Below are 112,360 nucleotides of genomic sequence, written 5' to 3' on the forward strand. Positions count from 1 at the left end.
GTTTGTTCTGCTAGTTTAGGTAGGAAGCGAGATATGGCCGTGAGGCGGCCAATTAGTCGCTGTACTTCCTTGATGGTGGTGGGGCTACGCATCTCGATAATGGCCTTGCATTTTTCGGGGTTAACCTCTATGCCGCGCTGGGTCAACATGAAACCGAGGAATTTACCCCGGTCCACGCCGAATACGCACTTTTCAGGGTTCAAGCGGAGGTTGTACTGGCGCAATGCGGAGAAAACCGCCTCTAAATCTATAGCGTGTTGATGATGGCTTGGGGATTTGACGACCATGTCATCAACGTAGACTTCGACACAGTGTCCTGTGAGGTGGCTGAAGACTTTGTCCATTAGCCGCTGGTAGGTTGCCCCAGCGTTCTTGAGGCCGAAGGGCATGACTCTATAGAAGTAGTTGGCATCATCTGTGATGAAGGCGGTCTTGTGCATGTCTGCTGTGGCCATGGGTATTTGGTTATAGCCTGAGTATGCGTCCAAAAAGCTGAGTACTTTATTTCCTGCCGCGCCGTCTACAAGGCGGTCGATGTTGGGTAGGGGGTAGGCGTCGCGAGGGCATGCCTTGTTTAGATCTGTGTAATCTACGCACATCCGCCATTTACCATTGGCTTTCTTCACCAAGACAACGTTAGAAAGCCAGGTGGTGTAATGCGCCTCATCTATGAATCCTGCGCTCAGCAACTTCTCGGCCTCTATTTTGGCTGCCTGTCTACGTTCTTCACCAAGTTTGCATTTTTTCTGAGATACGTAGCGGGCTTCTTTGTATACCGAGAGCTTGTGGGATGCGATGTTAGGGTCTACCCCTGGGAGGTCGGCGGCTGACCAAGCGAAGAGATCCGTGTTGTTTGTGATGATGGGTGTAATTGTGGCACGCTCGTCAAGACTTAAACCAGTGCCCAAGTTGATGGAATGGTCGTTGGGGAGTTCCAGGGGGGTTGTGTCCTCGACTGGTTCGAGGCGAGCATCTCGGCCTATTCTGGGGTCAAGGTCTTCGCCGGATAAGGCTATGCGGGAATTAGGTGGTCGCGCGATGTGGTTTGTCTGTTGGATTGGGAGTTGGGGCCTTAAGCTTGCCATGTAGCATTCGCGTGCCAAACGTTGGTCACAGTGGATGGTTAAGATGTCACCGGATGGTGCTGGGAACTTCATGGCCAAATGCGGGGTGGAGACGACTGCTCCGAGGGTGTTGAGGGAAGGACGGCCCAAGAGTATGTTGTAGGATGTGGGTGCGTCGACTATTAGGAAGCGGATTGGGATTGTTTTTGTTTGGGTTCCCTCCCGAAAGACGGTATGGAGGTCTATGTAGCCGCGGGTAGATACTTGTTCGCCGGAAAAGCCGTATATGGGCTCGTCATATGGGATCATAGCGGTGTCAGGGAGTTGTAATTTTTGGTAGGTGGCCCAGTAGAGGATGTCAACTGAGCTGCCTTGATCCACCAGTACTTTTTTAAGGGCATAGTTTTCGATTTCAACTGTGATGACCATGGGGTCGTCTTGTTGGTGGTCGAGGCCGTGAAAGTCATCATCTGTGAATACGATAGGGGGCATACATCGTCTGTGATGGGATTGGGTGATGTGGTTGATAGATTGTATGTGGCGGAGGTGTTTCTTTCTGGCAGATGAGGTGGAGCCGCCGCTTGCGAAGCCACCGGAGATGGTGTTAATAGTACCTCGCAAGGGGGGGTCGACAGGGGTGATGTTGGTGTGGGCGGGCTATGATTGTTGGTCGTTGGGTTGGGTGGGTTGGTTATTGTGGGTGACGCCGCTTAGTTGTCGTCTGTGGTCGTGTCGTGGAGGGTGGTGGGTTCGGGAGGAGGTGTGGTCATCTCTACGGATGAAGCGGCGAAAGTGGCCGGCGCGTACCAGTTCTTCGATCTTATCCTGTAGCGCTTTGCACTCTTCTGTAGTATGACCGTGATTGCGGTGGTATCGACAATACTTGGTCATGTCAGCGTTAGGAGGGGTGGTTGTTTTGCGTGGTGGGGGGAGGAGGTCAGCCTGGAGGGCTTCGTCAAGGATGCGGGAGCGGGCTACTGTGAGTGGGGCGTACCTGGTAAAACATGGTTGGCGGGGTTCACGTGGACGGGTATCGGGGCGCGGGTGAGGCTGTGGGGTGGGATTGGGTACGGGGTTGGAATTGGGGGTGGAGGTGTTGGCGGCATAGTCATTGCAGAATTTGGTGTGAAGGGTTTGCATTTCTTCCATGCGCACGTAGTCAGCGGCACGCAGCTTGAGTTCGTGCATGGAGGTGGGTGGGTGAAGGTAGACGTTGTTAGCGAAGGGTCCGGGTTGCAGGGTGAGGGTCATGCATTGGAGTATCATTTCCTGGTTAAGGTGTGGTGTGCGAAGGGCTGCTTTACTGAAGCGGTCGATGAATGTTCTGAGTGGTTCATTGGGTTCCTGTCTGATGCCCAGTAGGGACATGGTGGTGGTTTGGTGAGGGCGGCTGCCGGCGAAATGTGTGGAGAACATGTGGGAAAGGGTGTCGAAGTTATCAATGGAGTAGGGTGGGAGGGTGGTGAACCATTCTAGGGCGGGGCCTTTAAGTGTTGTGGGGAAAGCTTTGCAGAAGACTGCGTCCTGGGATGTGTACAGGGCGACGTGTGTGATGTAAACTTTCAGGTGTTCATCGGGGTCGGTTTCGCTAGTGTAGCGATCGAGGTTGAATGGTTCCCACTGGGTTGGGAGAGGGGTGTTAGCGATAAAGTCTGTGAACGGGTGGCGGCGTCTGGGCTGGTGGGGGGGAGAATGTGGGGTGGGGGTGGGTGGTTGATCATGGTAGGGAAGGTGGAGGTGATGTTATGAGGAGGGATGTGGGTTGTGGGGAGATATGGGGGGTTGTAGGGTGGGACGTATGCGGTGTGGAGAGTAGTGGGTATGTTGTGGGGAATGTGGGTTGTTGAGGGTGCTGTAAGCCCTGGGTGACCGGGTGGGAAGTGTTGGGGGTGTGTGGCAGTGAGAGGGGTTTGTTGGGTGGAGGTGAAGGTGTGGGGGGTGGGGTTGTATTCACTTTCTTCCTCTGTAGGTTGGAAAGCCGGAGACTTCACGGCTTCAGAGGTCTCTTTGGCTTTTCCCTTCAGGTCGGCATCTGCCTCGATTCTCCTCCTGAGGCGGGAGTTCTCTTGTTTGAGCGCTTCCATCTCTTCAGCGTTGCGCTTCTTCAGGTCTGCGAGTTCCTGTTGCATCTTCATCTGGCCGTCTAGGATGGCGGCCAAGTCAGGGGTGACGCCAGAAGGCCCAGAGGGACCAGCGTCAACTTGCTTGCTAGCTCCAGCTTTGCTGCGGGTAGAAACCATCTTCAGAGAAAAGCGGGTACTAAGGGTGTTCGTCTCGTGCCCCACGGTGGGCACCAATTGTTCCTGCAGAGAACAAATAAGAAGTCAGACACAAGAGTCACCTTACCATGTAGTCCGCTATCTCCTCAGTTGGCCTCTTCCCATTCGATAGATGTCGGCTTGAACCCAGGAGGGGTTACCTGCAGAAGAATCTCCGAAGCTCAAGTAAGTCAAAGCTCTCAGAGAGTCAAATCAGCAATTAATGAAAGCGTACCTTTAAATGATGGGGTCCACGTGTATTTATAGAGCATTAATGACGTTTGACCATTTCATGGGCTGGGCCTTGACTTGGGCTCTAGCTTGGGCCCCAGCTTGGGCCATGAGTGGGCCTGGTCCTGAAACAGGTCTTAGGGGTCTATCGAAGATAGGGTATTGATGTTGGCTAACTTTCTAGACAAGTAGTCGGTTTCGGCCGGCTACCTGCCTAGATGGTTTGTACTGGTGGTGTCCGGGTATTAGATGGTATGTGGTTTTGACGTGTGTACTATTTACTTGATTGAGTTTTGGCTAGGTACGGTACAATAATTATTTATTTTTATGATGTGACATGGGTGTTTTACTTTTTTAATAATATTTGCTTTATTAGGAGTTAGTCACTTTTGTGGTTTATGTTTTATGTTTAAGTTTGTGTATGCCTACATTGTATTTATGCTTTCATAAACTAGCATGTTTGTCTCCTAAATTATTAAGCTTTCCAAGTTTATGCAAGGATCAAATGTGTTGGATTGATAGAAGACCAAGGAACAAACAACAAAACCCTAAGTTCAGCTCTGCACCTAGAGCTAAGCAACATTCGGGTTTGGCTGGATTCAGCCCAACCGGATTAATCGAGGATATGGGTAATTTCGGACATCACACAAACGTAAGCCAACCCACACTTCACCGCAAGAAGACAACACCTTTGTGTGATAGGAAAGCGCAACACCTTCCAATGAGCATGAGGAATGAGCAAATTCTGAAGAAAAGAGGGAAGTTGTAGATAAAAGGTGAAGAGGTCGGGGGAAGAGAATATTATTTTTTTTATTCTTAAAGACATCATTTGTCCCAAGTTTCGTTTCTCTTTCTTCGATTTGGTCATATTTTTATGAAGGACAATGATATTTTGACAATTTTCTCTTATAATCTGATGTGACTTTTTTTATGTGTTAAAATATCATTTTATTTTTTTAAGTTAAAAAAATATTAATTTGTATAAATTATGATCAATTTGATTATTTTTTGTGACGACATTTAAATTGTTAACCAAAAGTGAACAACGACAATCATGTGTCATTTCGTTATTTTTTTTATTTTTAAAATTTTTTAAAAAATTTTAAAAAATTGTTCACATCCAAGTCAACATTATGACACATGGCAGTGTCATATGTCAAGCAAGTGTCATTACCACATACAAAGTCAGTATTATTGTCACATATTTTATATTTAATTCATACAAGTTTTCGTTAATTTTATTCAAACAAATTGAATTGAATTGTCTTTTATTCTAACAAACTAAACTGAATTTAGTGAACCGAACAACGATATGAACCAACTGTTATGAACCAAACATTTTTTCTAATTACACTTTTGAATCAAACTATATTAATTTTAATTTGGACTATACTATTTTAACCGAATTGTACTATATCAATATTGTTCATAAAGTGTTTTTAAAAATGATAATATTAATTTCAATTCACTGTCGTGCTAAATTTAAATGTATAATCAAAGTGATTAACAATACGAAGCAAAACTATTACATTTTATAAATTGTTTTCTACTTTTAATTTGTTTCATGTTTTCAAAGATTCGTATGTAAGTCAATTTCTCGAAGGAATTGGCTCAAAATAACAAATCCAACCAGCAAAGTATATGTTCAAATGAATCGAGAACAAAAAGCTATACACAAAAAACAAAAACAAGAATAGTTATTTTCACCATCATATAAAATAAAAATCATATTAAAACGAGATAATAATTTTGTAAATTAAAAGGAAAAAAGAAAATATAATAGAAAAATACAGGTAAATATAGATTTAAGTTATATAAAATAAATATTAAATATGTTTGTACACCTAACACAATTTTTTGCATGATGAAGGTTCTAGTTAGAAGCTTTAACCTTTATTTATTTATTTATTAATATATATATATATATATATATATATATATATATCCGAATTCAATTTTAACCATTTTTTCTAATATATAATATTATAAATAATCCATAGTTCAATATAAGTTGATACATTATATCAAGTTTTAATTTGTAATTTAATAACTTATAATATTTTTGTTGATATTGATATTTATTACATATTTTTTGTATCATACATATTAATATGTATGATAAGAAAATATACAATAAAAATTAACATCAACAAAAATATTATAAATTATTAAATCTTGAAGTCTACCAAAATAATAGTGCAAAAATATGAGCACTTAAGTTTTGTAGGAACATGTCTAAAACTAAATCTTAGAAGTACAAGATAGAGATTGTCCATCATCAAGCAACTTCCCATCATTAAATTTTTCTTTTTTCTTTCACCATGATATTTCCATCAACCAATGGAGAGTTTAAAATAGAAATTGAATCATCCAATCAACCATTAGGCTCCCTTCAATTGAAGTCAAAGTATACTAATAAAGATTGATAAGGAGTAAAAGATGCAAAGAGAACATTGTCCTTTAAAAGTTTCTTAAAAAACAAATTTAATTGAAAAGTATCACAACATTAAAATCGAAAATATTTTATTGCTTACAAAAGAGCAACAATACGTAACTATTTTATATGATTTCATCGACAAAAGCAAATGATTTTAAGCAAAGAAACAATTATATACATTCGTTTAAAAATTCAAAAGAGGAAATACCGACTAAAAGTATAAAACTCCTATCTATACATTCGTTTAAAAAATAAGAAAAGAAAATTAGAGTTGACTCAAAATGAAAAAAGTTGAATATAAAGCATCTATACTAAACAAACAAGTAAAACCTATATTACATAAATTATCTTTTAATTTATTTATTCATTTTATTTATACTTATCACAAGTTAATGCATTTTCATAAAAAAAATAAAATAAAGAGAAAAATGGTCAGTTTTTGAACCAGAATAACCCTGTCCTAATATATAATTTTTTCTACCTCGAACAGAATTATTTCTCATAAAATATACCTAAAATTTACCAAAAGATACCATTTAACTAAATAAGTTAAACCAGACACGAATTAATTCATTTATCTAAAACTTTAAATTAAGTCAATAAGATAAAAATCACTTCAAATATTTTCTGTCGGAGCAAGAAGAAAAAAACATTTGTAACAGAAAAAAAGAAGTATGTATGTGCTCCGAAACATTATGAGAGTGCTTGAATTGGGCCGCACGAATATGACGGGTCGGTGTCGGGCGCCCATTCTAAAACCCTCGCTCTTCGCACTCACTGCTCTTCGCTTTTGTCTTCCTTCTCCTAAAACCCTCACCTCTGCACTCCATAGTTAGGGCTTTTCATTCTCCTCATCACTTCTTCAATGGCCACTCTTCTTCTCAGACACTCCTCTTCCACTTCTCGCCGCCTCTTCCCCTTAGCCTCTTAAATCCACTCTTCCGTATCTCGTTCTCCTCTCTCTACTCCCAGTGACTCCACCTCCACCTCCTTCTATTCTTTCAATTCCAATCCATGGTGGAGATCCATGGCAACTTTCACCAGAACGTAACACTCTCGCTTTCTCTTTTTCGTCGCAAAATTTAAAATATACAAGTAATAGTAATCGTTATTAGTATGTCTTTTACTTGTTTTGTTCATCTTATTGTTTGACTTTGCAGGAAGCCTCACGTTAATGTCGAAACTATTGGACACGTGGATCATGCGAAGACCACGCTAACTGCGGCAATCACCAAGGTCTTGATTCACTCTTTGTTTAAATGTGTGTTGAGGTGGATGTTTTGGTGTTTATTACTCAATTAGGTTTGATCAGGTGCTTGCGGATGAAGGGAAGGCTAAGGCTGTGGCCTTTGATGAAATTGACAAGGCTCCTGAAAAGAAGAAGAGAGGAATCACCATTGCAACGGTATGGAATCGCACTCTTTTGGTCTTGCAATCGATTGTGTTGTTTTCTGTTGATATGTATGCTTGCTCTATATTTCGGTTTTCAGGCTCATGTGGAGTATGAGACTGCAAAACGACATTATGCGCATGTGGACTGCCCTGGACACGCGAATTATGTTAAAGTAAGCTTTCGAATTTGGTTTAGTTTCTCTAAGAATGTTTTTTTTTATTGGAGTTATCAATTGCCTAACGGAAGCTGGGTGGCTAAGTTGTGGCGAACAAATTTAAGCAATTTTACCTTGTATAATAGTTAATTGTGGAATTTAGCATATTTTGGTGCTTGTGTAGCCTGACCTTCTTTTTAAAATGAGATGGAAAATTTATGCTAGGAATTTGGAAGTAGATTAATTTGTAACAAAATATATTTTATAGGTATTGATTACACTGTATATTGGCAACAACTGCATTTGTCAGATTCCTATTTTCCATGAATGCTGGTGGGTTTAGCATTCCAGCTTGCCTTGATGTACTAACTAGATGGTTTATCTAATGGTTTTATTTAGTTTAAATAACAAATTAATTCTTGTTCACTGTATGCTTTATAATTGTCTGTTTTTTTTTTCAGAATATGATTACGGGAGCTGCCCAGATGGGTGGTGGTATACTTGTTGTATCTGCACCTGATGGACCAATGCCTCAAACCAAGGAGCACATTCTTCTTGCTCGCCAAGTAAGTATTCTACTGATGTGGTTTGTATATATATACCTAGAACGTCTACACCTTTCTCCTTACTTCTAGATTGACATATTTTATCTTTAAATGTATTATGCAGGTTGGTGTGCCATCTCTTGTTTGCTTTCTAAATAAAGTTGATGCTGTTGACGATCCAGAGTTGTTAGAGCTTGTAGAAATGGAGTTACGTGGTAGGGTGTTTCTCTAAGGCTTCTCTTCTCTTGTCCATGCTCAGAAAATGAATAAACCTGCTTAAGATTCTGTAATCTTTGTGTTTGCTAAAATGTGTTTTTATGATAATGTTTTTTGCAGAGCTACTGAGCTTCTACAAGTTCCCTAGGGATGAAATCCCGATCATTAGAGGTTCAGCGTTGTCTGCTTTACAGGGTACAAATGACGAGATTGGAAGACAGGCCATTCTAAAATTAATGGATGTTGTAGATGCATACATTCCTGACCCTGTTCGCCAACTTGACAAGCCCTTCCTAATGCCAATTGAAGATGTGTTCTCAATTCAGGTAAAAGGACCTGAACTTTATTTTTTGGGTTAATTTTTGAAGAAAGCAGATTCATTGAAGTAAAGATGGCCTCAGTTATAAAATTGTTACAATTTGTAATGTAAGTCTTGTGTTTTTATCATGTTCTATCACTTTCCATCTGCTCCAGTATAAACACCGTTTAGGTAACGACACTGTTTAAGAAGTACTATTTATTACTATTCTGTTTACGTTAAAATTGCTTTAAATTCCTTATATGCTCTTTCAGTTCACTCAAACTACAGCAATTATTGATGTGCTTAACATCATAAGCAGATGGGATTATGAACACTGGAGCATATGTGGAATAGATGTTTATAATACTGGCCATCTTTGTAACTGTGGTCACTTTAACAAATTCTTTCTTGTTCTTCTAAATCTCTAGTTAGGTGAAGGATAAAATTTCAAAATCTTAAATTTCAAATTCTTAATTCGGTCTAGGGTTTTTGAAGAATAAAAAAGGAAAGGAGGTAGCATTTGTTACGGCCTTGCTCTTTGTAATGATATGACGCAGTGGTAATTTAAATCTTAACATAGTGCTTTAAAAACTGTTGTCTCATATAATTGTTTTTTTTTTCCTTAAAGAGAATATCAAAATTTCTATTTTCAACACTTAGTTCTCTCAAAATCTGCATTTGTTTCATTACATATATTGGATTGTATGGACATAAATAAATATGGGGGCAATGGTTTCCATCATTTCAGCTGCTTTATATTTTTCATTTGTGATGAAGGGACGTGGAACAGTTGCCACTGGCCGTGTTGAACAAGGCGTCCTTAAAGTCGGTGAAGAAGTAGAGCTGTTGGGTCTAATGCAGGTATGTATGTTCATTGAGTCATTTCCTATATATAGCTGCCCTCTGATCCTTCCTGTTAATAAACTGATATTAATTATTCTTTCAATAAAAACACTACAGATTAATCAGAAACCTTTCATTAAAGACAAAACATCAATGTATATTAATTTCTTACAAACAAACAATAAACCAGTGGAAATTATTCCCCCCAAATAAACATTTCACATTTACTGTGCTTGAAATAGAAAAAAATGTAAAGTATAATAATGCTTGCATGGCTTAGGATCTTATTTTCATGCAGTATATATAACAGAATATTGGATGGACCCACATGTCAAATCACTCTCTTTGAGGTTCCCTGGTTTATCAATGGTCACCGTCTGTTGAAGGAACCATGCTTCCTCATGCTTGATGTACTTCTCAACTTCTTCTTCAAACTCTTGATAAAATTCGAAAACTGGTCGTTTAGGTTATCCCTAGCATTAGCCTCGTCATCATCTCGTAGTGGTACAGGTGTAACGTTGCTCTGCTCCCGACCGATGTGGGACACGATTCTAAGTTTACCCTTGGCACGTCGAATGAAACTGTTGAAAGTTTCATCGTTATCAAGTGAGGTGTTATCTGAGTTCGCCGCACGACCATGTTGTCCCTTCCAAGCGCGTGTGGTCTCTACTGCTGGATTAGCAGCACGCCACCTCATCCTTGGATCATATCCAGCTTCACTTGAAGCAACTCTTGTTGCCTTTCCATGAACCTTTGAACATGATGAGTTCCTGTTCCATGATGCAGGTTGGTTTGAAAAGTGTTCGATGCAAGGTATATGGTTTCTCGACAAACTTGGTTAAGCTCAAATGATTATAAGTTGAGTTGGTGTAACTTGTTTTATAGTGTGTTATGAGGGTGTAAATGGAAGATTATGAACTAAAATAAGAAAGAAATAGTGACATGTTTTGAATAGGTATGTGTATGAGGACTAATTGTTTTTCGTAGGAGCTATCCAGTTAAGATTCTGAACAGCGATTAAGAAGAGCTTTTTCTAATTTTCCACGGAATATAATGGTGTCAAACTCCAAAACAACCAAGTACTGATGTATAGACAGTAACATTGAACCATGGCCAAAGTTGACGGCTTAGTCCTAATCTTCTCAAGGAAATAAAATAAAAGGAAGAGATTTTCTTTAAGTACTTGATAATTCTATGGTTAGTATTGTATACTGCTGTTTTAATTATCTGTTATTATCATAATAAAAAGCAAAAAAAAATAAACATAAACATTTATCTCTTTCATCAAAAATCAGTATCTTCCTCTCCCACCCTCACAAACATGAGAGTTTTCCATGGAGCAGCTAGATGGTATCAGATTCCAAGAGGACCCTTCTTCAGAATTGGCGACATAAACAAAAGATTCAGTTGCAGCTTGCAAGAATCACGTCATTCCCATATATATAAGATGCTTATGTGGTTATGGGTAATTATTATTCGTGTGTCTTTATGTGGAAATTAAACAACTCATCGCACTTGTTGAATTTTAAATTACGATCAGAGAGCCAGAATGTAAGTGGCTCCTACCATACCAAACATTAAAACGAATATGTTTCTGGAATTTTATTTTTGCATGTTCATGGTGTAGTGTATCAACCGTAGTTAAATTTATCTCAATCTAACGTTGCTGGTTGAGTATTGCTTCCACATTTATCTCAGTTAATAGATAGTTTAACGTTGTCATGTTCTTTCACAAAAGACAGAAAGAGAGGGGGGGAAAGCGAGTCCAAGTCATGCAGCTCGAAAGAAACAAAGTTCTAATTTTCAACTCACGCCAAAGATTTCTTCTTTCTTATACCATTTACTCTTCCCGGTTCCACCGCTGATTTATGTCACTACCACCATCTTTTAGAAAACAAACCATTATGTACCAAACTGGACACTTCTAGAACCAGTTATTTTGACTCAAATTCAAAATACTAGACCAGCTTTTATGATTCCCGTAAGTGTTTTTTTAAGGTGGGACGGTTGTTATTAGAGAGAACTTTGACTACACTAAGGTTCGAAACTACTTTATTACACCTAACAATCACATGCAAGAACTTATCTGCTTTTTCATAATGGTAATGGGGTTTTGAATTTACCACCATTAATAAAAGACTTGAAAATTAGTTCACTATGTAACCAAGTAGAGTTAACAATAAACTATACTTTGAAATGGCGTATTTTAGAGACTAGAAGAAAAAAAATTTCTTGCGAATGTTACTGTATTATAGTTAATGGGCTCCCTATATTTAGAGAAGTAATATTTTTTTTTGTTTTATTATTATATTAAATTTATAATTTTAGAATTTATAATTAGTTGGTCATTTAATAAATTATTAAAGAATATATTATGTTTAAAGTATTAAACTGATTTACCGTAAAAATAAAAATATATTTCAACTCTAACCTTTAATATCTAATGAATTATTATTTTAGTTCTTAAATAGTATTATTAGTTTTTTAAATTTAAAATCTTCATACAAATCTCTAAAATGCTCGAATTCTATATTTAATCGATTTAACCCACGGTATGTATTTCTAAAGATTATTTTTAAAATTATTTGATTTTTAAAATAAATAGATAATTATTTCTTTTAATGTGTGTCGTTATACACATATGTTGTCTCTTGTAATATTTATCTATTATAATATAACAACCCTGCAGAAGAGTGATAAAAAATATCATGAGACGGACCTTCAAAGATAATGCATCAGAATTAATATACAAAATATGAACTCTTCTTTGATTGTTTTCAGGTTTAGCTGTTGAGTCAGGAAATCATAAGACGGGGCTGGAGGGCCACTGCAAGGTGACAAGATGAAACTGTCACAGCAAAGAATGGTCCATCTTGTAAGGGAAAGAGATTGTAAGAAGATTTGTTGCAGCTGCAGTTGAAGGGATTATATTTTGGCATTTTTTAGCTTAGTTCAAATACTACCAAATATATTCCAGTGATAAACAAGTGAAAGCAGTGATGCATACCTTTAGTCCCTCATTGAAAAGCCATTAAAAAAAAGCAGTCTTAAACGTTGACAATAAAGCAGCATAATAATGTCTCAATGGTTTCAACTTTCAAGTACCACCTAAGATTTACTAATGCAACCCACGTTCTTCTTAATTTTTTCTCTCTTAATAGTAGAAGGTGGAAGGGAGTAAAAGGAAACTCGATATCAATCCTACTTACGCACATACAAATTTGACTAATCAAATTAACTTACATAATTCACAACATAGAAACAGTCTAATTAATGCTCAGCGATTTAAAAGCTAAACAAGGGTGCTGGAAGATGAATACAGGCTAATTTTACAATTCAACATTGGAGCATATCCCAGCTGGGGAACAAGTCAACAAGATCAAGAAAAGTATACTCTGCATACCTCTTTAAAGGAGCAGTCAAAGTGGATTGCTTATTTTCGTGTGGATCTTCCAAGGTTCTTATGACCACCAAATTACCATGGGAAAGAAAGATGCATAATCAATAAACAGATACAATAAACGAGCCATCTTCACTACTACAATGTGACATTCCATGGTTATGCACAACACTATCTAAATAATTTCAGTATTAGAACCCTGTGGAAGAGTGAAAAAACAGAATTGAAGGTATGGTTATGCCTCCAGATAATGACCCTTGTATGCTACTAATAACTCCTCTGCATTTTCTCTGAACTGTGATATATACTTGTCCAAGAACATCTCCTCAGACAAGCACAACACATGAATATAACTGGGGACTTTCTTGCAGAGATTTTTGATTTCAACAGTTGGAAGACTTTATATCGAGGAAGCACGCGATCCTCCATGCTGTACATTAAAATCTTAGGCTGGTGAATAAGGACTGACTTGGGCAGCATAACTGTATGCAAGAAGAATTTCATTCCAACTTTCAACTTCTTCTCTGATGTTCTAAACAAAGTCGGGGTTCTCTTGAACATTTGCAGGCCCTCATCCTTCGAAAAACCAAAACAATTAATTAGTTTCAACTTTCTCTCAAATGTTTTATCGCTCAAACAACTTAATGTATGAATTGCATGGACAAGCATTCTTGAATTTTCACGAAAACCCAAGTCTACAGCTCGAGAAACATTGTTTTCAATAGTAGACCGCTGTGCAACGAAAAGCCTTGGATGAAGTTTGAGTAGCAATGAAAGATGAGTCCCAAGAATGCCACAACTTTCCAGGAAGACGACATTCTCCATAATTCTTTTGTACTTTGGGAGTATCCAGCCACATCTGTGCAAAACAAGAATAAAATCTTTCTGGTCGTAGACAATTTTCCTAATAGCTTCAACTGAGGGGACCAATGTTTTCTTCAAGCTATGAGTCAAAATGGAGGGATTCTTTGAAATGAAGCTGCATAACTCGTAACCCTGGAATCCAGACATCTGAAAGAGCTGAATTTTGGGTCTCAAGATTTTCTCAACGTTTGTAAACAGTATCTGGGGTCTTTGACGAATCAGGGAGAGAATCTGGCTTTGGGAAAAGCCTATTTGTTTAAAGAAAGTGAGCACTGATAAGGGGTTTTGAGGGAATCTGCACCCTGAAACACGTTTGGAGACATAAAGGGATTGGGTTCTGGAGAACTGCAAGTCGGAATTCAGGTAATCAATTATTGAAGTGGTTTCGTTGAAGTGTAGGCAACGGCTTTTGGTTGAGAAAGAGAGGAAGAATGTCATAAACTGATAAGAGAATTGATTGAAAAGAGAAGATGAAACAGCATGGTGTGACTTGAGAGACTGCATTAGTTCTGTGATCGTAGATGAATGAATGCTTTGTTTAGAATCAACCAAAAAACAACGTATTTTTTAGGTTGTCTATTTCGAATTTGAAGTCACCAAATGTTGGCAGCCCTAATCAAGATAATCCCCAAATCTGATTCTCAAGGGTTTCGAAGAACCCTAAATCCCCAATTTCTTTAACCTTTCGTCTCTCGCTTGGATTTCAAACCCTTCTTCTTCATTGAGCACGGCCAAATCACGATGAAGAAGACTGAACCCTTTCTTGAAGTTGCGTTCTCGTCGACGGTGGGTTGCTTCGCGGGGGTCTGTCTGGTCTGGTTTTTTGCAGGTACCGTGGTGGCTGTCGCATTGGCGCAATCGACATCGATTTCTGTCACGGTGGCCTGCGGTTCTGTTTGGAACGGAGGTGGAGGATTCTAGCAATGTAGGTGTGTTCGCGTCTGGTTTCGCGTCTTCTCCGGGCAGCTTTTTTCGTCACAGGTGGCTGCGTGGTGGCCGACGCCGCAGTGATGGGGATTTCGCGTCAGAAAGTGCCCTCGTCGTCGATCTGATTTGCAGTGGTTCTGCAACGCGTGGCTTCGTCAACGTGTGGTGGTTCGTCGTGGCAGCCTGGTTTCGCGAGACATCTGCTAGCTCTGGTTTCGTCGCAGCGGAGGTGGCTCGCAACACCAATCTGGTTGTGTTCGCGTAGGTGGCTCGCGACGGCATCCTTGGATCATATCCAGCTTCACTTGAAGCAACTCTTGTTGCCTTTCCATGAACCTTTGAACATGATGAGTTCCTGTTCCATGATGCAGGTTGGTTTGAAAAGTGTTCGATGCAAGGTATATGGTTTCTCGACAAACTTGGTTAAGCTCAAATGACTATAAGTTGAGTTGGTGTAACTTGTTTTATAGTGTGTTATGAGGGTGTAAATGGAAGATTATGAACTAAAATAAGAAAGAAATAGTGACATGTTTTGAATAGGTATGTGTATGAGGACTAATTGTTTTTCGTAGGTGTCAACACCCAATTTCGTCCGGGTAAGAAATAAAAATTTTAATTTAAAAAATAATTAAAAATACAAAAAAGGTGAACCTTGATTTGAGTATGAATAAATATTTTTATCTTACTTTAATTTTTATATATATATATTTTTTATTTTTATTTATTTATTTATTATTATTATTATTATTATCATTATTATGTTGTTTTACTTTACATTTATTTTATTTTATTTTGAATTTTTATCTTATCCTATTTTATTTCTTTTTTATTATTATTTTTGTTTTTTTAAAAAAAGAAAAAAAAGAAAAAATAATAATAATATAAAAAAAATGAAATGATGAACGTTGAAGTCAACCGGGCTGAGACTGCCGCACCTGCTGCACTCCCGCTACACTCCCGCTGACCCTTCCACTCTCGTTCGTCAGCTTGCATACTTTTCCCTGATTTTGGGTCTTGACATGAAAAAGGAAGTGTGGAGATGACAACTGATCACTGCGACATCAGCCATTGGCATGCAGATTACAACCGTAGGGTGGTTGGGAGGCAACGGCTGGCTATTTCAAAAATACAGAGGATGAAAGAAAGGGGAGAGCCGTTTGAAAAAGAAAAACAACTTCCTAGCACGGGCAACTTACTGGCCCAGTTGATAACATGCCATAAGCGGGAACAAAAGGGGGGATATTGCAAAACATACTGGAGGAAGAGATTTGGCAAACGGAGGAGAAAAAGGATGCGTGCCAAGGCAGGAAAAGGAGGAAGGTGATTGGTGCGTTGGGTTTCATCATCAAGGTAAGTATCCTAACTTCTTAACGTTTGGTAGTTTTGCCCACGGCCTGATACTGGTGTTTAGGAATTGAGCGTTGTTCAGCCACTGTTATTCTTGTTTATACTCCCTCACGCTCATCATGCTCATCATCATATATGCCCATAAGCACATGTCCAAACTAATCATATATGCCCATAAGCACATGTCCAAACCAGTTTCATCCACCACCCCATTATCCTCTGTTTCTCCGCTCGTTCTCTCCACCAAACCCAATCACACATCATTCCACCACCTCACTGCAACCTGCATACACACCCATTATCATTATCCCCCTGCTTCACCATCGTTCACAATCCACCAATACTTTCACCGTGAATCGGTAGCAATTTCACCATCGTACGCAGAACCAATTTCATATTCATCATCACCTTCCCCCTGCAAGAAGCTGCCAAACCAAACCAGAACCCAAACACACAGAACAACATAAACAGTTATGCTCTATAGAATCACATCTTCACTGGTACCTTCATCTTCATCTTCTTCCTACACCATCATTCATCACCTTGGAATTCATCACCCTTGAGCCACTGATGTAGCGAGACCACTAAATCTATCATTGCAACCTAGCATAAATCGGAAACGAAAAACAGTGGGAAGGGGATAAAACCATCGCCGCCGGTGAGTCGAAGCTTCAGCGGCAATGGCGCTATGAGCGGTGATCTAAGCATTATCGGCGGTGGCTTTGGATGCCGGAGCAGAGACCGTTCGGGTCGTGCCTGAGAAGAGGAAGAGTGAAGGCGGCATATCCCTCGCCGTCGAGGTTCGAGGTGGCGCCGCTGTTGCCGGTAGCGTTGCAGCGGGGAGACAACCTCTTGGCGTTCAGTGCGTGCGTGAGAACAAAGTGGCTGAGCCCCCGAGAAGGGTGGCGACGTCTCCGGCGTCGACTGGTGTCGCCGGCAAGCTGGCTGCGGTATGGCGCGGTGGTGTGGTGGAGCGGAGATGGGGGCGTGCGGTGGCAGACTGGAGTAATGATGATGGCCGTGAGAAGAGAGGCTGCCATGGCCAAGGGAGTAAACTTTAGTCAATTAGGATTTTCAACAATAAAGAAACGAGCTTCAGGTCTTCAACCTTCCATTACCACATGCACCCCTATTTTATCTCATACACCCTCATGTGTTGTTTCCTCCTTTCTTTTCTTCTCGCACCTCCAACTTTTGCTAGCATCACACCCCTTTTTTTTGACTGGTTTGCTACCTGCTGCACCCCCATGTCCACTAACTCTACCACCCATTTGTGTTTTATTTTTTTTTGCTTTACTTCTTGCACCCCACCCTTTAATAAAAACACCTCATTTACTTTATGTACCTCTCATTAATTATTCATGTACCTCCATGTTTTGTTTTTCACTTTCTTCCTTCTTAATTAATTTGTTTCTTGTATTTAATTACTCTTTTTTCATTTATTTTCGTTTTCCATTTTTTTTTTATTATTATTTCAAAAAAAACCAAATATTTGAAAATTATTAAAAATTACAAAAAAAATGGAAAAATCTAAAAAAACCAAAAATAGTTTTCTTTCTCTTTATTGTGTCTGTCCGGTCTCTTGCACCGCGTGACACTCATTTTCAAAAATACCAAAAATAGTTTTCTTTCCCTTTTAGTGTCTGTCCGACCGCCCGCGTCGTGGGACACGTATTTTCTAGTAATTCAAAAAATACAAAAAAATATAAAATTTTCAAAATATAAAAACATCAACATTTTCAAACAAAAGTCTTTTTAAGAACTACGTGATCCTTGATTCTCTGTTGTGAGATACGTAGGAGCAAGGCCAGTCCTTGTCAGGTTCACCTCTAAAAAATCAAATCTTTTTCTCAATTGTTTTTTTTTAATATCTTTAAAGAACTACGTAACCCTGATTTCTCATTTTTAATGAGAATACGTAGGACCAAGGTCAATCCTTGTCGGGCCCAAAAATTAAAAAATATTTCTGTTTCTTTTTAGCATTATTGTCTTATTAACTTTGGGGAAAATTAACATTTTGAAAATCACATCGACTTTGCATTTTTAATTAAAGGTACCGCCCTCGGGCGGGCGTGGTAGGGTGCTAACACCTTCCCTACGCGTAACCGACTCCCGAATCCAAAATCTGGTTTTTTCGCAGACTTGTTTTATTTTTATGGTTTTCCATAGTTTTCCAAAATAACTATGGTGGCGACTTCCAAATCTTTTTTAAATCAGTTTTCTTTTTTCTGTTCGTCGTCCCGTCGCGATCCCGATTGCGACAGATGGCGACTTCACTGGGGAAGCTAAAGAGTCAAGCCATTTAATTAGAAATGCAAACTTGATGTGTTTTTCCTAATGTTTTCTTTCCCCTTTCTTTTATTTGTGTATTCTTGTCTATATTTGCTTCTTGGATTAATTGTGTGTTACTTTGCTTATTTTGGTATATATTCTGGAATTGCGATATTTGCCTGGGAAGTTTTCTGGCTGTTTTGCAGGTGGGGATTTGGGTATGCATTATTCTCCCTTCACACACACACACTATGCATATCATGAGTGGGGCCCTGTACCCGGGTCTGTGTAACTTAGAATTAGAGGGGATTGTGTAGCAGTGTCACAGTGGATGAACTTCCCAAGTGGTCATTGTGAGAACCCCAACTAGAGTTTGCTTGTTTCCTTGGTACTCTCACTCCTTGTTGTATACCAACTATTGTGGGAAATATCATGAAGTGAGCCATAACTCTAGTGACCTTGATCCTTGAGTTTAGGGAACCATCCCGGTGAGCGCATGTACTTCACCCTAGACCTTAAGCGCCAAACCTCTATTAAGCACAAAGGGAGATTGCTTGCTTTAATCATCATCTGTTTGTGTGCTTAATGTACATGTGAATAAGTGTCTATTTAGGCGCAATCACGCATAGCATTTTTATATCATACATCACATCTCATGAAAATAAGCGCCTCTTGAGGCATATAACATGCATTTCATTATGTCACTCTACATATCATGCATGGTATTTCCAAATGAGTGTATCACATTCCATCATCATATCATGGGAATAAATGCCTCTTAAGGCGCATTACATCTCATGTAGGTTTTTGTTTTTAATTAGTTGCATATCACGCATGGTGCTCTTTAATCGCATCGACATACAAGTGAGTAAGTGCCTCTTGGGCACAAACTTGCGTTGCAATTGTTGTTTTTAGTCATAGTGGCATGTACATAGTTTTTTTAATCCATATCATGCATCTCACCTCATATGAATAAACAGGCTCTGCAAAAGAGAGGAAGGAAATAAAAAAGGTTGTTACATTTTGAGTCACTTGTTTTTCTCGCAAATCATCAAATTCACTTCTTGAAAAAAATAATGGGGTGTCACGCTTTTCTGGAGTCAAATGTTTAATCAAGAATAACGACTTGACTTTTTCTTTTGAGACGTTCGTGTGCACATGGTTTGAAACAGTCCATCCTTCGGCTTCCCTACAATGAAGGATTTGCCCTATCAACATTGACATTACCCAAGTTGATAAACATAAACCCTTAGAGTTGGTAGATTTTTTAAGTTTATCCTTGTCTACACTTGTTGGGTGGTCCTTGAATCCATTGAGACGAAAAAATTCATTAAAAAAAAAGGAAAATGAGAAAAGAAGAAAATAAAGTTTGCTAGACTGAAAACCAAAAAAGGCAGTTTTGGCAAAAAAAAAAAAACATGCTTTGGTCAAATCAGTAGGTTGAATGAATAGATAATATTTGATATCATATCTTTTGAAGCACTTGTCTAATCTGCATAACATGAGATTTTCAAACTCATCCTTTTTTTCATTACATTTTCACCATAAACCCTACATTTTGAATTTCATGGAGGATCAACATAAAAGGGGCACACTGGCCGGGATATACTGCGAGCAAATCTCTTAGCATGAAAAAAAAATAAAAAAAATGTCTGCTAGACTGAAAACCTGAAAGGGTGGTTTAGGCAAAAAAAAAGAATAAAAAAAAGAATAAAAACAAGGGATAAACTTTAACATGAACCAATTTTTTTTTCTTGAGTTAAAATTTCTTGAAAGAGAAAATAATCATGTTTTGGAAATGATGTGTGGCCATGCTTCTTTATCATAATACACAAAATGTGAACCTTTGTTACCCCTTTGAGACTTAAAAGAGCAAATATTTTTCTTTCAAATTACCTTGAACAAGAGTCACCTCACATTGATGGTTTGCACTTTTGTTTGACAAACGGTTCACCAATTAAAAAAATCCACGAGAATCAAAAAGTTTGAAAAAGACAAAAAAAATGATGATGGTGATTTGGTTACATCAAGAAGAAAAGAAGGAGAATCGATGTTTAGAAAAAAGGAGAAATTGTGAACACATAAGAGGCAAATGAATTTATGATGCAGCACTATTCAAAGATCATTGTTCCAAAATACCATCACATCTTCTTGAGTTTTTACTATCCACATTTGCTTTCATACCCTTAGCCTTGACCACGATACAAGCATAATAAAGCCCACACAGATCCAAGATTGATTGTCGGTACCTTTCAAAAAGTTTAATTCATGGAAATCATTTTGACGTTATGAAAGGTTTGTCCAAAATAATAAAAAAAAGAGGAAAAATAAAACTTAAAAAATATGTTTTGAGATTTGCTTTCAGTGATTCAGACAATTTTTGATTCACATGTGCCCAAAAGCTCCTTAAAATAAGCCTGGTTAATCAATTAGATAAGGGGCATTCTCCTTTGTTGTTTCATTCTCACCCTCCTCATGGATTTCATATTCATTTCCTACCATATCCTCTACAGTCAGCCCAAACCTTGTCCGACCTTTTCATACAATTGCCCAACCTTTTTCTCTAAAATCCAAATTGGGGCAGTTGCATCATTTTACCATTTGTATGACCATTCATTAATCCAAAGAAAGTGCAACTTCACCTTAATTATCATGGGCAACGTTTAGAGTCCCCACCACATTTCAACCTCTTCATGCCTTACCATAATTGGGGCAGACCAAACACAATTTGTGCATCAATCCATGTCTTCAAATAAGGAAAGCTTTTGAAGTCCCCATCATTTTTTTCAATCTCTTCATAAATGGGGCGGTGTGTCAATCCAAATCCTCAAATAAGGGAAACCTTTTAAGTCCCCATCTTTTTTCAACCTCTTCATTCCTTCTTGACTGGGGCAGTATGTCAATCCAGATCTTCAAATCAGAGAAACCTTTGAGATCCCCTCCTTTTTTCTAATCCTTTCATCAATAATTGGGGCAAGTCAAACACATTTTGTACTCTGAGGCCAATCCATTCTCTCACACTGGGCCAACTTTTGAAGTCTCTATCATTTCTTCATGTCATCAATAACTAGGACAAGCCCAAACATACTTGGTGCCTTGATACCAAATCAAACTAGGCCAACCCCCTAGTCAGTCCTCGTCTCTTCGTCATCTCATCCAACCCCTCCTAAACCCTTGGAAATTTTATGCATGTTGTTTAGATGATGCTTCAAAGAAAATGATAAAAAATAGAGATTTTCAATAAACTGATCAGACCAAAGAGTTGATTTCAAAAGTGAAGAAAAAAATGTCTCGTAAAGAGGGGAACACCCTATTATCTGACCGAAGGCAAGTAAAAGAAAAATAAACCAACTAGGACAATCGTTTTCACCCAATCCTTTCCATTTCCACTACCTCTTTTGAAACAACATCCCTTATTCATTCAAATTCTTCTCCAAACACTAAAAATGGGGCAGTTATGTAGGTGCTACATGAATTTCTCACCCCAATGCTCATAAATCCCCGTCTTCTGAAATAAAACCCATTGTTCGATCAAAATCTTTTGTCTACACCAAAACTGGGGCAGCTTTGCGGGTTTAGCATAAGCATCTCGCCATAACTTTCATTGATCCATATCCTCATACCCCTTTTTCCTATACACCACAATTGGGGCAATTTTTGGGTCTCTTGTGTTTTTCATCCTGAATTCACATATTACATCCCCTTTAAAGGAGCGTGTGATGAAAGACGTGTCGACATTGTTGTCCCAATTTCCTCAAAACCCTTCCAAATGTCCCCCGTTTTTCACCTGTCTGTGAATTCAAGCAAGCATGCAGGATGTCGCAAGAGAGAAAGTCATGTGTATTATCATCTTGAACATTAAACTTTGAAGTTTGTGACATTCCTCAATTTCAAAAGCATAAAAAAAACAATGAGTTTGATTATTGCAAAGAGAACAATTGACTCTAAAAAAAAAACTTCAAAAAAAAAGCAGAGCATAACAAGTTTTTCATCATACATTCATGCATTTCAGGATCTTGATCTCTATAACAATGTTTTGACCCTTGTACTTTAAATGAGAAAACATGTTTCCATCATGCAAAATCATTCGCATGTCATATGATCATGCCATGTTTGACACCAGATTCAAAAAGCAAAAATCTTGACATCATAACAGAAGTGAGCATTGCCATGCATCATACATCTTCAACCATTGTCTCTTTTGAAGGAACCAATTTACAAAAACCATCCTCTTGACAATTCTTGGATTAGCGGTCCTCTTCATTCATATGAATGACCTATATATATTCCATACTAGCCCACCAAGCCCAGTTTCGCACTGGCCCCCCAAGCCTAGCTTTGCCTAGCACACCAAGCCCAGTTTCGTACTGGCCCACCAAGCCCAATTCCGTATTGGCCCCCCAATCCCAGCTTTGCCTGGCAACCAAGCCCAATTATGTATTAGACCCCAAGCCCAGTTTCGTACTGGCCCACCAAGCCCAATTTCGCAGTGGCCCCCAAAGCCCAGCTTTGCCTGGCCACCAAGCCCAATTATGTATTAGCCCAACAAGCCCAGTTTCGCACTGGCACACCAAGCCCAGTTTCGTACTGGCCCACCAAGCCCAATTCCGTATTGGCCCACCAAGCCCAGTTCCGTACTGGCCCACCAAGCCCAGTTTTGCCTGGCCCACCAAACCCAATTCTATATCGATCCAACAAGCCCAGTTCCGCACTAGCCCACAAAACCCATCTCATTTGGCCCGCTAAGCCTATCTCGCATGACCCTCAAAGCCCAAGATATCTGGCCCACAAAGCTTAGCTCGCCTAGTCTCCTAAGTCTCGTTTTTTAGCAAAACAAATAATGAATAATAAATAAAAATAAATAATGAAAGAAATAAAAAATGCAAAAAATTCTTTCCATCATGTTTCATCACTATCATACAGTCTCATCATATCACATCATCCATCATACATCATAAAAATCGATGAAAGTCGATTAAAAAAGAAAATCGCTCAATAGAGAACATTTGAAAAAAAATCAATCAATCAATACAATTATTTTGCACAAGCTTCACCAATGTTAAACATTCATGTGATGTTTTGCCGATACATCAAAATCAAAACCTCAGTTTTCTCCTTTCGGACAACGACCCTCTCCTTAGGAATGGTCAGGTCCTTGTGTTCTCCTTTCGGACAACGACCCTCTCCTTGGGAATGGTCAAGTCCAGGTTATGACCCTCTCCTTGGGAATGGTCAAATCCAATTTGTCGTATCGAGACCCTCTCCATGAGAATGGTCATCGATTCCTGTGCCTTCTCTTTAGGATTGGCTAAATCGTTTGACAGATCAAGACCTTCTACTTTGTAATGGTCACCAAATCCTTCCAAATATAGACCATCTCCTTTGGAATGGTCAAATCAACATTGCATCGAGACCCTCTCCATGGGACTGGTCATCGATTCCTTTACATCAAGGCCGTCTGCAAAGCAATGGTCATTGATTTCTTGGTTGCATCGAGGCCCTCTGCGAGGCAATGGTCATCGATTTCTTTACATCAAGACCCTCTCCTTTGGAATGGTCATTGATTCTCTTTGTTGTATCGAGACCCTCTCCGTGAGAATGGTCGTCGATTCCTAGGCCCCCTCCTTAGGATCGGCCAAATCGTTTGTTGGATCAAGACCTTCTACTTTGTAATGGTCACTGAATCCTTTCAGATATAGACCATCTCCAATGAAATGGTCATTAATCTTCGTATGGTCACATCATGACCCTCTGCAAGGTAATGGTCATTGATTTCTTGATTACATCGAGACCCTCTGCAAGACAATGGTTATCGATTTCTTTACATAAAGATCATCTCCTTAGGAATGGTCGAATCCACACATAAAAATTTCAAACAAAAAATCCAAAACATGAAAGCACATATAAAAAATAAAAGAAATGAGGCAAAATTAGAAAAGAAAAGAAAAATTCATACTTTCAAAGAAAAAAATTAAGGAAAAAAACATAATTTCAAAAAAATTTGAAAACAAAAAGATAAAATTTAAAAGTTTGTTTGACATCATGACCCTATCTGATAGAATGGTAAGTGATTTCTTTCCTTCTGGATAAGACTTGGTTGAATCCACTTCTCTTTCTAGATGTTGGCCCTCTTCATGAAATTGCACATCATATCCCTTTAAATTAGTTTTTATTCATCCTCTTCCTTTCCAAAACCCGAACGAAATTAGTGTTTCTATCTTTACTTATCTTTTACTATCGTATTATGAAAAGTCAATTTTCATATTATTGGTAAAATATAAGAAAAGAGGGGCAGCTGTCAACACCCAATTTCGTCCGGGTAAGAAATAAAAATTTTAATTTAAAAAATAATTAAAAATACAAAAAAGGTGAACCTTGATTTGAGTATGAATAAATATTTTTATCTTACTTTAATTTTTATATATATATTTTTTTTATTTTTTTTTATTTATTTTTTATTATTATTATTATTATCATTATTATCTTGTTTTACTTTACATTTATTTTATTTTATTTTGAATTTTTATCGTATCCTATTTTATTTCTTTTTTATTATTATTTTTGTTTTTTTTTTTAAAAAAGAAAAAATAATAATAATATAAAAAAAAATGAAATGATGAACGTTGAAGTCAACCGGGCTGAGACTGCCGCACCTGCTGCACTCCCGCTACACTCCCGCTGACCCTTCCACTCTCGTTCGTCAGCTTGCATACTTTTCCCTGATTTTGGGTCTTGACATGAAAAAGGAAGTGTGGAGATGACAACTGATCACTGCGACATCAGCCATTGGCATGCAGATTACAACCGTAGGGTGGTTGGGAGGCAACGGCTGGCTATTTCAAAAATACAGAGGATGAAAGAAAGGGGAGAGCCGTTTGAAAAAGAAAAACAACTTCCTAGCACGGGCAACTTATTGGCCCAGTTGATAACATGCCATAAGCGGGAACAGAAAGGGGGATATTGCAAAACATACTGGAGGAAGAGATTTGGCAAACGGAGGAGAAAAAGGATGCGTGCCAAGGCAGGAAAAGGAGGAAGGTGATTGGTGCGTTGGGTTTCATCATCAAGGTAAGTATCCTAACTTCTTAACGTTTGGTAGTTTTGCCCACGGCCTGATACTGGTGTTTAGGAATTGAGCGTTGTTCAGCCACTGTTATTCTTGTTTATACTCCCTCACGCTCATCATGCTCATCATCATATATGCCCATAAGCACATGTCCAAACCAATCATATATGCCCATAAGCACATGTCCAAACCAGTTTCATCCACCACCCCATTATCCTCTGTTTCTCCGCTCGTTCTCTCCACCAAACCCAATCACACATCATTCCACCACCTCACTGCAACCTGCATACACACCCATTATCATTATCCCCCTGCTTCACCATCGTTCACAATCCACCAATACTTTCACCGTGAATCGGTAGCAATTTCACCATCGTACGCAGAACCAATTTCATATTCATCATCACCTTCCCCCTGCAAGAAGCTGCCAAACCAAACCAGAACCCAAACACACAAAACAACATAAACAGTTATGCTCTATAGAATCACATCTTCACTGGTACCTTCATCTTCATCTTCTTCCTACACCATCATTCATCACCTTGGAATTCATCACCCTTGAGCCACTAATGTAGCGAGACCACTAAATCTATCATTGCAACCTAGCATAAATCGGAAACGAAAAACAGTGGGAAGGGGATAAAACCATCGCCGCCGGTGAGTCGAAGCTTCAGCGGCAATGGCGCTATGAGCGGTGATCTAAGCATTGTCGGCGGTGGCTTTGGATGCCGGAGCAGAGACCGTTCGGGTCGTGCCTGAGAAGAGGAAGAGTGAAGGCGGCATATCCCTCGCCGTCGAGGTTCGAGGTGGCGCCGCTATTGCCGGTAGCGTTGCAGCGGGGAGACAACCTCTCGGCGTTCGGTGCGTGCGTGAGAACAAAGTGGCTGAGCCGCCGAGAAGGGTGGCGACGTCTCCGGCGTCGACTGGTGTCGCCGGCAAGCTGGCTGCGGTATGGCGCGGTGGTGTGGTGGAGCGGAGATGGGGGCGTGCGGTGGCAGACTGGAGTAATGATGATGGCCGTGAGAAGAGAGGCTGCCATGGCCAAGGGAGTAAACTTTAGTTAAGTAGGATTTTCAACAATAAAGAAACGAGCTTCAGGTCTTCAACCTTCCATTACCACATGCACCCCTATTTTATCTCATACACCCTCATGTGTTGTTTCCTCCTTTCTTTTCTTCTCGCACCTCCAACTTTTGCTAGCATCACACCCCTTTTTTTTGACTGGTTTGCTACCTGCTGCACCCCCATGTCCACTAACTCTACCACCCATTTGTGTTTTATTTTTTTTTTTGCTTTACTTCTTGCACCCCACCTTTTAATAAAAACACCTCATTTACTTTATGTACCTCTCATTAATTATTCATGTACCTCCATGTTTTGTTTTTCACTTCAGTCCTTCTTAATTAATTTGTTTCTTGTATTTAATTACTCTTTTTTCATTTATTTTCGTTTTCCATTTTTTTTTTATTATTATTTCAAAAAAAACCAAATATTTGAAAATTATTAAAAATTACAAAAAAATGGAAAAATCTAAAAAAACCAAAAATAGTTTTCTTTCTCTTTATTGTGTCTGTCCGGTCGCTTGCACCGCGTGATACTCATTTTCAAAAATACCAAAAATAGTTTTCTTTCCCTTTTAGTGTCTGTCCGACCGCCCGCGTCGTGGGACACGTATTTTCTAGTAATTCAAAAAATACAAAAAAATATAAAATTTTCAAAATATAAAAACATCAACATTTTCAAACAAAAGTCTTTTTAAGAACTACGTGATCCTTGATTCTCTGTTGTAAGATACGTAGGAGCAAGGCCAGTCCTTGTCAGGTTCACCTCTAAAAAATCAAATCTTTTTCTCAATTGTTTTTTTTAATATCTTTAAAGAACTACGTAACCCTGATTTCTCATTTTTAATGAGAATACGTAGGACCAAGGTCAATCCTTGTCGGGCCCAAAAATTAAAAAATATTTCTGTTTCTTTTTAGCATTATTGTCTTATTAACTTTGGGGAAAATTAACATTTTGAAAATCACATCGACTTTGCATTTTTAATTAAAGGTACCGCCCTCGGGCGGGCGTGGTAGGGTGCTAACACCTTCCCTACGCGTAACCGACTCCCGAATCCAAAATCTGGTTTTTTCGCAGACTTGTTTTATTTTTATGGTTTTCCATAGTTTTCCAAAATAACTATGGTGGCGACTTCCAAATCTTTTTTAAATCAGTTTTCTTTTTTCTGTTCGTCGTCCCGTCGCGATCCCGATTGCGACAGATGGCGACTTCACTGGGGAAGCTAAAGAGTCAAGCCATTTAATTAGAAATGCAAACTTGATGTGTTTTTCCTAATGTTTTCTTTCCCCTTTCTTTTATTTGTGTATTCTTGTCTATATTTGCTTCTTGGATTAATTGTGTGTTACTTTGCTTATTTTGGTATATATTCTGGAATTGCGATATTTGCCTGGGAAGTTTTCTGGCTGTTTTGCAGGTGGGGATTTGGGTATGCATTATTCTCCCTTCACACACACACACTATGCATATCATGAGTGGGGCCCTGTACCCGGGTCTGTGTAACTTAGAATTAGAGGGGATTGTGTAGCAGTGTCACAGTGGATGAACTTCCCAAGTGGTCATTGTGAGAACCCCAACTAGAGTTTGCTTGTTTCCTTGGTACTCTCACTCCTTGTTGTATACCAACTATTGTGGGAAATATCATGAAGTGAGCCATAACTCTAGTGACCTTGATCCTTGAGTTTAGGGAACCATCCCGGTGAGCGCATGTACTTCACCCTAGACCTTAAGCGCCAAACCTCTATTAAGCACAAAGGGAGATTGCTTGCTTTAATCATCATCTGTTTGTGTGCTTAATGTACATGTGAATAAGTGTCTATTTAGGCGCAATCACGCATAGCATTTTTATATCATACATCACATCTCATGAAAATAAGCGCCTCTTGAGGCATATAACATGCATTTCATTATGTCACTCTACATATCATGCATGGTATTTCCAAATGAGTGTATCACATTCCATCATCATATCATGGGAATAAATGCCTCTTAAGGCGCATTACATCTCATGTAGGTTTTTGTTTTTAATTAGTTGCATATCACGCATGGTGCTCTTTAATCGCATCGACATACAAGTGAGTAAGTGCCTCTTGGGCACAAACTTGCGTTGCAATTGTTGTTTTTAGTCATAGTGGCATGTACATAGTTTTTTTAATCCATATCATGCATCTCACCTCATATGAATAAACAGGCTCTGCAAAAGAGAGGAAGGAAATAAAAAAGGTTGTTACATTTTGAGTCACTTGTTTTTCTCGCAAATCATCAAATTCACTTCTTGAAAAAAATAATGGGGTGTCACGCTTTTCTGGAGTCAAATGTTTAATCAAGAATAACGACTTGACTTTTTCTTTTGAGACGTTCGTGTGCACATGGTTTGAAACAGTCCATCCTTCGGCTTCCCTACAATGAAGGATTTGCCCTATCAACATTGACATTACCCAAGTTGATAAACATAAACCCTTAGAGTTGGTAGATTTTTTAAGTTTATCCTTGTCTACACTTGTTGGGTGGTCCTTGAATCCATTGAGACGAAAAAATTCATTAAAAAAAAAGGAAAATGAGAAAAGAAGAAAATAAAGTTTGCTAGACTGAAAACCAAAAAAGGCAGTTTTGGCAAAAAAAAAAAAACATGCTTTGGTCAAATCAGTAGGTTGAATGAATAGATAATATTTGATATCATATCTTTTGAAGCACTTGTCTAATCTGCATAACATGAGATTTTCAAACTCATCCTTTTTTTCATTACATTTTCACCATAAACCCTACATTTTGAATTTCATGGAGGATCAACATAAAAGGGGCACACTGGCCGGGATATACTGCGAGCAAATCTCTTAGCATGAAAAAAAAATAAAAAAAATGTCTGCTAGACTGAAAACCTGAAAGGGTGGTTTAGGCAAAAAAAAAGAATAAAAAAAAGAATAAAAACAAGGGATAAACTTTAACATGAACCAATTTTTTTTTCTTGAGTTAAAATTTCTTGAAAGAGAAAATAATCATGTTTTGGAAATGATGTGTGGCCATGCTTCTTTATCATAATACACAAAATGTGAACCTTTGTTACCCCTTTGAGACTTAAAAGAGCAAATATTTTTCTTTCAAATTACCTTGAACAAGAGTCACCTCACATTGATGGTTTGCACTTTTGTTTGACAAACGGTTCACCAATTAAAAAAATCCACGAGAATCAAAAAGTTTGAAAAAGACAAAAAAAATGATGATGGTGATTTGGTTACATCAAGAAGAAAAGAAGGAGAATCGATGTTTAGAAAAAAGGAGAAATTGTGAACACATAAGAGGCAAATGAATTTATGATGCAGCACTATTCAAAGATCATTGTTCCAAAATACCATCACATCTTCTTGAGTTTTTACTATCCACATTTGCTTTCATACCCTTAGCCTTGACCACGATACAAGCATAATAAAGCCCACACAGATCCAAGATTGATTGTCGGTACCTTTCAAAAAGTTTAATTCATGGAAATCATTTTGACGTTATGAAAGGTTTGTCCAAAATAATAAAAAAAAGAGGAAAAATAAAACTTAAAAAATATGTTTTGAGATTTGCTTTCAGTGATTCAGACAATTTTTGATTCACATGTGCCCAAAAGCTCCTTAAAATAAGCCTGGTTAATCAATTAGATAAGGGGCATTCTCCTTTGTTGTTTCATTCTCACCCTCCTCATGGATTTCATATTCATTTCCTACCATATCCTCTACAGTCAGCCCAAACCTTGTCCGACCTTTTCATACAATTGCCCAACCTTTTTCTCTAAAATCCAAATTGGGGCAGTTGCATCATTTTACCATTTGTATGACCATTCATTAATCCAAAGAAAGTGCAACTTCACCTTAATTATCATGGGCAACGTTTAGAGTCCCCACCACATTTCAACCTCTTCATGCCTTACCATAATTGGGGCAGACCAAACACAATTTGTGCATCAATCCATGTCTTCAAATAAGGAAAGCTTTTGAAGTCCCCATCATTTTTTTCAATCTCTTCATAAATGGGGCGGTGTGTCAATCCAAATCCTCAAATAAGGGAAACCTTTTAAGTCCCCATCTTTTTTCAACCTCTTCATTCCTTCTTGACTGGGGCAGTATGTCAATCCAGATCTTCAAATCAGAGAAACCTTTGAGATCCCCTCCTTTTTTCTAATCCTTTCATCAATAATTGGGGCAAGTCAAACACATTTTGTACTCTGAGGCCAATCCATTCTCTCACACTGGGCCAACTTTTGAAGTCTCTATCATTTCTTCATGTCATCAATAACTAGGACAAGCCCAAACATACTTGGTGCCTTGATACCAAATCAAACTAGGCCAACCCCCTAGTCAGTCCTCGTCTCTTCGTCATCTCATCCAACCCCTCCTAAACCCTTGGAAATTTTATGCATGTTGTTTAGATGATGCTTCAAAGAAAATGATAAAAAATAGAGATTTTCAATAAACTGATCAGACCAAAGAGTTGATTTCAAAAGTGAAGAAAAAAATGTCTCGTAAAGAGGGGAACACCCTATTATCTGACCGAAGGCAAGTAAAAGAAAAATAAACCAACTAGGACAATCGTTTTCACCCAATCCTTTCCATTTCCACTACCTCTTTTGAAACAACATCCCTTATTCATTCAAATTCTTCTCCAAACACTAAAAATGGGGCAGTTATGTAGGTGCTACATGAATTTCTCACCCCAATGCTCATAAATCCCCGTCTTCTGAAATAAAACCCATTGTTCGATCAAAATCTTTTGTCTACACCAAAACTGGGGCAGCTTTGCGGGTTTAGCATAAGCATCTCGCCATAACTTTCATTGATCCATATCCTCATACCCCTTTTTCCTATACACCACAATTGGGGCAATTTTTGGGTCTCTTGTGTTTTTCATCCTGAATTCACATATTACATCCCCTTTAAAGGAGCGTGTGATGAAAGACGTGTCGACATTGTTGTCCCAATTTCCTCAAAACCCTTCCAAATGTCCCCCGTTTTTCACCTGTCTGTGAATTCAAGCAAGCATGCAGGATGTCGCAAGAGAGAAAGTCATGTGTATTATCATCTTGAACATTAAACTTTGAAGTTTGTGACATTCCTCAATTTCAAAAGCATAAAAAAAACAATGAGTTTGATTATTGCAAAGAGAACAATTGACTCTAAAAAAAAAACTTCAAAAAAAAAAGCAGAGCATAACAAGTTTTTCATCATACATTCATGCATTTCAGGATCTTGATCTCTATAACAATGTTTTGACCCTTGTACTTTAAATGAGAAAACATGTTTCCATCATGCAAAATCATTCGCATGTCATATGATCATGCCATGTTTGACACCAGATTCAAAAAGCAAAAATCTTGACATCATAACAGAAGTGAGCATTGCCATGCATCATACATCTTCAACCATTGTCTCTTCTGAAGGAACCAATTTACAAAAACCATCCTCTTGACAATTCTTGGATTAGCGGTCCTCTTCATTCATATGAATGACCTATATATATTCCATACTAGCCCACCAAGCCCAGTTTCGCACTGGCCCCCCAAGCCTAGCTTTGCCTAGCACACCAAGCCCAGTTTCGTACTGGCCCACCAAGCCCAATTCCGTATTGGCCCCCCAATCCCAGCTTTGCCTGGCAACCAAGCCCAATTATGTATTAGACCCCAAGCCCAGTTTCGTACTGGCCCACCAAGCCCAATTTCGCAGTGGCCCCCCAAGCCCAGCTTTGCCTGGCCACCAAGCCCAATTATGTATTAGCCCAACAAGCCCAGTTTCGCACTGGCACACCAAGCCCAGTTTCGTACTGGCCCACCAAGCCCAATTCCGTATTGGCCCACCAAGCCCAGTTCCGTACTGGCCCACCAAGCCCAGTTTTGCCTGGCCCACCAAACCCAATTCTATATCGATCCAACAAGCCCAGTTCCGCACTAGCCCACAAAACCCATCTCATTTGGCCCGCTAAGCCTATCTCGCATGACCCTCAAAGCCCAAGATATCTGGCCCACAAAGCTTAGCTCGCCTAGTCTCCTAAGTCTCGTTTTTTAGCAAAACAAATAATGAATAATAAATAAAAATAAATAATGAAAGAAATAAAAAATGCAAAAAATTCTTTCCATCATGTTTCATCACTATCATACAGTCTCATCATATCACATCATCCATCATACATCATAAAAATCGATGAAAGTCGATTAAAAAAGAAAATCGCTCAATAGAGAACATTTGAAAAAAAATCAATCAATCAATACAATTATTTTGCACAAGCTTCACCAATGTTAAACATTCATGTGATGTTTTGCCGATACATCAAAATCAAAACCTCAGTTTTCTCCTTTCGGACAACGACCCTCTCCTTAGGAATGGTCAGGTCCTTGTGTTCTCCTTTCGGACAACGACCCTCTCCTTGGGAATGGTCAAGTCCAGGTTATGACCCTCTCCTTGGGAATGGTCAAATCCAATTTGTCGTATCGAGACCCTCTCCATGAGAATGGTCATCGATTCCTGTGCCTTCTCTTTAGGATTGGCTAAATCGTTTGACAGATCAAGACCTTCTACTTTGTAATGGTCACCAAATCCTTCCAAATATAGACCATCTCCTTTGGAATGGTCAAATCAACATTGCATCGAGACCCTCTCCATGGGACTGGTCATCGATTCCTTTACATCAAGGCCGTCTGCAAAGCAATGGTCATTGATTTCTTGGTTGCATCGAGGCCCTCTGCGAGGCAATGGTCATCGATTTCTTTACATCAAGACCCTCTCCTTTGGAATGGTCATTGATTCTCTTTGTTGTATCGAGACCCTCTCCGTGAGAATGGTCGTCGATTCCTAGGCCCCCTCCTTAGGATCGGCCAAATCGTTTGTTGGATCAAGACCTTCTACTTTGTAATGGTCACTGAATCCTTTCAGATATAGACCATCTCCAATGAAATGGTCATTAATCTTCGTATGGTCACATCATGACCCTCTGCAAGGTAATGGTCATTGATTTCTTGATTACATCGAGACCCTCTGCAAGACAATGGTTATCGATTTCTTTACATAAAGATCATCTCCTTAGGAATGGTCGAATCCACACATAAAAATTTCAAACAAAAAATCCAAAACATGAAAGCACATATAAAAAATAAAAGAAATGAGGCAAAATTAGAAAAGAAAAGAAAAATTCATACTTTCAAAGAAAAAAATTAAGGAAAAAAACATAATTTCAAAAAAATTTGAAAACAAAAAGATAAAATTTAAAAGTTTGTTTGACATCATGACCCTATCTGATAGAATGGTAAGTGATTTCTTTCCTTCTGGATAAGACTTGGTTGAATCCACTTCTCTTTCTAGATGTTGGCCCTCTTCATGAAATTGCACATCATATCCCTTTAAATTAGTTTTTATTCATCCTCTTCCTTTCCAAAACCCGAACGAAATTAGTGTTTCTATCTTTACTTATCTTTTACTATCGTATTATGAAAAGTCAATTTTCATATTATTGGTAAAATATAAGAAAAGAGGGGCAGCTGTCAACACCCAATTTCGTCCGGGTAAGAAATAAAAATTTTAATTTAAAAAATAATTAAAAATACAAAAAAGGTGAACCTTGATTTGAGTATGAATAAATATTTTTATCTTACTTTAATTTTTATATATATATTTTTTTTATTTTTTTTTATTTATTTTTTATTATTATTATTATTATCATTATTATCTTGTTTTACTTTACATTTATTTTATTTTATTTTGAATTTTTATCGTATCCTATTTTATTTCTTTTTTATTATTATTTTTGTTTTTTTTTTAAAAAAGAAAAAATAATAATAATATAAAAAAAAATGAAATGATGAACGTTGAAGTCAACCGGGCTGAGACTGCCGCACCTGCTGCACTCCCGCTACACTCCCGCTGACCCTTCCACTCTCGTTCGTCAGCTTGCATACTTTTCCCTGATTTTGGGTCTTGACATGAAAAAGGAAGTGTGGAGATGACAACTGATCACTGCGACATCAGCCATTGGCATGCAGATTACAACCGTAGGGTGGTTGGGAGGCAACGGCTGGCTATTTCAAAAATACAGAGGATGAAAGAAAGGGGAGAGCCGTTTGAAAAAGAAAAACAACTTCCTAGCACGGGCAACTTATTGGCCCAGTTGATAACATGCCATAAGCGGGAACAGAAAGGGGGATATTGCAAAACATACTGGAGGAAGAGATTTGGCAAACGGAGGAGAAAAAGGATGCGTGCCAAGGCAGGAAAAGGAGGAAGGTGATTGGTGCGTTGGGTTTCATCATCAAGGTAAGTATCCTAACTTCTTAACGTTTGGTAGTTTTGCCCACGGCCTGATACTGGTGTTTAGGAATTGAGCGTTGTTCAGCCACTGTTATTCTTGTTTATACTCCCTCACGCTCATCATGCTCATCATCATATATGCCCATAAGCACATGTCCAAACCAATCATATATGCCCATAAGCACATGTCCAAACCAGTTTCATCCACCACCCCATTATCCTCTGTTTCTCCGCTCGTTCTCTCCACCAAACCCAATCACACATCATTCCACCACCTCACTGCAACCTGCATACACACCCATTATCATTATCCCCCTGCTTCACCATCGTTCACAATCCACCAATACTTTCACCGTGAATCGGTAGCAATTTCACCATCGTACGCAGAACCAATTTCATATTCATCATCACCTTCCCCCTGCAAGAAGCTGCCAAACCAAACCAGAACCCAAACACACAAAACAACATAAACAGTTATGCTCTATAGAATCACATCTTCACTGGTACCTTCATCTTCATCTTCTTCCTACACCATCATTCATCACCTTGGAATTCATCACCCTTGAGCCACTAATGTAGCGAGACCACTAAATCTATCATTGCAACCTAGCATAAATCGGAAACGAAAAACAGTGGGAAGGGGATAAAACCATCGCCGCCGGTGAGTCGAAGCTTCAGCGGCAATGGCGCTATGAGCGGTGATCTAAGCATTGTCGGCGGTGGCTTTGGATGCCGGAGCAGAGACCGTTCGGGTCGTGCCTGAGAAGAGGAAGAGTGAAGGCGGCATATCCCTCGCCGTCGAGGTTCGAGGTGGCGCCGCTATTGCCGGTAGCGTTGCAGCGGGGAGACAACCTCTCGGCGTTCGGTGCGTGCGCGAGAACAAAGTGGCTGAGCCGCCGAGAAGGGTGGCGACGTCTCCGGCGTCGACTGGTGTCGCCGGCAAGCTGGCTGCGGTATGGCGCGGTGGCGTGGTGGAGCGGAGATGGGGGCGTGCGGTGGCAGACTGGAGTAATGATGATGGCCGTGAGAAGAGAGGCTGCCATGGCCAAGGGAGTAAACTTTAGTTAATTAGGGTTTTCAACAATAAAGAAACGAGCTTCAGGTCTTCAACCTTCCATTACCACATGCACCCCTATTTTATCTCATACACCATTATGTGTTGTTTCCTCCTTTCTTTTCTTCTCGCACCTCCAACTTTTGCTAGCATCACACCCCTTTTTTTTGACTGGTTTGCTACCTGCTGCACCCCCATGTCCACTAACTCTACCACCCATTTGTGTTTTATTTTTTTTTGCTTTACTTCTTGCACCCCACCCTTTAATAAAAACACCTCATTTACTTTATGTACCTCTCACTAATTATTCATGTACCTCCATGTTTTGTTTTTCACTTTCGTCCTTCTTAATTAATTTGTTTCTTGTATTTAATTACTCTTTTTTCATTTATTTTCGTTTTCCATTTTTTTTTATTATTATTTCAAAAAAAACCAAATATTTGAAAATTATTAAAAATTACAAAAAAATGGAAAAATCTAAAAAAACCAAAAATAGTTTTCTTTCTCTTTATTGTGTCTGTCCGGTCGCTTGCACCGCGTGACACTCATTTTCAAAAATACCAAAAATAGTTTTCTTTCCCTTTTAGTGTCTGTCCGACCGCCCGCGTCGTGGGACACGTATTTTCTAGTAATTCAAAAAATACAAAAAAATATAAAATTTTCAAAATATAAAAACATCAACATTTTCAAACAAAAGTCTTTTTAAGAACTACGTGATCCTTGATTCTCCGTTGTGAGATACCTAGGAGCAAGGCCAGTCCTTGTCAAGTTCACCTCTAAAAAATCAAATCTTTTTCTCAATTGTTTTTTTTTAATATCTTTAAAGAACTACGTAACCCTGATTTCTCATTTTTAATGAGAATACGTAGGACCAAGGTCAATCCTTGTCGGGCCCAAAAATTAAAAAATATTTCTGTTTCTTTTTAGCATTATTGTCTTATTAACTTTGGGGAAAATTAACATTTTGAAAATCACATCGACTTTGCATTTTTAATTAAAGGTACCGCCCTCGGGCGGGCGCGGTAAGGTGCTAACACCTTCCCTACGCGTAACCGACTCCCGAATCCAAAATCTGGTTTTTTAGCAGACTTGTTTTATTTTTATGGTTTTCCATAGTTTTCCAGAATAACTATGGTGGCACTTCCAAATCTTTTTTAAATCAGTTTTCTTTTTTCTGTTCGTCGTCCCGTCACGATCCCGGTTGCGACAAATGGAAGATTATGAACTAAAATAAGAAAGAAATAGTGACATGTTTTGAATAGGTATGTGTATGAGGACTAATTGTTTTTAGTAGGAGCTATCCAGTTAAGATTCTGAACAGCGATTAAGAAGAGCTTTTTCTAATTTTCCACGGAATATAATGGTGTCAAACTCCAAAACAACCAAGTACTGATGTATATACAGTAACATTGAACCATGGCCAAAGTTGACGGCTTAGTCCTAATCTTCTCAAGGAAATAAAATAAAAGGAAGAGATTTTCTTTAAGTACTTGATAATTTTATGGTTAGTATTGTATACTGCTGTTTTAATTATCTGTTATTATCATAATAAAAAGCAAAAAAAATAAACATAAACATTTATCTCTTTCATCAAAAATCAGTATCTTCCTCTCCCACCCTCACAAACATGAGAGTTTTCCATGGAGCAGCTAGATGGTATCAGATTCCAAGAGGACCCTTCTTCAGAATTGGCGAAATAAACAAAAGTTTCAGTTGCAGCTTGCAAGAATCACGTCATTCCCATATATATAAGATGCTTATGTGGTTATGGGTAATTATTATTCGTGTGTCTTTATGTGGAAATTAAACAACTCATCGCACTTGTTGAATTTTAAATTACGATCAGAGAGCCAGAATGTAAGTGGCTCCTACCATACCAAACATTAAAACGAATATGTTTCTGGAATTTTATTTTTGCATGTTCATGGTGTAGTGTATCAACCGTAGTTAAATTTATCTCAATCTAACGTTGTTGGTTGAGTATTGCTTCCACATTTATCTCAGTTAATAGATAGTTTAACGTTGTCATGTTCTTTCACAAAAGACAGAAAGAGAGGGGGGGAAAGCGAGTCCAAGTCATGCAGCTCGAAAGAAACAAAGTTCTAATTTTCAACTCACGCCAAAGATTTCTTCTTTCTTATACCATTTACTCTTCCCGGTTCCACCGCTGATTTATGTCACTACCACCATCTTTTAGAAAACAAACCATTATGTACCAAACTTGAAACTTCTAGAACCAGTTATTTTGACTCAAATTCAAAATACTGGACCAGCTTTTATGACTCCTGTAAGTGTTTTTTTAAGGTGGGACGGTTGTTATTAGAGAGAACTTTGACTACACTAAGGTTTGAAACTACTTTATTACACCTAACAATCACATGCAAGAACTTATCTGCTTTTTCATAATGGTAATGGGGTTTTGAATTTACCACCATTAATAAAAGACTTGAAAATTAGTTCACTATGTAACCAAGTAGAGTTAACAATAAACTATACTTTGAAATGGCGTATTTTAGAGACTAGAAGAAAAAAATTTTCTTGCGAATGTTACTGTATTATAGTTAATGGGCTCCCTATATTTAGAGAAGTAATATTTTTTTTTTGTTTTATTATTATATTAAATTTATAATTTTAGAATTTATAATTAGTTGGTCATTTAATAAATTATTAAAGAATATATTATGTTTAAAGTATTACTTCTCTGAATAATTATTTTATTCATTTGATTTATTATTAAACTGATTTACCGTAAAAATAAAAATATATTTCAACTCTAACCTTTAATATCTAATAAATTATTATTTTAGTTCTTAAATAGTATTATTAGTTTTTTAAATTTAAAATCTTCATACAAATCTCTAAAATGCTCGAATTCTATATTGAATCGATTTAACCCACGGTATGTATTTCTAAAGATTATTGTTAAAATTATTTGATTTTTAAAATAAATAGATAATTATTTCTTTTAATGTGTGTCCTTATACACATATGTTGTCTATTGTAATATTTATCTATTATAATATAACAACCCTGCAGAAGAGTGATACAAAATATCATGAGACGGACCTTCAAAGATAATGCATCAGAATTAATATGCAAAATATGAACTCTTCTTTTATTGTTTTCAGGTTTAACTGTTGAGTCAGGACATCATAAGACGGGGCTGGAGGGCCACTGCAAGGTGACAAGATGAAACTGTCACAGCAAAGAATGGTCCATCTTGTAAGGGAAAGAGATTGTAAGAAGATTTGTTGCAGCTGCAGTTGAAGGGATTATATTTTGGCATTTTTTAGCTTAGTTCAAATACTACCAAATATATTCCAGTGATAAACAAGTGAAAGCAGTGATGCATACCTTTAGTCCCTCATTGAAAAGCCATTAAAAAAAAGCAGTCTTAAACGTTGACAATAAAGCAGCATAATAATGTCTCAATGGTTTCAACTTTCAAGTACCACCTAAGATTTACTAATGCAACCCACGTTCTTCTTGTTTTTTTCTCTCTTAATAGTAGAAGGTGGAAGGGAGTAAAAGGAAACTCGATATCAATCCTACTTAGGCACATACAAATTTGACTAATCAAATTAACTTACATAATTCACAACATAGAAACAGTCTAATTAATGCTCAGCGATTTAAAAGCTAAACAAGGGTGTTGGAAGATGAATACAGGCTAATTTTACAATTCAACGTTGGAGCATATCCCAGTTGGGGAACAAGTCAACAAGATCAAGAAAAGTATACTCTGCATACCTCTTTAAAGGAGCAGTCAAAGTGGATTGCTTATTTTCGTGTGGATCTTCCAAGGTTCTTATGACCACCAAATTACCATGGGAAAGAAAGATGCATAATCAATAAACAGATACAATAAACGAGCCATCTTCATTACTACAATGAGACATTCCATGGTTATGCACAACACTATCTAAATAATTTCAGTATTAGAACCCTGTGGAAGAGTGAAAAAACAGAATTGAAGGTATGGTTATGCCTCCAGATAATGACCCTTGTATGCTACTAATAACTCCTCTGCATTTTCTCTGAACTGTGATATATACTTGTCCAAGAACATCTCCTCAGACAAGCACAACACATGAATATAACTGGGGACTTTCTTGCAGAGATTTTTTGATTTCAACAGTTGGAAGACTTTATATCGAGGAAGCACGCGATCCTCCATGTTGTACATTAAAATCTTAGGCTGGTGAATAAGGACTGACTTGGGCAGCATAACTGTATGCAAGAAGAATTTCATTCCAACTTTCAACTTCTTCTCTGATGTTCTAAACAAAGTCGGGGTTCTCTTGAACATTTGCAGGCCCTCATCCTTCGAAAAACCAAAACAATTAAGTAGTTTCAACTTTCTCTCAAATGTTTTATCGCTCAAACAACTTAATGTATGAATTGCATGGACAAGCATTCTTGAATTTTCACGAAAACCCAAGTCTACAGCTCGAGAAACATTGTTTTCAATAGTAGACCGCTGTGCAACGAAAAGCCTTGGATGAAGTTTGAGTAGCAATGAAAGATGAGTCCCAAGAATGCCACAACTCTCCAAGAAGACGACATTCTCCATAATTCTTTTGTACTTTGGGAGTATCCAGCCACATCTGTGCAAAACAAGAATAAAATCTTTCTGGTCGTAGACAATTTTCCTAATAGCTTCAACTGAGGGGACCAATGTTTTCTTCAAGCTATGAGTCAAAATGGAGGGATTCTTTGAAATGAAGCTGCATAACTCGTAACCCTGGAATCCAGACATCTGAAAGAGCTGAATTTTGGGTCTCAAGATTTTCTCAACGTTTGTAAACAGTATCTGGGGTCTTTAACGAATCAGGGAGAGAATCTGGCTTTGGGAAAAGCCTATTTGTTTGAAGAAAGTGAGCACTGATAAGGGGTTTTGAGGGAATCTGCACCCTGAAACACGTTTGGAGACATAAAGGGATTGGGTTCTGGAGAACTGCAAGTCGGAATTCAGGTAATCAATTATTGAAGTGGTTTCGTTGAAGTGTAGGCAACGGCTTTTGGTTGAGAAAGAGAGGAAGAATGTCATAGACTGATAGGAGAATTGATTGAAAAGAGAAGATGAAACAGCATGGTGTGACTTGAGAGACTGCATTAGTTCTGTGATCGTAGATCGTAGATGAATGAATGCTTTGTTTAGAATCAACCAAAAAACAACGTATTTTTTAGGTTGTCTATTTCGAATTTGAAGTCACCAAACGTTGGCAGCCCTAATCAAGATAATCCCCAAATCTGATTCTCATGGGTTTCGAAAAACTCTAAATCCCCAATTTCTTTAACCTTTCGTCTCTCTCTTGGATTTCAAACCCTTCTTCTTCATTGAGCACGACCAAATCACGATGAAGAAGACTGAACCCTTTCTTGAAGTTGCATTCTCGTCGACGGTGGGTTGCTTCGCGGGGGTCTGTCTGGTCTGGTTTTTTGCAGGTACCGTGGTGGCTGTCGCATTGGCGCAATCGACATCGATTTCTGTCACGGTGGCCTGCGGTTCTGTTTGGAACGGAGGTGGAGGATTCTCCCAATGTAGGTGTGTTCGCGTTTGGTTTCGCGTCTTCTCCGGGCAGCTTTCTTCGTCGCAGGTGGCTGCGTGGTGGCCGGCGCCGCAGTGATGGGGATTTCGCGTCAGAAAGTGCCCTCGTCGTCGATCTGATTCGCAGTGGTTCTGCAACGCGTGGCTTCGTCAACGTGTGGTGGTTCGTCGTGGCAGCCTGGTTTCGCGAGACATCTGCTGGCTCTGGTTTCGTCGCAACGGAGGTGGCTCGCAACACCGATCTGGTTGTGTTCGCGTAGGTGGCTCGCGACGGCGGCGATCTGGTTCGGGACAGCGGCTTCGCAAGCGGCAATTTGATTTTCCAGGCCCTTTTTTTGGCCGTCAATGGCTGTGGTTTGCTCTAAAGTGTGCCGGTAGAGATTCCGTTTAGGGGTTAGTTCATGCGCGTGGGAGAAGATAAAAACCTGATAAAATTTTTGTATTAAAATAAATACCTATAAATATTTAGTTTCAGTATAAATAAAATATTCAATGTTTTGGTAGTTTAATATTTTTTGTGAGTAAATTAAATCAAGAAGTTAACAAAATATTCAAGTTTAATACTTTTTGCAGTTAATGATCATAGTTAGTGAAAAATGTTAAACATCAGTGTTTATGTATATCATGCGAATATTGGTTGTTCCAAAAGAAAATTAATATTTGGCCAGATTACATACATGTGATGGTAAAATGTGATAATTAGAAGGTTTTGTTTTGGTTGATGATAAATCAATTCAAAGATGAATAAGATGGGTTTGTTGTTTGACATACTTCATTATCAATGTTTAGTCGTTACAACAAAATATTCTTAGTAGTTAATATGATTTATATTGTTGTCCAAAGAATATTGATGATGCATTAGATGTCTTGAGATGTGTTAAACCATTATTTAAATATATTTATAATTATTTATTTTTGTGATGTGACATGGGTGTTTTACTTTTTTAATAATATTTGCTTTATTAGGAGTTAGTCACTTTTGTGGTTTATGTTTTATGTTTAAGTTTGTGTATGCCTACATTGTATTTATGCTTTCATAAACTAGCATGTTTGTCTCCTAAATTATTAAGCTTTCCAAGTTTATGCAAGGATCAAATGTGTTGGATTGATAGAAGACCAAGGAACAAACAACAAAACCCTAAGTTCAGCTCTGCACCTAGAGCTAAGCAACATTCGGGTTTGGCTGGATTCAGCCCAACCGGATTAATCGAGGATATGGGTAATTTCGGACATCACACAAACGTAAGCCAGCCCACACTTCACCGGAAGAAGACAACACCTTTGTGTGATAGGAAAGCGCAACACCTTCCAATGAGCACGAGGAATGAGCAAATTCTGAAGAAAAGAGGGAAGTTGTAGATAAAAGGTGAAGAGGTCGGGGGAAGAGAATATTATTTTTTTTATTCTTAAAGACATCATTTGTCCCAAGTTTCGTTTCTCTTTCTTCGATTTGGTCATATTTTTATGAAGGACAATGATATTTTGACAATTTTCTCTTATAATCTGATGTGACTTTTTTTATGTGTTAAAATATCATTTTATTTTTTTAAGTTAAAAAAATATTAATTTGTATAAATTATGATCAATTTGATTATTTTTTGTGACGACATTTAAATTGTTAACCAAAAGTGAACAACGACAATCATGTGTCATTTCGTTATTTTTTTTATTTTTTAAATTTTTTAAAAAATTTTAAAAAATTGTTCACATCCAAGTCAACATTATGACACATGGCAGTGTCATATGTCAAGCAAGTGTCATTACCACATACAAAGTCAGTATTATTGTCACATATTTTATATTTAATTCATACAAATTTTCGTTAATTTTATTCAAACAAATTGAATTGAATTGTCTTTTATTCTAACAAACTAAACTGAATTTAGTGAACTGAACAACGATATGAACCAACTGTTATGAACCAAACATTTTTTCTAATTACACTTTTGAATCAAACTATATTAATTTTAATTTGGACTATACTATTTTAACCGAATTGTACTATATCAATATTGTTCATAAAGTGTTTTTAAAAATGATAATATTAATTTCAATTCACTGTCGTGCTAAATTTAAATGTATAGTCAAAGTGATTAACAATACGAAGCAAAACTATTACATTTTATAAATTGTTTTCTACTTTTAATTTGTTTCATGTTTTCAAAGATTCGTATGAAAGTCAATTTCTCGAAGGAATTGGCTCAAAATAACAAATCCAACCAGCAAAGTATATGTTCAAATGAATCGAGAACAAAAAGCTATACACAAAAAACAAAAATAAGAATAGTTATTTTCACCATCATATAAAATAAAAATCATATTAAAACGAGATAATAATTTTGTAAATTAAAAGGGAAAAAAGAAAATATAATAGAAAAATACAGGTAAATATAGATTTAAGTTATATAAAATAAATATTAAATATGTTTGTACACCTAACACAATTTTTTGCATGATCAAGGTTCTAGTTAGAAGCTTTAACCTTTATTTATTTATTAATATATATATATATATATATATATATATATATATATATATCCGAATTCAATTTTAACCATTTTTTCTAATATATAATATTATAAATAATCCATAGTTCAATATAAGTTGATACATTATATCAAGTTTTAATTTGTAATTTAATAACTTATAATATTTTTGTTGATATTGATATTTATTACATATTTTTTGTATCATACATATTAATATGTATGATAAGAAAATATACAATAAAAATTAACATCAACAAAAATATTATAAATTATTAAATCTTGAAGTCTACCAAAATAATAGTGCAAAAATATGAGCACTTAAGTTTTGTAGGAACATGTCTAAAACTAAATCTTAGAAGTACAAGATAGAGATTGTCCATCATCAAGCAACTTCCCATCATTAAATTTTTCTTTTTTCTTTCACCATGATATTTCCATCAACCAATGGAGAGTTTAAAATAGAAATTGAATCATCCAATCAACCATTAGGCTCCCTTCAATTGAAGTCAAAGTATACTAATAAAGATTGATAAGGAGTAAAAGATGCAAAGAGAACATTGTCCTTTAAAAGTTTCTTAAAAAACAAATTTAATTGAAAAGTATCACAACATTAAAATCGAAAATATTTTATTGCTTACAAAAGAGCAACAATACGTAACTATTTTATATGATTTCATCGACAAAAGCAAATGATTTTAAGCAAAGAAACAATTATATACATTCGTTTAAAAATTCAAAAGAGGAAATACCGACTAAAAGTATAAAACTCCTATCTATACATTCGTTTAAAAAATAAGAAAAGAAAATTAGAGTTGACTCAAAATGAAAAAAGTTGAATATAAAGCATCTATACTAAACAAACAAGTAAAACCTATATTACATAAATTATCTTTTAATTTATTTATTCATTTTATTTATACTTATCACAAGTTAATGCATTTTCATAAAAAAAATAAAATAAAGAGAAAAATGGTCAGTTTTTGAACCAGAATAACCCTATCCTAATATATAATTTTTTCTACCTCGAACATAATTATTTCTCATAAAATATACCTAAAATTTACCAAAAGATACCATTTAACTAAATAAGTTAAACCAGACACGAATTAATTCATTTATCTAAAACTTTAAATTAAGTCAATAAGATAAAAATCACTTCAAATATTTTCTGTCGGAGCAAGAAGAAAAAAACATTTGTAACAGAAAAAAAGAAGTATGTATGTGCTCCGAAACATTATGAGAGTGCTCGAATTGGGCCGCACGAATATGACGGGTCGGTGTCGGGCGCCCATTCTAAAACCCTCGCTCTTCGCACTCACTGCTCTTCGCTTTTGTCTTCCTTCTCCTAAAACCCTCGCCTCTGTACTCCATAGTTAGGGATTTTCATTCTCCTCATCACTTCTTCAATGGCCACTCTTCTTCTCAGACACTCCTCTTCCATTTCTCGCCGCCTCTTCCCCTTAGCCTCTCAAATCCACTCTTTCGTATCTCGTTCTCCTCTCTCTACTCCCAATGACTCCACTTCCACCTCCTTCTATTCTTTCAATTCCAATCCATGGTGGAGATCCATGGCAACTTTCACCAGAACGTAACACTTTTGCTTTCTCTTTTTCGTCGCAAAATTTAAAATATACAAGTAACAGTAATCGTTATTAGTATGTCTTTTACTTGTTTTGTTCATCTTATTGTTTGACTTTGCAGGAAGCCTCACGTTAATGTCGGAACTATTGGACACGTGGATCATGGGAAGACCACGCTAACTGTGGCAATCACCAAGGTCTTGATTCACTCTTTGTTTAAATGTGTGTTGAGGTGGATGTTTTGGTGTTTATTACTCAATTAGGTTTGATCAGGTGCTTGCGGATGAAGGGAAGGCTAAGGCTGTGGCCTTTGATGAAATTGACAAGGCTCCTGAAGAGAAGAAGAGAGGAATCACCATTGCAACGGTATGGAATCACACTCTTTTGGTCTTGCAATTGATTGTGTTGTTTTCTGTTGATATGTATGCTTGCTCTATATTTCGGTTTTCAGGCTCATGTGGAGTATGAGACTGCAAAATGACATTATGCGCATGTGGACTGCCCTGGACACGCGGATTATGTTAAAGTAAGCTTTCGAATTTGGTTTAGTTTCTCTAAGAATGTTTTTTTTATTGGAGTTATGAATTGCCTAATGGAAGCTGGGTGGCTAAGTTGTGGCGAACAAATTTAAGCAATTTTACCTTGTATAATAGTTAATTGTGGAATTTAGCATATTTTGGTGCTTGTGTAGCCTGACCTTCTTTTCAAAATGAGATGGAAAATTTATGCTAGGAATTTGGAAGTAGATTAGTTTGTAACAAAATATATTTTATAGGTATTGATTACACTGTATATTGGCAACAGCTGCATTTGTCAGATTCCTATTTTGTTCACTGTATGCTTTATAATTGTCTATTTTTTTTTTTCAGAATATGATTACGGGAGCTGCCCAGATGGATGGTGGTATACTTGTTGTATCTGCACCTGATGGACCAATGCCTCAAACCAAGGAGCACATTCTTCTTGCTCGCCATGTAGGTATTCTACTGATGTGGTTTGTATATATATACCTAGAACGTCTACACCTTTCTCCTTACTTCTAGATTGACATATTTTATCTTTAAATGTATTATGCAGGTTGGTGTGCCATCTCTTGTTTGCTTTCTAAATAAAGTTGATGCTGTTGATGATCCAGAGTTGTTAGAGCTTGTAGAAATGGAGTTACGTGGTAGGGTGTTTCTCTAAGGCTTCTCTTCTCTTGTCCATGCTCAGAAAATGAATAAACCTGCTTAAGTTTCTGTAATCTTTGTGTTTGCTAAAATGTGTTTTTATGATAATGTTTTTTGCAGAGCTAGTGAGCTTCTACAAGTTCCCTGGGGATGAAATCCCGATCATTAGAGGTTCAGCGTTGTCTGCTTTACAGGGTACAAATGACGAGATTGGAAGACAGGCCATTCTAAAATTAATGGATGTTGTAGATGCATACATTCCTGACCCTGTTCGCCAACTTGACAAGCCCTTCCTAATGCCAATTGAAGATGTGTTCTCAATTCAGGTAAAAGGACCTGAACTTTATTTTTTGGGTTAATTTTTGAAGAAAGCAGATTCATTGAAGTAAAGATGGCCTCAGTTATAAAATTATTACAATTTGTAATGTAAGTCTTGTGTTTTTATCATGTTCTATCACTTTCCATATGCTCCAGTATAAACACCGTTTAGGTAACGACACTGTTTAAGAAGTACTATTTATTACTATTCTGTTTACGTTAAAATTGCTTTAAATTCCTTATATGCTCCTTCAGTTCACTCAAACTACAGCAATTATTGATGTGCTTAACATCATAAGCAGATGGGATTATGAACACTGGAGCATATGTGGAATAGATGTTTATAATACCGGTCATCTTTGTAACTGTGGTCACTTTAACAAATTCTTTCTTGTTCTTCTAAATCTCTAGTTAGGTGAAGGATAAAATTTCAAAATCTTAAATTTCAAATTCTTAATTCGGTCTAGGGTTTTTGAAGAATAAAAAAGGAAAGGAGGTAGCATTTGTTACGGCCTTGCTCTTTGTAATGATATGACGCAGTGGAAATTTAAATCTTAACATAGTGCTTTAAAAACTGTTGTCTCATATAATTGTTTTTTTTCCCTTAAAGAGAATATCAAAATTTCTATTTTCAACACTTAGTTCTCTCAAAATCTGCATTTGTTTCATTACATATATTGGATTGTATGGACATAAATAAATATGGGGGCAATGGTTTCCATCATTTCAGCTGCTTTATATTTTTCATTTGTGATGAAGGGACGTGGAACAGTTGCCACTAGCCGTGTTGAACAAGGCGTCATTAAAGTCGGTGAAGAAGTAGAGGTGTTAGGTCTAATGCAGGTATGTATGTTCATTGAGTCATTTCCTATATATAGCTGCCTTCTGATCCTTCCTGTTAATAAACTAACATTAATTATTCTTTCAATAAAAACACTACAGATTAATCAGAAACCTTTCATTAAAGACAAAACATCAATGTATATTAATTTCTTACAAACAAACAATAAACCAGTCGAAATTATTCCCCCCAAATAAACATTTCACATTTACTGTGTTTGAAATAGAAAAAAATGTAAAGTATAATAATGCTTGCATGGCTTAGGATCTTATTTTCATGCAGTATATATAACAGAATATTGGATGGACCCACATGTCAAATCACTCTCTTTGAGGTTCCCTGGTTTATCAATGGTCACCGTCTGTTGAAGGAACCATACTTCCTCATGCTTGATGTACTTCTCAACTTCTTCTTCAAACTCTTGATAAAATTCGAAAACTGGTCGTTTAGGTTATCCCTAGCATTAGCCTCGTCATCATCTCGTAGTGGTACAGGTGTAACGTTGCTCTGCTCCCGACCGATGTGGGACACGGTTCTAAGTTTACCCTTGGCACGTCGAATGAAACTGTTGAAAGTTTCATCGTTATCAAGTGAGGTGTTATCTGAGTTCGCCGCACGACCATGTTGTCCCTTCCAAGCGCGTGTGGTCTCTACTGCTGGATTAGCAGCACGCCACCTCATCCTTGGATCATATCCAGCTTCACTTGAAGCAACTCTTGTTGCCTTTCCATGAACCTTTGAACATGATGAGTTCCTGTTCCATGATGCAGGTTGGTTTGAAAAGTGTTCGATGCAAGGTATATGGTTTCTCGACAAACTTGGTTAAGCTCAAATGATTATAAGTTGAGTTGGTGTAACTTGTTTTATAGTGTGTTATGAGGGTGTAAATGGAAGATTATGAACTAAAATAAGAAAGAAATAGTGACATGTTTTGAATAGGTATGTGTATGAGGACTAATTGTTTTTCGTAGGAGCTATCCAGTTAAGATTCTGAACAGCAATTAAGAAGAGCTTTTTCTAATTTTCCACGGAATATAATGGTGTCAAACTCCAAAACAACCAAGTACTGATGTATATACAGTAACATTGAACCATGGCCAAAGTTGACGGCTTAGTCCTAATCTTCTCAAGGAAATAAAATAAAAGGAAGAGATTTTCCTTAAGTACTTGATAATTCTATGGTTAGTATTGTATACTGCTGTTTTAATTATTTGTTATTATCATAATAAAAAGCAAAAAAAATAAACATAAACATTTATCTCTTTCATCAAAAATCAGTATCTTCCTCTCCCACCCTCACAAACATGAGAGTTTTCCATGGAGCAGCTAGATGGTATCAGATTCCAAGAGGACCCTTCTTCAGAATTGGCGAAATAAACAAAAGTTTCAGTTGCAGCTTGCAAGAATCACATCATTCCCATATATATAAGATGCTTATGTGGTTATGGGTAATTATTATTCGTGTGTCTTTATGTGGAAATTAAACAACTCATCGCACTTGTTGAATTTTAAATTACGATCAGAGAGCCAGAATGTAAGTGGCTCCTACCATACCAAACATTAAAACAAATATGTTTCTGGAATTTTATTTTTGCATGTTCATGGTGTAGTGTATCAACCGTAGTTAAATTTATCTCAATCTAACGTTGCTGGTTGAGTATTGCTTCCACATTTATCTCAGTTAATGGATAGTTTAACGTTGTCATGTTCTTTCACAAAAGACAGAAAGAGAGGGGGGGAAAGCGAGTCCAAGTCATGCAGCTCGAAAGAAACAAAGTTCTAATTTTCAACTCACGCCAAAGATTTCTTCTTTCTTATACCATTTACTCTTCCCGGTTCCACCGCTGATTTATGTCACTAACACCATCTTTTAGAAAACAAACCATTATGTACCAAACTTGACACTTCTAGAACCAGTTATTTTGACTCAAATTCAAAATACTGAACCAGCTTTTATGATTCCCGTAAGTGTTTTTTTAAGGTGGGACGGTTGTTATTAGAGAGAACTTTGACTACACTAAGGTTCGAAACTACTTTATTACACCTAACAATCACATGCAAGAACTTATCTGCTTTTTCATAATGGTAATGGGGTTTTGAATTTACCACCATTAATAAAAGACTTGAAAATTAGTTCACTATGTAACCAAGTAGAGTTAACAATAAACTATACTTTGAAATGGCGTATTTTAGAGACTAGAAGAAAAAAAAATTCTTGCGAATGTTACTGTATTATAGTTAATGGGCTCCCTATATTTAGAGAAGTAATATTTTTTTTTGTTTTATTATTATATTAAATTTATAATTTTAGAATTTATAATTAGTTGGTCATTTAATAAATTATTAAAGAATATATTATGTTTAAAGTATTACTTCTCTGAATAATTATTTTATTCATTTGATTTATTATTAAACTGATTTACCGTAAAAATAAAAATATATTTCAACTCTAACCTTTAATATCTAATAAATTATTATTTTAGTTCGTAAATAGTATTATTAGTTTTTTAAATTTAAAATCTTCATACAAATCTCTAAAATGCTCGAATTCTATATTGAATCGATTTAACCCACGGTATGTATTTCTAAAGATTATTTTTAAAATTATTTGATTTTTAAAATAAATAGATAATTATTTCTTTTAATGTGTGTCCTTATACACATATGTTGTCTATTGTAATATTTATCTATTATAATATAACAACCCTGCAGAAGAGTGATACAAAATATCATGAGCCGGACCTTCAAAGATAATGCATCAGAATTAATATACAAAATATGAACTCTTCTTTGATTGTTTTCAGGTTTAGCTGTTGAGTCAGGAAATCATAAGACGGGGCTGGAGGGCCACTGCAAGGTGACAAGATGAAACTGTCACAGCAAAGAATGGTCCATCTTGTAAGGGAAAGAGATTGTAAGAAGATTTGTTGCAGCTGCAGTTGAAGGGATTATATTTTGGCATTTTTTAGCTTAGTTCAAATACTACCAAATATATTCCAGTGATAAACAAGTGAAAGCAGTGATGCATACCTTTAGTCCCTCATTGAAAAGCCATTAAAAAAAAGCAGTCTTAAACGTTGACAATAAAGCAGCATAATAATGTCTCAATGGTTTCAACTTTCAAGTACCACCTAAGATTTACTAATGCAACCCACGTTCTTCTTGATTTTTTCTCTCTTAATAGTAGAAGGTGGAAGGGAGTAAAAGGAAACTCGATATCAATCCTACTTACGCACATACAAATTTGACTAATCAAATTAACTTACATAATTCACAACATAGAAACAGTCTAATTAATGCTCAACGATTTAAAAGCTAAACAAGGGTGCTGGAAGATGAATACAGGCTAATTTTACAATTCAACGTTGGAGCATATCCCAGTTGGGGAACAAGTCAACAAGATCAAGAAAAATATACTCTGCATACCTCTTTAAAGGAGCAGTCAAAGTGGATTGCCTATTTTCGTGTGGATCTTCCAAGGTTCTTATGACCACCAAATTACCATGGGAAAGAAAGATGCATAATCAATAAACAGATACAATAAACGAGCCATCTTCATTACTACAGTGAGACATTCCATGGTTATGCACAACACTATCTAAATAATTTCAGTATTAGAACCCTGTGGAAGAGTGAAAAAACAGAATTGAAGGTATGGTTATGCCTCCAGATAATGACCCTTGTATGCTACTAATAACTCCTCTGCATTTTCTCTGAACTGTGATATATACTTGTCCAAGAACATCTCCTCAGACAAGCACAACACATGAATATAACTGGGGACTTTCTTGCAGAGATTTTTTGATTTCAACAGTTGGAAGACTTTATATCGAGGAAGCATGCGATCCTCCATGTTGTACATTAAAATCTTAGGCTGGTGAATAAGGACTGACTTGGGCAGCATAACTGTATGCAAGAAGAATTTCATTCCAACTTTCAACTTCTTCTCTGATGTTCTAAACAAAGTCGGGGTTCTCTTGAACATTTGCAGGCCCTCATCCTTCCAAAAACCAAAACAATTAATTAGTTTCAACTTTCTCTCAAATGTTTTATCGCTCAAACAACTTAATGTATGAATTGCATGGACAAGCATTCTTGAATTTTCACGGAAACCCAAGTCTACAGCTCGAGAAACATTGTTTTCAATAGTAGACCGCTGTGCAACGAAAAGCCTTGGATGAAGTTTGAGTAGCAATGAAAGATGAGTCCCAAGAATGCCACAACTCTCCAAGAAGACGACATTCTCCATAATTCTTTTGTACTTTGGGAGTATCCAGCCACATCTGTGCAAAACAAGAACAAAATCTTTCTGGTCGTAGACAATTTTCCTAATAGCTTCAACTGAGGGGACCAATGTTTTCTTCAAGCTATGACTCAAAATGGAGGGATTCTTTGAAATGAAGCTGCATAACTCGTAACCCTGGAATCCAGACATCTGAAAGAGCTGAATTTTGGGTCTCAAGATTTTCTCAACGTTTGTAAACTGTATCTGGGGTCTTTAACGAATCAGGGAGAGAATCTGGCTTTGGGAAAAGCCTATTTGTTTGAAGAAAGTGAGCACTGATAAGGGGTTTTGAGGGAATCTGCACCCTGAAACACGTTTGGAGACATAAAGGGATTGGGTTCTGGAGAACTGCAAGTCGGAATTCAGGTAATCAATTATTGAAGTGGTTTCGTTGAAGTGTAGGCAACGACTTTTGGTTGAGAAAGATAGGAAGAATGTCATAGACTGATAAGAGAATTGATTGAAAAGAGAAGATGAAACAGCATGGTGTGACTTGAGAGACTGCATTAGTTCTGTGATCGTAGATGAATGAATGCTTTGTTTAGAATCAACCAAAAAACAACGTATTTTTTAGGTTTTCTATTTCGAATTTGAAGTCACCAAACGTTGGCAGCCCTAATCAAGATAATCCCCAAATCTGATTCTCAAGGGTTTCGAAGAACCCTAAATCCCTAATTTCTTTAACCTTTCGTCTCTCGCTTGGATTTCAAACCCTTCTTCTTCATTGAGCACGGCCAAATCACGATGAAGAAGACTGAACCCTTTCTTGAAGTTGCGTTCTCGTCGACGGTGGGTTGCTTCGCGGGGGTCTGTCTGGTCTGGTTTTTTGCAGGTACCGTGGTGGCTGTCGCATTGGCGCAATCGACTTCGATTTCTGTCACGGTGGCCTGCGGTTCTGTTTGGAACGGAGGTGGAGGATTCTCGCAATGTAGGTGTGTTCGCGTCTGGTTTCGCGTCTTCTCCGGGCAGCTTTTTTCATCGCAGGTGGCTGCGTGGTGGCCGGCGCCGCAGTGATGGGGATTTCGCGTCAGAAAGTGCCCTCGTCGTCGATCTGATTCGCAGTGGTTCTGCAACGCGTGGCTTCGTCAACGTGTGGTGGTTCATCGTGGCAGCCTGGTTTCGCGAGACATCTGCTGGCTCTGGTTTCGTCGCAGCGTAGGTGGCTCGCAACACCGATCTGGTTGTGTTCGCGTAGGTGGCTCGCGACGGCGGCGATCTGGTTCGGGACGGCGGCTTCGCAAGCGGCAATTTGATTTTCCAGGCCCTTTTTTTGGCCGTCAATGGCTGTGGTTTGCTCTAAAGTGTGCCGGCAGAGATTCCGTTTAGGGGTTAGTTCATGCGCTTGGGAGAAGATAAAAACCTGATAAAATTTTTGTATTAAAATAAATACCTATAAATATTTAGTTTCAGTATAAATAAAATATTCAATGTTTTGGTAGTTTAATATTTTTTGTGAGTAAATTAAATCAAGAAGTTAACAAAATATTCAAGTTTAATACTTTTTGCAGTTAATGATCATAGTTAGTGAAAAATGTTAAACATTAGTGTTTATGTATATCATGCGAATATTGGTTGTTCCAAAAGAAAATTAATATTTTGGCCAGATTACATACATGTGATGGTAAAATGTGATAATTAGAAGGTTTTGTTTTGGTTGATGATAAATCAATCCAAAGATGAATAAGATGGGTTTGTTGTTTGACATACTTCATTATCAATGTTTAGTCGTTACAACAAAATATTCTTAGTAGTTAATATTATTTATATTGTTGTCCAAAGAATATTGATGATGCATTAGATGTCTTGAGATGTGTTAAACCATTATTTAAATATATTTATAATTATTTATTTTTATGATGTGACATGGGTGTTTTACTTTTTTAATAATATTTGCTTTATTAGGAGTTAGTCACTTTTGTGGTTTATGTTTTATGTTTAAGTTTGTGTATGCCTACATTGTATTTATGCTTTCATAAACTAGCATGTTTGTCTCCTAAATTATTAAGCTTTCCAAGTTTATGCAAGGATCAAATGTGTTGGATTGATAGAAGACCAAGGAACAAACAACAAAACCCTAAGTTCAGCTCTGCACCTAGAGCTAAGCAACATTCGGGTTTGGCTGGATTCAGCCCAACCGGATTAATCGAGGATATGGGTAATTTCGGACATCACACAAACGTAAGCCAGCCCACACTTCACCGGAAGAAGACAACACCTTTGTGTGATAGGAAAGCGCAACACCTTCCAATGAGCATGAGGAATGAGCAAATTCTGAAGAAAAGAGGGAAGTTGTAGATAAAAGGTGAAGAGGTCGGGGGAAGAGAATATTATTTTTTGTATTCTTAAAGACATCATTTGTCCCAAGTTTCGTTTCTCTTTCTTCGATTTGGTCATATTTTTATGAAGGACAATGATATTTTGACAATTTTCTCTTATAATCTGATGTGACTTTTTTTATGTGTTAAAATATCATTTTATTTTTTTAAGTTAAAAAAATATTAATTTGTATAAATTATGATCAATTTGATTATTTTTTGTGACGACATTTAAATTGTTAACCAAAAGTGAACAACGACAATCATGTGTCATTTCGTTATTTTTTTTATTTTTTAAATTTTTTAAAAAATTTTAAAAAATTGTTCACATCCAAGTCAACATTATGACACATGGCAGTGTCATATGTCAAGCAAGTGTCATTACCACATACAAAGTCAGTATTATTGTCACATATTTTATATTTAATTCATACAAATTTTCGTTAATTTTATTCAAACAAATTGAATTGAATTGTCTTTTATTCTAACAAACTAAACTGAATTTAGTGAACTGAACAACGATATGAACCAACTGTTATGAACCAAACCTTTTTTCTAATTACACTTTTGAATCAAACTATATTAATTTTAATTTGGACTATACTATTTTAACCGAATTGTACTATATCAATATTGTTCATAAAGTGTTTTTAAAAATGATAATATTAATTTCAATTCACTGTCGTGCTAAATTTAAATGTATAGTCAAAGTGATTAACAATACGAAGCAAAACTATTACATTTTATAAATTGTTTTCTACTTTTAATTTGTTTCATGTTTTCAAAGATTCGTATGAAAGTCAATTTCTCGAAGGAATTGGCTCAAAATAACAAATCCAACCAGCAAAGTATATGTTCAAATGAATCGAGAACAAAAAGCTATACACAAAAAACAAAAATAAGAATAGTTATTTTCACCATCATATAAAATAAAAATCATATTAAAACGAGATAATAATTTTGTAAATTAAAAGGGAAAAAAGAAAATATAATAGAAAAATACAGGTAAATATAGATTTAAGTTATATAAAATAAATATTAAATATGTTTGTACACCTAACACAATTTTTTGCATGATCAAGGTTCTAGTTAGAAGCTTTAACCTTTATTTATTTATTAATATATATATATATATATATATATATATATATATATATATATATATATATATATCCGAATTCAATTTTAACCATTTTTTCTAATATATAATATTATAAATAATCCATAGTTCAATATAAGTTGATACATTATATCAAGTTTTAATTTGTAATTTAATAACTTATAATATTTTTGTTGATATTGATATTTATTACATATTTTTTGTATCATACATATTAATATGTATGATAAGAAAATATACAATAAAAATTAACATCAACAAAAATATTATAAATTATTAAATCTTGAAGTCTACCAAAATAATAGTGCAAAAATATGAGCACTTAAGTTTTGTAGGAACATGTCTAAAACTAAATCTTAGAAGTACAAGATAGAGATTGTCCATCATCAAGCAACTTCCCATCATTAAATTTTTCTTTTTTCTTTCACCATGATATTTCCATCAACCAATGGAGAGTTTAAAATAGAAATTGAATCATCCAATCAACCATTAGGCTCCCTTCAATTGAAGTCAAAGTATACTAATAAAGATTGATAAGGAGTAAAAGATGCAAAGAGAACATTGTCCTTTAAAAGTTTCTTAAAAAACAAATTTAATTGAAAAGTATCACAACATTAAAATCGAAAATATTTTATTGCTTACAAAAGAGCAACAATACGTAACTATTTTATATGATTTCATCGACAAAAGCAAATGATTTTAAGCAAAGAAACAATTATATACATTCGTTTAAAAATTCAAAAGAGGAAATACCGACTAAAAGTATAAAACTCCTATCTATACATTCGTTTAAAAAATAAGAAAAGAAAATTAGAGTTGACTCAAAATGAAAAAAGTTGAATATAAAGCATCTATACTAAACAAACAAGTAAAACCTATATTACATAAATTATCTTTTAATTTATTTATTCATTTTATTTATACTTATCACAAGTTAATGCATTTTCATAAAAAAAATAAAATAAAGAGAAAAATGGTCAGTTTTTGAACCAGAATAACCCTGTCCTAATATATAATTTTTTCTACCTCGAACATAATTATTTCTCATAAAATATACCTAAAATTTACCAAAAGATACCATTTAACTAAATAAGTTAAACCAGACACGAATTAATTCATTTATCTAAAACTTTAAATTAAGTCAATAAGATAAAAATCACTTCAAATATTTTCTGTCGGAGCAAGAAGAAAAAAACATTTGTAACAGAAAAAAAGAAGTATGTATGTGCTCCGAAACATTATGAGAGTGCTCGAATTGGGCCGCACGAATATGACGGGTCGGTGTCGGGCGCCCATTCTAAAACCCTCGCTTTTCGCACTCACTGCTCTTCGCTTTTGTCTTCCTTCTCCTAAAACCCTCGCCTCTGCACTCCATAGTTAGGGATTTTCATTCTCCTCATCACTTCTTCAATGGCCACTCTTCTTCTCAGACACTCCTCTTCCACTTCTCGCCGCCTCTTCCCCTTAGCCTCTCAAATCCACTCTTCCGTATCTCGTTCTCCTCTCTCTACTCCCAGTGACTCCACCTCCACCTCCTTCTATTCTTTCAATTCCAATCCATGGTGGAGATCCATGGCAACTTTCACCAGAACGTAACACTCTCGCTTTCTCTTTTTCGTCGCAAAATTTAAAATATACAAGTAACAGTAATCGTTATTAGTATGTCTTTTACTTGTTTTGTTCATCTTATTGTTTGACTTTGCAGGAAGCCTCACGTTAATGTCGGAACTATTGGACACGTGGATCACGGGAAGACCACGCTAACTGTGGCAATCACCAAGGTCTTGATTCACTCTTTGTTTAAATGTGTGTTGAGGTGGATGTTTTGGTGTTTATTACTCAATTAGGTTTGATCAGGTGCTTGCGGATGAAGGGAAGGCTAAGGCTGTGGCCTTTGATGAAATTGACAAGGCTCCTGAAGAGAAGAAGAGAGGAATCACCATTGCAACGATATGGAATCGCACTCTTTTGGTCTTGCATAACATTGAAGTCCCTTGTAAGTGTCATAGTTTTGTTAATTTGTGTTGACTCTAATAATAAGATTTTAAATGTAACAACAATCACCTTCTATTATTGATTAGAAATAATGTTACATTTTAATATATATTATTGATTAGAAATAACTTTACATTCAATATTTATATAGATACAATATCCCTCTTGTGTTTTTACCACATAAGGCTTTATCCTCTAAACTCCCAGTCCATTTTGTCGTGACGTAACAAAGAAGTGGGCTTAAGGCCCAAAGGGCCGATTATGTCATTCCACTCTCCTTGCTCCATCTTTTTCCACAAAAAAGAAAATATGACTCATGCACAATATATTTGTCCATGTTTTATTACTATTTATAAAAATACACAGGCTATCAGCATCTTGGTATTTACATTTTAAAAAATTTAAAAGATAATTTGAATCATTATTATCAGATATTGTAATTAAAATGTTATAAAACGATACATTATTTAAAATATATTTCAGTTTTTCTTTTTTATTGTTCGATTTAAAAGATATTAAAGAAGAAAAATTGAATGAGGTGATGACAAGCAATTATATGATTTATTGCTAGAGAAAGTAATTAAATTAAAAAATAATTTTTGAAAAAGATGATGTATAAAAGAATCTCTTTTAAATATTATTATAGATTACATATGCTATAACTCTTGAAAACATGACCATCTAAATACATATTTGACACCAATTTTTTTCTTTTTATAGTTGGTACCCTCCTCCACTTGTCAATAAAGATCTTGCTATTGATACCTTTTGTGTATCTTCTATGTGTTTGAGAAAATAATTCTCTATATTATATTTTTCAGAATATCCCCTTTATTGGATTCCTCTAAAAACTAAGTAAAAGAGCTTTTTTTTTTTTTACTATAAAAATTCCTTGGTCTTGGTCATGGTCAGAACTTAGTATGACAACTGTGTTTTATTTTTAATTCATTGAAAAAGTATGAAATGTGCTTGTTCGCTATGGAAAGGAAATTTACAAAGAAGATTTTCAATTAATTTGTCCAAATTTTGAAAGGGTTTTGTTCTTCTGGGTATAGAAGCCCAAAGTTGCCATTTTTAAGAAATATAAAATCTTGAATTGGACAACAAAATTAAGTACCGAAGACAAAGATAGCGTGTACGCTTCCGAGTAACTTTCAGTTTCACTTCACTCTCTGTACTCTCCACTTCTTCTATCTCACCAAATAATCCTCCTCCACACTTCTAAGTAAGGTTCTCCTGTCACTTGAAACAGTGAATTATTCGTCCTGTTGTTAATGTTCAATGGCACCCTTCCAGAAAAAATCCAAGACCAAAAAGAAGACTAAGAAGTTCAAAAAACACAAACAGGTGAGTCTTGTACCTGTTGAGCCCAGAACCAGTGAGACCGATTGGTGGGACTCTTTCTGGCACAAGAATTCTACTACCCCAGGTATCTTCTCCTTTCCCATAATTCCATTCCCCTTCAAAGTTTCGAACTTTAATGGTTTATCATTGATGTTGTTCTGGAATGAAACCCTTCAAAGTCATGCATGTTTTTCTCTAGTGTTATCACCTGATCAATTGTCAACAATTTTGTTGTTTATGTCTTGTTGGTAAAGAAATAAGGGGGTTTCCACGCGTGGGTTTTCTTCCCACATCCCATTGTTTGAGGTGGTGATCTCATTCAAATTGCTTAGCTGTTTTGGGTGGTGTTACGGATATGATTGATTTGATTTGAAATTTTTTTTATTTGAATGGGTATGCTTGATGAAATGTGCAGGATACTCTGTACCTATTGATGAGGCAGAAGGGTTTAAGTATTTCTTCAGGGTTTCAAAGAGTTCTTTTGAATACATATGTTCCCTTGTGAGGGAGGATCTCATATCAAGGCCTCCATCAGGGCTCATCAACATAGAGGGAAGGCTTCTGAGTGTTGAGAAGCAGGTTGCAATTGCCCTTAGAAGGTTGGCATCTGGTGAGTCTCAAGTCTCAGTTGGAGCTGCCTTTGGGGTTGGGCAATCAACAGTGTCTCAGGTGACTTGGAGATTCATAGAGGCACTTGAGGAACGTGCTAAACATCACCTCAATTGGCCAGATTTCAATAGAATACAGGAAATCAAGCGTGGTTTTGAAGCATCCTATGGGTTGCCTAATTGCTGTGGAGCCATTGATGCAACACACATCATGATGACCCTTCCGGCTGTCCAAACCTCAGATGACTGGTGTGATCAGGAGAAGAACTACAGCATGTTGTTGCAGGGAATTGTGGATCATGAAATGAGATTTATTGACATTATGACTGGTTTGCCTGGTGGCATGTCATTTTCCAGATTGTTGAAGTGTTCAGCATTTTTCAAGCTATCAGAGAATGGTGAGCGTTTAAACGGAAGTGTGAAAGCTTTGGCTGGAGATGTTATAAGAGAATATGTGGTTGGTGGGTGCAGTTATCCTCTTCTTCAATGGCTCATGACTCCTTATGAAACTAATGGAGCTAATGCCATATCAGTTTCACAGTCTACATTCAATCAGAAACATGGAGCTGGAAAGGTTCTTGCTGTGAAGGCATTCTCGTTGTTAAAGGGAAGTTGGAGAATCCTGAGTAAGGTTATGTGGAGACCTGATAAGAGGAAATTGCCCAGCATTATCTTGACATGCTGTTTGCTCCATAACATAATCATTGACTGTGGAGACTCCTTTCAACCAGACGTTGCCTTGTCTGGTCATCATGATTCTGGATATCAAGAACAGCATTGCAAGCAAGTTGACCCTTTGGGGAGGACCATGCGAGATATTTTGGCCAAGCATTTACAGCAATAATGTACTTAGATGTTCATGATACTTCTGATGTTACCTTTGTACATCTGATCTACAATTTGACTTTTGACCGCGGCATTCTGTCTTTGAAATTAAGAAACTGAGTTTTCTCTCCCCTTTGGTTGGGAATTGTGATTTATCCCCTTGATTTTGTTTAATGTTAATTATTCTCGAAATATATGTTGCTGAACAGTTAGCTAGATTTTTATTAGCCTTCAGTCTTGTAGGATAATTTGTCCATGAGCCACTGTATCGCAGTAACTAGTCCTATTCTCTCTTGTAACAAATGAAATGATGCTTAAGACGCAAACATGACAGAAAAAAGTTCCATCGTAGCTTCTTCTGAGAGAACATTACATAAATTTACAGCAGGATCTCTACACTACAAGAACCGTAGATCCTCTATATTGAAAAACAAGTACGGTCTTGAACCATCTCTAGATTACAAAGAAAAAAGGTAAACGTCTAATGTAATTTAAACTAAGTTAAAAATCCGGCTGACTTAATCTCCCTTAGTGGGAGGCTGCATGCATGCACAAAAGGGTGCTTTCTTCTTCTTTTTCTGGTAGTTTCTTCTCGTCCCATCATAGAGATAATCTCGCAAAAGGACTTTTGAATTTCGTTCATCTATCATTGTCTTTCCTTTGCCTTCTTTTTCATCATTCAACTTCAGAAGTAAAAATTGCAGTCTTTGCACCTCCAACTGCAGCCGACCTATCTTTTCAGACCCTCTCCGAGCCTGTTCTGAAACTCTCCTCCTTCTGGCACTTCCACTCTCATTTGATTCTGCTGTATACTTCGCAGCAAAGGATGAAGTACCCTCTTCTACATTCTTCTTCAACTTGTCGTTGGCATCAAACAACTTTGTGATGGCTTCCTGGGTAGTTTCAAGCTGCCCTTTCACCGTATCCAACTCAATACCTTTTCCCTTTGTGGTCTCAGTAATTTCTAGCTTGCTCATCAAATCTTGCACGGTAATTTCAAGGTTGGTCAACTTTTGAGCATCAGAATATAGTCTTTCTAAAATCTTCCTCCTGTTGCCTTCTTCATGTGAATGTGGCAGTGTCAATCTTCTTGAGATCTCTAATTTGTCCACACTCAACTCCTTCTCAATCAAGGACTCTACGGATGGATATTTGTTTCTCAGTTCCTTGGTTGCTCTCTTTTGTTGGTATCCAGTAGGCACAATGGCTGTCTTCTGCGCCTTTCCAACTGTCAGTCCAATAACGCCATCCTTGTTAGCAGTTTCCCACAATTCGAGCATCTGATCATCAGTCTCAAGAGTTCCTCTCCTACCTATCCCATATGAACATTCAGACGTTTGATCAAGCATGATGTCTTTTGGCAGAACTTCAATTTCTGCTACAGGGACATCTGACACTGATCTCTTTGATTTCAGTTCATCAGAAGGTCCACCCCGATGCCCCTTCGTATCATGCATTTCAGTAGCATACTTACTTGCTTGAATATTTCCTTGGCGCCAGCTGAATCCAGATTTTAACACTTGAATCTCTCTCATTTCATCCTTAGTTTTGAAACTTTCATTCATCTGTTTAACAGCCGTTTCAATTACGTTGATTCTTTTCTGCATGTCTTGGAAATCTGGAAGTGCATCTATTGCCGCAGCATTCTGATGTTCACCTGTTTGTTGACCACCTTCATTGTACTTGTGAAACGCCAAACCTTTAACCTGGAAACAATGATTTAAAAAAAAAAAAAAAAACTTCATTTTGTCAATGTAACCAATGCAATAGTAGCTGGTTCCCAGTTGAAGATAGCATGTAAATTACCTTTGATACTTTGTCTTCATGTGGTTTTGCATGCCCAAGTGTTTGCATCTCCAAGGATGTTATGCAGTCATTCAGAGCACTGGCAGCAGGGACATAAGCAGCCAACTGAACCCGAAGCTTCCCGTTTTCACCTTCCAACTTGCAAACTCTTTCTTTCAGCATTTCACTTTCCATATCTTTGAAGTTCCTTCTGCGTTCAAGATCTTCACATGCATGAGCTAGCTCGCGCACCTTCTCTTCAAATAATGTTTCATTGACGGCAGAAATCTGCAGTCTAGTAAAGAGTGTGGCTGCCTGAGTTTCCCATTGTTTAATCTCATTTGTTCCCTTGAGTAGTTCATGACTTAGCTTCTCTTCCCTCACTTTAATTTCTCCAAGTTCTTGGCGCAGGTGCTTCATTTCTGCCTCCAACTTCTGATTCACTTCACCAAGGCATCCAAGCTCTTCATTTTGTCGATCCTTGTCGGAGGATAATTTTAAAATTTGACTAGCTTGTTCTTCAAGTATCACCCTGGCTTCATCATACTTACTCTTCAGAACTTCCACCAATCTTTGTAATTCTGTTTTCTCATCATGTAAAGTGCTAAGCATCTCTGCTGCTTCCAAAAACTCATTTTCCTTTTGAGACAACAATTGTTTTCCATTCCTAATCTGAGAATTTAACTGATCATTGACCGATTGAACCAATTTTAGTTCAATGCTTGACGCTGCAAAGGACTCTCTAAGATCGGAATTTTCCATTTGTACATCTTCTATTTTGTTCATCAGTATTTTTAGTTTCTCCTCGATGTTGGTATTTACAGAACAAAGTCTATCGAGATTGTTGCTTAGCTCTTTAAGTGCCAGGAGTTTTTCGAAGACAATGTTCTGGTAGACCAGCGAGAGATTAGATTGTGTGATTGTCTCATGAATCATAATGCAGATTTCATCTTCCATCTTACTTTTCTCTTCACCCAGGTCCATAAATCTTCTCATCAAGGAATTTTTCTCTTCAAAGGTTTTGCAACTTTCTTCCTTTATGTTTTGGTGATCCTCTTTCAAATCTAACAGCTGTTTGCATAAATTGTCTATTTCAGTAGCCATTACTTCCATTTTTTCTTCTCCTTTCCTTATTGTCAACTTCAACTCCTGATTCTTCTCCATTATCTTTTGTACTTCTGCCTGCATTGTCAAGAACTGTGTAGACTGGGTTCTCAACTCCTTGTCTAGGGAATTTCTTTCCGTCAAAAGATTTTCGGCCTCTAATTTCAACTGGCCAAGGAATGTAACAAGAACTGAATTTTCAATGGCCACTTGCTGGCTTTCATTGAAAATTGTGACAAAAGAACTTTGTGTCTCTTGAATTTTGCCATGTACGTGGTTCAGAAGCTCCTGGTCCTTTTCAATCATATTTTCACACCAAGGCTCGCTGTTAACATCAAGAGCCTTCAACACCTGAAGGAGCCCGATCCTGAGTATTTTAATTTTCTCAGACAATGAATTAACATCAACTTGCTTCTGAGTGTTGTCATTCTCCAATTTAGATATCAATCTATCAGACAGTTTGGAAGCCTCCAAGAGTCCCTGACACTCAACTAGAAGGGAGAAGTTCTTTTGCCCCAAATCCTGGATACATCTCTGCAAGATGAATATTTCCATTTGAGCATGTACAGATCTGTCCATTTCCTCTTCATACTCTTTTGTCTGGTAATCTGCATCTTCTTGGAGAACAAAGATTTGTAATTCCTTCTCAGCCAAGTGACATTCATGCAATTGCACAATTCTGGAATGTTCTTCCCTCTCAGCATATAAGGAAACAAGTAGCTCTTCCAACTTTAGAAGTGCAGATTCCCTTTCTGCTTTCAGTTCAGAATGCTTCAGTTCCAATTCACTGTGTTGTTTCCCAAGATCTTTCAGAGTTTGATGAGTGATGTTGAATTGTGAAACCAAGGTTTCTTTGTCAGAGTTTAGACTGGACTTCTCATGATCTAGCAACATACAAGAGTCTTCTAAAATCTTTGACTTTATCCTTAATCCTTCGAGCTCAGCATTCACGTCACATAGTGAATTTTCTAAAAGGTTGTTTTTTTCTGAGAGCTTCTCCAGCTGCTTAGCTGTGGTTTGTAACTGAGAAAACAGGGTGGCTTTCTCAGCAGCAAGAGTCGCTTGCTCCCCAAGAAAAGATTCGCAAGTTTGTTCCAATACCTTTACCCTTCCTCTAGCATTCTCAAGCTCCACAGTCAAATCTGAAAGAGACCTCTCCAAAACAGCATTCTTCTCTAAAAGATTCTCCATGGTCTCCACTTTTTCCTTTAGATCTGCTTTCTCATCTTTGTAGGTTTCACATCTTTCCTTCAGCTTCGAGTTCTCATCTTGCAAGTTCTTCACAGAAGAGGCAAAGCACTGCGGATCTAAGTCAGTTGATCTGACATCCTCCATCATGGATTCATGTATTTTCTTCACATCATTAAGCTCTTCTTTAAGATGGTAAATTTCTTGCTGGAGAGCATTTCTTTCATCTACCTGCAGTCCAACCTCCAGTTCAAGTTTCTTTATTATCTCCCTCAAATTTATTATCTCATCCTTCATTTTTTTTATAGACAAAGATGAAGATAATTTAAGCTCATTTAGAGTTTTGTTTTCCACTTTGACCTTGTGAGCTTCATCCTCTAAAGCCTGCTTATGGGATTCCATATTCTCCAGAATCTCAGCCTTACCATGAAGCTTGGTGGCAAGAGATCTTAGTTCTTCCTGAGATTGAGAATGCAAATTCTGCAGAGTTTGGAAAGCAGCTTCAGCCTCGATAAACCGCAATCTCTCCTCTTGTATGCAAGTCCAGAGTCTACCCAATTCTTTCTGCTTCTCACTAAGTTCTTCACCCTGAGATCCCAACTTCTGTGCAAAAGACTGCAATTCAGATTGCAAAGTCTGATTAGATGTTTCCAAGAGAAAACACTTCTGTTCAGAACTATGTAACTTTTCAACCCCATCATTTATCTTGCAGTTTAGCTTATACACCTCCTCTTGGGCACAAGAGAGTTTATGCTCCAAACTGGAAATTATCTCTAAGCATTGTTGATAGCTGTGAGCTGCATCTTGCTTCTCTGCAGTAAGTTTAGCAATTTCTAACTTCATGCTTTCAATTTCATTTTTTGCATCATCAGCTTGTTCTTTAATTATCCTTGCGTTCTCTTCAGCTTGTACGAGTTTCTCCTCTAGTTTTGACAACAACTCCAAGGACTGTTTATACTGAGCAAGGGCAGCTTCCTTTTCAGCTTCTACTCTAGCAAGGTCTTGATTTAAGGATCCAGCTTTAGTTTCAGCTCTACTAGCTCGTTCATTGAGTTCTCCTACATCCTTTTGGGCAGAAGAAATATGATTCTCCAGACTATATATTTTCTCCAAGCATTGCTGGTACTGAAGAAGACTAACTTCTCTTTCGGCCTCTAATTCATCAAGGGCTTCCTTCAAGGTTTGAACTTCAGCTTCAGCTATGTTTGCTCGTTCATTAAGTCCTTGAGAATTCTCTCTTGCACGAGACATTTCTGATTCCAGATTAGACAATCTCTCCAAACTCTGCTGATACTGAAGCAAGCCAGCCTCCTTTTCACTTTCTAAGTTAGACAGGGCTTTCTTTAAGGCCAAAATTTCTGTCTCAGCTTTTGTCATCCGTTCAGACTCAGATAAGACTTGAGTCCTACTATCTTGGCTTTCATTGTCTTGCGCATTAATCTCTTCTACGTCAAGAAAATTGAGCCCCCTTCGAACGCGCCCTTCTGAAGACTTTGCATGATCTCCTGACATAAATAGATCGTTGAGCTGTTTCAAACCCTTTCTGCTTATACCACAATCAGTTTCATCAGTATAAGATCCATTTCTTTTTATGGATTGTAAATGAGTTGAAGCATCCTTTTGCAATTCATCTGAGTCAAGAAATGAACGGGAGAAGGTGAATGTCTCTGGTGTATGTGGCTCAGTCTCCATGTAAGAAACTCCGGGTGAATCATCTGCTGATGCAGGAGGCACTTGATTAGGAAATGCTTCAGCCATGGTCCGATGGGCCTGACGAATCACTCCAGTTGCATGATCATATCTCTCCGCCAATGCCCGATATGCACGATAAAACTCTTCAACTAATTTCATCAGCTCTGGCCGTTTCTTATAATACATTTCTGCCCTCCTTGCAAAGGAATCTGCATCTTCTTCAATAAGCTTGATCATATGTTTCACCTTGGAATCCATATCTGTTCATGAGAAGGTATCGATGAGATAAATTAACGAGTTTCAGGGAACGTACAAGGAAGTTAATCCACAAAACTGATACTTGTGACTTTTAGATAGAAATGTAATTTTAATTTTAATGAAGATACACCAACATAGAAGATTCTGAAAGATGTATCAAAATACAATACTGCAGTTTCATTAAATGTCCTTGCATTGCAAAGTTTCTACTAAAGTGCATCATGACTGTAAGTAAATTTGGAAGTAAAACCGGAAACTGGTTTAAACCAGAGTAAATCTTTTTGCCATATACTCCCAAAGGGTGAATATACATTGACGATTACATATGATAAACCAGAACACTTTGTAGCCAGTCCAATAATCTTAAGATGTTATCAACAATTATTTTAAAAACCCAAATTTTACAAGGTCTTACATCAGCATAAGCAATTATCTTTTATCAAACAAATACTATAACTAGAATTAAAATTACCAGTCAGATTCTCTTGGAGCCATTTCGAGTTCTTGGGGCTAATGTGACTGTCCCACCACCATGAATACATTCTTCTAGAATCAGCATGGGACAGAGCCGCCATCGCTCCCGCCAAGTAAACCAACACCAACACTGTGTCTTCTGGTGTTCAAAATACTTAATCCACAAAAGTTCAAGGGAAGAGTAACCAGGACCACGCTAACACTGTTACACAGCTGATGAAATACTAGTCTCTCTTGCTGCTACCATATAGTCATTGGAATAAACAAAAAATACAAAGGAATGCAAATGATTCAGTTTCAGATAAATCATAGACGCACTTTTTCTCTCATCAAAGCAAAAGTAAATTTCAAAAACAGCACCAAAAACAAAAGTAAGAGAAAGAAAATACCAGTTCAGTTAAACTCTCAAGTTCCAAGACTGAATGAATCAACAAGCATCTGAAACACCAGAACCAGTGCTGATCAAACACAAAATTTCAATTAGAACCACAGAAAGAAAGTTAACAGAATTTGGCTAGTACACAAAAAGCATAAATTATGTGCATGTCAGGAAATACAAAAAAAAATGTTACAAATTATTTCTCCGTGAAAATCATCCATGAACATGAGATGGCTACACCATATATTCAAAACACATGACCGGTCAAGAAGGTTGCACTCATAGTTAAGAGATCAAGGCTCAAAACCTGCAACATGAAGCTCATAATTCAGGTAACAAGTTACTCACCAAATAAAAACAAAATTCAAACGTAGGACATTCGGTTCCAATCAGCAGCAACGGCAATGAACAACTTCAACTGTTTTTCTTGACTTTTTCTTTTTTATTCCATTTTTCAGAGTCACCCCATGTTGCTTAGATCTCTCTATTTTGCGGACAATGTTGTTTCTGTTCTGTGCTTCTCTCTCTCTCTTTCTTTCTCAGCTTTGCTTTTTATGCAGTATAGGTTGGTGGTACTGTCTCCCAGCGTCTCAGAACTGTTAAAGTGGAAAAGAAAACAAAATCATAACAAGTTGGCAAAGAAAGAAAAAATAAAGGCAAACATGGCTCTTATAAGGAAAAAAAAAACAATTAAAGGTTAGCATAATAAAATCACATTAATAAGTACTAATTTAGAATCTCAGGCTCGATCACATTAATTTGGAACATTGAAGATGAAAACGGGAGATTGTGATATTAGTAACCGCAATTGTATTTCTTTCCGTTACTAATAATAACCATGATTATACTAAAAATAAAAATATAGAATATGTAATGAGGATGAAATTATTCGTTATATTAAAACATTAAAAAAAAAGTATCTAAGTACTCCTTAAGCACTCATGTATCAAAACTATGATAAAAAAGTAGTACGAAACTTAGTTGCGTGTATTTTACGAGGAGAGGTATAATGTGGTTTTGTTAGCGTTACCAAAAATTTCAAACATGTCGCGGACTTTAGGGTGAACTTATTCCTATGTAATGCAGTGTAATAATAACATTTTGTTGCCGTTGCAGAATGGTGCATCACTGTGTGAACAATGAAAATGTGTAAAAAGCAACACTATTATTGTTATTGCGTGTCAAAAAGTAATGGTTGTACCAAACAAAAGTCATACGCTCCCACACGATGCTAGAATTGGTCACCATGCTAGAATTGGGCCGCACGAAGGCGCCCATTCAAAACCCTCGCTCTTCGCACTTGCTCCTCGCTTTTGTCTTCCTTCTCCTAAAACCCTCGCCTCTGCACTCCATAGTTAGGGCTACTCTTCGCTTTTGTCTTCATTCTCCTCATCACTTCTTCAATGGCTACTCTTCTTCTCAGGCACTCCTCTTCCACTTGTCGCCGCCTCTTCCCCTTAGCCTCTCAAATCCACTCTTCCGTATCTCGTTCTCCTCTCTCTACTCCCAACGACTCCACCTCCACCTCCTCCTATTCTTTCAATTCCAATCCATGGTGGAGATCCATGGCAACATTCACCAGAACGTAACACTCTCTCTTTCTCTTTTTCGTCACAAAATTTAAAATATATAAGTAACAGTAATCGGTATTAGTATGTCTTTTACTTGTTCATCTTATTGTTTGACTTTGCAGGAAGCCTCACGTTAATGTCGGAACTATTGGACACGTGGATCACGGGAAGACCACGCTAACTGCGGCAATCACCAAGGTCTTGATTCACTTTTTGTTTAAATGTGTGTTGAGGTGGATGTTTTGGTGTTTATTACTCAATTAGGTTTGATCAGGTGCTTGCGGATGAAGGGAAGGCTAAGGCTGTGGCCTTTGATGAAATTGACAAGGCTCCTGAAGAGAAGAAGAGAGGAATCACCATTGCAACGGTATGGAATCGCACTCTTTTGGTCTTGCAATCGATTGTGTTGTTTTCTGTTGATATGTATGCTTGCTCTATATTTCGGTTTTCAGGCTCATGTGGAGTATGAGACTGCAAAACGACATTATGCGCATGTGGACTGCCCTGGACACGCGGATTATGTTAAAGTAAGCTTTCAAATTTGGTTTAGTTTCTCTAAGAATGTTTTTTTTTTTTTTTATTGGAGTTATCAATTGCCTAACAGAAGCTGGGGTGGCTAAGTTGTGGCGGACAAATTTAAGCAATTTTACCTTGTATTGTATAATAGTTAATTGTGGTATTTAGCATATTTTGGTGCTTGTGTAGCCTGATCTTCTTTTCAATTCAAAATGAGATGGAAAATTTATGGTAGGAATTTGGAAGTAGATTAGTTTGTAACAAAATATATTTTATAGGTATTGATTACACTGTATATTGGCAACAGCTGCATTTGTCAGATTCCTATTTTCCATGAATGCTGGTGGGTTTAGCATTCCAGCTTGCCTTGATGTACTTACTAGATGGTTTATCTAATGGTTTTATTTAGTTTAAATAATAAATTAATTCTTGTTCACTGTATGCTTTATAATTGTCTGTTTTTTTTTATTTCAGAATATGATTACGGGAGCTGCCCAGATGGATGGTGGTATACTTGTTGTATCTGCACCTGATGGACCAATGCCTCAAACCAAGGAGCACATTCTTCTTGCTCGCCAAGTAGGTATTCTACTGATGTGGTTTGTATATATATACCTAGAACGTCTACACCTTTCTCCTTACTTCTAGATTGACATATTTTATCTTTAAATGTATTATGCAGGTTGGTGTGCCATCTCTTGTTTGCTTTCTAAATAAAGTTGATGCTGTTGATGATCCAGAGTTGTTAGAGCTTGTAGAAATGGAGTTACGTGGTAGGGTGTTTCTTTAAGGCTTCTCTTCTCCTGTCCATGCTCAGAAAATGAATAAACCTGCTTAAGTTTCTGTAGTCTTTGTGTTTGCTAAAATGTGTTTTTATGATAATTTTTTTTGCAGAGCTACTGAGCTTCTACAAGTTCCCTGGGGATGAAATCCCGATCATTAGAGGTTCAGCGTTGTCTGCTTTACAGGGTACAAATGACGAGATTGGAAGACAGGCCATTCTAAAATTAATGGATGCTGTAGATGCATACATTCCTAACCCTGTTCGCCAACTTGACAAGCCTTTCCTAATGCCAATTGAAGACGTGTTCTCAATTCAGGTAAAAGGACCTGAACTTTTTTTTTTGGGTTAATTTTTGAAGAAAGCAGATTCATTGAAGTAAAGATGGTCTCAGTTATAAAATTCTTACAATTTGTAATGTAAGTCTTGTGTTTTTATCATGTTCTATCACTTTCCATCTGCTCCCGTATAAACACAGTTTCATTGAAGTACTATTTATTACTATTTGTTTATGTTAAAATTCTTTAAATTCCTTATATGCTCCTTCAGTTCACTCAAACTACAGCAATTATTGATGTGCTTAACATCATAAGCAGATGGGATATGAACACTGGAGCATATGTGGAATAGATGTTTATAATACTGGTCATCTTTGTAACTGTGGTCACTTGAACAAATTCTTTCTTGTTCTTCTAAATCTAGTTAGGTGAAGGATAAAATTTCAAATTCTTAATTCTGTCTAGGTTTTTTGAAGAATAAAAAAGGAAAGGAGGTAGCATTTGTTACGGCATTGCTCTTTGTAATGATATGACGCAGTGGTGTAATTTAATCTTAACATGGTGCTTTAAAAACTGTTGTCTCATAATTGTTTTTTTTCCCCTTAAAGAGAATATCAAAATTTCTATTTTCAACACTTCTTAGTTCTCTCAAAATCTGCATTTGTTTCATTACATATATTGGATTGTATGGACATAAATAAATATGGGGGCAATGGTTTCCATCATTTCAGCTGCTTTATATTTTTCCTTTGTGATGAAGGGACGAGGAACAGTTGCCACTGGCCGTGTTGAACAAGGCGTCATTAAAGTCGGTGAAGAAGTAGAGGTGTTGGGTCTAATGCAGGTATGTATGTTCATTGAGTCATTTCCTATATATAGCTGCCCTCTGATCCTTTCTGTTAATCTGCAGTTGTTGTTTTCTTTTGCTTCTATATAATTTTCATTTGCCACTGACTGATGATTAGTGGTTTGTTCTTGATGAGCATTAGTTGATTTCTCTATCAGAGCTTTTGGTAAATTCCTTTATAATGGTAGTCCTAAAACCGAGTTTTCCTTGGTAGGGTGGTCCTCTGAAAACAACAGTAACTGGAGTTGAGATGTTCAAGAAGATTTTGGACCAAGGACAAGTAAGTGACTGTTATCTTCATGGAAAAGGGCTATAACTATATTTACAAAGAGCATATGTTAAACTAATATGGATTGTACACACGTATTGTTAGGCTGGTGACAATGTTGGTCTTCTTCTCCGTGGTCTGAAGCGTGAAGATATTCAACGTGGTCAGGTTGGTTGCAGAGATCAAGTTTTTCCTTTTTTGTTAGACATTGTAGCCGTCGTCGCATGCAAGAGAACGACATATATAATCTGTATCTGTTTTAGTAAAATTGTTGAGTTTTGAATTCAAATTACTAAATTTGAGCTGCCACTTTCCTTGTGCTGCTGCCTTCTATTGGAAGGTGATTGCAAAGCCAGGTTCTGTAAAAACATACAAGAAATTTGAGGCAGAGATATATGTACTCACAAAGGATGAGGGTGGCCGACACACCGCTTTCTTCTCTAACTACAGACCCCAGTTTTACTTGAGGACAGCTGATATCACTGGAAAAGTAGAGTTGCCTGAAAATGTTAAGATGGTTATGCCCGGAGACAACGTTACTGCTGTGTTTGAATTGATTTCAGCAGTTCCACTTGAAGCAGGTAAGTACTTCATTAGTGAACTAAATTGAACCATCATAACCAATTTGTATTTATCCGTATGTTGAATATTCTTGTACACTTCATGCTGGAAAGTGGAAACTTTGCTTTACTGCTTGCAATTGATTTTACAGGACAAAGATTTGCCTTGAGAGAAGGCGGCAGAACAGTTGGTGCAGGTGTGGTGTCAAAAGTACTGAGCTAGTACCGTTCTCTGTGACTCAAGTTTTAGTCTACACATTTGCAAAAAGGGGTTGCAAGCCCTGAGACCTGACTATCTATCCTGAAAAATACAAACCATGTGCCAAACAATTATTATTTAGCGGTTGTGTTGGATGAAATTCAGTAAATTGAGTAAAATTTAGAGAAGTTAATCTTCAATGTTCATTTTTGTAGTGCATAATTTTCAATATGCCTTGATCACTGCAGACTTTTTCTGCTTTATGAAAAATAATGTGTATCTTGTGTACCAACAGTCCGAGCCATTGATTTTGGTTTTTACAAATCTTTTGTTTTTATCAACGATGCTCATATTGGTTTTGAACCTCTATTGTTGATGGCATATATATTGATTTGAGATGAATGAATAGGTTGAAATATGATTTGTTAGCTGTAATGATGGCTTGTATATCTCTAATTGGGAATTAGGAATATGTTTATCTATCATACTATTAATCTTCTATTTGCTTTTGTTGTAAAAGTAACCGAGTGGCTGAAACGTAATAATTGAATAATAAACACCACCAGTTTAAACAATGGTACTCATATATAACAAATTAATTTTTAATGATTAAGGTCAAATTATTCTATTTAGAACCACCTTCGCTTGGCGTATTCTCCTTTCTCTTTTTAAAGTTGATCAAATACTCATACTTTATAATAAGCTTTTTAAAATGCTTTTTCTTTAGGGTCAGACAGTAAACTTCTATTTTTTTACTTTTTTAATGTGTTAAAACGTAATATATATATATATATATATATATATATATATATATATATATATATATATATGGTTTTAATCCTTTCAAGCCTGATATGCTCAGTGGGGGTCTTGTTTAAATCAAATTTTAGTCTTTTCTGTGAAAAGATCTATTAACGCGAAAACTTGTGATCCTCGTTATAGAAAAATCTGTTGGTCTATTTAAAATTTTAGACAAAGCATAGCTAAACTAAAGCTATTTCTACTTATAGGAGTGTCTTGATGTATTTCACGAGTTTTTAATTGAAAATGAAAAAAAAAATGTCACTAATTTTATTCACAAAAATGCAATTAGAAAATTTATATTTGTTTTATAAAAAACTTTTGCGGATAAAAAACTCTTTGGATAGTTTGACTATACGCAAAGATGTAAACATAATTCAACTGTTTTCCTAATATATATCTATTTAAAAAAAAAGTTACTTTGTAAAGTAAATAAAATAACTATTGAAACTATTTGTAAAAAATGAACAAATTATGGTAATTAAAGAGAGATTTAGTAAGTTTTTTTGTCCCCTTAAAGCTCTTCAACCTTATATCCATGCACGACCCGAACAGGCTGAATTGACCCGGCGACTCAGATGGACCATACCACACAATCCGTACGAACCGAGCATGTCCGATGTCCAAATAGGCCAAGAGGGTTCAAAGACCCGGTTAGATCAGGTCGGCCCGACAATTCGGACGAATCTTACCCAACGAACTGTACGGACTGAACAGGCCTAAGACCCTGATGTACCGAGCGAGCTCGACGAACTGGACAGGCTGAGTCGTGTTAGTCTTAAGGACACAAGTTTTAGAAAATTCAATTTAAATTTCATTTATGAAAAATAGACTCTAGATTTTGATCCAAATATTTGGAATGGATTTAAATCTTGATCCAAAAATTTGGATCTGGATTTAAAAAAAAAATCCAAACTAGTTTTTGTTAAAAAAATGAATTTGAGTTGAAAATCTAATCTAATTATTTGAATTTAAAATGGATGTGGATTGGATCGTTAAAAATTCGATGCATGGCCACCCTTAATCCTTTGCATGCTAAAACTTGTAAAATGTGTTGGATGGTGACAACAAACTGAATATTATGCCCCCAGAGAACAAATTCTTTCCGTTCTATTTTTCTTTTTAACTTTTATCTGCTCCTTTTCTATTCACATGATAAATAAAATAAGAACAATTATTAAATTTTATTTTTAACCAAAGTATTCAGTTCAACATCATGCTAATTTTAACGGTGAAAATAGAGGAGTCATTTTATTTAATTCCATTGCAAAATTCTATATTACAAGCTGCAAAATACTAAGGAATACTTCTTGGGTTAATTGCAAGTAGGAAAATAACAACATATTGTTAATCAGCATTGTACCTTGAAGATCTCATTGTAAAAGTAACTGCAACATTTGTTCTTTAACAGTCTGGTTTGCTTCACCAATGCCATCACTGTAGACATCCAATTAGCCATTTATTCACTTCATCAAACTAGTCTTGGGAGATGCCACTCAAGCAAATCTCAGCATCACCACTGCTAGCAATGCTGCAGCAGTATAGTAAATATCTCTAATGCTCTCATCCAGCTTCTGCATCATTTTCTCTTCTTTCAAACCCAACTTTCCAGTGTTCTTGCTGATGCTCAAAATTGTGACCCTGAGCTTATTTACTGCCCCAGAAAGACAAACCAACCCCAATCCAAACCCAGTGTTGAAAAAGTTAGAAGCACAGAAGGTAGCCCTTCCACAAGCTATGTTACCCATTACAGATAGCAGAAAAGCAAGGCCAGTTCCAGCAATACCGGCAGCAAACTGTGTCAGAAGATCAAAAAGCTCAGAGCTAGATTTCTTCAGGGAGAGAATTGCTGTCCTGCCACGCTGCTTCTTGTCCACCATCAGGGACAGAAGGGTCTCACATGCATATGAATAGTTTTTGTACTGATCCATGTCCCTGCCTACTTTCTTCTTCTTTATTGGAGATGGCTTCACTTTCACTTTCTCAGGGCTGCAGACAAGAGAGAAGCATTAATGTTAAATACTTCTTCAGCAAGAAACTACAATAGAGGTATTGTATTATTTAGTATGCAGCCCAACAATTGAACATGATCAAATTTATCCACAACCATGTATAAAGTCAATATTAAAAGAAACTATAGAAGATGATAACCTTTTCTCATCAGGCAATTTTAAAAAAAAATGATCAGATGGATTGTTCTGATGTTCTTAGAAGTTGAAAAATAAATAGAGAGAGCAGTGATGCATATGTTTAGAGCCATTACAAAAAGCAGTCTTAAATGTTGACAACAGAGCAGGATAATAATGTCTCAATGGTTTCAAGTACCACCTAAGATTTACTACTGCAACCACGTTCTTCTTGATTTTTTCTCTCTTAATAGTAGAAGGTGGAAGGGAGTAAAAGGAAACTCGATATCAATCCTACTTAGGCACATACAAATTTGACTAATCAAATTAACTTACATAATTCACAACATAGAAACAGTCTAATTAATGCTCAGCGATTTAAAAGCTAAACAAGGGTGCTGGAAGATGAATACAGGCTAATTTTACAATTCAACGTTGGAGCATATCCCAGCTGGGGAACAGGTCAACAAGATCAAGAAAAGTATACTCTGCATACCTCTTTAAAGGAGCAGTCAAAGTGGATTGCTTATTTTCGTGTGGATCTTCCAAGGTTCTTATGACCACCAAATTACCATGGGAAAGAAAGATGCATAATCAATAAACAGATACAATAAACAAGCCATCTTCATTACTACAATGAGACATTCCATGGTTATGCATAACACTATCTAAATAATTTCAGTATTAGAACCCTGTGGAAGAGTGAAAAAACAGAATTGAAGGTATGGTTATGCCTCCAGATAATGACCCTTGTATGCTACTAATAACTCCTCTGCATTTTCTCTGAACTGTGATATATACTTGTCCAAGAACATCTCCTCAGACAAGCACAACACATGAATATAACTGGGGACTTTCTTGCAGAGATTTTTTGATTTCAACAGTTGGAAGACTTTATATCGAGGAAGCACGCGATCCTCCATGCTGTACATTAAAATCTTAGGCTGGTGAATAAGGACTGACTTGGGCAGCATAACTGTATGCAAGAAGAATTTCATTCCAACTTTCAACTTCTTCTCTGATGTTCTAAACAAAGTCGGGGTTCTCTTGAACATTTGCAGGCCCTCATACTTCGAAAAACCAAAACAATTAATTAGTTTCAACTTTCTCTCAAATGTTTTATCGCTCAAACAACTTAATGTATGAATTGCATGGACAAGCATTCTTGAATTTTCACGGAAACCCAAGTCTACAGCTCGAGAAACATTGTTTTCAATAGTAGACCGCTGTGCAACGAAAAGCCTTGGATGAAGTTTGAGTAGCAATGAAAGATGAGTCCCAAGAATGCCACAACTCTCCAAGAAGACGACATTCTCCATAATTCTTTTGTACTTTGGGAGTATCCAGCCACATCTGTGCAAAACAAGAATAAAATCTTTCTGGTCGTAGACAATTTTCCTAATAGCTTCAACTGAGGGGACCAATGTTTTCTTCAAGCTATGAGTCAAAATTGAGGGATTCTTTGAAATGAAGCTGCATAACTCGTAACCCTGGAATCCAGACATCTGAAAGAGCTGAATTTTGGGTCTCAAGATTTTCTCAATGTTTGTAAACAGTATCTGGGGTCTTTGACGAATCAGGGAGAGAATCTGGCTTTGGGAAAAGCCTATTTGTTTGAAGAAAGTGAGCACTGATAAGGGGTTTTGAGGGAATCTGCACCCTGAAACACGTTTGGAGACATAAAGGGATTGGGTTCTGGAGAACTGCAAGTCGGAATTCAGGTAATCAATTATTGAAGTGGTTTCGTTGAAGTGTAGGCAACGACTTTTGGTTGAGAAAGAGAGGAAGAATGTCATAGACTGATAAGAGAATTGATTGAAAAGAGAAGATGAAACAGCATGGTGTGACTTGAGAGACTGCATTAGTTCTGTGATCGTAGATCGTAGATGAATGAATGCTTTGTTTAGAATCAACCAAAAAACAACGTATTTTTTAGGTTGTCTATTTCGAATTTGAAGTCACCAAACGTTGGCAGCCCTAATCAAGATAATCCCCAAATCTGATTCTCAAGGGTTTCGAAGAACCCTAAATCCCCAATTTCTTTAACCTTTCGTCTCTCGCGTGGATTTCAAACCCTTCTTAGACTGAACCCTTTCTTGAAGTTGCGTTCTCGTCGACGGTGGGTTGCTTCGCGGGGGTCTGTCTGGTCTGGTTTTTTGCAGGTACTGGAGAAGGAAAGGATATTTGGTAGCCCTGTCTTGAAAAACAAACTAAAAAATATAAGAAACTAAATTAAGCATGCACAACACTGTCAAAATAATATCAGTTTTGGTTGTGGGGAAACTTTGTTATCATATGGGAACAATTCACAGTTAAGAAATCTACAAAATCAGACAGATGAAATGCGAGATTATCGTGTAACCTTCAAATCATCATAATTCATTTACTAAAATAGCTTATACTTAAATTTAGAAATGAAAAATGAACCCTCCCTCCTCCACAGATAGCCCTAATGAGTTACGAATACGAATGATTAAAAGGTAGGATGATCTCTTATTCTATTCCTTTCATCATAAGGTATATATAAATTGCAGAATAATCTATACCCTTTATAAATTACCTAAAATGAAAAACTAATCCCCATTGCCAATGTCACATACGCACAATCCCTCACTGAAAACTTTAATCAACATACCCATTTTACAGTAAAACACCATTCCATTCATTAACACTGCGAAAAAACATAAAAACCACAACTTGTTAATGTTACCTTCATGTTGGTGCCCGGCAAACCCAGTTGTGGGTGTAAGACAAGGCCAGTTGGGTAACCATGAGATGCCATCAAACAGAGACTCTGCACCATTTTTGAAAGAAGCCCGGCTTAATAAACGATTTTCTGTAGCCAAAATCTCCCTCCTTTCGTGCCCTCACTCATGCACTCATGCTCTTATCTCTTCCCGCACCTCAAATCCTGAGTATTTTCCACAAACCTCAAAAAATAATTAGGTTTTTATTGCGATCCATCAGCTCAACAAAAAAAAAATTGCTGGATCCAGAAACTTCCAAAATGGAAAAACTAATGGTACTCACCGGCTTGATAGTCAACGTTCGAATTTCCATTAAAGACAGAAAGAAATTAGTTTGTGGTCGGCTTCATACTGTATAAGTACATTAATACTAAGTTTATTACTTTATTAATGCATAGCATGTGTTGGGACCAGGAAAATATATTAAATAAATACTTTATTTTATAAAATAAAATACTCACATTTTATGTGTTGAAGTGGACGCGACATATTTGGCTAAGAAGATATCAATATCATTGTCAAAACATAATTTAATAAATACATAAGCTTTTGACAGAATCTGTGGTTAAAAGTTATAATAAATACATTAGAGTTTAAGAGTATAAGAAAATAGTATATAGCTTAATTATAATGTGCTAACAATAGCTGTTTTAGCATTTTGAATCTAATTATGACCGATTCAAAAGTCAGATTTTTTTTTTTTTTATAATGTTACTTGTAAAGTTGTGTGTAAAATATTTTTACTTTTTAATTAATAGTGTAAAATATTTTAATACATTAATAATGAATTCAATATCAAAATGTTTCGATTGAAAAAAGCCCTTCGTGTATGACAATGACATTTTTTAATTTTTATAGTGTACTACGAATGAAGGCTAACATTTAAGTTTTTCAGTTCATAAATAGTCCTAAAGCGACGTAATTTTTTTATATTGAAATTTGTTAAAAATTAAATCATGATAAAATATTTTAATTATTAAAATTATTTTATTATATAAATAATTTTATATTATTATAAAAGTACATATCGTATATATTAATTATAAATAAAATATAATACAAAATTTCTTTTATTTGTTTTCTTTATATGGTATATATACAACTAGAAGGTATTGATTATCATGACACTTCTTTTACTTACGGCTAAAATGGGATGCTTTTTATTAGCTTTGGCTGCTGCTCAATATTGGTCTCTTCATCAGTTTGATGTCCATAACGCTTTTTTTCATGGTGATCTTTCTGAAAAAATCTGTGTCCCTTCTTCCAGGTTTTCAATGTTCGGGAGAGAATCTTGTGTGTCGCCTCAACAAGTCCTTATTATATGGATTAAAACAAGTTTCTCGTAAATAGTTTTCCAAATTCTCTACAAATATTCAGGTTGTTCAAAGACAAGTCATTTACAACTTTGTTGATTTATGTCGATGATATTCTCATAACTGGTAATGACCCTATTGCAATATCTAGTCTTAAATAATTCCTACACAATCATTTTCGGATTAAAGAGTTGAGTGCTCTTAAGTTTTGCCTAGGTATTGAGGTCTCTCGTTTTAAAAAAGGTACTTTCATATCACAAAGGAAATACACTTTGGAAATTATCAAAGATGATGGGTATATTGGAGTTAAGCCCGTGGATTTTTCCATGGAACAAAATACAAAGCTTTTCGATGAAGGGGAATTATTAAAGGACCCGTCAGTATATAGGCAAGTTATTTGTCGCTTAATTTATTTGACAATTACTCGTCCTGATATCACCTACACATACTAAGCAGAGTCATGCATGGTACATGCAAGCCTCGTATGAAACCTGCAATGCGCGAGCTACGATATTTGAAGAATAATCCAGGTCAAGGTCTATTTTTTCTTCACAAAACTATTTATCTTTGTGCGTTTTCTGTGATTCAGATTGGAATCCTCCCTCATCTCTTGGCGAACAACGGATATTGCATCCTAAACCGGCATTGTTGTATTGTGTCGATAAAGTTGTCTTACACATTACAACTAACCCATTATTTCATGAAAGAACTAGACACATAGAGACAAATTGTCACTTCATTCATGATTTTGTTTCAAATGTTTCAGTTGAAACAAAATATGTACCTTAACTTGCTTATGTGTTCACTAAACTATTGAGAAAAGAAGTTTTCTCTACCATGAAGCACAAGTTGAAAGTTCTTGATATTCATTCTCCAACTTGACAGAAAATGTTAGAAAATAAATCATGAAAAAATATTTTAATTATTAAGATAGCTTAATTACAAGAAAAATTTTGTATTATTATAAAAAGGGTTAAATATGTTTTTGGTCCCTCAAGTTTGAGCGAAATTTGGGTTTAGTCCCTCATCAAAATTTTTGATCAATTTAGTCCTTCATCTTCCAAAATGCGTGAATTTAGTCCTTTTAACCAAATTTTGTTAAGTTTATCTGACATTTCAAGCACATTTCATGATAGTATTTAAATTATTTATACTGTTTGACACATTTTTGCTTCAATGTTAACTTAAATACTATCATGAAATGCGCTTGAAACGTCAGATAAACTTAACAAAAATTGGTTAAAAGGACTAAATTCACGCATTTTGAAAGATGAAGGACTAAATTGGTCAAAAGTTTTGATGAGGAACTAATTTCAAATTTCGCTGAAACTTGAGGGACCAAAAACATATTTAACCCTTATACAAATATAGGGGTTGTATATATTAATTATAAACACTTTCTTGTATATATTTATCTGTGTTCTCCTCTTCAATAAAATACAACACATAATTATTTTATTTGTTTCCTTTGCAAAATTAAAAGTAAGAGTCTATTTGATATTTTTCTAAAAGAAAAATCTTCTATCATAAAAATAGTAAAACAAAAATAGAAGAGTTTGATTTTTAAAGCAACTTACAGCATTAAATTAAGCTAAAGAATGAATAAAATTTGAAAATTTTCTATTATGTTCACTCATATTTATGTGTTCCCTACGAATGCTGTATGATCATTGTCATGACTTTGTAATGGTCTTGATCTACATTATTAAAATACTTTCCTAAATTTTGCATTTAATGATGCATGACATAAATATGTATATTTTGCATTACAACCATGTTTAAATCATTTCAAAATATTGATCATTTTAGAAAAGTTGGTCTTTACAAATACTTGTACCGTATTGAGAGTAATAATTAATGCACATTAAATCTTTTGTAATATTTTCAAATAGAAAATAATAACATTTAAGCACTGGTTCTTCATATCAAAGTGAGCACTTAATCATGTTTTGTAATATTTCTTCTCCTTTAAACTCTTTAATATTTTTCCACTTATTTCTTACCTTTATTTTCACCTAGCAAGCATTGTCGTATCTTTTTGTTTGAATAAAAAAATATTAATATATTTATTAATCAGCAAAAAAATATTATCAACTTGCTAAACACTAGTAATATAATTTTCTCTCATTGTTCTTTAAGTAAATGTATTTAGCTAAATATTTTTTTCCTTAAATAAAAACAAGTGACGATCATTAAGAGAGTTTTGATTGATTAGTAGTATGAATTAATGTAATTATTTTATTATTAGCGTTTGACTCTTTCCAAGGAAAATATGTAACAACTTGATCACATTTTAAATAGTATTGTTTAGATCCTGTCTTATTGACTTTTTATTTTGTGATTGTGGCAAGGAAATTGCATTGAATTATATAGGATGATTCCTTTAAAAAACTTATTCAGAAAAAAAATAAATATCCCAACAAAAATAGTCATGAGATGCACATGATGTTTTTCTATTTACTAAATTTTATTTTCCTAAAAGATATAATGAATTTACCCTTCTTTTCATAAACTGATTTATCTTTGAACTTTTGAAACGAGAGAAAATCTATCTCAATTAAGATGTTATATTATTATTTTTTTTTTTCTATAAAAACATTTTCTTACATAGAAGGTTCTCAAAGTCCATTGAGTAAATGTTTTCTCTAAACCCCTTAATTGTGTTTTAGATACAATATTTTGTACTTTTGTACGAAAAATATTATCAAATTCTTTTGTTTAAATTTAATTTAGTGAATAATGAGACATTGCTAAAATATTAGACAATTCCATAAAACGAAAAATCTCATAACTATAAGAAGAATAATTAAGGTTATAGCTTACAAATCATGATGTTAACAAGTAAAATTGATTAATGTACATTTTTACTAAATGATTATTTACTTTTTCAGATATATTTGTGAAGAATAAAGGTTAAATAACAATCGTCATTCCTAATTCAAATTAATTTCAAACACAAAAACACGTAAATATATTAAAAGTAACAGTGTGTACCTTTTTATCAAATATTTTATAGTTCCTGTAATCAATTAAATAATTACTTTCATCTTAATATAATATTTTCAAACTAAACCAATTCATATATATATATATATATATATATATATATATATATATATATATATATATATATATCCTTTGACTATTGAAAAATCCAAATTTCAATAACAATGGTCAAATAACATTTGGTTTTCATTCACTATATCAACATTTATATCAAAGTTGAGTGTGAAATCACCACAAATTACATCCATCAATCTAATTCATTCACAAAGTTTTCAAAGAAAAAAAAAATTCCGTAAAAAATAAATAAAAATGATCATAACAGTTTACTATAAAATACCTTTTTCCAAGACTAAGATAACTAAAAAAAGGACATACGGTTTTAGTTTTCAAAAAACAATTTATTTCTATATTCAAACTTTATAAGAAATCCTTCATTGGTGAATAAATTATTCATTCATATATTTCTCCTATATTAATACCTTTAAAAATAACTTTTTATCTTGTTGCCACACCATCTTATACATATGAACGTTTGGAAGTAATTTATCTAGCATAATTCAATATTTTCGTTAGTCTTTATATTTCAAAACTTAACCAAACACAAAATTCACCACATTTTTTAAATCACAAACAAACATAAAAAAATACCATATATGAAAGTGTTATGTTAGATTCAACAAATCTCATATCATTTAAGAGTTAAAGTAAAATGAAATTTAAATATTTTTCCTTTTCTCCTTTCAAAATGTTTTTTAAAAACAAAATTGTGATAGAGTTTGACGCTCTGAAACAAATAATATCTTGAAAATAAAATGATTGTTTCTAACGCTAGACCAACTTGAATAAAAAAAATAGATTTAATTAGTTTTCTAATTTTTGTATTTATGTTTTTGATTAATTTTTGTATGTAAATTTGCATGTAAAATAAAACAAATTAAAATATGTAAACATAAAAATCAAGTTACATGTTACTAAAACCAAGTGGTTGAAACCAAAGTGAGTGAGCAGTTACTGGGTGAGTGTTTGTGTGGTAAGTTTTTTGTTACAGTATTATGCACACGTGTTTGGGATGGAACGCGAGCGGATCGAGACAGGTAGTTGCGGGTCTCATCAAATAATCAATATTCCCATTTTCGTTCTCCCAAAAATTATAATTATTTAAAGCCATAGCCATTCTATTGTGCAAGCCTTTATCTGTCATTTCGTTTCGCAATCTTTTCTTTTCCTTTGCTTCTATCGTCTTCTTCTCTCTCTGAATCGAAACCCTAGAAATTCATCGTCTTCCACAATCTGACACCTCTCCCTAACGGAACCTATATTCTCTCATCAAACCTCACTTATCCAAATCCGATACTCAAATCCCCATCCCAATTCCTCGCATCGACCTCACTGCCCCAATTCCCCCAATTCGCACCTTCCAACGCCACAATCTTAGGATCGCCGATTCCGCTACGGTGGCTCGCGCATGGGTAAGATTCTCCGAGAAACCGCGAAGCCGTCGGCGAATTCTTCATCGGCGTCCCCCTCTTCGGCGGCGCCCGCCACCACGTCTTCCACGTCGGTGACGGAGACGGTCAGGGGCTCGCACCAGTTCAAGATCACGGGCTACTCGCTCTCGAAGGGGATCGGGATTGGCAAGTACATGGCCTCCGACGTGTTTTCCGTTGGAGGGTACGATTGGGCGATTTATTTCTACCCCGATGGGAAGAGCGTGGAGGACAATGCGACCTACGTGTCGCTCTTCATCGCTCTGGCCAGCGACGGCACCGACGTTAGGGCACTTTTCGAGTTGACCCTTTTGGATCAGAGTGGCAAGGAGAGGCACAAGGTGCATAGCCATTTCGAGAGGACACTCGAAAGCGGGCCTTACACGTTAAAATACCGCGGTAGTATGTGGTGGGTTGAGATTTAGAAATCAGTTTTGATATTGATCTTGTTTTTCAATTTCGTCCCTGCTGCACTTTAATTCTCTCTTATCTAAAAGACATATTTGTTAAGTTGTCTCCGAGCACCTGAGTTCCAGTTTAACTAGTGGTCTCTCTTTTGAGTCTTTAAATGTTGTTGCTCATATTTGTCTTACTGAGTCGAGCAAGATCGTGTCTAAGAAGGATATCCCTGGTCTTTTACCAAACAAAAAAAATAGTATGTTTCTTAACTTATAATACTGTTGGAAGGTGACAGGTTTACATAACGGATTCTAACATGTGCTTTCGAGGAAGCAGTTAAGAAAACAAAAATGGAAAGTATTTATTGAGAAGGAAAACATTTACATGTGTTTTTTAAAGTAATTGAATGTTTTTAATTGGTCGGGTTAGGTTTTCCTTAACGAGTACCCCCAAATTATTTAATGGTTTAAGGTTCTACGGTTTGCATTTTCATGTCAACTACTTGTCGATCTTATCTTCAATGCAGCTGTTGGATACCAAATTGTGTGATCATTTTCTTTTCTGAGGTAAGTTTCGTAGGGTGCCGTATGTTTGTCCTACTTGTCTAATGGAGTGGATTTTAATGAGTGTTTTAAGTCGTGAGATCTTTCATCCCTTGGGAGTTGCTCCACCCACAAATGCCGTGGAAAAGCGATAGAGAAATATCAATCTGGAGAAAGAAAAATGGGAGAAATGTTCATGTCCAGTGTTGTAAAATATCACAAGTAAACTCGCTACCTCTTGATACTCTGAGTTTTCTTTTGGACGATTGGGGTCCACTTCCTAACTCGTACAGAGGTCACTAGCAACGCGGATTGCGAGTTTCATTGTTGATCCGCTTCTATCCTCTTCGCTTAGACGAACAAAGATGCTCTTTTCCAATCTGCAGTTCACTATTGGTCTTTGACACCATCATTGTTGGTTATTACCATTTCCAGATGTTGGCATAGTTGTACTGGTTGGAAGCATCCTTTGTTTGTTGTATGTAGGTGTTGGAGTGTTGTGTGGCAGCTAATTGGTATGTGTTGGCCTATTTTGGTTCTGTTCAGTTTGGACCTAGTTAGTGTGTTTGGGTCTGTTGAGTGTTGTTATGTTTGGACCTATTATTTTCTGTTTAGTTATTTATGATTTATTGAGTTATTGTATATTTTTCTTATCTATGCTACTTTTTTTAATGTATATGCATGTATGTATAAATATAGTTTTACATTTTAGGAAGCATTTTATGATCCATGTAGAACTTTTACATTCCTCAAGTTACGATCTTTACCCCCTTCTTCTCCTTGAACGTTGTACGTGGCTTCATGTCCTTTTACTGATTTTTTGTTGTATTTTGTATTAACTAATTATTTGATGTTTTGGGTGTTTCAGGGGTTACAAAAGATTTTTTAAGAGAACAGCTCTAGAAACTTCGGACTACCTTAAAGATGATTGTCTATCTGTGAATTGTAGTGTTGGTGTTGTGAGGTCACGTACGGAAGGTCCTAAAATCTATACGATAGCAATACCGTCTTCTAGCATTGGTCATCAATTTGGGCAGCTACTTGAAAGTCGTAAAGGAAGTGATGTGAATTTTGAAGTGAACGGAGAATTTTTTTCTGCTCATAAATTGGTATTAGCAGCTCGGTCACCTGTTTTTAGAGCACAGCTTTTTGGTCCTATGAAAGATCAGAATACCCAGTGTATTAAAGTTGAAGACATGGAGGCTCCAGTTTTCAAGGTTTGTTAAATGCTCTTTGTGCTTCCCATTTTTTATTTGTTTTTGTTTGTAATGTGGTCACCTAATGTGGTTTTGATTTCTATTTTGCTCTTCATCCTAACCGCGTGAGCTAAATGATTGTGTGCATTTTTTTCCTTGACTGTTTTTTTATAGTTCCATTATTAGGAATTTGTATTTCTTTATACCCGCTCAGCTCTGGTACCTGTGTTAATTAGTCTTTTACTGTATTCCAATAGGTTTGCAAAAACACATTTTAATGTGGTTTCAATCTGTATCTCTTTTCGTGCTTGTCCCCTTTTGAAAATGCGCACATTTCATTGTATTTGTATTTTTTTTTCTTCTTCATATGCATGGCTATCAGATAAGTTGAAAATTTTGTGGTATCTCTGCCCAGATGGTAGTATCATTTGCTGTTGGATGACTCAGTTGGTGGTAGGTCAAAGAGAACACATGGACCTTTCTCATTTAAATTAAACATTATGTGCTTGTAGATCCTCCGAGGTTGTTTGGCTTGAGAAAATGTTTTTTTCTGTTTTCATTTTTAATTTTAAAAAATGGCCATCTTGTTTTTATTTTATTTCTTGTTTTTAAAAGTTTATATAGAGAAAAGGTGAAAACAACCTTTTATTATTTTCTTTTTCATTTTTCCCTTACGTTCCTAAATTAAAGTGGAAGCGGGAAATATTTTCTCAAACTGAACTAAGCAACTCCATGTCTACGTTCTCCTTTCAGAAGTTGTACAGGCTGCTTATGCCCATAAAATAGTGATAGTTGTAAAATCACTCTTACTGAACAAGACACACTAATCCATTTTCAAGTCACTTGCATTTCTACTCATTTTTTTCATCTTTCTCTTTCTTTCTTTCCTTTTTTCCACTTTCTCACTTTCCATCTTCCGTCGAAACAAAGTGCTTGGTTAATGAATTTAATCGGGTGTTGGCAAAATATAATAAATAGTTTCTTTAATAATTTAAACATGCAGAGAAATTTCAAGCTTTTAGTTTTTGGTAATTGCATTATGGGTGTACGGGGTGACTCTGGTTCCGTACAGGATGCAACTATGCAAGGCTTGGGTCTAACTCAAATGTGACTGTGTCTGTCTTTGTTGAACTAGATAAATCGCAGTGAGCAATATGCATGTAGAATGTTTTGTCAGTTGTGTCGTGTCTTTATTTTTCAGGCATTGCTTCATTTTATATACTGGGACTCACTGCCAGATATGCATGAGCTTACTGGGTTGAACTCAAAGTGGGCATCAACCTTGATGGCTCAGCATCTTCTAGCAGCAGCTGATCGATATGGTCTTGAGAGGCTTAGGCTGACGTGTGAAGCAAGTCTCTGTGAAGATGTAGCAATTAATACTGTGGCTACGACTCTAGCCTTGGCAGAGCAGCACCACTGTTTCCAGCTGAAAGCTGTTTGTCTCAAGTTTATTGCTACTTCTGAAAATCTTAGAGGTTTGTTTTTTTCCATCTGAATACTTACCAGAAGAAGTACAGTATTAGAGGGGGACTGTGACAGTTGTCTGCAAGTTAGAGTTGTCACTGAATATCAGTAGTGATGCTGTCAATTGTCATTGTCTTCCAGTTTGTATTTGCATGAAAAAATTGCTAAGCTTTAAAGGGATTATATGGTTTTACTTTAAAGTGATGTTTTTTATGTAACTAATTATTATATTATTAATCCATGCTAAAACTTCTGGTTGTCCCAAGTTGACCTCGAAGACTTGTGTCACCATTAATTTATACCAAAACCTTTATGAATAATTTTTCTCTTTGTAAATGTTTAAGTTTGCTTTCTGCTTCCTTTTCTCGTAATTTTTCATTGAAAAAGAAGACAAAAAGGTTCCTAGATCATGGAACAATCAGTAAACTTCTTCCACGATTTTGGTTGAATGGTTGAAATATTTGGTACTCATATTTAAAACACGTTTATTTTAGATGGTTATTGCAAGAGTTTTCTATTGTAAAATTTTGTTGCCATCTCGGATGAAATTGATGATAACTTTCTTAATCCCTCATCCATGAAGTTCTTATCATTAACCATTGTATTTCATGTTTTGATTCTTCAGCTGTGATGCAAACTGACGGATTTGAGTACTTGAAGGAAAGTTGCCCATCTGTTCTGACTGAGCTATTGGAGTACGTGGCCAGATTTACTGAGCATTCGGACTTCATGTGCAAGCATAGGAATGAAGCACTGCTTGATGGCAGTGACATAAATGGGAGGCGGGTGAAGCAAAGGCTCTAGTTTCAACACTGAACAGCTTTCTGTACAACCCTCTTCTACTCTCCGTTTTAAAAGATCGCTAGAGTTTGTAGTTGAAGGGAAAATATATATAATCTTTTATAGGATCAGAGGCAAATTTTAAATTTCTTAGCTTATTCTTGTGTAAGAGATGTAAATGTAATTTGTGTTGTTGCTGTTACCGTTCTGTTTGACGTAGGTTTCTTCTGTAATATCTTAAGGATTTCTTTTTACTGGAAAACATGTCTGGAAAGTGTTGATTTGATCGCTACTTCCCCGTTTGTTTTTGTACTTTTATTCAATCTAGCAGCGTAAGTACTCTTGAACATTTTAGTCTTCATCTAGCATCTCTCTGTTTTTTACCGATTATGCTAATGCACAAACTAGTTAAGCCACAGCCTTCACATTGTTTCTGGGTTTGCTCTTCAGAACCGTCCCTTCAGGACCATGCCATTCATTATTCATTATGTGAACATCTTTCGATTCTGAAACTTCCTAAAAACTTGCACATTTATATAATCATTCCTTTTCGCCCATTAACTATAATGCGCTTCATTATCGTCCAGGATATTTGAAAACTAAAAGTATTGCAGAAGTGAAGTTCTCATTATGTAACAACTATCTTCTCCTCGGGTGTTATTAGAATATGAGAAAAAGAGGGAGATATCATTTACCACCTCTACCAAACTTCTGGTCCATGCGAGAAATTGGTATAAAGAAACATCCTCAATATCGATGCATTATATGAAGTTATGTAATATATATCATTGTTGTCCTTTTTTCTTAACATTTCCCATAAATGCTTGCGGAGCAAACAATCTGAAACACAGTGGGAGAAATGGTCCTTCTTGGAAATGTCTATCAATTCCCTAACTCCTAGTTCCGAAATGAGATTAGGATTGTTATTGCATATTTTTTTGCTATTACTTTTATCCTATGACTAGAGAGATAAGATATTTTATCCCTTTCAAAATTGTTAAATGTATGACTCTCTTATATTTGCTAATGAGTGCAAATAGATGATTTAGTACTAAAAAACAACCCATTTATGTTACGTTAGTTTGTTAAGTTTCTATTTTAATTTTAATTAACTTTATTTCCTTCTACTTTCACATACATACTTAAAATATGTAGGTAATTTAGTAGAATTGCGATGATAACATGGTCATATTAGATGTGTCATATGAGAAAATTAAAACTTGTTTTGTTTTCGTATTGGATGTGAACTTTTTCTAATTTTGTCCTTTAATAAAAATTCATTTTTTAAATTAAAGCAATTATTTTAACTTTTAAATAATTATATTATTAGATTTAACTATTTCATTCATTTTATTTTTCTTTTAAATTAATCATTTTTAAACTAAAATAAGTATCCTAAATTAAAAAATTATCTATAAAATAAATAAATAAATATTATAATAAAATTAAAAATTGTTTATATTTATTTTTAAAATTAAAAAAAAAATCTATATTTTTTTTTGTTTTCTCTTATGTTCATCTTTTTAGCATTATGTTATGTGCTTTTATTTTAATATTTTATTAAATTTCAATTATTTTTAATATTATTTCCCATGCATTTAATATTTTATTTTTGTTTGAAAATTAAATCTTATAATCGAGGTTTTAATTACTACTGAATATATACTAGAGCGAGAACAAGGTTATATAATTCGCAGTAGCAGCTTTTGGTTTCCCTCCAGCGCGGTCCCGTTTTCTTCCCCTCCGTGCAAACATGGTGCAGATTTCTTTCTTCTCTTTTCTGTTTTCTGTTTTCTTCATTCTGATTTTTGTATCAGTGATGAGTTGGGTTGTGGTGTAGTTGTTCTTCTCGTACTTCAAGGATTTGGTGGGAAGAGAAGTAACCGTAGAGCTGAAGAACGATTTGGCCATCAGAGGGACATTGCATTCCGTTGATCAGTACCTCAACATCAAGCTCGAAAACACTCGCGTCGTTGATCAAGACAAGTACCCGCACATGGTATCCCATTTCTCTCTCTCGTTCTAGGGTTTATACTCTTCATCTATTTCTATCATGAGTTTCCTTTGATGGTGATTAGTTTTTGACTTGTGAATTTTTAGGCGTTTGATGTAGGGTTTATTTGGGTTTAAAATATAATTTGGGATTACGATTAAATGGATTTCCGTGTTGTCGAGTAGCCACTGATAACCTCTGTTCGTAGGGTTTCTTTCTTTCCTTTTGGAATAAAATCTTGATTTTTGAGTCGTAACATTCTCTTATGCTCGATGTAGATATTGGAGTTTTGAACTTTGAACTCAGACCTGGTCTGTCCCCTTTCCTCTATTTCGATCATAACAACTCCAGTTCAACCAAGTACTAAAAAAATAAATTAGATTTTTTAGTACTCTTTAATTTAAAGTTTGTTTCAATTAATGGTATGTTTAATAAGCATTGGACCCATGTTAAATAATGGGATTTTCTGTATCTGGGATTTGAATTGAGTATTGATGTGCCTTGGTTATTGGTTAATTTTGAATCGTTGTTGTTGATTACGATTTTGAATTGTACATCAGTATATGTGAATTGGTAGTTGTGGTTGAAAACTTTTCATTTGTAAGCAACAAGTAAAAGGGAACCTGTCTTTTATATTTAGCATTTAGCGTACATTCTCCATTTGTTTTATGTTTATATGCGATTGAGAGTGGGTTCAAGTTTCTTCTTAAATCCATCAGAGGTCTCCCTCCTCCAGTAGTTTTTTTCTTTTTTCAGAAAACTTCATCTGTTCTGGTGTGGATGGTAGGCAGGCCTATATTTTTTGGTTTAGATAGGAATCCTTAAGAGTGTTGTTTCTATCTATTATTATCTAAAATAGTAGTTATCGGTGACTGGAGGAGTGGTGCTTACACTCTGCAAGGATTTAAAATAAAAAGATAAAGAGAAAAAGTTATGCCCTTGATATTTTGATTAGTGGTCTTATAAATTGATTCGGGGTGTCGTGGTTTTGTATCTGTGACTGTAATTTGTGTTTTAGACAGTACTAATATGACCTGAAGGATGTTGGAAATTTTATTGGTTTCTTCATAGGAACATGGAATATGAGATTATATATATTGTCCTCCAGTTTCTTGGTTCTGCTTTTGGGCCAATATCGGGGTGTTATCATTTGCATGGTTAATCTTTCTTTTTTACACTCTTCTGTATGCCTGTAAATGTGTTTCTGTGAAATGAACTTTCATTGAAAGTGTTTGCCTATGTTTGCATATGATAAGTTGCTTTTGATTTGACACATCAAATCTAAATGTCAAGTTCATCTACATATTAGAAGAGTAGGACAATCAATTAATTGGTATTCTTCTAGCAATAGTGGGAAAAAAGATTAAGGATCCGACTGGGGCTGTTAATGCTCAACTTTCCTACTTCCAATTTTCTCTCATGATTTATGAATATGGAGAGATTGAAGTTGATTGTTGGAAATTGGAAAGTATGCTGGATTGAGATTTGGAACTTATGTATGTTTGGTACTTGCTGTTTTAAAGTGGATGCTCGACTGAATTAAAGTTATGTTGGTATGCCATTAAGAAAATATGAGTATAGAGAGTTTGATGGTACAAGATATAATACGAAGGTATGCTGCCATAATAGAATAAGATACTCACTTTTAGGAATACTGATTGCTGAATACTGATTTGCATAGGAGGAAACCTTAGAATCAAGGAAGATTTATACTGAATTGGTCAAAAAGCTCCTCTTGAATTAAAAAGAAAAAAGAAATATATGTCGGCAAGTTTTTTCTCCGGTTAATTATTTTATTTAGCTCCCTTAATTTGGCATATCTGAAGACCTATAACGATGATTAGATTTTTGATTCTTTTGGTATTCTAGTTGGTGGGTGTTTGATGTTAGCTTTCAGTAAGAAACTGCTTCATCAGAGGTTCGGTTGTGAGATACGTGCAATTACCTCCAGAAGGGGTGGACATTGAATTGTTGCACGATGCCACTAGGAGAGAGGCTAGGGGCGGTTAGCGTCGTGACCTTGTGATGTATCTCTTAAATGAAAATTCTATATGGTTAATCCTACCACAGAAGGAAACTCCTTTAAGATGTTAATGCTATGTAACTGTATTGCCTTTTCATTTTATTTCTTTTGGAAGCTTTGTCCAATTTTAATGTGACAAAATGAAACTAGTGTAACTGCATTGCTTTTTTCCTTCCCTAAGCTCTTCTCAGTTCCGACAAATCGATGCCTTTAAAAATGAGTTTAATGCTGTGTTTGCATCCTGAATTGGTGACTCTGGTTTGTTTGTGTTTATTCTCGTTAAAATTGTGTCTTAATAATGTAAATATTTTTGTTCTTATTTTTATTTAATTTGCATGTTTCTAAAAAAGAAAGTAGTTTTTCATTTTTCTTAATACAAAAATTTTATGTGCTTCTCAAATAAATGGTATTTTAAAATGTTATTTGCATAAAAATATTTATTTTAAATTTAAATAGCCTAATATATGGTTATTATAGTTTTAACTTTTATGCTATGCTAAGTATAATTATTTATATTATTTGATAACTTTTTTAGCGTTATATGTTAGTTGACAATTTTATCTTTTAATAAATAAAAAATATTTTATTTATTTATTTAGTAAGATAAATAATTGATTAATTTCTTATTATTATTTTAAGATAACTCAATGACTTTTCACCTTTTTAACATAATTCATTTAATATTATTTTTATAAAATCATGCATATATATATATATATATATATATATATATATATATATATATATATATATATATATATATATTAATGTAATGAAAATGCGAATACATATAGGTGTGTTTTTGCTAGTATTGATCTTCAAAATAAAGATTTTTTGTTTCTATTTTTTTTTTAATATTTCGAATTTCTGTTTAGAGACCAGGTAAACAATTATTTCAGTTTTCCAAATTTAGTGTTTTAAGTAATTATTACACTTTTTTTTTTAAATTATGGGACAAATGTTTTACAAAATATATAAAAAAACAAAATTATATCAACTTTGGATTTATGGAAAAATTATTTATTTATTATTTATCAATTTATATTTTAAGCTTTCAAAAATCTAATGCATGTATTTTTATTTAACATTTTTACTAAAAAAATGTTATTTGAGTTAGCAAGAGTTACTCATGTAATTAGAGTGTCTTTGACCAAACATGTTGGTGATCTGTTGTGCTTTTTGTTGGATTCGTCAATAATTTGTAAGCTAATAAAGGTTTTCCATTTATTATATATTCAATATATTATTTAAACTAGTGTTTGGGCTACATTAATAACAATACGTAATGAATGTAATTTTTTTTACCCATTTTAAGTTTTTATTTTGTTTTTATTTTTTTTAATTATGTTTTAAATTTATTATTATGTTAAATATATAACAAGGAAAAACATGCTTTGGTAAAACTGTTATTTAGATGCTGAATTCTAACTAATGCAGAGTGGTTGATGCTAATCCAAAGATCAACATAATTTATAAAGAAATTTATATTATCACTTTTATAAAAGATAAGTGAATTCGTAAGCATATAAAATAGTCCTTCAGATGACTGGACAATCAGAATCTGTTTAAACAAGTCAATATGGTCAAAATATTTATACCAATTGAAGTGTGGAACAAGCATAAATTGCTTTTCACCCTTTTGTGTGTTTTTTGATAAGTATGACTCAGCAACTACAGAGACAAGATCTTTCAACTCAATTGCAGTACCCATAAATGTGATTTGACCATCTGGATGAACCGTGATCTTAGAAGAAAGGGCTGAAGCTTGAACAAAATGCAGTAAAGGCTTCTGAATGATGAATTTATTAGTTGGATAGATAAGGGATGACAATGGTTGCTGAGATTCACTAGTGCCTGGCAACTGCAATTTCATCAACTTCGATAACAAAGATAGATTTGCTCCATCTATCCCTGCTTCAGCAGTCTCAGACATTAGCAAATTTATAATTTTATCACGCTTAGTGCATTGTTCAACAATTCCAAAGCCAAAAAGGACTGCGTTTGAGCAGTTTGCTGCAACCAAAGACAAATAACGATATTCAGAAGTCAGAATAAGCACAAAAATTTACTTAGTTCAATTACTACCAAGAGATTGTAAGAAGATTTGTTGCAGCTGCAGTTGAAGGGATTATATTTTGGCATTTTTTAGCTTAGTTCAAATACTACCAAATATATTCCAGTGATAAACAAGTGAAAGCAGTGATGCATACCTTTAGTCCCTCATTGAAAAGCCATTAAAAAAAGCAGTCTTAAACGTTGACAATAAAGCAGCATAATAATGTCTCAATGGTTTCAACTTTCAAGTACCACCTAAGATTTACTAATGCAACCCACGTTCTTGATTTTTTCTCTCTTAATAGTAGAAGGTGGAAGGGAGTAAAAGGAAACTCGATATCAATCCTACTTAGGCACATACAAATTTGACTAATCAAATTAACTTACATAATTCACAACATAGAAACAGTCTAATTAATGCTCAGCGATTTAAAAGCTAAACAAGGGTGCTGGAAGATGAATACAGGCTAAGTTTACAATTCAACGTTGGAGCATATCCCAACTGGGGAACAGGTCAACAAGATCAAGAAAAGTATACTCTGCATACCTCTTTAAAGGAGCAGTCAAAGTGGATTGCTTATTTTCGTGTGGATCTTCCAAGGTTCTTATGACCACCAAATTACCATGGGAAAGAAAGATGCATAATCAATAAACAGATACAATAAATAAGCCATCTTCATTACTACAATGAGACATTCCATGGTTATGCATAACACTATCTAAATAATTTCAGTATTAGAACCCTGTGGAAGAGTGAAAAAACAGAATTGAAGGTATGGTTATGCCTCCAGATAATGACCCTTGTATGCTACTAATAACTCCTCTGCATTTTCTCTGAACTGTGATATATACTTGTCCAAGAACATCTCCTCAGACAAGCACAACACATGAATATAACTGGGGACTTTCTTGCAGAGATTTTTTGATTTCAACAATTGGAAGACTTTATATCGAGGAAGCACGCGATCCTCCATGCTGTACATTAAAATCTTAGGCTGGTGAATAAGGACTAACTTGGGCAGCATAACTGTATGCAAGAAGAATTTCATTCCAACTTTCAACTTCTTCTCTGATGTTCTAAACAAAGTCGGGGTTCTCTTGAACATTTGCAGGCCCTCATACTTCGAAAAACCAAAACAATTAATTAGTTTCAACTTTCTCTCAAATGTTTTATCGCTCAAACAACTTAATGTATGAATTGCATGGACAAGCATTCTTGAATTTTCACGGAAACCCAAGTCTACAGCTCGAGAAACATTGTTTTTAATAGTAGACCGCTGTGCAACGAAAAGCCTTGGATGAAGTTTGAGTAGCAATGAAAGATGAGTCCCAAGAATGCCACAACTCTCCAAGAAGACGACATTCTCCATAATTCTTTTGTACTTTGGGAGTATCCAGCCACATCTGTGCAAAACAAGAATAAAATCTTTCTGGTCGTAGACAATTTTCCTAATAGCTTCAACTGAGGGGACCAATGTTTTCTTCAAGCTATGAGTCAAAATTGAGGGATTCTTTGAAATGAAGCTGCATAACTCGTAACCCTGGAATCCAGACATCTGAAAGAGCTGAATTTTGGGTCTCAAGATTTTCTCAACGTTTGTAAACAGTATCTGGGGTCTTTGACGAATCAGGGAGAGAATCTGGCTTTGGGAAAAGCCTATTTGTTTGAAGAAAGTGAGCACTGATAAGGGGTTTTGAGGGAATCTGCACCCTGAAACACGTTTGGAGACATAAAGGGATTGGGTTCTGGAGAACTGCAAGTCGGAATTCAGGTAATCAATTATTGAAGTGGTTTCGTTGAAGTGTAGGCAACGGCTTTTGGTTGAGAAAGAGAGGAAGAATGTCATAGACTGATAAGAGAATTGATTGAAAAGAGAAGATGAAACAGCATGGTGTGACTTGAGAGACTGCATTAGTTCTGTGATCGTAGATCGTAGATGAATGAATGCTTTGTTTAGAATCAACCAAAAAACAACGTATTTTTTAGGTTGTCTATTTCGAATTTGAAGTCACCAAACGTTGGCAGCCCTAATCAAGATAATCCCCAAATCTGATTCTCAAGGGTTTCGAAGAACCCTAAATCCCCAATTTCTTTAACCTTTCGTCTCTCGCGTGGATTTCAAACCCTTCTTAGACTGAACCCTTTCTTGAAGTTGCGTTCTCGTCGACGGTGGGTTGCTTCGCGGGGGTCTGTCTGGTCTGGTTTTTTGCAGGTACTGGAGAAGGAAAGGATATTTGGTAGCCCTGTCTTGAAAAACAAACTAAAAAATATAAGAAACTAAATTAAGCATGCACAACACTGTCAAAATAATATCAGTTTTGGTTGTGGGGAAACTTTGTTATCATAGGGGAACAATTCACAGTTAAGAAATCTACAAAATCAGACAGATGAAATGCGAGATTATCGTGTAACCTTCAAATCATCATAATTCATTTACTAAAATAGCTTATACTTAAATTTAGAAATGAAAAATGAACCCTCCCTCCTCCACAGATAGCCCTAATGAGTTACGAATACGAATGATTAAAAGGTAGGATGATCTCTTATTCTATTCCTTTCATCATAAGGTATATATAAATTGCAGAATAATCTATACCCTTTATAAATTACCTAAAACGAAAAACTAATCCCCATTGCCAATGTCACATACGCACAATCCCTCACTGAAAACTTTAATCAACATACCCATTTTACAGTAAAACACCATTCCATTCATTAACACTGCGAAAAAACATAAAAACCACAACTTGTTAATGTTACCTTCATGTTGGTGCCCGGCAAACCCAGTTATGGGTGTAAGACAAGGCCAGTTGGGTAACCATGAGATGCCATCAAACAGAGACTCTGCTCCATTTTTGAAAGAAACTCGGCTTAATAAACGATTTTCTGTAGCCAAAAGCTCCCTCCTTTCGTGCCCTCACTCATGCACTCATGCTCTTATCTCTTCCCGCACCTCAAATCCTGAGTATTTTCCACAAACCTCAAAAAATAATTAGGTTTTTATTGCGATCCATCAGCTCAACAAAAAAAAAAATTGCTGGATCCAGAAACTTCCAAAATGGAAAAACTAATGGTACTCACCGGCTTGATAGTCAACGTTCGAATTTCCATTAAAGACAGAAAGAAATTAGTTTGTGGTCGGCTTCATACTGTATAAGTACATTAATACTAAGTTTATTACTTTATTAATGCATAGCATGTGTTGGGACCAGGAAAATATATTAAATAAATACTTTATTTTATAAAATAAAATACTCACATTTTATGTGTTGAAGTGGACGCGACATATTTGGCTAAGAAGATATCAATATCGTTGTCAAAACATAATAAATAGGGATGTCAAAACGGGCCAGCCCGGTCCGTTTTGACCCGGCCCGATTTTGGCCCGATTTATACAGGTCGGGCCGGGCTAGGCCGCAAGGGTGAAACGGGTTACACTTTTGAACCCGGCCCGCAAGCTGGCGGGCTGGCGGGCTGGCGGGCTAGCCACGGGCTTTTTTCCATATGTTACATTTTCAGTCCAAAATCAGATTTCAACAAAATTATTGCAACAAAAACAACCCTGCAGTATATAATATAACTGATCACAAAACAAACAACCCTACAATATATATAAATGACATTTTGCTCTCTGCAAGTCATCAAGACACTGTTGCAACATCAATAACAAGTCTGAATTAGAGTACTTTAGGCATGGAGCATTACCAAAGTGCAAACAGTTACATAAAAAAAAACAGAAGCATTAATTATGGATGAGAGGTTGTATAATTTGTTTGGCAACATGTGCTGCAGAAGCATCTAAACCCTCCAAATCAATAGGAGCATCTTCTGAAATCTCCCCATCATCAAACCCCGGTAGAGATGCCTCAAACAAATTAGAGTTCAGAACAGTTAAAAAGGAGGTGGCATTATAGTTCTACATCAAATATACTGCAGTGTATAAGCAAATTTCAGTTTAAGTTAATGCCAAACAACTCAATCCCAGCTTTGCAAACACGGCACATACAACTTTGCAACTTGGTACTTTCTATCATATAATTCAATCATTAATGAAGAACATATTTTTGTCTCAAGGATGATAGAACAATATGAAACAGTGGCAGTATTTATTTGATCACAGTGCAAGGATGAAATACATGTTCTCCACATATCTCCAACATGATTACAGATAAACAGACAAACAAAGAAAACAACCACAACTATCAGCCTATCACACAGTCAGATAAAAAATAGTAACACTAGAAAAACAAGAAAAAAAGAAATGAACATCACCACCACACCAAAACGGCAGCAACTACGAAATTGAAATTGGGGGAAAATTTAACCAACAACAGCACAACAATTATGATTCACAGAATGGGTCCAATCCAAACAAGGACAAATCGCAGCAACAACAACCACACATACACCATAACTTCCAATTACAGGAAACCAATTTTAGGGTTACGAAAATCATAAATTTAGGTTACAAATTGAAAGAAAAGGGAACCAGAACGCAAATTACAAACAAACCTGTGTTCGTGGTGGTCGTGGCTGTCGAAATCGTTCGTCAATCGCAGTCCGATGGTGGCGCTGCTGCCCCTGCCAGCGACGTGGTGGATGTCACGGTGGAGGAGAAAGGAGACGCCGTGAATGGCCTGCACTCTGCCTTCGTGTTTCTTGGCCAGCGACGTGGGTGGAGGAGAAACGAGGGTGCTCTCTTCTGGTTTCCCAAAACGCGGGTGGTGGAGGAGGAGGAGAAGAGAGTGTGAGAGGAATGAAGGAATAAGTCTGGCAGTGGCAACGATAATAATGGAGAAAGAAAACCCTAATACCTTTTAAGCCTTGTCTGGGTTTTGGAATTTGGATGAAAGTGACAACGATAATAATGGAGTTTGCCGCCACTACTTGTCTCGGTGAAACTAGGTTTTTGTTAACAATGAAATTGGATTTGATTGGGCTTGCCCAAACACAATGCGTCCACTTCAGAATTCGCACATGGTTTGTGCTTCTTGCACCCCATCATTGTTAAGTGCACACCATATTAATATCAAAAAGGCTAAAATATCCTTTCTTAGTGCACAACACTCCTGCTGCCTCCGCCGCAGTGAAAAGAAGAAGACAGAGATGCTCTTCGCTTAGACGAACAAAGATGCTCTTTTCCAATCTGCAGTTCACTATTGGTCTTTGACACCATCATTGTTGGTTATTACCATTTCCAGATGTTGGCATAGTTGTACTGGTTGGAAGCATCCTTTTTTTTGTTGTATGTAGGTGTTGGAGTGTTGTGTGGCAGCTAATTGGTATGTGTTGGCCTATTTTGGTTCTGTTCAGTTTGGACCTAGTTAGTGTGTTTGGGTCTGTTGAGTGTTGTTATGTTTGGACCTATTATTTTCTGTTTAGTTATTTATGATTTATTGAGTTATTGTATATTTTTCTTATCTATGCTACTTTTTTTAATGTATATGCATGTATGTATAAATATAGTTTTACATTTTAGGAAGCATTTTATGATCCATGTAGAACTTTTACATTCCTCAAGTTACGATCTTTACCCCCTTCTTCTCCTTGAACGTTGTACGTGGCTTCATGTCCTTTTACTGATTTTTTGTTGTATTTTGTATTAACTAATTATTTGATGTTTTGGGTGTTTCAGGGGTTACAAAAGATTTTTTAAGAGAACAGCTCTAGAAACTTCGGACTACCTTAAAGATGATTGTCTATCTGTGAATTGTAGTGTTGGTGTTGTGAGGTCACGTACGGAAGGTCCTAAAATCTATACGATAGCAATACCGTCTTCTAGCATTGGTCATCAATTTGGGCAGCTACTTGAAAGTCGTAAAGGAAGTGATGTGAATTTTGAAGTGAACGGAGAATTTTTTTCTGCTCATAAATTGGTATTAGCAGCTCGGTCACCTGTTTTTAGAGCACAGCTTTTTGGTCCTATGAAAGATCAGAATACCCAGTGTATTAAAGTTGAAGACATGGAGGCTCCAGTTTTCAAGGTTTGTTAAATGCTCTTTGTGCTTCCCATTTTTTATTTGTTTTTGTTTGTAATGTGGTCACCTAATGTGGTTTTGATTTCTATTTTGCTCTTCATCCTAACCGCGTGAGCTAAATGATTGTGTGCATTTTTTTCCTTGACTGTTTTTTTATAGTTCCATTATTAGGAATTTGTATTTCTTTATACCCGCTCAGCTCTGGTACCTGTGTTAATTAGTCTTTTACTGTATTCCAATAGGTTTGCAAAAACACATTTTAATGTGGTTTCAATCTGTATCTCTTTTCGTGCTTGTCCCCTTTTGAAAATGCGCACATTTCATTGTATTTGTATTTTTTTTTCTTCTTCATATGCATGGCTATCAGATAAGTTGAAAATTTTGTGGTATCTCTGCCCAGATGGTAGTATCATTTGCTGTTGGATGACTCAGTTGGTGGTAGGTCAAAGAGAACACATGGACCTTTCTCATTTAAATTAAACATTATGTGCTTGTAGATCCTCCGAGGTTGTTTGGCTTGAGAAAATGTTTTTTTCTGTTTTCATTTTTAATTTTAAAAAATGGCCATCTTGTTTTTATTTTATTTCTTGTTTTTAAAAGTTTATATAGAGAAAAGGTGAAAACAACCTTTTATTATTTTCTTTTTCATTTTTCCCTTACGTTCCTAAATTAAAGTGGAAGCGGGAAATATTTTCTCAAACTGAACTAAGCAACTCCATGTCTACGTTCTCCTTTCAGAAGTTGTACAGGCTGCTTATGCCCATAAAATAGTGATAGTTGTAAAATCACTCTTACTGAACAAGACACACTAATCCATTTTCAAGTCACTTGCATTTCTACTCATTTTTTTCATCTTTCTCTTTCTTTCTTTCCTTTTTTCCACTTTCTCACTTTCCATCTTCCGTCGAAACAAAGTGCTTGGTTAATGAATTTAATCGGGTGTTGGCAAAATATAATAAATAGTTTCTTTAATAATTTAAACATGCAGAGAAATTTCAAGCTTTTAGTTTTTGGTAATTGCATTATGGGTGTACGGGGTGACTCTGGTTCCGTACAGGATGCAACTATGCAAGGCTTGGGTCTAACTCAAATGTGACTGTGTCTGTCTTTGTTGAACTAGATAAATCGCAGTGAGCAATATGCATGTAGAATGTTTTGTCAGTTGTGTCGTGTCTTTATTTTTCAGGCATTGCTTCATTTTATATACTGGGACTCACTGCCAGATATGCATGAGCTTACTGGGTTGAACTCAAAGTGGGCATCAACCTTGATGGCTCAGCATCTTCTAGCAGCAGCTGATCGATATGGTCTTGAGAGGCTTAGGCTGACGTGTGAAGCAAGTCTCTGTGAAGATGTAGCAATTAATACTGTGGCTACGACTCTAGCCTTGGCAGAGCAGCACCACTGTTTCCAGCTGAAAGCTGTTTGTCTCAAGTTTATTGCTACTTCTGAAAATCTTAGAGGTTTGTTTTTTTCCATCTGAATACTTACCAGAAGAAGTACAGTATTAGAGGGGGACTGTGACAGTTGTCTGCAAGTTAGAGTTGTCACTGAATATCAGTAGTGATGCTGTCAATTGTCATTGTCTTCCAGTTTGTATTTGCATGAAAAAATTGCTAAGCTTTAAAGGGATTATATGGTTTTACTTTAAAGTGATGTTTTTTATGTAACTAATTATTATATTATTAATCCATGCTAAAACTTCTGGTTGTCCCAAGTTGACCTCGAAGACTTGTGTCACCATTAATTTATACCAAAACCTTTATGAATAATTTTTCTCTTTGTAAATGTTTAAGTTTGCTTTCTGCTTCCTTTTCTCGTAATTTTTCATTGAAAAAGAAGACAAAAAGGTTCCTAGATCATGGAACAATCAGTAAACTTCTTCCACGATTTTGGTTGAATGGTTGAAATATTTGGTACTCATATTTAAAACACGTTTATTTTAGATGGTTATTGCAAGAGTTTTCTATTGTAAAATTTTGTTGCCATCTCGGATGAAATTGATGATAACTTTCTTAATCCCTCATCCATGAAGTTCTTATCATTAACCATTGTATTTCATGTTTTGATTCTTCAGCTGTGATGCAAACTGACGGATTTGAGTACTTGAAGGAAAGTTGCCCATCTGTTCTGACTGAGCTATTGGAGTACGTGGCCAGATTTACTGAGCATTCGGACTTCATGTGCAAGCATAGGAATGAAGCACTGCTTGATGGCAGTGACATAAATGGGAGGCGGGTGAAGCAAAGGCTCTAGTTTCAACACTGAACAGCTTTCTGTACAACCCTCTTCTACTCTCCGTTTTAAAAGATCGCTAGAGTTTGTAGTTGAAGGGAAAATATATATAATCTTTTATAGGATCAGAGGCAAATTTTAAATTTCTTAGCTTATTCTTGTGTAAGAGATGTAAATGTAATTTGTGTTGTTGCTGTTACCGTTCTGTTTGACGTAGGTTTCTTCTGTAATATCTTAAGGATTTCTTTTTACTGGAAAACATGTCTGGAAAGTGTTGATTTGATCGCTACTTCCCCGTTTGTTTTTGTACTTTTATTCAATCTAGCAGCGTAAGTACTCTTGAACATTTTAGTCTTCATCTAGCATCTCTCTGTTTTTTACCGATTATGCTAATGCACAAACTAGTTAAGCCACAGCCTTCACATTGTTTCTGGGTTTGCTCTTCAGAACCGTCCCTTCAGGACCATGCCATTCATTATTCATTATGTGAACATCTTTCGATTCTGAAACTTCCTAAAAACTTGCACATTTATATAATCATTCCTTTTCGCCCATTAACTATAATGCGCTTCATTATCGTCCAGGATATTTGAAAACTAAAAGTATTGCAGAAGTGAAGTTCTCATTATGTAACAACTATCTTCTCCTCGGGTGTTATTAGAATATGAGAAAAAGAGGGAGATATCATTTACCACCTCTACCAAACTTCTGGTCCATGCGAGAAATTGGTATAAAGAAACATCCTCAATATCGATGCATTATATGAAGTTATGTAATATATATCATTGTTGTCCTTTTTTCTTAACATTTCCCATAAATGCTTGCGGAGCAAACAATCTGAAACACAGTGGGAGAAATGGTCCTTCTTGGAAATGTCTATCAATTCCCTAACTCATAGTTCCGAAATGAGATTAGGATTGTTATTGCATATTTTTTTGCTATTACTTTTATCCTATGACTAGAGAGAGAAGATATTTTATCCCTTTCAAAATTGTTAAATGTATGACTCTCTTATATTTGCTAATGAGTGCAAATAGATGATTTATTACTAAAAAACATCCCATTTATGTTACGTTAGTTTGTTAAGTTTCTATTTTAATTTTAATTAACTTTATTTCCTTCTACTTTCACATACATACTTAAAATATGTAGGTAAGTTAGTAGGATTGCGATGATAACATGGTCATATTAGATGTGTCATATGAGAAAATTAAAACTTGTTTTGTTTTCGTATTGGATGTGAACTTTTTCTAATTTTGTCCTTTAATAAATATTCATTTTTTAAATTAAAGCAATTATTTTAACTTTTAAATAATTATATTATTAGATTTAACTATTTCATTCATTTTATTTTTCTTTTAAATTAATCATTTTTAAACTAAAATAAGTATCTTAAATTAAAAAATTATCTATAAAATAAATAAATAAATATTATAATAAAATTAAAAATTGTTTATATTTATTTTTAAAATTAAAAAAAATCTATATTTTATTTTTGTTTTCTCTTAATTTGTATAACAATTATTATTAATGTTCATCTTTTTAGCTTTATGTTATGTACTTTTATTTTAATATTTTATTAAATTTCAATTATTTTTAATATTATTTCCCATGCATTTAATATTTTATTTTTGTTTGAAAATTAAATCTTATAATCGAGGTTTTAATTACTACTGAATATATACTAGAGCGAGAACAAGGTTATATAATTCGCAGTAGCAGCTTTTGGTTTCCCTCCAGCGCAGTCCCGTTTTCTTCCCCTCCGTGCAAACATGGTGCAGATTCCTTTCTTCTCTTTTCTGTTTTCTGTTTTCTTCATTCTGATTTTTGTATCAGTGATGAGTTGGGTTGTGGTGTAGTTGTTCTTCTCGTACTTCAAGGATTTGGTGGGAAGAGAAGTAACCGTAGAGCTGAAGAACGATTTGGCCATCAGAGGGACATTGCATTCCGTTGATCAGTACCTCAACATCAAGCTCGAAAACACTCGCGTCGTTGATCAAGACAAGTACCCGCACATGGTATCCCATTTCTCTCTCTCGTTCTAGGGTTTATACTCTTCATCTATTTCTATCATGAGTTTCCTTTGATGGTGATTAGTTTTTGACTTGTGAATTTTTGGGCGTTTGATGTAGGGTTTATTTGGGTTTAAAATATAATTTGGGATTACGATTAAATGGATTTCCGTGTTGTCGAGTAGCCACTGATAACCTTTGTTCGTAGGGTTTCTTTCTTTCCTTTTGGAATAAAATCTTGATTTTTGAGTCGTAACATTCTCTTATGCTCTAGGTGTCTGATGTAGATATTGGAGTTTTGAACTTTGAACTCAGACCTGGTCTGTCCCCCTTCCTCTATTTCGATCATAACAACTCCAGTTCAACCAAGTACTAAAAAAATAAATTAGATTTTTTAGTACTCTTTAATTTAAAGTTTGTTTCAATCAATGGTATGTTTAATAAGCATTGGACCCATGTTAAATAATGGGATTTTCTTTATCTGGGATTTGAATTGAGTATTGATGTGCCATGGTTATTGGTTAATTTTGAATCGTTGTTGTTGATTATGATTTTGAATTGTACATCAGTATATGTGAATTGGTAGTTGTGGTTGAAAACTTTTCATTTGTAAGCAACAAGTAAAAGGGAACCTGTCTTTTATATTTAGCATTTAGCGTACATTCTCCATTAGTTTTATGTTTATATGCGATTGAGAGTGGGTTCAAGTTTCTTCTTAAATCCATCAGAGGTCTCCCTCCTCCAGTAGTTTTTTTTTTTTTTTGGAAAACTTCATCTGTTCTGGTGTGGATGGGCAGGCCTATATTTCTTGTTTTCGATAGGAATCCTTAAGAGTGTTGTTTCTATCTATTATTATCTAAAATAGTAGTTATCGGTGACTGGAGGAGTGGTCCTTACACTCTGCAAGGATTTAAAATAAAAAGATAAAGAGAAAAAGTTATGCCCTTGATATTTTGATTAGTGGTCTTATAAATTGATCCGAGGTGTCGTGGTTTTGTATCTGTGACTGTAATTTGTGTTTTAGACAGTACTAATATGACCTGAAGGATGTTGGAAATCTTTATTGGTTTCTTAATAGGAACATGGAATATGAGATTATATATATTGTCCTCCAGTTTCTTGGTTCTGCTTTTGGGCCAATATCGGGGTTATCATTTGCGTGGTTAATCTTTCTTTTTTACACTCTTCTGTATGCCTGTAAATGTGTTTCTGTGAAATGAACTTTCATTGAAAGTGTTTGCCTATGTTTGCGTATGATAAGTTGCTTTTGATTTGACACATCAAATCTAAATGTCAAGTTCATCTACATATTAGAAGAGTAGGACAATCAATTAATTGGTATTCTTCTAGCAATAGTGGGAAAAAAGATTAAGGATCCGACTGGGGCTGTTAATGCTCAACTTTCCTACTTCCAATTTTCTCTCATGATTTATGAATATGGAGAGATTGAAGTTGATTGTTGGAAATTGGAAAGTATGTTGGATTGAGATTTGGAACTTATGTATGTTTGGTACTTGCTGTTTTAAAGTGGATGCTCGACTGAATTAAAGTTATGTTGGTATGCCATTAAGAAAATATGAGTATAGAGAGTTTGATGGTACAAGATATAATACGAAGGTATGCTGCCATAATAGAATAAGATACTCACTTTTAGGAATACTGATTGCTGAATACTGATTTGCATAGGAGGAAACCTTAGAATCAAGGAAGATTTATACTGAATTGGTCAAAAAGCTCCTCTTGAATTAAAAAGAAAAAAGAAATATATGTCGGCAAGTTTTTTCTCCGGTTAATTATTTTATTTAGCTCCCTTAATTTGGCATATCTGAAGACCTATAACGATGATTAGATTTTTGATTCTTTTGGTATTCTAGTTGGTAACGTGTGGGTGTTTGATGTTAGCTTTCAGTAAGAAACTGCTTCATCAGAGGTTCGGTTGTGAGATACGTGCAATTACCTCCAGAAGGGGTGGACATTGAATTGTTGCACGATGCCACTAGGAGAGAGGCTAGGGGCGGTTAGCGTCGTGACCTTGTGATGTATCTCTTAAATGAAAATTCTATATGGTTAATCCTACCACAGAAGGAAACTCCTTTAAGATGTTAATGCTATGTAACTGTATTGCCTTTTCATTTTATTTCTTTTGGAAGCTTTGTCCAATTTTAATGTGACAAAATGAAACTAGTGTAACTGCATTGCTTTTTTCCTTCCCTAAGCTCTTCTCAGTTCCGACAAATCGATGCCTTTAAAAATGAGTTTAATGCTGTGTTTGCATCCTGAATTGGTGACTCTGGTTTGTTTGTGTTTATTCTCGTTAAAATTGTGTCTTAATAATGTAAATATTTTTGTTCTTATTTTTATTTAATTTGCATGTTTCTGAAAAAGAAAGTAGTTTTTCATTTTTCTTAATACAAAAATTTTATGTGCTTCTCAAATAAATGGTATTTTAAAATGTTATTTGCATAAAAATATTTATTTTAAATTTAAATAGCCTAATATATGGTTATTATAGTTTTAACTTTTATGCTATGCTAAGTATAATTATTTATATTATTTGATAACTTTTTTAGCGTTATATGTTAGTTGACAATTTTATCTTTTAATAAATAAAAAATATTTTATTTATTTATTTAGTAAGATAAATAATTGATTAATTTCTTATTATTATTTTAAGATAACTCAATGACTTTTCACCTTTTTAACATAATTCATTTAATATTATTTTTATAAAATCATGCATATATATATATATATATATATATATATATATATATATTAATGTAATGAAAATGCGAATACATATAGGTGTGTTTTTGCTAGTATTGATCTTCAAAATAAAGATTTTTTGTTTATATTTTTTTTTAAATATTTCGAATTTCTGTTTAGAGACCAGGTAAACAATTATTTCAGTTTTCCAAATTTAGTGTTTTAAGTAATTATTACACTTTTTTTTTTAAATTATGGGACAAATGTTTTACAAAATATATAAAAAAACAAAATTATATCAACTTTGGATTTATGGAAAAATTATTTATTTATTATTTATCAATTTATATTTTAAGCTTTCAAAAATCTAATGCATGTATTTTTATTTAACATTTTTACTAAAAAAATGTTATTTGAGTTAGCAAGAGTTACTCATGTAATTAGAGTGTCTTTGACCAAACATGTTGGTGATCTGTTGTGCTTTTTGTTGGATTCGTCAATAATTTGTAAGCTAATAAAGGTTTTCCATTTATTATATATTCAATATATTATTTAAACTAGTGTTTGGGCTACATTAATAACAATACATAATGAATGTAATTTTTTTTACCCATTTTAAGTTTTTATTTTGTTTTTATTTTTTTTAATTATGTTTTAAATTTATTATTATGTTAAATATATAACAAGGAAAAATAAAAGAAAAATAGGAGACAAAAACTATTCATCCACTCAAAATAAGTGCATACATTATTAATTTACAATATAATTAAGTTCTGTTTTTCTTCCTCTTTCTTGAAATTATGTAACTATATTATTTCTCTTACATTTTTTTTCATTCAAATTATAGACCACACATTAAATATATAAAAAATATTACATATTTTTAAAATAGACATATAAAATTAGAAGATAATATAAATATTAATTGCATGAAGTTAAGCTACTCAAATCTGAAGTCGAGTTGTGGAGATGAGATGAAGATACAGAAAGTGTGAGATAAATTAAAGATGTTCGAAACACAAGTTTGATTCAAAGATTAGATGTTTGCCATATAGATGCCCACAAGGGTGTGAAAGGAACATTGGAAGTGAAAATTACATCAGAGTTTCACATAGAAGTGTGGTTCAACTCACGTGGTTGTATGAAGTGTGCTTATATATAAATTACTTCAAAGATTTGACCACTATTACATTCACGTTCAACATTTTTATTATATGCTTAATCAAAGTATAAAACATAATTTGTTGCATACCAGATCATGTCTAACACAAATTGTATGGTTGAATAGATGCAAGCTATGTTTATTATATGCATCATTTGGTAAGTTGATACTTAATCAGACATAAACAAGTATACTTAGTCAAATAGGCTTTTACTTAAAGAAGACGATAAATATATTCTGCCTAACAAACACAAAGCTTAAACTTTTCATAATTCATATAAAAAATTAGCATATGTTTGTTTTATGCTTGTAAGAATTAAAAACTTCTTCACTATTTCAAGAATATCACAATGTTTTGTCAACATCAAATCTATCTCTCTCAAAGAATGTGTTGAAAGTTATCCATAATCACACCACCAATCATCTATTTTTTTCCTTCTTTCTTTCATTTTTTAATAATACGTCTTCCATTATTTATTTTATGTTATATTAATACAATTTATTAAGTATAAAATTAAATTTATTATTTTAACTAAAAAATAAAAAAATAGAAAACATTGAATTTGTAGATTTCATTCTAAAGAAGTCGTACACCACAATCACAATTTATATAAGAAGTCGTCAATAAAAATTACAACTTTCTGTATGAAGGCATCCAACTCACATACGACTTCGTTTATTTAATAAAAAAAAACATATTTCGTTCTATTAATATTAATATCACACTGAAGTTGTACTTGTCGTGTATGCAGTGGCGGAACTTGAAAAAAAAAATTAGGGGTGCTAAATTAGATTTTTTCAAATTCATTATATGTAACTCTGAGAATTTTAGATAGTTTTTTTTCGTAGTCTTTAATTTTTAAATTCTCATAAAATTTTTCAAGTTTAATCGATGTACACGCATCATAAGTCTTCTTTTTGGAAAAAAAAAATCAATTATTTTACTTTTAATCATAATTTTTATAATATAAATTTACCATCTCTCACCTATTTAGAAAAATATGAATTTGTCACCACCTAGCAGTACTCATTTACTCTTTATCATAATTTTTCTAATATAAATCTACCACCTCTTCCCTATTTAGAAAAATATGAATTTATCACTACCTAACGATACACTAGACAAATTTATCACATGTAAGAGAAAAACATATGCTTCAAAATGTTTTTTAAAAGGTACAAAAGAAATCAAATCAAAAGAATAAATTAATTAATCTAAAATATTATTTAACTCATCAATTTTACTATGGTGCAATTTTATTTTGAAAAAAAAGTGATGTTGAAAGTGAAAATTGAGATAGAAAAAGAATAGATGAAAAAGAGATGAAGATACAAAATAGAAAAATAAAAAAAAAATAAAAAAAAGACAAGAAAGTATGTATAAAATTAAAAAAAAACTTAAAAAAATTAATATAATATATATAAATAAATAATTTAAATATATATAAAAAATTAAACAAAAAAAAATGGAGGAACCATGGTTCCCCTATATCATTGAAAATGTCCACTAGTGCGTATACGACTTATAAAATCGTACTCGCAACATACGACTTGTTCTTTTGGAATCTTACAAGTCTAATACGACTTATCCATATTAATTTTTTTTTTAAAATTGTTCAATTCAATAATTATCAAATATAAATTACACCGTAATGATAAAAGAACCGCAAAAATTGGTGTAGAAAATGTCCTACTTAAGAAAAGACCGTATAAAGTTTAACTTTCGGGGTAACATGAGTGTAAAAGCAACACTAATATAAAAATAGTTTTCAAATCATTAAATTTAGTATTTTAATTTATTTATATTGAATTCATAGAATAACTTGTAATTTAATGATGACTCTCTAATACAAAAAAATATTAATTGTGTATATTCATTTAAAATTTTATGAAATTACGTTATATCAAACTTTACTTTTGTATGCTCAATATTAAAATTTTCTTTAAATGTTGTAAATAAATTAAGGAAAAAAAAGTTAAAACTTTATAAATGATTTAAAATAAAATAATGATGTAAAGGGAATAATTCACCTAGAGACAAACAAAATCAACGAGACCTAAGTCGACATAAGAAATTGACATCACTTCCAACTTAAAACCTTAAAATAATGAGTTGATGAATCCTTATACTCAGAGATTCGGTACCAACGAGTTATGGAGTAGTCATATAAGAGACCAAAACACTCATTTTAACAAAAAAACCTTAAGGTAGTGTGTTTATGAGTAATTTTACTTATATATTGTCAATTTTTATGTGATATGGGACTTCAAATTATGGATGGTAAAAATATACGTGTTTGCAGGTATCTGTAGATAAAATCCACCATAAATAGTTGGTACCCGCGAGTATTTATTACTCTTGCATAACCGGAAGCAAGTATCCGTTTATAAACGAAGATCATATGTGGGTATTATATTATCTGTATCTATAGATATTCATTACCTGTAAAAAATTAAAATTAAAATTTAATTTATGTTTTATTAAGTTAAATTTAATTAAAATTAAAATTTAATTTATATTTCATTAGATTAAATTTAACTACAATTAAAATTTAATTTATATTTGATTTAATTTATACATATTTTTATATTGTTTTGTATTTTGATTTTAAAATATCATAAAACATTTTTTAAAAAATATTTTTGGATAATCACGGGTATTAGCAGATTTAAAAAACATGCAAGTATTGCTTAAACTGATAAACGGCCAGGTAAAAGTTAAATTCTTTTTTGTTGTGAATCGAATTATGAATAGACACCACCCATGTCATCTACTTCAAACTGACATTGTATTCTTAACAAATATGATTAAATATGTTTTTGGTCAATTAATTTTTAATGAAAATTGGAATTAGTTTCTCTTCGAAACTTTAGATCAATTTAGTCTCTCATCTTTAATAAATGGGTAAATTTAGTCCTTTTAACAAAATCTTGTTAAGTTTATTTGACGTTTTAAATGCGTTTTTAAGTAAACATTGAAGCAAAAATGAGTTAAACGATGTAAACAACTCAAATACTATCACAAAATGCATCTAAGACGTCAAATAAACTTTAAAAAAATTGGTTAAAATGACTAAATACACATATTTCCAAAGTTGAGGACTAAATTAGTTTAAAGTTTCGAGGATGAACTATTTCCAATTTTCAGCGAAAGTTAAGGGACCAAAACATATTTAACCCTAACAAATAAAATTGTTTTTGTTAAAAAAGATATAGGTGTAAAATTTCCTAATTCTAGTTTTAGTTTACTTCAATTAAACATTATGAATATGAATATATTTTATTGAACGATAATGAAAAAAATATAAAATTCAATGGTAATAAACATAACATAATATGTTAAAGGCTTAAATACCTTTTTGGTCATTATTTTTGTAGTGTTTGTTGCGGATGGTCCTCATTTTGACAGAAGGTTTAAAATGGTCCTCATTTTCGCAATTCGTGTTTTATTTGGTCTTTTATGTAACGTCGTTTAAATCATTAACGGAGCATTGTACAAGTGACACGATTTGTATTAGGGTGTGTTAAGTGTACTATACAGGTGTGGTACAATGCTCCGTTAATGATTTAAACGACATTACAAAAAAGAAAATGATCAAATAAAACATGAATTGCGAAAATGATGAACATTTTAAACATTCGGTACAAATGAGGACCATTTTAAACATTCTGTCAAAATGAGGACCATCCGCAACAAACACTACGAAAATGAGGACTAAAAAGGTATTTAAGCCTATATTAAAAAATAAATAAAATGAACTTAATTAATAATTTTTATTAGGTTAAATTATTTAAGAGGTTCCATTTTTGTAATGAAATCTCAAGTAGGTCTCCTCATTTTTATTTGATTCAATTGAGTTCCTATTTTGGAAAATTTATTTGCAAACAGTTCCTTTTATAAATTTTAAAATTTTACAATTCAATTTATAAATTTGTTATTTTTAAACCAATTATAACATTTGTCTATAAATTATCGATATATAAATATTTGAAGCAATATTTAAATAAAATTAAATGCAAAATATACATTTAAATAAACTTCATTTTGTTAAAAATATCAATTATAATAAAAATATCATTGTAAAATTTATATAAAAATTAAATTTGATATAGGGATGAAATTGATTAATTTTAAAAAAATTAGGACAAAATTGAAACAAAATAACAGACATAAGAACTACGTTTAAAATTCAAAATAGGGACTAAGTTGAGTAAAATAAAAATGGAACAACTACTTAAAATCTCATTACAAGAATGGATACCTCACAAATAATTTAACCTTTTTATT

At 35.2% G+C, this 112,360-nt stretch overlaps 10 protein-coding genes and 4 pseudogenes across 23 annotated transcripts; 8 read left to right on the top strand and 6 right to left on the bottom strand.

The window, feature by feature from the left end:
• Positions 1 to 2,068: 2,068 nt before the first annotated feature.
• On the top strand, positions 2,069 to 10,294 carry LOC114172679 (elongation factor Tu, mitochondrial-like). The gene is made up of 12 exons (XM_085666863.1): positions 2,069 to 2,131; positions 3,089 to 3,172; positions 3,738 to 3,805; positions 7,151 to 7,226; positions 7,303 to 7,395; positions 7,481 to 7,555; positions 7,999 to 8,103; positions 8,207 to 8,297; positions 8,419 to 8,624; positions 8,872 to 8,955; positions 9,377 to 9,460; positions 10,229 to 10,294. The coding sequence occupies exons 1-12, from the start codon at positions 2,069 to 2,071 to the stop codon at positions 10,292 to 10,294; spliced, it is 1,095 nt and encodes a 364-aa protein (XP_085522989.1).
• Positions 10,295 to 13,077: 2,783 nt separating this feature from the next.
• LOC146888962 (uncharacterized) lies at positions 13,078 to 14,210 on the bottom strand (annotated as a pseudogene).
• A 25,475-nt stretch (positions 14,211 to 39,685) lies between these two features.
• Positions 39,686 to 40,927, bottom strand: LOC114172684 (uncharacterized; annotated as a pseudogene).
• A 4,222-nt stretch (positions 40,928 to 45,149) lies between these two features.
• On the top strand, positions 45,150 to 48,487 carry LOC114172683 (elongation factor Tu, mitochondrial-like; annotated as a pseudogene).
• A 2,822-nt stretch (positions 48,488 to 51,309) lies between these two features.
• Positions 51,310 to 52,443, bottom strand: LOC146888963 (uncharacterized; annotated as a pseudogene).
• A 5,975-nt stretch (positions 52,444 to 58,418) lies between these two features.
• LOC114172446 (protein ANTAGONIST OF LIKE HETEROCHROMATIN PROTEIN 1-like) lies at positions 58,419 to 60,298 on the top strand. The gene is made up of 2 exons (XM_028056923.2): positions 58,419 to 58,795; positions 59,126 to 60,298. Exons 1-2 carry the CDS (start codon positions 58,648 to 58,650, stop codon positions 60,160 to 60,162), a joined length of 1,185 nt encoding a protein of 394 aa, XP_027912724.1. The 5' UTR covers positions 58,419 to 58,647; the 3' UTR covers positions 60,163 to 60,298.
• A 173-nt stretch (positions 60,299 to 60,471) lies between these two features.
• LOC114172445 (protein NETWORKED 1D-like) lies at positions 60,472 to 67,644 on the bottom strand. 4 transcript variants are annotated; one of them, XM_085672299.1, is made up of 5 exons: positions 67,372 to 67,644; positions 67,034 to 67,082; positions 66,643 to 66,881; positions 61,950 to 66,172; positions 60,472 to 61,849 (listed from the first exon to the last, which is right to left on the bottom strand). In XM_085672299.1, the coding sequence occupies exons 3-5, from the start codon at positions 66,743 to 66,745 to the stop codon at positions 60,662 to 60,664; spliced, it is 5,514 nt and encodes a 1,837-aa protein (XP_085528425.1). In that variant the 5' UTR covers positions 66,746 to 66,881; positions 67,034 to 67,082; positions 67,372 to 67,644; the 3' UTR covers positions 60,472 to 60,661. The 4 variants fall into 4 exon arrangements, with proteins under 4 accessions (XP_085528425.1, XP_085528423.1, XP_085528421.1 ...); XM_085672297.1 differs by having other exon boundaries at positions 66,643 to 66,884; XM_085672295.1 differs by having other exon boundaries at positions 67,034 to 67,102.
• Positions 67,645 to 68,269: 625 nt separating this feature from the next.
• Positions 68,270 to 72,406, top strand: LOC114174341 (elongation factor Tu, mitochondrial). Its single transcript, XM_028059180.2, has 12 exons — positions 68,270 to 68,608; positions 68,717 to 68,792; positions 68,869 to 68,961; positions 69,047 to 69,121; positions 69,585 to 69,689; positions 69,793 to 69,883; positions 70,005 to 70,210; positions 70,930 to 71,013; positions 71,231 to 71,296; positions 71,390 to 71,452; positions 71,625 to 71,865; positions 71,997 to 72,406. Exons 1-12 carry the CDS (start codon positions 68,427 to 68,429, stop codon positions 72,065 to 72,067), a joined length of 1,353 nt encoding a protein of 450 aa, XP_027914981.1. The 5' UTR covers positions 68,270 to 68,426; the 3' UTR covers positions 72,068 to 72,406.
• A 1,732-nt stretch (positions 72,407 to 74,138) lies between these two features.
• LOC114174402 (uncharacterized) lies at positions 74,139 to 78,241 on the bottom strand. 6 transcript variants are annotated; one of them, XM_028059261.2, is made up of 3 exons: positions 78,001 to 78,241; positions 77,681 to 77,881; positions 74,139 to 74,833 (listed from the first exon to the last, which is right to left on the bottom strand). In XM_028059261.2, exon 3 carries the CDS (start codon positions 74,773 to 74,775, stop codon positions 74,341 to 74,343), a length of 435 nt encoding a protein of 144 aa, XP_027915062.1. In that variant the 5' UTR covers positions 74,776 to 74,833; positions 77,681 to 77,881; positions 78,001 to 78,241; the 3' UTR covers positions 74,139 to 74,340. The 6 variants fall into 6 exon arrangements, with proteins under 6 accessions (XP_027915062.1, XP_085528452.1, XP_027915049.1 ...); XM_028059248.2 differs by lacking the exon at positions 74,139 to 74,833 and adding an exon at positions 75,473 to 77,163; XM_028059253.2 differs by lacking the exon at positions 74,139 to 74,833 and adding an exon at positions 75,473 to 77,163 and having other exon boundaries at positions 77,681 to 77,900.
• Positions 78,242 to 83,215: 4,974 nt separating this feature from the next.
• On the top strand, positions 83,216 to 88,199 carry LOC114174351 (BTB/POZ and MATH domain-containing protein 2-like). The gene is made up of 4 exons (XM_028059192.2): positions 83,216 to 83,932; positions 85,333 to 85,681; positions 86,862 to 87,138; positions 87,753 to 88,199. Exons 1-4 carry the CDS (start codon positions 83,502 to 83,504, stop codon positions 87,929 to 87,931), a joined length of 1,236 nt encoding a protein of 411 aa, XP_027914993.1. The 5' UTR covers positions 83,216 to 83,501; the 3' UTR covers positions 87,932 to 88,199.
• Positions 88,200 to 89,561: 1,362 nt separating this feature from the next.
• On the top strand, positions 89,562 to 92,103 carry LOC114174434 (sm-like protein LSM2). The gene is made up of 3 exons (XM_028059279.2): positions 89,562 to 89,663; positions 89,748 to 89,906; positions 91,791 to 92,103. The coding sequence occupies exons 1-3, from the start codon at positions 89,661 to 89,663 to the stop codon at positions 91,908 to 91,910; spliced, it is 282 nt and encodes a 93-aa protein (XP_027915080.1). The 5' UTR covers positions 89,562 to 89,660; the 3' UTR covers positions 91,911 to 92,103.
• A 1,384-nt stretch (positions 92,104 to 93,487) lies between these two features.
• Positions 93,488 to 99,125, bottom strand: LOC114174368 (uncharacterized). Of its 6 annotated transcripts, none has more exons than XM_028059230.2 (5): positions 98,794 to 99,125; positions 98,492 to 98,681; positions 96,740 to 96,940; positions 94,526 to 96,222; positions 93,488 to 93,936 (listed from the first exon to the last, which is right to left on the bottom strand). In XM_028059230.2, the coding sequence occupies exon 4, from the start codon at positions 95,889 to 95,891 to the stop codon at positions 94,758 to 94,760; it is 1,134 nt and encodes a 377-aa protein (XP_027915031.1). In that variant the 5' UTR covers positions 95,892 to 96,222; positions 96,740 to 96,940; positions 98,492 to 98,681; positions 98,794 to 99,125; the 3' UTR covers positions 93,488 to 93,936; positions 94,526 to 94,757. The 6 variants fall into 6 exon arrangements, with proteins under 6 accessions (XP_027915031.1, XP_027915023.1, XP_085528438.1 ...); XM_028059222.2 differs by lacking the exon at positions 98,794 to 99,125 and adding an exon at positions 97,061 to 97,128 and having other exon boundaries at positions 98,492 to 98,787; XM_085672312.1 differs by lacking the exon at positions 98,794 to 99,125 and adding an exon at positions 97,061 to 97,128 and having other exon boundaries at positions 96,740 to 96,959; positions 98,492 to 98,787.
• Positions 99,126 to 99,614: 489 nt separating this feature from the next.
• Positions 99,615 to 102,481, top strand: LOC114174422 (BTB/POZ and MATH domain-containing protein 2-like). Its single transcript, XM_028059268.2, has 3 exons — positions 99,615 to 99,963; positions 101,144 to 101,420; positions 102,035 to 102,481. Exons 1-3 carry the CDS (start codon positions 99,904 to 99,906, stop codon positions 102,211 to 102,213), a joined length of 516 nt encoding a protein of 171 aa, XP_027915069.1. The 5' UTR covers positions 99,615 to 99,903; the 3' UTR covers positions 102,214 to 102,481.
• Positions 102,482 to 103,841: 1,360 nt separating this feature from the next.
• Positions 103,842 to 106,419, top strand: LOC114174428 (sm-like protein LSM2). Its single transcript, XM_028059272.2, has 3 exons — positions 103,842 to 103,967; positions 104,052 to 104,210; positions 106,107 to 106,419. Exons 1-3 carry the CDS (start codon positions 103,965 to 103,967, stop codon positions 106,224 to 106,226), a joined length of 282 nt encoding a protein of 93 aa, XP_027915073.1. The 5' UTR covers positions 103,842 to 103,964; the 3' UTR covers positions 106,227 to 106,419.
• Positions 106,420 to 112,360: the final 5,941 nt, after the last annotated feature.

This window comes from Vigna unguiculata, chromosome 1 (genome assembly GCF_037176805.1).
Source record: "Vigna unguiculata cultivar grain cowpea cultivar isolate G323 ecotype 2 chromosome 1, ASM3717680v1, whole genome shotgun sequence".
Taxonomy (NCBI): domain Eukaryota; kingdom Viridiplantae; phylum Streptophyta; class Magnoliopsida; order Fabales; family Fabaceae; genus Vigna; species Vigna unguiculata.

Coding starts and splice junctions, on each gene's coding strand:
- LOC114172446 (XM_028056923.2), top strand. CDS start 58,648: ATGGCACCCTTCCAGAAAAAATCCAAGACCAAAAAGAAGACTAAGAAG. Junction 58,796..59,125: donor CAAGAATTCTACTACCCCAG/GTATCTTCTCCT, acceptor TGAAATGTGCAG/GATACTCTGTACCTATTGAT.
- LOC114174422 (XM_028059268.2), top strand. CDS start 99,904: ATGAAAGATCAGAATACCCAGTGTATTAAAGTTGAAGACATGGAGGCT. Junction 99,964..101,143: donor TGGAGGCTCCAGTTTTCAAG/GTTTGTTAAATG, acceptor TTTATTTTTCAG/GCATTGCTTCATTTTATATA. Junction 101,421..102,034: donor TACTTCTGAAAATCTTAGAG/GTTTGTTTTTTT, acceptor TTGATTCTTCAG/CTGTGATGCAAACTGACGGA.
- LOC114174428 (XM_028059272.2), top strand. Junction 104,211..106,106: donor AAGACAAGTACCCGCACATG/GTATCCCATTTC, acceptor GTTTGATGTTAG/CTTTCAGTAAGAAACTGCTT.
- LOC114172445 (XM_085672299.1), bottom strand. CDS start 66,745: ATGGCGGCTCTGTCCCATGCTGATTCTAGAAGAATGTATTCATGGTGG. Junction 66,173..66,642: donor GCTCCAAGAGAATCTGACTG/GTAATTTTAATT, acceptor TCTCATGAACAG/ATATGGATTCCAAGGTGAAA. Junction 61,850..61,949: donor ATGAAGACAAAGTATCAAAG/GTAATTTACATG, acceptor CATTGTTTCCAG/GTTAAAGGTTTGGCGTTTCA.
- LOC114174434 (XM_028059279.2), top strand. Junction 89,907..91,790: donor AAGACAAGTACCCGCACATG/GTATCCCATTTC, acceptor GTTTGATGTTAG/CTTTCAGTAAGAAACTGCTT.
- LOC114174402 (XM_028059248.2), bottom strand. CDS start 76,832: ATGCAGTCTCTCAAGTCACACCATGCTGTTTCATCTTCTCTTTTCAAT.
- LOC114174341 (XM_028059180.2), top strand. CDS start 68,427: ATGGCTACTCTTCTTCTCAGGCACTCCTCTTCCACTTGTCGCCGCCTC. Junction 69,122..69,584: donor GACACGCGGATTATGTTAAA/GTAAGCTTTCAA, acceptor TTTTTATTTCAG/AATATGATTACGGGAGCTGC. Junction 70,211..70,929: donor AAGACGTGTTCTCAATTCAG/GTAAAAGGACCT, acceptor TTTGTGATGAAG/GGACGAGGAACAGTTGCCAC.
- LOC114174351 (XM_028059192.2), top strand. CDS start 83,502: ATGGGTAAGATTCTCCGAGAAACCGCGAAGCCGTCGGCGAATTCTTCA. Junction 83,933..85,332: donor AAATACCGCGGTAGTATGTG/GTGGGTTGAGAT, acceptor TGGGTGTTTCAG/GGGTTACAAAAGATTTTTTA. Junction 85,682..86,861: donor TGGAGGCTCCAGTTTTCAAG/GTTTGTTAAATG, acceptor TTTATTTTTCAG/GCATTGCTTCATTTTATATA.
- LOC114174368 (XM_028059230.2), bottom strand. CDS start 95,891: ATGCAGTCTCTCAAGTCACACCATGCTGTTTCATCTTCTCTTTTCAAT.
- LOC114172679 (XM_085666863.1), top strand. CDS start 2,069: ATGGTTGGCGGGGTTCACGTGGACGGGTATCGGGGCGCGGGTGAGGCT. Junction 3,173..3,737: donor TCAGCGTTGCGCTTCTTCAG/GTCTGCGAGTTC, acceptor CTAACTTTCTAG/ACAAGTAGTCGGTTTCGGCC. Junction 8,298..8,418: donor TGTAGAAATGGAGTTACGTG/GTAGGGTGTTTC, acceptor TGTTTTTTGCAG/AGCTACTGAGCTTCTACAAG.